The 104928-nt window shown below is 31.3% G+C and overlaps 13 protein-coding genes and 2 pseudogenes across 17 annotated transcripts; 9 read left to right on the top strand and 6 right to left on the bottom strand.

Annotated features, from left to right (window-relative positions):
• Positions 1–9343: 9343 nt before the first annotated feature.
• On the top strand, positions 9344–10301 carry LOC107638191 (zinc finger protein ZAT7). The gene has a single exon (XM_016341359.3). The coding sequence runs from the start codon at positions 9545–9547 to the stop codon at positions 10136–10138; it is 594 nt and encodes a 197-aa protein (XP_016196845.1). The 5' UTR covers positions 9344–9544; the 3' UTR covers positions 10139–10301.
• A 10553-nt stretch (positions 10302–20854) lies between these two features.
• On the top strand, positions 20855–21710 carry LOC107637450 (disease resistance protein RPP13-like). The gene is made up of 2 exons (XM_016340862.1): positions 20855–21494; positions 21580–21710. Exons 1-2 carry the CDS (start codon positions 20855–20857, stop codon positions 21708–21710), a joined length of 771 nt encoding a protein of 256 aa, XP_016196348.1.
• Positions 21711–26913: 5203 nt separating this feature from the next.
• LOC107635644 (disease resistance protein RPP13) lies at positions 26914–31449 on the top strand. The gene is made up of 2 exons (XM_016339168.3): positions 26914–27078; positions 28795–31449. Exon 2 carries the CDS (start codon positions 28804–28806, stop codon positions 31315–31317), a length of 2514 nt encoding a protein of 837 aa, XP_016194654.1. The 5' UTR covers positions 26914–27078; positions 28795–28803; the 3' UTR covers positions 31318–31449.
• A 4201-nt stretch (positions 31450–35650) lies between these two features.
• Positions 35651–44167, top strand: LOC107635641 (disease resistance protein RPP13). The gene is made up of 3 exons (XM_016339165.3): positions 35651–35894; positions 35974–36066; positions 41423–44167. The coding sequence occupies exon 3, from the start codon at positions 41439–41441 to the stop codon at positions 44010–44012; it is 2574 nt and encodes an 857-aa protein (XP_016194651.1). The 5' UTR covers positions 35651–35894; positions 35974–36066; positions 41423–41438; the 3' UTR covers positions 44013–44167.
• Positions 44168–45458: 1291 nt separating this feature from the next.
• On the top strand, positions 45459–51026 carry LOC110271387 (DNA repair and recombination protein RAD54-like). Of its 4 annotated transcripts, none has more exons than XR_002362084.2 (8): positions 45459–45572; positions 45750–45787; positions 46370–46460; positions 49470–49886; positions 50293–50418; positions 50523–50579; positions 50671–50764; positions 50887–51026. XR_002362084.2 is itself a non-coding variant. In XM_088483322.1 (7 exons), the coding sequence occupies exons 4-7, from the start codon at positions 49779–49781 to the stop codon at positions 50698–50700; spliced, it is 321 nt and encodes a 106-aa protein (XP_088339448.1). In that variant the 5' UTR covers positions 45459–45572; positions 45750–45787; positions 46370–46460; positions 49470–49778; the 3' UTR covers positions 50701–50921. The 4 variants fall into 4 exon arrangements, 1 of the variants encoding a protein (XP_088339448.1); XR_002362083.2 differs by having other exon boundaries at positions 50880–51016; XR_002362082.2 differs by lacking the exon at positions 50887–51026 and adding an exon at positions 50849–50866.
• A 4195-nt stretch (positions 51027–55221) lies between these two features.
• Positions 55222–57690, top strand: LOC107635642 (disease resistance protein RPP13-like). The gene has a single exon (XM_088485889.1). The coding sequence runs from the start codon at positions 55222–55224 to the stop codon at positions 57688–57690; it is 2469 nt and encodes an 822-aa protein (XP_088342015.1).
• Positions 57691–57796: 106 nt separating this feature from the next.
• LOC107637448 (aquaporin TIP1-3 pseudogene) lies at positions 57797–59477 on the bottom strand (annotated as a pseudogene).
• A 1696-nt stretch (positions 59478–61173) lies between these two features.
• Positions 61174–63732, top strand: LOC107637447 (putative disease resistance RPP13-like protein 3). The gene has a single exon (XM_016340860.3). The coding sequence runs from the start codon at positions 61174–61176 to the stop codon at positions 63730–63732; it is 2559 nt and encodes an 852-aa protein (XP_016196346.3).
• Positions 63733–64217: 485 nt separating this feature from the next.
• Positions 64218–64553, bottom strand: LOC107637446 (aquaporin TIP1-3 pseudogene; annotated as a pseudogene).
• Positions 64554–65295: 742 nt separating this feature from the next.
• On the top strand, positions 65296–74626 carry LOC107637445 (disease resistance protein RPP13-like). Its single transcript, XM_088485711.1, has 4 exons — positions 65296–65423; positions 67597–67668; positions 71278–71372; positions 72092–74626. Exon 4 carries the CDS (start codon positions 72512–72514, stop codon positions 74606–74608), a length of 2097 nt encoding a protein of 698 aa, XP_088341837.1. The 5' UTR covers positions 65296–65423; positions 67597–67668; positions 71278–71372; positions 72092–72511; the 3' UTR covers positions 74609–74626.
• A 444-nt stretch (positions 74627–75070) lies between these two features.
• LOC107635643 (aquaporin TIP1-3-like) lies at positions 75071–76542 on the bottom strand. 2 transcript variants are annotated; one of them, XM_088485712.1, is made up of 3 exons: positions 76410–76542; positions 75800–76066; positions 75071–75432 (listed from the first exon to the last, which is right to left on the bottom strand). In XM_088485712.1, exons 1-3 carry the CDS (start codon positions 76540–76542, stop codon positions 75071–75073), a joined length of 762 nt encoding a protein of 253 aa, XP_088341838.1. The 2 variants fall into 2 exon arrangements, with proteins under 2 accessions (XP_088341838.1, XP_016194653.1); XM_016339167.3 differs by having other exon boundaries at positions 75071–75442; positions 75819–76066.
• A 946-nt stretch (positions 76543–77488) lies between these two features.
• On the bottom strand, positions 77489–86494 carry LOC107635640 (ABC transporter B family member 6). The gene is made up of 11 exons (XM_016339164.3): positions 85717–86494; positions 84012–84066; positions 83706–83881; positions 83404–83604; positions 82798–83057; positions 82399–82709; positions 82066–82286; positions 81618–81958; positions 80351–81138; positions 80021–80262; positions 77489–79283 (listed from the first exon to the last, which is right to left on the bottom strand). The coding sequence occupies exons 1-11, from the start codon at positions 86089–86091 to the stop codon at positions 78054–78056; spliced, it is 4200 nt and encodes a 1399-aa protein (XP_016194650.1). The 5' UTR covers positions 86092–86494; the 3' UTR covers positions 77489–78053.
• A 1762-nt stretch (positions 86495–88256) lies between these two features.
• LOC107635638 (psbP-like protein 1, chloroplastic) lies at positions 88257–90731 on the top strand. The gene is made up of 7 exons (XM_016339161.3): positions 88257–88415; positions 88500–88602; positions 89068–89148; positions 89273–89478; positions 89655–89726; positions 90141–90237; positions 90421–90731. The coding sequence occupies exons 1-7, from the start codon at positions 88353–88355 to the stop codon at positions 90522–90524; spliced, it is 726 nt and encodes a 241-aa protein (XP_016194647.1). The 5' UTR covers positions 88257–88352; the 3' UTR covers positions 90525–90731.
• A 307-nt stretch (positions 90732–91038) lies between these two features.
• LOC107635639 (large ribosomal subunit protein uL23) lies at positions 91039–92749 on the bottom strand. The gene is made up of 4 exons (XM_016339163.3): positions 92689–92749; positions 92430–92477; positions 91509–91875; positions 91039–91282 (listed from the first exon to the last, which is right to left on the bottom strand). The coding sequence occupies exons 2-4, from the start codon at positions 92443–92445 to the stop codon at positions 91198–91200; spliced, it is 468 nt and encodes a 155-aa protein (XP_016194649.1). The 5' UTR covers positions 92446–92477; positions 92689–92749; the 3' UTR covers positions 91039–91197.
• A 2009-nt stretch (positions 92750–94758) lies between these two features.
• On the bottom strand, positions 94759–98739 carry LOC107635637 (protein-tyrosine-phosphatase MKP1). The gene is made up of 3 exons (XM_016339160.3): positions 95679–98739; positions 95387–95572; positions 94759–94910 (listed from the first exon to the last, which is right to left on the bottom strand). Exons 1-2 carry the CDS (start codon positions 98160–98162, stop codon positions 95516–95518), a joined length of 2541 nt encoding a protein of 846 aa, XP_016194646.1. The 5' UTR covers positions 98163–98739; the 3' UTR covers positions 94759–94910; positions 95387–95515.
• Between the last annotated feature and the right edge of the window lie 6189 nt (positions 98740–104928).

The following is a 104928-nucleotide window of genomic DNA, read 5'->3' as shown; positions in this document are numbered from 1 at the left end:
TTTTTGCAAATATATTATTAATATTTTGTTATTTTTATCTCTTTTTTTTAATTTTTCAAAGCCTTGTTTATTATTTTATATCTTTTGGAGTAATTTTATCTGATATTAACATCGAAAACTATTTTAATAGTTTACTCCTTTTATAAATGATCAAGATCCTCTAAATTAAAGTGAGAAAGTTTATAAAGTAAGAAGTAAATTATTAAATAGTAATGCTAGAAAATAGAAAAAAAATCAAAATTTGCCTTATTTAACATTAATTAATTGTTGCAACAATTAATATTAATGAATACTAAATAAAATAAATTCTAACTATTTTTGGCTAGTATTTTTTTTACCAAATATTTTCAATTACTAAATCACTTTTAAATTAAGATAGTGGAACACACATTTTATGGAGTTACAAATTTAATAGTAATTGACCTCTCAATTTATCGCTTTATATACTAACTTACTTTATCACTTTAGAAGATCTAAATTCTTCTAAAAAAACATAATTGTATTTCCTATTAAAATTTTCTATTTTGGTAACATTAAAACTAATTAACAAGTATTTTTAGGATCGATAATACTAGAAAAAAAAAACAGAACTTGTTTTATTTAGTATTTATTAATTGTTACAGTAATTAATAAATACTAAATAAGATAAATTTTGGCTTATTTTAACTAAATTTTTTTTGTTATCAAAGGATACGTATGTTAACAATAATTTTTTCGATAAAAAAGAAAAAAAAATCAAATTTCAAACTTGTATACACTTTAATTAATGTATGTGAGTTGAATTTGGTAACTTTTTATGATATATAAGAATTATGCATAAAAATTTCTTTTAAGAAAAATAAGTCTTAAAATAAGTTAAATCAACCAAATATAGATAAATTATTATATTTTTTCTTAAAATAAAAAAGGATTTAGCTTAAGAATATAATAATTGAAGCTCTTTTAATTTTTTTTATGTGCTCAATATATGAAAAATTAAAAAATTTATGTTCTGAATATTTTTAATAAAATATTTTTTAATGATGCTCTAGTATTTAAGATACATATTAGTAAGATTCTAAAAGATGGTTTTAAAATATTTTCAGTTTGTTCATAACTGCTGTTGTTGACTAATTTAATTTTTGCAAACAACATCTGAAGCATTAAATTGCAAAAATAAAAATAAAAAGAGAAAAATATTAAAATAATACCAAAAATTTATATTGTTAATAAAAATAATCTTAAAAGATAAGAACAACAAATAAAACTACAAAATTTAAAAAATGTGATAAAAATAATCACATATTAAATGTATTTTTTTAAAAAGTTTAAGGATTCAATTTTGATGCGATTTTTTACAAATATAAATAAAAAATGAGATTTTTTTACTTTTAAAATTTGTTAACTTTATGCTAATTAATTTTTTATTTTTTTGTTAATGACTGAAAATATTTCAAAAAATAAAAATTGTCTAGAGATCAATTTTTACAATTTTTTGTGTTTATTTTATAAATAATTATTCAAATATTTGCACAGAAATTTGGATAAAATGTACAAGTCATTTACCAAATGCAAAATGCATGCACTTGTCATTTATTTAAAAAAAATACCTTTTTTGTTATTATTGTTAAGATTTAAATTTTTTTATATGCTTATTTGTCTTTTATATATTTTGAGATTTTTTTTTAAATATAAATTTTTATATACTATTCTAACAATTTACTCATTTGCAAAACAACGTACAAAGCATTAAATTTCAAAATAAAATAAAAATAAAAAAGATCAGAGAATATGTTTTACTTTGAAAACTCTTCCTTAGTTTTTTCTAATTACTCCATAATAGAAGTCAACAATTATTTTTCCCTGCATTAATGCTGTGTATCTCACTCTTGTATATTTGGAAAGTAATATCTGAAATAGTTAATTATAAATGAAATTATAAACACTTTTTAATTTGGAAAACATTAAAAAATATATTCACTAATTAGGGGATTTAATTGAATTTGAAAAATGGCATGGAACATGTGCAGCCAGAATCATTTTAGCTGTTTTTTTAAGCTGATGGGTTATGTGACTTGTGAAAGGTAAAGTAATTCACATCAAATTATGGATCAATTCATTGAACCGTTTGTTAGGTTCATAATTATAATGGATTATCGGATATGTATGTTAACCCTAATTTAAGACGTCATTTTTTTTTAATAGATACAAGTAACATGTTAATATATGTAATTTACAAATAATATAATAAAGGTTAAATTATTATATTTATCTTTATAGTTTTGTTAAATTTATAATTAAATCTTTATATTTTAAAAATCTTTAATTAAATTTTATATTAATTTTAAATTTATAATTATTTTAATGTCGTTATAAAACCGTTTAATTTAACAGAATATACTCAGATATATTTAACAGATTTTGTTTTTAATATTAGAGTAGCAACGGTGTTTTTTCAAAATGTGGGTTGATGGGGTGTTATTCTCAAATGTGGAACCGTTTAATTAGATAAACAAAAATCGGATCGTCCGATTTGTGAGAAGTACGACCGTCCGATTTGTAAGGATACAGAAATCGGACTGAAGAATTTGTGAAATCAGACCAAAAGATTTGTGAGTGAACAGAAATCGGATCGAGGGATTTTTATTAAAAAATTTGAAATATAGAAATCGGATCCTCCGATTTGTGTATCTTTCACACTTTTGAAAAACACCAAAAATTACAATGTTAAGGTATATCACCATTTTTACTTTTATATAAAAAAAAAACCTATATTTAATAGTAGTGTATAATAAATAAAAATGTATTTTTAATATTTACTGTTAATAATAGCAATGAAATTATAAATTTAAAATTAGTATAAAAATTTAATTAAAAAATTTTAAAATAAAGAGATATGATTTATAAATTGAAAATTATTATTTATATACCAAATATTCATGACACTTATATAAAAATATAGTTGTTACTAATTAATTGTATATTTAATTTTTTAGTTAACGAAATAAAGAAAACACGTGTTTGATCGTTAAAAAAATACTGATATCAAAACAGTATTTATGGATTTTTTTTCATTATAAATTATTAAAAATATTTATTTTCACCGAACATACTTTTGATCTTTATTTATAGGAATGCACATTTTTTTTTGTAATTAGAGCAAGTTCATCATACTCCCGACGAACTCTGTATAAATTATAGAGTTCGCGCGCACCCCAGCGATCTCTATGCAAAGTTTTTTTCATAAATGGCCCTAACACAACGAAGCTGAGCACCCAACTTTGTTTTCGACAATTATTTTGGTTGTTGATCATTTCGTTTTTTTCAATGGCAAAAAATTCACTGTTATTCATTCGTTACGATGGAGAAATGGTGTATGATGAGGAAGGTTCTATCTTTTTTAGATCGAACCAACCAATATTTACCCATCTGACAGCGAAAATCAATTGTTCAGAGCTGTTAAAGAATTTGGTATTACTTTCCGTGGAGATGCAAGAGACAAAGAAGGTGAAAAAAATCTATTACAGATATCCAACCGAAATAGATGGTACTTTAATTTATAAAAGGTATGTCATAACTGTGTTGTCTCTGCTGGTGGTATATTTATGTGAACACACTTGTGATAAAAACGTTATGGTATTTTGAATCAGGTATCGTTTGCACGACGATGAGGACGTACGTCTTATACGGTCTTGGCACAACCGCTGGACAAATGCTCATCTGTTGGAGTTAGCTGTGTTCCTCGTTGATTTGGGTGGCCGAGAATCGTCTGCGGATACTGCCGACGATAGTCCGTTGAGTGGGCCTGTTAGACGAAATAGCAGGCGGACAATGGTGGATCTGAATATGGCTCCTGAAGGTAGTCAAGAAGGGTCTAATGTTGAAGTCGACAATGCTGAGTTGGATGATGGCGTCGAAAATCACGAGGGTTCCGCTGTTAGGGATCCAATGATGGATTAGTATGAAGTTAACCCCGATGATGGAGACGATGCCGAAGAAGAACCAGCCGAAATTCCTGATGATGGTGACGATGAAGAAGAGATGAACTATTACGGTGACACACAAATTGCCCTGACACAGTCCGCTATTTCACAACCGTATGACCGCCTGGACCACTTCTCTACGTTGAATCTCGAGGCAATAACGTCCGATTGGTCCTTTATCCAAGGAGGCCCTAAAGATGCATCAAGATCCTCCAGCAGAGGGAGCCACCTGATGTGCACCCGAGAGTCAGATGCATCTGGGAATAGAATACTCCCTATTAGCTGCATAATGTACCTTCTCGTGTACCTTAGGAGGCATTCCTCAATGGCGTCCTACTCCAACTCTCCGCAGACAATGTTAAGGAATCACATCAGCTTGACAGTCCACTTCGTCTGTGACTGTCTGTCATCCGCGCCAGGCACAACACCTAGTAACTGCTGACAAAAGTCCTCAATGGTCTGTCCCTAATGGTGCTGCTCCCAACTACCCATGCACCCGCTCACAGGATCACCATCGATCCTGAGTCCCGGCTGATACGCCATGTCCTACAGCGTGATGGTTATCTCCCCGCATGCTAGATGAAAGGTGTAGGACTCAGGCCTCCACCTCTTTAACAACGCCGAGGCAAGTGGCCAATCATGTTCGAACTTAACCATATACGCCACATACTCAAACCCGACTCGTCTGAGATATGGCCTAATTGCCTCCGGTGGTCTCGTCATCAAATTCCGCCTGGTGCGCAAGATCCGAGGCGCCTACCAAACGGAAAGATAAAATAAAACAAAAAAACAGCGTCAACTCTAAATAGCACAAGTTCACTATTTAATAATTAAAGAGAGATAAACGACAACGATATCATCATACCACTCGATCAAGTCTATCAGCAATGTATGTGCTTGGCCTGATCTAATCTGTAGAGGGTCCCCTCGTATCCCAATGACTGCTGCTCCATCTAACCACAACCAATTTAAACAAAATAACATATACTTATAAGCATTTGTTTCACATTAATGGGATTTGTAAACAAACGTATTTGATAAATACTAGTTATCTACCTCACTTTCACTAAAATCCTAGGCAACCCTAACCTATTAATCACTTAACCCTATATTCTAACTTAATTTTATTAAGATTTGACTAACAATTTAAACTAATTTTTCTTACTAAACTAACAAAGAAATAGACTAACAGCTTATACTAATTCATATATTAAAAATAATCAACAACTATGAAATAACATGAAATAAGTAAACAGTAACTCTAATTATAATTAGCATGCAACCACTAACTAAGAAATAATAGGTAACTCTAACTAATACTCAAACTAACATATTAATTACTAACCTCAAACTGCTGATGCTGTGAATAATAAATTTCTTGAATGCTGGAATACAGAAAATTTTAACAGAATAAAATTTGGAAAAAGTTTTGGAAAGAAAAGGACAAGGGACAATAGTCCTACTTTAAATTTATAATGTGCCGAACTTTATATAGAGTTTGCTGGGATACGGCGAATTTGTTCCAATTATCAAAAGAAAAAACGTGCATTCTTGTAAATAAAAATTAAAAGTGGGTTTGGTGAAAATAAATATTTTTAATAATTTATAATGAAAAAAATCCCAGTATTCATTATAAAGGATATAGGCATAGCAAAATTATTATAAATTTGGAGAAACTATAACGATTAAAAAAATAATTTAACCAATAATACAAAACAAAAATTAACCTTTTTTTTTTCTCTTTGAACCAAAAGTTCCTGTTAAATTTCACTGAAGTAATGTAGCAAGTTGGCTACCAAATTTCCTATTAGATAACAACAACAAGTGGTCAACATAACAATAATTTAGTTTAGGAACTTAAAAGTTAAAAACGAACAATATCAATATGTGATATCATATTATGATCTATCCAAGATTTCAAAAGAGTATGTCCAAATCATCTAATGGGATTAAGATGCTTCTAAAGTTAATTGACTTTTATATCTATATGTGCGTGTGTGTGATTTTTAGGATAAATAATGTTATGAATTTGCAATTTCAATTTGTATATGGATTCTAACATTTACAACTCACAAGTAGTACTCTAACTTTTCTTTAAAATAAATAAAATATTCAAGCCATATATACAAATACTTTTGGTCTCCATGGTCTATATGTGTGTGTGATTATATGAGATATTGAGATCCAATAAATAATATAAAAAGTAAAATAATATAACGGGCACAATGACAAAAAATTTCTTTTAAAATAGGTTAAATTATACAGATGATCCTACTCTTTTAGTGAAATTATAAATTGATTCTTATATTTTAAAAGTTTATAATTTGATCCTTAAAGATAATTAAAATTTGCAATTTAGTATCGTCTTTAAAAAAGTATTTGATTTAATAGAATATTCTCAACATATTTTAAAAATATTCTGTTAAATCAATATTTTTTGACCGACAGAGACTAAATTGTAAATTTTAATTCTTTTTATGGATCCAATTACAAACTTTTAAAGTATAAGGACCAATTTATAATTTTACTGAAAGTGTAAGAACTAACTATGTAATTTAACCTTCAAAATAAGTATCTCTTTTATTTTTAAAATTTATTGAAAAATTAATATAAACTTTAATAAATCTAAAAAATACTTAATTATTATTTATGTTAAATCTTAAAAAAAATATATTTAATAAAGAGAGAACCACTTGGATATCGGATTTGGTATCTCAGTTTCCCACTTGCTTTCATGCATGACATATGCACTTAGCTTATGCATGAATATTCAATTTTCTTACAAATACGATGAATATTCTAACAAATGAAGTATATATGTACGTGGTTTAATTTGGTCTAAAAAGTAGTCTGGTTTTCTAATTATCACACAAAAAATAGTTTCTAGATTATTATATTATTTAATGAATTTTAAAAGAGATTTAGTATATATATAATGTCAATTTTAATTAGATATTTTTTATATATTTTACGTGGAAACTTTTTTCCTTTTCGTTTTTAGTTTTGTTAAATGTGAAAAGATACATTAGTTAGTCTTAATAAGTGTAATAGAAAGTAGACAGAAAAAAAAAAAGTCAAGAGTCAACACAACAACACTAGTATAACCTTTTAACATTTTCTGAACTTTTTGTTTTATGTACATACATATTTCTTTTTTTTTTTACTACAGAATATTTTATTTTATTTTATTAATGTCGATTATGTTAGTATTTAATTGTTTATTCTGTTCAAAGTTAACTTTAAGCACAATTACCAAGAAGTAATAGTTCAAATGACATAGTCTTCTCATACTCAATTAAGAGATTACGGGTTTGAGCCTCTATATCTTCGGTGAAAAAAAAAAAAACTTTAAGCACGATTATCTCTAGATTTATGGAAAGTCAGCTTCACATGTTGGTCACATTATTCTAAAACTATATATATTTCTTTAATCTTTACACAATTCAATTTTCAATCAAATTTGAACAACGACCAATGTATTATGTATGTTTTCCAATTTAACTATATATAACTAACACGGAATAGAATACCATGATCCATTTTATATATCAGTCAAAGATTAATATTTTAATAATTAAATATATTTAAAGCTTACCAATATATATGAAGAGACTTGGGAGTAATAATTTGGTTTAAATTTCTGTTTTTCATAATAAAGATAATTCTAAAATAATTTGGTAGAAAAATCAAATTCGATATTCTCAAATTATACTTCATACAAATTATTTAACCATCGAATTATAACTTTTTTTTTCGTGCTTATTGTACAATCAACATAAATATATTTTATGCTTATAAATTTACTTTTCATCTCTAACATTTATAATTTTTTAAAAAATATTCTAAAAATTTAACTTAATTTTTAATATTTTTTATCTGTGTCGTCATAATTACCCATAAATATTAATTTCATATAAAATTTAAAAACAAAATTAAATAAATAAAAAATATTTAAAAAAATATAACAACCGACCATCTTTCACCTTAAAGAAAAAAAATTAATGATAAGGGTGTTTGCGGTGCGGTTTTGATCAATTTTGAGTCAAAAACTCATTCGATCCGAACACTAGTTTTACTTGCAGTGCGGTTTGGATTGGATGCTTTTTTTAAAAAAATCCAATCCGATCCGATCCAATTTTAAGCGGTTTGGATTGGATTAGATTTGCGGTTTTGTAAATTAAAAAAATTAAATACATATAACAAGTCTCAATATCAAATTTTAAATAATTAACAATGACATAACAAATCTCAACAATATCTTAAAAAACCAACAATAACATAACAATGAAAATAAAATTCTAGGTTAGTTAAAATAAATAAATAAGTAACATTTTGAATATAAAATATTTATTAAATAATAATAATACATGAATAATATAAAAATGTATAACAAATTGAACATGTTATAAGTATAATTGTAAATATAATAATATTATAACACATTGTGCGGTTTGGATTGGATTGGATCAGTTATAAAAAGTAGATCCAAAATCCGATCCGATCCAGCGGTTTGCAAAAAATATAATCCAATCAAATCCGAATTAGTGCGATTTTAGTTGGTTTTCGGTTTAAATTATATTGGATAAGCGATTTAATTTGGATCGGTTTAGATTTGAACACCCTAATTAATGATATCACAATATTTTGACAATGAAAAATACATAATAGCTGTCTAAGTTATTTATTTAACAATAATATCTAGCAGATCAAAGAGTTTAATTAAGCAAATATTAGTAGCTAGTGCCGCCCCCAATCCTTACTAATTAAGCCTCTAATAGAGTCAGAGAGAGACTAATTCCGCCTTCTTTAATTTGGCTCATCAATTTTGTCATGCTTACGTTCAAAGCACCATCTCCTTTCACACCAAACAACTCCTTATAAGTAAGTAAGTAATATCCCTTAATTCCACTACTACTCATATATATAATATCAAAAATATTATTTGTACATTAAAATCAGTCACTAAAATTAGTCGTATTTGTGTATAAATATATATATAGTTTAATTTATTTTTAATATATATTTGTATTATAATATGTATTTTATACTGAGGACTGACTTTAGTAGTTGATTTTGGTGTACACGTAACATAGTCGATATATATATATATATATATATATATATATATATATATATATATATATATTTAATAAGTTCAACGCATCATCAAATTATTGCTTTAATTGCTCCAGCAGTTTACAAATTATAAACTCATATGTGTATGTATTTGCCTTATTTTACAAGAAATCAAAGTCACACATTCACTCACAAAAAGTCAACCCTAAGAAAGTGTCCCACACACACTACTAATTTATCAATTAACCTAATCAAAAAAATCAAATCAACAACCCTTTTATTATAAATACCACCCTTTTATATCTCCCCCAAATTCCAATTCCAATTCCATTTGCTTAGTTTTCTTCTTCTCTCTAAACTTTCTCAATCATCATCATCACCCACATACTAAATTTTCCAAAATTTTATTCTTTTACAACCCACACACCAAATTTTCCAAAGTTTTTGTTTTTAATTGATACATATATACAAATTAAAGATTTTATCATATTATTATTATTATTATCATGATGAAGAGAGAAAGAGAAGTGATTGAAAGCATGACCATGGCAAATTGCTTGATGCTACTATCTAGAGGAAGTGATCAATTTAGGGCAACATATTCTTCAAGTTTTTCTTCTAATTATAACAACAACGACGACAACAACAGCAACAGAGTGTTCGAGTGCAAAACATGTAACAGACAATTCCCTTCATTTCAAGCACTTGGAGGGCATAGAGCTAGTCACAAGAAGCCAAGGTTGAATGATGATCATGGTGGCAATAACAAAATGGAAGATCAACATCAATTGGAACCTCAAAAGCCTAAGACTCATGAATGTTCCATTTGTGGGTTGGAATTTGCAATTGGTCAAGCATTAGGTGGACATATGAGGAGGCATAGAGCTACTTCAAATTTGAATCATCATAATGGAAGATTATTATTGCATAATAATAACAATAATAATAATAATAATTCTTCTACTATGAGTAGTAGTAGTGGTGGTAGCACTAGCCTTGAGTCAAAGAATAATAGTAAGAGAGTTTTGGTTTTGGATTTGAATTTGACACCCTTTGAGAATGATTTGGAGATTTTGAAGATTGGAAATTGTTTGTATTGATGAGTAGTATAGTTAATTAGTGTATTAAATTATAGGAAGATGAGTGTTTTTAATTCTTTTTTTTTTGAACTCTTTACATTTTGTAATTTTTCATTATCACACTGTAAATTTGTTCATTTTTAATTTCTTGGCCTCAATTATAGAATTTCATGTTATTTATTTACATGGTAATAACTAATAAGTCAAATAGAAAATTGTTTGCATATATAATTTACGGTAAAAACTCAGATGAAGTTGATTTCACGTGAAGTTGATACCTGAGAGTTATTAGATGAAAATTTAGTCAAATCAGTCAAATCATTTAACGGCTCTCAGATATCAACTTCATGTAAAGTCGACTGCACCTGAGTTTTCACGATAATTTATTCTTCAAACTACTGCTGTGAAAGTTAATTAAAAGCTTGATTAAAATCTATAATTTAATTAATAATTATATAAAAAATTGACTAAATGATTGGAAGAAAAATATTTATCCTTAGCTTGATCAGTTTATTTTGATTAAAATTTTCAAAAACTCTAAAACTAAATTTTTAAAATATGCAATATGTAATTATTTATCAGAAAATTAAAAAACAAACGCAGCCATACAATTATATATTGTGGATGACATTTTACTGTTCATTTTATATATAGACGTTTAATTTCTTTTACAATAATATATTATAGCGAGTTCAATTACTTGCAAATTATATATAATTAAAATTTTAAACAACCTGCCTAAAGCGTGAAAAATAAACAAATGATATAAAACCCTTTTTATATTTGATGCGATATTGCTTTCAAAGGAAAAAAAAATAACGAAGGTTTATATCTCTGACTTCTCATAGATATTCAATGATCATTGATTTGATGTGAACATTTAATTAATATACACACATCCTTATAATATGTAGGTTAATATACGAAAATATTTGATAAAAAAATAAATATATTTTATTTAATATTTATTAATTATTATAATAATTAAAAAAGGTTAAATAAGATAAATTATTATCGATTAATATATTATAGTTTCGTTGCTAATAAATTGGGTAAGGAAATTCGCAACTGCCAACGCCGTGCACTTCAATATATATTATTCATCTTAATTAACGGCTGCTATCTAGAAGCTCTCTTAATATTAATTAATAATCAAATTATTGTTGTATTCACAGTTTCACACGCTAAATATAAAATTTTTAAAGAAATATATTAACATGCAACGCTTGCTACTTACAGAATTGTTGGTAGCTACTAGCTAGAGTTTGTTAAAGATAAAAGCGAAGAAAGTTTGTACTTTTTCAATCGTTTATTCAGTCTATAGATATTTTATGAATTAACCTAAACTTTTCTGTAAAAAGGAAAAGATATATTAAAAATGGACCATGCATAAGTTGTTAGACCAAAAAGTATGGTAAACCATGTGCTTCACAAGTGTTTCTTGGTTTCTATTTCTTCAATTCCCACCTTTTCATCACGATATACATAGAGAGAGAATTATTTTTTATAATAAAATCACTACTTTACAAAAAAAATTTTGTTATCACGGAGTCACGATGGCAGGACAAAGACTAATCCGCCGCGATACTAAATTTTATTTAAAAGTTTGTTGTTAGCTAATAAATTGCTACGACATGCATAAAGTGAAATTCAAATTTCCAACACTTATTTAAGTAAATTAGTAAATTAATTAACTACTATATTAACCCAACTTAATTTACTTTATAAAATTTAAACCGATGGAAAACACAAGGATAGTTATATCTAACTTTCAATTGACAATTTATCATTACCCACCAATAACTTAATTAAATAACTACTGACTCCATCAGTTAATCATCCTACGTACCTAGCTATAATCATAAAGTTAGCCTAGCTAACAATATTTGAAAAATTATCGATTATTTAATAAAAATATAATTATTCATATAATTTATTTTACTAATTTAAATTTTTAGAAAAAAATAATTTATAACAAAATAATAAAACTTTTATAATTTAAAAGTTTAATATTTGGTTTTTATTAATTTTAAAAGAAAGATTTTTAATAAAAAGATAATAAAAAATATATATAAAAATTACATAAATTTAAAATAAACTTTAAGTAAAATTAAATTAAATATATAATTATTCGTATATTTTTTTATTAATTTAAATTTTTAAAAGAGTAATTTTATAACGTTATCATATCACACGATCTTTTCCCATTTTGGGTGTTTCAAAGGAGTGACAACTTATTTAAAGTTTTAAACTATTGCCTAACAAGTGATGGTATTAATTAAGTAATTTTTAGATGGTACGACAAGTTAATTAAATTAAAAGAGTTACTATTACACGATAATATATAATATTGTCCGAGGAGTTAGAATTTGTGTGGATAATATATACTTTCCGATAGGCGATTGTGACAACTACTTGGCGTAGATACTACAAGAGACACGAAATAAGTTATCTATTAATTCTTTTAAATTTTATTTAATAAATTAAAACCATAGGATAATAATGATGTGAATGGCAATTGTTATGATGAGTAAATAATCAAATTTATTTTCAATGAGTTATAGTTTAAATGGTATAATCTTTTTATATTTATTTAAGAGATTATAAATTTGAGTCTATTTATTTTTAATAAAAAAAATCAAATTTATTTTAAAAAATGATTTATTCTTTTAAATTATCATTTAATTGTTAAAAGATTTATAATTAAATTTATTTAATTTTTAAAAATTTAAGTTGATTATATTAATTTTTTATTATTTTTATTATTTATGATGTCAAAATTAAATAATATAATATATTAAATGACATTATTACGACAATATATATTTGACAGTCATAATTAACGATTAATATGATAAGTTTATAAAATTAGATCAAATTAATAATTTAAATTGAAAAATTTTAATATTTCAAAAAAATTTTTGATTTAAAATTAATTTAATCTAATTATATAAATTTATCATATTAACAGTCAATTAAAATTATAAAATATGTATTTAATCAGTGTAATATTACTTAACAAGTCATATCAATAAATTTTAATATTATTAATAACAAAAATAATAAATGAATTAATATGAATAACTCAAAATATTTAAAAGATAAATTTAACTAAAAAAATTTAAAAATTATTTTAAAAAAATAAATAATTATTTAAAAACGAATTTGATCATTATTCACGTCTCAATTCATTGTATATATCAGTTTATATTACCTGGTAACGTTATTTAATTTTTATCTTCTTCAATGGACGATGGGAGCAAATTCTGAAGTGATAACGTTTACTTGGTTACGAAGAAAACAATGTGATTATATGTAATAGGGTAATTAATTAATTAATCAAGTAGACTTATTATTTTTTGTATTCACTACAGTCATCATCATTAATTATCACCATCTATATCATCATCTATCATATCACCTCAATAATACAGTTAATGTCAAAGTTTCTCACTTTGCAATTTCCTTCGTTTTGCTTCATAATTATCACTTTATTAGTCAGCAGGTCGCATATAATTTTTTTAACAAAAATCATAATATATATAGAGAGCTACTCACGTATAAAGACGCTTAAAACGTCTTTTTTTAAAGGCGTTTTTTAATAATTAAAATTTAATCTATATAATCGATCAAACTGTGTTATTTTTGTTAAAATTAGATCAAACAAATCGATTTAACCGAAAAATTGATAAATCAAATATTGAACCAATTTAAATTAATATTTTTTATAAAAAATGATTATAATACTCTTATTATAAAAAATAACTAAAATATTCTTATTATATATATTAATTTTAAAAATTCTAAATTCTAATTCTATGATGGCATAGAGAGAAGAAAAGAGTTAGGATTTAGAGTTTTTTAAATATATAATAGAAATATTTTAAGTCATTTTTTATGATAGGAGTATTATAGTCATTTTTATAAAAAAAATATTAATTTAAATCAGTTCAAGATTTGATTTATCGATTTTTCGGTCAAATCGATTTATTTCGTCTAATTTTAACAAAAATAACACAGTTTAATCGATTTATAAGTTATATTTTAAGTGTCTTTATGTGAGTGGTTATATATATATATATTATTCTCTCAACAAAATTCTGATAATATTATTCCTTTTAAATAATGAATTAAGAAATTTAATGGCCCCAGAAAAATGCATGAGAGATTGAAGAAAAATGTTTTTCTTGGATGCTTCAGTTCAAAAAAGAAAAATAAATAAATGATAAGATGCGGAAACTATTATACTAATTTCATGGCTGCCTGAACATGTTAGTCAAAGAGTGGAATTTATTTATTATTATTATTTTTTTAAATAGATAACAAAAATTAAACTATGTCGGTTTGTTAACACATCTAGAACCTCAAATTAGAAAAACAAATTCTCAACCTTTCTTCATTATATATCAACCACAAGTTACGTACTTTTATAAAACGTTTACTGTTGACATATTTTATAAATTGATTTAATTTTTGTGGGCATATTAAAATATTACCCTTCATTAGAATTCTAAATTAAATTAAAATTACAGTTTCTTTTTGTTAAAATTTTCAACCAAAAATAATGAAGGTATTCCACTATATTCCATGGTTTTATTTTACAAGTATAATAAACGTTTATATTATTAAAGTTTCTAGAAATAGTGTAGTGTGTATGTAGTGTAATAATAATTAAATACTAGTTAGGACAATTTGATTATTTTGGTACAACCTTGTTAGGTAGCTTGCAAAAGATGTGTTGGTCCAGCAAGGGATATTTCAGTAAAAGTTTGGTCTAATAAAGCTTCTTTTTCCAAGTACTATATAGTAGCAATGGAAATTATATTATGCTGTTTTTTTTGGTCCCCATAGCTGACCTTGTTATATTCCTACATTTAGATTTCACACAAGCCACTTCAAATTTTATGTTAAGAATAGATTGATGTGTCTTCGAGTTGAAATATGACCAGATTTGTTAATGAAACTTCCGTTTGTAACTCTTAGGAAAAGTCATAAATATCTTTTTCAGGAAGATAATTTTGTATTATTATTATTATTATTATTATTATTGAGTAAATAATCAAATTCGTTCTTAAAATATCACTAATTTTTTAATTTGGTATCTGAAAGATTTTTTAGTCAAATTTATTTTCTAAAAATTTTAAGTTAATAACGTTGGTCCTTCCGTCACTTTCTTTGTTAACGGTATCAAAGTTTACTAATATAACAAGTTAAATGATATCACAATATATATTTATGAGTCTTAATTAATTATTAATATTTATAAGTTCATCATAAAATTAGATCACATCAAAACTTAATTAAGAGAAATTTTGAGACATTAAAATTTCTCGATTTAGGATTTGATTTGATCTAAATTCATAAATTTATCATGTTATTCGCCAATTAAAATTATTAGGTGTGTATTGCAGTATCACTTATAGTATCATATCTGCAAATTCTAGATAATTTAATCAAATTATAGATTTGATCTAATGTCATTAGTAACGGAAATGACAAAAAAACTATGAGTAATTTAAAATTTTTAAATGATAAATTTAATTAAAATAATCTTTCGAAAATCAATTTGAGAAATAGATAATCTTTCAAGAGATTAATTAATTTGATCATTTATTCTATTATTATTATTTAGTAGAGTTAAGTTTCTTGAAAATAATAGCATGAAAATATTCATAAATAGAAAAAAGTATAAAATAATATAGTAAATTAGTAATAAGCATGAGTGCATGAGCAAGCACGCAAGCATAAAATATTAAGAAGAAAAATTAAGAAAAAGTCAAATGGTTATTAATTAATGTTTGGTGTATAGGGAGAGTAATGAGTCGGTACCCACAGTTAGTTAGCAACTTAACTAACACTTAAGCGACGGCGTGATCAATGCCGTTTATAAATTACAAAAGCCATCATCGTAATCAAAACGACAGCACATGCTACCAACCCAACTAATTAAGTTTTAATTTCATTAATATATAAACTTTAATTTTTTTAAATGACAAAAATTTTGATATTATATTATAAAATTATTTATTTAAAAAAATTAAATTGATAAAAAGAAATATATAAATAGAGATATTTTTAACGAAACAATTTTTTGTCTTTAATATTATAATGATTTTTTTGAAAAATATAAAAAATTGTAAAAACCAATTTTCTAAAATAGCTTAGTAAGTGTTATGAAAGGAAGTAGCACGTCAAGAAGAACAATAAAGTCAATACTATGGTAAGTCAATGTTATTACTAATCTCCCACCATTAGAGCAGCAAAACCGCCAACATCATATTAATTTGTTGCATGTCATCAATGTTGACTTTCACAACTCTATTGTTTGACTTGTTTGTTCTTATGATGTATGTGGATATGCATCATGCATATCACAATTTCTGCTATTGTATATTTCTCACTCTATTTTTTTTTTTTTCATTTTGATATTGGTACATTATTCTTGTTTGTTAATTATATATTTTAGTTATGATGATCTGTGGCATTTTCGAATAGAACGACTTGTTTGCAAATTAAAGCAACTTATCAATTCACAAAGATACATTGATTTCTTGCCTCCACAAATATTCTTATAGCAAGAATTAATGCTGGTTGCATTAAACAATTTTCCTGTATGTATATATAACTTGTGTATTGAACTTTAGTCCATAAATTGAAGAACACTAAGTATAATAATATAATCAGTTACTATAAGAAAGCTAATTAAGGTGGTTAAATATTAACCTCTGAGAAAGCTGTGATTTAGATTTAAATAATTTCTTTCTTGTATGTATGTGTTAACATTAGATATTTTTTGCTACCAACCAAGTTGGGTTGGTTTAGTGGTTAGCTCACTAATCCGCTTAAGCAAGTGTCGGGGGTTCGAATTCTGTCTTGTGCATGCAGCAACCCATTGATTAGCGACAGACAGATTAGTCCTTGGCCTGTCGGATTAAGAGATACCGTGGGAAACAAAAAAAAAAAAGATATTTTTTGCTACCCCATTTTAGGGAATAACTTCAATTCTTGCTTACATATATAGTGGCACAAATGTTCACACGGCAAGAATAGATGTTTATGTATCTTTAATTTTGGCCCTTTATTTATTTGTTTATTTTATATTAACTTTAATTTATCTTGTGACAAACACATGCATTTGCTCAAAAGCCAGAGATTCTTTGGATTATATATATATGACATATAAGGCACCTTATTATGGCAATTATATTTATATAGCTCATATGGCCGATGTAACTTTCCATTTCACAGTTGCTAATAATTTGGCATTTATATATACATATATGTTCTTGTTAATTATTTAGTTTCGTATATATACTTGCTTTTTATTATATAATTTCATCACTTTTAGTGTGGCTGGTGCTGCTCAATCTAGCTACTACCCACTCCGATCCTATTTCAACTTTTCCACAAAAGGAAGCAAAGGAATTTATCAAATTGTTATATTGTTTGGATAATATTATTTAAGGTACATTATCTCAACTTTTGGGTGCTATGAATACTTAAGATCATCTAGTGATTTTTTTTCCTTTTCCTTTTTAGGGTATTCTATATAGAAAATGTTTGTTCACCGTAAGAAAAACCTCAAATAGCGACGGTTTTTTAGGATTTTGTGATAATTTTTAATCGTTGCAAAATAAATTATCAATGGTTTGAGAACCGTCGCCTTTAAATCGCATGAATTAAAATTTGCAGTAGCTTTTAACAATTATTGGTATAATTGTCGTTAAATAGATAAAATTATTTGCGATGGCTAACAATTATCACTATTTGAAAAATAACCGCCGTAAAAAAATAATATATAATTTTTTTAAAAATATAGCAAAAATTTATAACCACTGCAGTCTTCACAATTATATTAAAAGAATTAATTTTTCACAAAATTATTTAATTTCTCTTACAACTAGCCAAAAAAAAAAAAAAAAAAAAAACTAAACTAAGTTAGCTTGTACTAATTTTTTTTTACTGGAATAAAATCTAAAAAAAGAGAATTTTTGTTTAACAAAATCTAAGTGTCATTAACCAACGATTATTAATACTATAAAATTGATCATTATCTCATTAGAATTATAAGTAAAAATGCCTCATGAATAATAATAGAAGGAAAATCAAACACAATAAAAAAAAACACCAAAAAAATATAACTCTTATGAATATTCAAACAACAATTCATTCTTTCAAAAAGCAAATAAAACATAATCAAATATAAGGATTTAATAATAAATAAATAAAATAGAATAAAAAAAAGCTACACTACTGTAGCTAAAGTCTTTTCTTCAAAATAAACTCATGAACCAAATGCAGCAACAGAAATATCTGATACTCTAAAGCTTGGCTCCCTAGGATTTGATTTTTCATGTTAAAATTGCTTTTAGCAATATATTGAATCTAATGACAGAACATAATACATATAAATATTTAGCCAAGAAATTAAAATCAAAATTAAAATATCTATAAAATGTATATAATAGCATTTCATTAAAATTAGACTTACTTTTCTAATTACTTCTCCCTTGCCATGATTTTTTCTGACTTTGTTGCACACTTATATATTATTGTGAGGTTAATCTTTCAAGAATTCTCCATCATCAAGACGTTGGTGGACACATCATCATGGCATTGTTGTTTTAGTGGGATGGAGCTCTCAAAAAGGAACATCTTTTCAGGTCAATGTAAGTTTATATATGTTATTGAATAAAACTACATATATACACACCAATTTAATTATATTTATTTTAGCTTAACGTAACTTTCTTCATATATGATGAAATCTAGGGCTCCTTTAGTTTTAGGATATAGTTCCACCCCCTAATGCATGAATCTTTGTTTAATTATGCTAAAATAATTCCATTCTTCTATTTTCTAATTATATTAAATCACATATTATACTATGTCTAGTTTATTCAAATATATTGATGAGTAATATTATATAATCAATAAATATTATTATTTTTAGTTAGTACTTAACTAGCTTAATAATAATTTATATTTATATTTACAGATATTTAAATATTTGAGTAAAGTATCGTTTTTGTCCCCAACGTTTGGGGTAAATCCTATTTGTGTCCCTAACGTTTAAATCGTTCTATTTATATCCCTAACGTTTGTAAAAGTGATTCAATGTTATCCTGCCGTCAATTACACATCATGAACACTTTAGTTTGAGTTTTAAAAATCTCTTCTTGAAGTTAGAATACAAATGTCTGGGATAGAATCGATGATCTACTCTGAAAAATAGCTCATCAAAAGTTGAAACTAATTCGTACAACATATACATAATTCACTTTTCTAGGATATAATTGAATTTAAACACAAATAGTAGGTATAATATTAAAATCGAACACATCCAAATGAGACCTAATTGAGAATGAATATATCCAAGTGAGAATAATTAAAAAATATAATCTGATTTGTTAGTATAATTAATAGTAGGATAACATTGAATCACTTTTATAAACGTTAGGGATACAAATAGGACGATTTAAACGTTGGGGACACAAATAAGATTTACCCCAAACGTTGGAGACAAAAACGATACTTTACTCTAAATATTTTGTACACAAAAAATATATAATTTATACTTATATTTATCAGAATTTTGTATACATAAATTAATATAATTTATTTGTTAAAAATAATTTAGTGTTTATACTGGACAAATAATAACTAAAAATTACTAATCTTAAAAAATTTCTTTATATTCATTATTAAAAATATTATAAATGGTTACAATTAATTTATGAGTAATCCTAGAGAGAATCAAATTTTTTTCCAATGTTACCTAATTATTTATGATTCTTTATACTTTTTCTTAATTATTATCTTTTTTAATTAGCTGATGTTCTGTATATGTTTGGCAGATAATTATATATTTATATCTACTAGCTATTTGAGATTGGTTTCAAACTATCAAGCCACACTTGCCATTGAAGAGAAAGATCATTATTCAAGTTATTTATGCACGAACCTTATTATCAATAATTCAGGTAATCATTATTATTTTAGCTGACTTTTCATATAACAATTATTAGAATAGTCTTTATATAAAGTTTATAACTAAAATTGTGAACATATATATGTCAAATTATTTAATAACAAAAAACAATGTTAATGGGTGAAGATGGTGAGTTGAGCAACTCCAATGATATATTTTTTGGATATTAGTTTTGACTTTTATAGTAACTAAATTGATTTAAAATTAAAATTTGCATTAGACATAATTTTTGAAATGATATTAGCACCAGTAAGGAGATATTATATCTAATAAAATGCTCCAATCTTATTAAATAACGTTAAATTAAAACAAAACCAAGCATTGGAGTGATGAATTTTATATTAAGTTTCAAATTAACTTTTATGATACATCATCCTACAAATATTTATGTGATACTATATGAAACCTAAAATAAAATAAAACCAAGAATTAAGATGTTCTTAGTTACTAATTAACATATCGGTTCCGCTACGTTACCAATAGCGTTTCTGTTAACTTCTGCCAACTCTTATTTATAACTGTGTTTAATGGAAGTGTCTTCGTGGATGTGTCTAATAAAAATGTATTTTTTATGGCCGTGTTTAATAGAAGTGTCTTTATAGATATATTTTTTGGATGTATCTCTTTATATATGTGTTTAAAATATAATAATTAATTATTATTGGTAATAAGTTGGCAGATAATATATTGGTAATCTATACTTTTCCTTTAACATATATATCCTATTTTTCACGGAGGAAACTGAAATGGCAGATAGTGTGGTGAGTAGCATTGTTTCGTTTGCGGTGGATAACTTGTCACGGCTACTTGTTGGTGAAGTGAAGTTACTTTCTAGTATGGAAGATGATATTACTTCTCTGCGTAATGATCTCAAGTTCATGGTAGCGTTCTTGAAGAATTCTGAGGGAAATCGCAACAACGAATCGGTGAAAGAGATGGCGGACCAGATTAGACAAGTGGCTTTCCAGTCTGAGGATGCCATTGACACATATGTTGCTAATGTTGCCAGGCACAAAAGCTTAAACAAGTTGAGGATGTGTTTCTACTGCACAGGCCACGTGGCAATACTTCATGAGTTGAATGCTCAGGTTAAAGCAATCAAGTCCACTCTTAAAGGTATATATAGAAACAAAGTCATGTATGGCATTGATGAGCATAGTGGTACTACAAAAGGACGGAGCAGGTGGTGTGGAGTATCTCCAGATCAGAGAAGAAGGAGAGATGTGGAAGAAAGAGAAGTGGTAGGATTGGTGCATGAGTTCAATGTGGTTATGGAGAAGCTCATGGAACCAGATCCTAATCTTAACGTGGTTTCCATAATAGGCATAGGTGGTTTGGGAAAGACCACCCTTGTTAGGAAGATCTACAATAAAGATGAGGTGAAGAGCATGTTTGATTGTTGTGCATGGAGTTATGTGTCCAATGATTATAAAATTAGAGATCTACTTTTAAGCCTTTTGAAATGTTTTAGAATCATCCATAGATGAATGTAAAGATTTGAGTGTGGATGAACTGAAGAAGAGGTTAAGTGAATGCTTGAAGGGAAAAAAGTATCTGGTAGAGCTTGATGATATTTGGAAAACTCAATGTGGGATGAGTTGAAAGAGGCGTTTCCAAACGACAAAAATGGTAGTAGAATAATCATAACAAGTCGTCTAAAAGAAGTAGCATTATATAGCAATGCAACCCTTGTGTATGACCTTCCTTTTCTTGATGAACAAGTTGGAAACTCTTCTCCAAGAAGATCTTTGGAGATAAAGAGTGTCCATTTGAGCTAGAGCCTCTAGGTAGAACAATAGCTATCAGAGTAACGGGTGGAAATGGATAAAGAATGGGTTCAAGTTGGCTACTATTATCACCTAGTGGATTGAAGGCATTCATCCATCTAAGGTATTTGAAAGTCCAAACATTTTCTACAAAGATTTTCTATGCTATCTTTGGAATCTAGAAACGTTGTATTTATGGCATGATGAAGTTATTATTCTACCAAGCAAAACATGGAAGCACAAATCACTCAGAAATATTTTTATAAATAAACTCTCATCGGTTCACCATAACATAGAGGAAAGGAGCATCAATGTCTCGCATTCGACACTATAACATTCCTCTCAACCATGTCTCAGAGTGAGGTTATATTGGTAAAAACTCAACTTGTAATTATTTTTAGGTGAGGTTAATAGTCAATAATCGTTATATAATAATTTAATCAAATATGTTAAATCATCAAATGGTTTTGGACTATGATCTTCACATGAAGACAACTTAATGCTAGTCTTCACCGGTTATATTCATCATCAACAGCCAAGCAACGCAATTCAAGTTTAATTTTTCTATGCTTTTCCATATTTCTTGATTGTCGTTTAGTATGTTTCACTTAGATATGTGTTTCCATCACCATGTAAACTAACTATGCCAATATTGAGGAGATGCTTTAATGTTCTTGTGTGTTTTACTACTAATGTTATGGGTTCATTTTTAGATGCCATCCATAGCCAAGCAAGCCAGCCCAATAGTTTAATTTTTGTATGCTTTTTGTTGTGTTTATTTTATTTTATTTGATTATTTGGATCTTTGTACTAATTTTTTTTAATTGGGTCCTTACAAAATTAAGTCAATTATTGCTAAAAGAGATTTAATTGAAAAAAAAAAATTTAATACAAGGACACAATTTAAAAGAAAAAAGGTATAGAGACTTAATTGAAAATTTGGCGAAACCCTAAAACAGAGAGACTGGATTAGCAAATTAAAGCGATTTAATTCACAAAGATGAACTAATGCTATTGGTTGAATTTAACAATTAAACTTATGTCTGTAAAGAAGACTCCACATACATGATCCAATAATAACTCACAAACACACCCTTCATCTTCAGGTCTTCAAATATGAGCAAACTAATAAAGATGGTTAATCAACTTTTGAGAATTAAATATGTGATTTAGATTAGAAAATTCTTTTCTTGTAACGTACCTCTATGCCTAAAAGATAATGTTATGTAGTGCTCTTATTCTAAAGTTCTTTTCGATTTTTTATTTTTATTTTTTGATTCTTCTTTTTTGTATGTAGGTTTATGATTAGAATAGGATTGAAAGAATTTGAGATTTTTTTAGGTTTAATAATTTTCTTAGCTTTTTGGATGCTACTTGTTTGGAGAGAATTTGCATGTTTAATGAGTAAGATTGTGATTGAGGAAGTTTTTGGATGTGATTTGGAGGAACTAAAGCTAAATTCGAAAGGAAATTAATGATCCTAAACGGTTAGAGATTCGAGAGTGTCAGCCAGTGTAATATGTGTGTTATTCACGCTCTTATCAAAATATTATGACTCATTAATAATTAATGAATGTTAAATAAAATAAATTTTGACTATTTTTTTTTGTTTTTCTGATATTATCGTATTTTTTTATTATACATACCTTTTCGATTACTTAGCATAACTAAAAACCAAATATGAAAACTCAAATCACCAAGACATATAAACTTAAAATAGTTTAGCTAACATGTATTTTTTGGACACATAATAAAAGGGCAAATGACGCATATAAACCAAATAGAGGATTGTTTTACACAATTCCACCAAAGAAAAAATATTATTAGGTTTTACTAAGAGCACTTTTTTATATAGTTCGAATTAGAGCTATTCGAATTACACATACCATAGTAATTCGAATCATACTGATTCGATTCACACACACTAACACACGCTTATTCGAATCACCCTGATTCAAATTACACACTAATGTACACTAATTCGAATCACCCTGATTCGAATTACACACACTAATTTGAAACAGCATCATTCGAACTAGTCCAGAATTTCGTGACCATAGTAATTCGAAACAGGTTGTTTCGAATTACCCCCTGTTTTCCCTATATAAAGAGTTCGAAGTAACCTTATTCGAACTACTATTCTAAATCCACGCCCCACCAAATCCCAGAGAAAACAACCCAGTACAATTCCAACAAAGGCTTGAGCAGAATATTTAGCTGATGGGGGATAATCCGGATCGATTTTATCGTTTGGATGGAGTAGTCCATATAGCTGGTGTTATCAATGAAGAGGTCAGTACGAACTTGTTCTTTTAAAATATGAGCGAATAAGTTATTTTTTTAATATATATTTTTACCTTTGGTGTGTTAGAATGGTAGTCATTATGTACCGTTGCTAAGTTAGATAGGATTGCCATACAAGTGGTTTTGTTAGTGGTTTTGTTAGTGAATGATGTTAGTGGTTTTGTTAGTAGTAGTGTTAGTGGTTTTGTTAGTGAATGATGTTAGTGCAACGGCAGCAGGGTATGCGTCTGGGCGAGAGGTACGTTCCGTACTTACAGATGGCCGGCTTATACCATCTTACGGGGCTGAACGAGAGATGGTTCAGACTGGATGAGCCCCTGGTCAGTGCGTTCGTTGAGCGCTGGCGTCCGAAGACGCACACGTTTTATATGCCATTCGAGGAGTGCACTATTACATTGCAGGACGTGGCATACCAGTTAGGACTGCCGATCGATGGACATTATGTCAGTGGTTGCCTAACAGATTTTCAAACATACATCCAGGGTGGTCGGCCAGCGTGGGTATGGTTCTAGGAGTTGCTGGGTGTGTTACCTCCACATCATCATCACCATCATCATCCAGCAATGCATCACCCATCCCAGCCGGTGCCCCACACTGTAAAGAAATCGACACCCTCTCCACGATACCAACTTCTCCGCCACCACTGCAGTTGAGATCAACAGCGAACGACGGGGAAGCGACAGGCTCGTCCCGAGGTGCATTCACAGGCACGGACGAAGATGCACCAACAGGTCTCGAGCTAAAACCGGCTACCGTGCCTAGAGTTTGGGTATTCCGATCCGAACCTCCCGAACTAGATACCACATCAACCAACTTTGTCAACAACTCAGGTGTCCTGACCTCGGAAAACTGCCGACGACAATGGAACAGGACCTGCAAATCCTCGTCACTTCCTATAATGAAAGAATCATACTTCACGTCATCTCTAAGCACTGATATCGGAATGCGATAGAATAACTTCTGAACCCGTTTCACGCCTTGCAGCTCAAGTTTCTGTATTATAGAATTCAAGAAGTTATCGAATCTCATCGTAGGTCTCATAAAAGTACTTAGAGGATCTTTATCAGTGAACTTCACACCAGAGCGTGTTTTTCTCTTAATCGACCCTCTATAATGCACCAACACTACACAACTCTTCTCACTAGCCATTTTGTCTCACTCAAATGAACTCAATTCACGTTCACACCATATTTATACACGTATGGGGCTTCCTAATTCGAAACAGCCAATTTTGAATTATATATACATAATTCGAATCAGCTAGATTCGAACTGCCTATTGAATTGCTCACCATATAATTCGAATAAGAGTGATTCGAACTGCCCCATGCATGATTCGAATCAGTTCGGTACGAATTACCTAGCATGCATACTCCCTCATAATTTGAACAGCATTGATTCAAATTACTATTGTTTTTAGTTCGAATTACATAAATACATGCTTTTGGTTGATCCATGTCTTATTTTTCGATTTTGGTTGAATCATGTAATATCTCATTCAAACTGGTTTAATACTGCAATTTGTCCCATAATAAAATTATTAATTAATTTTTTTCATACAAACGATATAAAATTTAAATTTTCAATATATTTATTATGCATTTATTAGAGAAAACTATTTAAAATTTTCTATTACTAGCAATTTTAACTTCTGCCTTAAGAAGACAGGTTAGTTAAACCCTAATTTAAACGATGACACACAAAAAAATTGACTTTATTTTTAAATTAGTCAACATACTCATTTTCCCTTGTTAGTTTTTGTACCAAAATTTTTTTCTAAGAGAAATACTTTTGACGGTAATATCAAAGAAAGTTTCTCCTTGCAACGTTGCTACCTTTGATGATAAAAATGACAACTAACTGCTTTATTTATATGTTTTGCCATTGTGATTTCAGTTCATCCACTAGATTTGTGAAATCAACAAACTTTATCAGTAACTTGAAGAATCAATGTGCCTGCCAATAAGTAAAAGAAAAAGGTACACGAAAGAATGTGTAGCTAAAAGCCTAAACTCAAAAACATATAAAATTCAAGAATTAGTCCTAAAACATACAGTCACAATAATAAGCATGTATATTGTACTCCGGAGCGGATCCTCTCTAGTGAAGAAAAAACTGGATGGTGTTAATTGTAATCTCTTATCCTTTATTGTTTTTTCTCTCATATTTATTTTTGGTCCTACTTATAAAGTTAATGGTAACTGATAAGAGATAACACTTCATCTGCTCAGGTGTTAAAAAAATTAGAGAGGATCCATTTCCTGTTGCGGAAATGTTTGGTAACCAAAGAAAATTAGACAAAAACAATCATAACTTGCCTTATTTAACATTCATTAATTGTTGCGACAATAAATGAATATTAAATAAGACAAGTTCTGACCGTATTTTTTGTCTCCCTAACATTACCCCTCCTGTTGTACCCATCTTCATAGCTAACATTCTACTATGAATTAATTAACATCCACTTGCACATGCATCCACTTGGGTCTGCTCAATCATGTCATAATTAATTAATGGGATAAGTTGATCTTAACAATAATGTAAATTTGTTTAGGCGTAAAAATGCAAATTTTTAACTCTGCATGCGAGTAACGACAACACTCTACTAGTCTACTGTACTCCACTAAGCTAGTGTTGGTGCATAGATTATTTAATTGAATTAGTACTTTTCATTTCTATTATAATATCACAATTACCTTTAATTTCTTTTATACCAATGAATTTTTTAAGCAACTTGACATTACTTTTTTGAAATCGTCTTATCTTACCCTCTCTATTCATACTGTGTATGTCTTGCTCTTCTTCCCAGCTTTTATATGTAATGTAACACACAATCACTACTACTTTACTTCTTAGTTCTTATGTGGTTAATTATATGTGTGCCTTCTCTCTTAATTACTGGTACGTTCTGATCATTTATTTTCTCTCATATATATTTGATTGATTTGATTCACTTTATATTTTCTTTCTTTATTGTTTTAGGGAAATTGGGAAATATATTCCATTTGAATAATAAGGATACAGATCTTCAAGATTTTTCACTTATTGGTGAATCATACATAGTTTGGCGAGTATTTGGATATGTATTAATAACTATGCTAATACTTGATTTTTTCTTTTCTGGCAGATTTTTTTTTAAAACAAGGATCTGTTTGGTGGTTAATTTATCTAACAAATAATTAATAAAATTTGACAAAAAAAAAATTGTATTTTAAACAAGCAAAGAACAAGATTTAAGTAGTTAGCATAAGGCTATTCAAATTTATCATTTATTTTTATTTCTTTTTTATATTTTCTTTAAGAGAAAGAGGTTTTTTAACGAAAAATGAAGCCCAACAAATAGCTATTCAAACTGTTTATGAAGCTTACTATATAGATTGAAGAAGAAGAACCATTGCTATATTATATTATTACTGTAAAAGTAATATTAACATCATAAACTTACTCATATATAGAAGATTTGAAATAATTGATAAAGAGAGATAGCTAGGGAAGAGTAGTGTAAGGGAGAGATATAGCAACAGAACAAGGAAAATAAGAACAAGCAAATTTTTTAAGAAATTGCTCCTAGTTATAACTGCAGTAAGGTCCAGTTTGGGTAACTAACTTTATTAAGCTCCTTTTGATAAAATAACTTAAACAATAAATGATTCTGTTAAAAGTAACTTATAAATAAGTTATTTTGTGTTTAGATTTTTAACTCTAAAAGTGCTTATTTTAAAGAAATGTAATGAAAAGTAGAAATATTATGAGAGAAGTCATTTTTTTTAACTTCTCTATAAGCTCCAAAATAGCTTTTTAGAAAGTTGCAATTTGGTTTTAAAAATTGCACCCGACATTAATACTACTACTTTTTATAAGTTAAAAATGAAAAAAAACTACTTCTAGAGTTTCCAAACGGCCCTAATAAGTATCGATATCTACTTATTTATTTTGCTTCGCTCATTTTTTTAGTTTTATTTCTAGTGGACTGAATTACCATGAGCTATGTAGATGTGAATAAGATGTTTAATTTATACAAAATATTTATTTCTTAGAAAAAAAGATTATTTCCAAATTCTTTTAATTTGATATAATATGGTATAAATTTTACAATATTGTCCTTGTTATTAAATATTCACTCATCATCTCCTTAATTTATTTTCATGTCAAGTCAGAAAATGAAATTGAATGACATTGATGATGGATTATAATTAACCCACCATATATGTTTGTTTGTTTCTATCTAATATTTATTTTCATTAAGAATTATTCTTCACATATAAGTTATTTATACATACAAGTTTATACAAATTATTTATATTGTATTATTTAAAAATTTTTGGTGTATGTATATTGATAAATTTTGTATAATTCAAACTCTTCCTTTTCTTTCTTGCATTATAAAAGTGAATTTTATTGAATTAAGATTAACTTGTATAAACTTGTATGCCAAAAAAACTTGTATGTGTAGCAGGTCTGTTTCATTAATTGTGGATGAATACTAATTAAAGCAAGTTCTGTTGTTTTTTTTGTTTCTCTAATATTATGTTATATTTTATTGACTTCCTTCTGCATAGATGATTTTGCTTTCTTGCTTGCCTAACACTCAACAATGTCCTCTCAATTTTGTCCTAGGATTGTAAGATGGTGGACACTGTTGTATCCTTTGTGCTAGACAACTTGTCGCGGGTGCTTGTTAGTGAAGTGACATTGCTTTCAGGTGTGAAGGATCAAATCAAACCCCTAAGTGAAGAACTTAAGTTCATGAACATTTTCATTAAGAGTTCTGAGGGAAAACACGATGATCCCGTGGTGAGAGAAGTGGTGAACCAGATCAGAGATGTAGCATACGAAGCTGAAGACGTGATAGACACCTATGTCGTCAATGTCAACAATCAAAGAAGCAGAAACATGTTGGGAAAGTTACTCCACAGCAAAGACCATGTGATGACGCTTCATGAGGTGAATGATCGGATTACCACCATCAAGAGAAGGATCGATGATATCTATGAAAACAAGTCTAAATATGGCATCCAACAAGGTGATTTTGAAAGTCATTTTAGAAACAAAGAATTTGCAGAAGACTCATTGCTTGCAAGAAGGAGGGATGTGGAAGAAGAAGAAGTAGTTGGCTTGGTGCATGACTCCGATGAGGTGATTAACCACCTCGGTAGCAGAGGAGATTCGAGTCGTAAAGTTGTTTGCATACTAGGCATGGGTGGATTGGGAAAAACCACTCTTGCTCGAAAGATCTACAATAGCGACAAGATCAAGACCATGTTCCGTGTGTGGGGTTTTGTGTCCAATGATTACAGAGCTGAAGAACTCTTAATAAACCTTTTGAAGTGTTTGGGATTATCTGTAGAGGAGTGTAAAGATTTAAATGATCAAGAAAAAATGAAAGGAGAAGTCAGAAAACGCATGAGTGGAAAGAAATATCTGCTAGTGCTAGACGACATCTGGAAAACTCAAGTGTGGGACGAGTTGCAAGAAGCCTTTCCCGATGACGACAAGGGTAGCAGAATATTAATAACTACACGTGTTCAGGATATTTCTCACTATACAAGAGCAACCTTCACTTACAAACTCCCATTTCTTGATGAAACTCAAAGTTGGGAATTGTTTTGTAGAAAGGTATTTTGCAAAAAAAATTGTCCTCTTGAACTAGAACCTCCTGGCAAAGAAATGGCTAGTGCCTGTAAAGGTTTGCCACTTGCCATTGTTGTGTTAGCAGGTATGGTTGCCAAAAAAGAGAGGTCACCAAGAGAATGGCATAAAATCAAGAATCATGTTTCTTGGTATCTTGCTCAAGAGGAGGAATATCGAATTGTGACCAATATTCTGAAGCTTAGCTATGATGACCTTCCTCAAACATTAAAGCCATGCTTTCTTTATTTGGGAGTGTATCCTGAAGATTATGAAATCCATGTGAGAACATTGTGTCAACTGTGGATAGCTGAAGGGTTCATTCAGAAAAAAGAAGTTGGACCATCGAATTCACCAGAAGTAGAAGATATTGCCGACATGTATTTAGATAAGCTGGTGGAACGGAGTTTGGTGCAAGTTGCAAGTAGGAGAACTGATGGGGGTGTGAAGACATGTAGAGTCCATGATCTTCTCCGAGACCTCTGCATTTCAGAGAGCAGCGAAAATAAGTTTATGGAAGTGTGTACGACATTAGATGCTAACAAGTGTAATCCCCGTAGGATGTCTCTCCAGTATAGAGGAAACCTGAGGCTAACCAAAGATAACCAATCATCTGCACGCTCTCTGCTTGTATTTGGTGAAAGAACTATCTGGAAGAGTAAATCAGAAGGGTGGAAACAGATAGAGAATGGTTTCAAGTTGGCTCGTGTATTGCATATGAACCTAGTGGAGCTACATTCACAACCAAGTGGATTGAAGTCATTGATCCATCTAAGGTATTTGAAACTGATAGTAGGTTCTCTAAGAATTGCAGGTGATGTTTTAACTTGTATATGCAACCTTTGCAATCTAGAAATGTTGCATCTAGAGTTTCATCGTGACTCCGATCATTTAGCTCTACCAAGCAAAATATGGAAGCTGGAGTCATTGAGGCGTATTTATTTTCGCCAACTGTATGCAAAGTGGGATTGTACTGGAGTATCAATGTTGAGTGTAGAAAATGGGGAAACAAGTATGGAGAATCTCCAGACTCTGGGTTTCATTCATCTCGATTCACAACTAGCAAGTGTCCTTAACAAGGGCATGTTTCCCAACTTGACAAAACTAAGTTTATGGCAACATCTAAATAAGTCAAATGATGAAATATTAGAGAAGATTTTGCAGTGCCTAAACAAACTCCGTACGCTAAAGGTACATAACATCAGTAGGCTTCCATTAGATCCGAATGTGTATCCCAGGAGTCTCTCCAAGATTACCATAAGACGCCACTGCGAAATAGACTCAAGATTGATCAAGACTCTGGGACAGCTTGTCAACCTGCAAATCTTGAATCTAGAGTTAGCAAGCATGCATTACGATGTTAATTGCGCGGCTGGGGACTTCCCACAGCTTCAAGTGCTACGTGTGAAACTGTACAAGAGGCTCCCTGGCAGGTGGAAAATAGAAGAAGGAGGAATGCCACATATTCGATATTGCGACCCTGAAAACCTGCTCAACCGTGATCAAGACTGAAGTTATATTCATCATCTACAGTCATTAAGAGAAAAGGACAAATAGGTCCCTGACTTTTTGCCCTGCATTGACTATTGAAAAATACTTTTAAGTCCCTGACCTTCACAAAACTTAGACGGATCAGTCCTTAACGGAGGCATTTGGACGGATCAGTCCCTGACGAAGGCATTTGAACAAAGGGACTGATCCGTCCAAATTATGTGAAGGTCAGGGACTTAAAAGTATTTTTCAATGGTCAGAGACAAAAATGTCCGCGGGACAAAAGGTTAGGGACCTATTTGTCTTTTTCTCTCTTAATTTTTCTATGCTTCCGTGTGTTTTCAGATTATAGTTCATTATTTTTCATTACTAATAGTGTGTGACTTTCCTGGTTTTCAATTCCCATAATAGTTCTCTTTCTTGTTTAAAAGTGGAGTGAAATGAATTGTATATTATTCAATTTACTGGTGTTGATTGTTTGGATTCAGATGCATTTCATACTGAATTTGAAGATCTTTTTTCCAAGGAATGAAATCCAATAGTTGCAAAGACAACAATATCCTTAGTAAAATGAAATTGAAGCTATTTAAGGTGTTTGAATGGAAGGAAAGAAAGATTGCTATGTTGATAAAGAGCATCCACATTCACAAAGTAAAGGGTTTCCTTGTTAATCTCTAATAATCTGACATTTTAGAACAGAGAGACCGGATTAGCAAATTAAAGCGATTTAATTCACAATGATGAACTAATGCTATTGGTTGCATTTAACAATTAAACTTATGTCCGTAAAGAAGACTCTGTAAACATGATCCAATAATAACTCACAAACACATCCTTCATCTTCAAGTCTTCAAATATATATATGAGCAAACTAATAAAGATGGTTAATCAATTTTTGAGAATTAAATATGTGATTTAGATTAGATAATTCCTTTCTTATAACATAATAAAAGATAATGCTATGTGATGCTCTGATTCTAAAGTTCTGGAGATTTTTTTTTGACTTTTTGACTTTTTCTTTTTTGTAGGTTTATGATTAGGTAGGGTTGGAAGAATTTAAGATTTTTTTAGGTTTAATAATGTTCTGAAGTTTTTTGGATGCTATTTACTTATTTAGCTTGTTTGAAGAGAATTTGTATGTTTACAGAAATATTTGGTAACTAAAGAAAATTAGTAAAAAATAGTCCTAACTTATCTTATTTAATATTTATTAATTATTACAATAATTAATGAATGATAAATAAGATAAGTTTTGGTTGCCTTTTTTTTTGTCTCTCTAGTATTACCGACATGTTTAATATTGTGATTGAAGAATTTTTTGGATGTGATTTGGAAGATCTGAAACTGAAATTGGAAGGAAATTAATGATCCCAAATGGTTAGAGAGAGGAGTGTAAACTGTGTAATATAGAGCTGGCAATGAGTAGGGTAGAGAGTAGGGTTTGTATCCTACTCTAACCCTACTTGCGAGTTGAAAATTTTATTAAAACTCTATCATATTTTATCTGTGGGTTGAGAACCCTACCCGTACTCTAAAATTCTAAACCCTATCCTATCTTATCTACAGAAATATCAATTTTTTTAAATAAATATAAAATTCAATCATTTCGAATTTCATACATATTAATAAAATAAAAAATAAAAAACTAATGCTCTAAATTATTAAATTAACTAATTAGTTTAGTGGTTGCTTCATTTATTATAAGTCATTATACGAAGAAAATTATGAGTTTAACTCTCACCTCCTTCACTATATATCTAAGTTTTATGAAACGGGTTTAGCTAATATATATTTTTAGGACACATGATAAATGTAATAACCAGAAAAAAAAAAAAAAAGAAGATAAGACGTGGGACCCACTCCTAAGTATATTTCTTCCTTCTCTAACTCTAGCCCCGCACTCACTCACCTCTTACCGCCGCACACACCCTCACTCACCTCATACCTTCTTTCTCACAGCACACACACCCAAATTCAACAGAAAAAGAAAGAAAAGGGAAAGAGAGAGGGGAGACCGCGAGAAGAGAAGGGAGGAGGAAGGAGGGAGCTGTCCACGCGAGGAGAGAGAGGGCCACACCTCGTCACCGCCGGCCTGGAGCTCGCCATTCGTGTCTTGTCGCGTCGCTGCTAGCCGCGTCCAGCTCGTTGCCATCGCGTTGTCATCAGAGGCTAGAACCGAGAGATGCATCCGAGAGAGGGGACGAGCGTGAGAGAGGAGACGAGGACGGACAGCCGCCGCGCCTTGTCTACGTTGCCGCTGAGCTTCAACCGCTGCCATGCCAAGTCGCCGTCGCCATCATTGAGACAGAAGAGAGAGCTCGAAGAGAAAGAAACAGAATGTGCGAGAGGAGCCGTCGTGAATAGAGGGTTGTTCTGTCACCAGTCGTCGTTCGGGTGAACCTTGGTTGCTAATGGAACTGTTGGTGCTGCTGGAGCTAAACCGTTCCTGTCAATAACCCAAACTATCGCAGCTCCACCTTGTCGCTGCCCTAATCCAAATCCTACGCTCATTCGTTCCATTTTACTTCAATCCTCCTCACCTTGGATTTTGGCACTCCGGGTTCGGTATCTTCGGTCCCTTGAGACCAAATTGTGAGTAGACTTTATATTTATAATTGTTTGATTGTGCATCTATAATTATTTTGATCTATAACTAGTATGATCTTTGAATTATACTCACTATATTTGTCTTGAATGATTTTAAATTGATTAGTATAATTGATTTATTTAAATAATTCGTTTTTATGAAGTTTATGCTTTCGGAACTATACATGAGACTATATATATTTTTGATGAAGTTTTGCACTTCTAAAATATTTGATTTTACTTGAATATCTATTTTTTTTAAACTATATATATTTTTGATGAAATTTTGTATCATTCTAAAATGTTTGATTTTACTTGAAAATCTGTTTTTGAAGCATTGAAGTAATTGTTAGTACTCACTTACTTTAAAGATTGTGAAATATGTTTGAAATTTCTTATGATTGAGAAGTATGATTGGAAAGATTTCTGATGAAAAAGTAAAATATGATTTGATTTGATTCTATACCTTATATATTTGAAAGATCAAGGATTTGTTGTATTTGAAATTATATGTTTTGAATTGGTTTGGGAGGCTCGTATTAGAAAACTGTAGTTAATGGTGGTTATGACGTTAATTTAGATGCATCTAACTCAGACTCCAGCTAGCAGGGGTGTTGCTAGCCTAACGTGTAGACCACACGCTAGATCTGTTATTCTGTTAGGAAACACAAGAGGAAAGGGCTACCCATAGAGGTGAAGCCGCTCAAGTGTGGACTTTTGATTTGATTTCTGTATGAGAACTCTCTTATTGATTCACTTATTATTATCAAGTATTATTTTCTAATTAAAATTATTTTGATATAATGTTTATATGGTCTCATGCCGATTATAGATGTATTGTCTAGTCATTGAGTTGCAAAACTCACCCTGTTTTTCTAAAAGTATTTTTCAGGAACAATTACTTGTCTATGTGAGGCTTTCAATTCAAGATGTACGATCTGCAATGAGTACTTATTTGTTGACGAGTTTTTAGATGTATATATGCTCCATACGACAGAGGCATGATCCAACTATTTTTAATTATTTTAATTTTGTTATAAGTGTATAATTATTTATTTTAGAACTTGTATAATATTTGTAACTTTCTTATTCAACTTATATTTGAGTCGGTTAGACTTGCTAGGGGACTATTTTCCTGAGCGCCGGTCATGGCTCATTTTGGGCTGTGATAATAAAATTACTAATTAAAAAAGTTTTTATAAAAAAATAATGTAAAGTTTAAATTATCAATATATTTATTGTGTATTTATTAAAGTAAATTATTTAAAATTTTCTATTATTAACATTCTTAACTTGTATTTTAAAGAGAGAGGTTAGTTAAACCCTAATTTAAATCATGACACAAAAAAATTGACTTTTGACGTAATATCAAAGAAAGTTTCTCCTTGCAACGTTGCTACCTTTGGTGATAAAAATGACAACTAATTGCTTTATATGTTTTCGCCATTGTGATTTCAATCCATCCACTTGATTTGTGAAATCAACAAACTTTATCAGTAACTTGAAGAATCAATGTGCATGCCAAAGAATGTCTAGCTAAAAGCCTAAACTCAAAAAATACCATAAAATTCAATAATTAGTCCTAAAACATACAGTTACAATAAGCATGTATGTTGTATCATCTTCATAGCAAACAATCCACTATGAATTAATTAACACTTGCACATGCATCTACTTGGGTCTGCTCAATCATGTCATAATTAATTAATGGGATGCGTTGACCTTAACAATAATGTATATTTGTTTAGGTGTAATAATGCACATTTTTATACTTTTCATTTCTATTATAATCATCCACTTGTGCATAGATAATTTAATTGAATTAGTACTTTTTATTTCTATTATAATATCACAATTACCTTCAATTTCTTTTATACCAATGAATTTTTTAAGTGAGTTGACTTTACTTTCTTAGCTTGAAATCGTGTTGCCTCCCTATTCATAGTTTCATTCTGTGTCTTGCTTGCTCTTCTTCCACAGATTTTTATGTCTGCCTTCTCTCTTAATTACTGGTACGTGCTGATCATTTATTTTCTCTCATATGTTTGATTGATTTGATTCACTTCATATTTTCTTTCTTTATTGTTTTAGGGAAATTCGGAAATATATTCCATTTGAATAATAAGGATACAGATACAATCGACACACCTTGTGCTTCAAGATTTTTCACCTATACATAGTTCGGTGAGTATAATTGGATATGTAATAACTATGCTACTACTTGATTTCTTTTTTTTGCTTGAATTTTTTCTAAAACAAAGATGTGTTGGTGGTTAATTAATAAAATTTGACAAAAAATGTATTTTAAACAAACAAAGTACAAGATTTAAGTTAGCATATGGCTATTCAAAAGATCCATATATTTGACATGAAGAAGAATCTAGATAAGACGAATTAACTCATTCATCTATTCAGATTTATCATTATTTTTTTTATATTTTCTTTTAAGAGAAAGAGATTTTTTTTTTTTTAAAATGAAGCCTAACAATTAGTTACTCAAAATGTTTATGTAGATTGCTATACAAAGATTAAAGAAGAACCATTATTGCAAATATATTATATTATTACTGTAAAGGTAATATTAAGATCATAAACTTAGATATGCATATGACATATATAGATGTACGAACATAGAAGATCTGAAATATTGATAAAGAGGAAAAAAAAGAAGGGTGTGAGTGAGAGATTCATATAGCAACAGAAGAACAAGTACTTCAACAAATTGCTCCTACATACTTATAACTATTATTTATTTTTCTTCGTTCATTTTTTTTTTATTTTATTTTTACTAGACTGAATTACCACGAATTATATAAATTCAGGTGTAGTCAGATAGTTGAGAGATAGTTGAGAGTCTTTAAATAATTTAATTGATTTGACTGAATTCTCATCTAACGACTCTCAACTATCAATTTCATATGAGGTTGACTTCATCTAAATTTCTACCTTCTGGGAAATAAAAAAAATTATAAAGTAGCTATGAAGTTGTGTTTTACACTAAGAAATCTTCAAGATTACCGGTTCTTCGAAGTTGCATGCGCAAAAGAATAAAACCTTATGTCTGTGTATCTCTCTTGAACACACACAATTTTCTAGTGAATCTTTCAAGACTCTTTTAGTTATTTTCTTATGACCTCTTCTTAGAGTTATCGGTTGCTTTTTATTATTATTATTATTATTATTATTATTATTATTATTATTATTATTGATGTTGATAATTTTCAATAATAACTATTAAATTAACAAAATTCAAACTCGTTCAATTTCTATATATTACTAAATTATTCAACAATCTTTATTTTTCTGCAAATTTATTCATAGATAAGCTATTGAAATTAAAAGAAAGATAGATGAGAGAGAAAGAGAGGCATGCCATTTTTCTTGAACAAATTTTGATAGCTCTTTTCTTCCTTTTTTTTTGTTACTTAAAAAAATGCTTGTAAATGAGTCAAAATAACTTTCAAGATTATAAGGAAGAAATTATACAACAACAACAAAGTCTTGTCCCACTAAGTGGGGTCGGCTACATGAATCAAACGACGTCATTGTGCTCTATCATGTATCATGTCTACAGAGAGACCGTTTACATATAGATCTCGTTTGACCACCTCATGGATGGTCTTCTTAGGTCTTCCTCTGCCTTTCGCCCCTTGTCCATCTTCCATCTCATCCACCCTCCTGACTGGATGTTCTATCGGTCTTCTTCTCACATGTCCAAACCACCTAAGACGCGATTCAACCATCTTTTCCACAATGGGTGCTACTCCAACTCTCTCCCTTATATCTTCGTTCCTTATTTTATCCAATCGCGTATGACCACTCATCCATCTCAACATTTTCATCTCTGCCACACTCAGCTTATGTTCATGCTCCCCTTTAGCTGCCCAACACTCCGTACCATAAAGCATAGCCGATCTTATAGCGGTGCGATAGAATTTACCTTTAAGTTTTAAAGGCACTTTTTTGTCGCATATAAAACCAGATGCACTCCGCCATTTTGACCAACCTGCTTGGATCCTATGATTTACATCATGTTCAATCTCTCCATTATCCTGTATGATGCACCCAAGATACTTAAAACTTTTAACTTTTCGTAGGCTGTTTTCTCCAATCTTCACCTCTATATTAGGGTTTTCCCTTCTCAAACTGAACTTACATTCCATATATTTCGTCTTGCTACGGCTTATGCGCAAACCATACACTTCTAGAGCTTCTCTCCATAACTCCAACTTCTTATTTAGGTCTTCCCTTGACTCTCCCATAAGGACAATATCATCGGCAAAAAGCATACACCATGGCACAGGATCTTGGATGTGCTCTGTGAGTACTTCCAAGACTAATGTGAAAAGGTATGGACTTAAGGATGATCCCTGGTGTAATCCTATACCAATAGAAAATTCCTCTGTCACACCACCTTGAGTCTTCACACTAGTTGTGGCCCCATCATACATGTCTTTAATTGCACGAATATATGCGATCCTTACTCTCCTCTTTTCTAAAACCTTCCATAAGACCTCCCTTGGTACTCTATCATACGCTTTTTCCAAATCAATAAACACCATATGTAGATCCCTTTTTATTACTACGATACCTCTTCATCATCCTTCTTAAAAGGTATATCGCTTCAGTGGTAGATCTGCCTAGCATAAATCCAAATTGGTTCTCTGTTACTTGTGTCTCTTTTCTCAACCTCCATTCTATCACCATTTCCCATAACTTCATGGTATGACTCATAAGCTTGATCCCTCTATAGTTTCCGCAACTTTGTATATCCCCCTTAAAATCTCATTAAAAAGCTTGGTTAACCAGTTGATGCCTTTTTCTCCAAGACCCTTCCAAACCTCAATCGGGATATTATCAGGTCCTACTGCCCTGCCATTTTTCATCTGCTTTAGAGCCTCTTTTACCTCGAAGTCTCGGATCCTCCGATAGTAGTCAAAGTTTTGATCTTCTTCCCTTGTGCGTAATCGACCAAGGCTTGGAAAAGTCTTCTGTCCCTCATTAAATAACTCGTAGAAGTAGCTCTTCCACCTTTCATTAATCTTCTCCTCTTGAACCAACACATCTCCATCCTTATCCTTTATGCACTTAACTTGATCCAAATCTCTCGTTCTTCTTTCACGGCTCTTTGCGATTCTATATATACATTTTTCTCCTTCTTTCGTGCCCAAAGACTAGTAGAGGCCCTCATATACTCTTGTTCTTACTTCACTTACAGCCACTTTTGTCTCTTTCTTAGCCGCCTTATATTTTTTCCAGTTATCTGCGTTGCGGCATAGAGACCACTCTTTAAAGCACTCCCTTTTTATCTTTATCTTATCTTGTACACTCGCATTCCACCACCATGACTCCTTGTCTCTTGGTCCTATTCTTTTAGATTCACCAAAGCTTTCTTTTGCTGTTCTTCTAATAACTTCTGCCATCTCCCTCCACATCTCTTTCGCGCTTTCATTCCCATCCTACTTTGCCGCTTCTCCTACCCGTCTTAGGAATCTTCTTTGTTCCTCACCTTTCATCTGCCACCACCTCGTCCTTGGGTTCTTCGTATGATGTCTTTTCCTCAACTTTTGCTCAACGCGTAAATCCATGACGAGCACCCTATGTTGTGTTGTCAAACTCTCTCCTGGGATAATTTTACAATTAATGCAAAATTTTCGGTCGACTCTCCTCAACAAGAAGAAGTCAATTTGAGAGCTTGTCATGCCACTCTTATAGGTTATAAGATGTTCGTCTCTCTTTTTAAAATATGTATTTGCGATGAGAAGATTAAAGGTTGAGGAAAAGTCCAAAATAGTTTTACCCTCGGCATTGATCACCCCGAAACCATGGCCTCCGTGAATATTCACATATCCAGTCACTTCTCTCCCAACATGGCCATTTAAATCTCCTCCTAAGAAAATCTTATCTCCCAAAAGTATGTCTTGAACCAAACTCTCTAGATCCTCCCAAAACATTATCTTGTGTTGTTCGTCCGAACCCACTTGCGGTGCATCGGCGCTAATCACATGGAAAGCACCTCCCTCCACCACAAGTTTGATAGAGATGATCCAATCTCCCACCCTCTTAACATCCACTACGTCCTTCTTTCACTGCTTACCCACAATTATTCCAACCCCATTCTTATTCTTCACCTTTCCTATATACCAAAGTTTGAAACCAGAAGTATCAAATTCCCTAGCCTTCGCACCAACCCATTTTGTTTCTTGTAGGCACATAATGTTAATCTTCCTCCTTGTCATGGTGTCCACCACCTCCATGGACTTTCCTATTAGGGTGCCTATATTCCATGTCCTAAATCTCAACCTTCTGTCGCTCCAACCTTTACCTTTTACTTTGTGAACTAGCTTATTTACCCTTGTCCGTTCATGAAAACGCGAGAATCCTTGCTCATTTAACACTATATTCGGGCACCGATGCAGCGGCTCTTGCTCATTTGACACCGTACTCGAGCCATACAGCGCGTTGCTTCCGGGCAACGACCTAGCTTTAGCGCAATAATGTCTTTGATTCATATCATGGGGGTTCGACTATATTTTTATGTTGGTTGTCGAAGACCTAACACAACCCTCCTCCTTTATCTGGGCTTGGGACCGGCTATATACCGCAAGTGTAACATAGGCGGAGTTATAAGGAAGAAATTATATTGTTAAATAATTTATTAAATTAGTTTTTAAAAGATAATTTTAAATAAACTTTTAGTATTTATTTTTGATAAATTAAACTAAAAATTATTATATTTAATAAACACAACTAATGGTTTCGAATTAAATCATCATACTAAATCGAAACTGTTGGCTTCAATTTACCATGGCATCTGTTCACGTGTATAAATCGAATGTAATAGATTCGATTTCCTAACAAATATAAATCGAATCTCTTTGTTTCGATTTACATGTATGTACAAATCGAAGTTATTTGTTTCGATTTATAAATATATGTCAATTTGTATGCAATTCAAATTTAATAAATTCGATTTAGTATTGGTTTCGTAAATCGAATTTAATAGATTTGATTTATATAGAAATGGATCTTGGGACATTCAGTAGTCATGTTTGATTTGGAAGATCTGGATAATTTTGGGTTTCAATTGGTTTATTCTGGTAATTTACCCTTTGTTTTTATCATAAAGTGCACATTATTTTCTTTAAAATAGTTTTTGTGTCGTTTTTTGTTGTTGAAGGTTTTATCCTAATGTTAATTAAAAGTAAATAATAAATAAGATATTTAATTTATATAAAATATTTATTTTTTAAAAAAAATTGTTTCTAAATTCTTTTAATTTGATATATAAAATACTATAAATTTCACAATATTGTATGTTCTTGTTATTAAGTATTATCTCATTATCTGATTAATTTATTTTCATGTCAAGTAAAAAAATGAGATTGAATGACATTGATTATCAATTATGATTAACCCATCATATATGTATGTTTGTTTCTATCTAATATTTATATTTTATTCATTTTTTTTCTTATGGATGATCTTACTTTCTTTCTTAATACACTTAATTAACAATCTTCCTTTAATTTTTTCATAGGATCCGAAAATAAAAAATGATTGATAGTGTTGTTAACTTTGCACTGGACAACTTGTCACGGCTGCTTGTTAGTGAAGTGACTTTGCTTTCTAGCGTAAAAGATCAAATCAGGTCCCTAAATGATGAACTGAAGTTCATGAACATCTTTATCAAGAGTTCTGAAGGAAAGCGTGAGGATCCATTTGTGAAAGAAGTGGTGAACCAAATCAGAAATGTAGCATACCAAGCTGAAGATGTAGTAGACACCTATGTCGTCAATGTCAACAATCAAAGAAGCAGAAACATGTTGGGGAAGTTCTTCCACAGCAAAGACCATGTGATGATGTTCCATGAGGTGAGTGATCAGATTAACAGCATCAAAAGAAGGATCGATGAGATTTATCAAAACAAGTCTAAATATGGCATCCAACAAGGTGATTTTGAAAGTCATAATGGAAACAAAGAATTTGCAAAAGACTCATTGATTGCGAAAAGGAGGAATGTGGAAGAAGAGGAGGTAGTAGGCTTGGTGCATGACTCTGATGAGGTGATTAACCACCTCGCCAGAAGAGGAGATTCGAGTCGTAGAGTTGTTTGCATATTAGGCATGGGTGGCTTGGGAAAGACCACTCTTGCTCGAAAGATCTACAACAACAAGAAGATCAAGAGCATGTTCCCGTGTCATGTGTGGGGTTTTGTGTCCAACCATTACAGAGCACAAGAATTACTACTGAGCCTTTTGAAGCTTTTGGGGTTATCCTCAGAGGAGTATAAAGATTTAAATGATAAAGAGAAAATGAAAAGAAAAGTCAGAGAATGCATGAGTGGAAAAAAATACCTGGTAATCCTAGACGACATCTGGAATATTCAAGTGTGGGACGAGTTGCAAGAAGCCTTTCCTGATGAAAACAATGGTAGTAGAATATTGATAACCACACGTATTGAAGATATCTCTCATTATACAAGAGCAATCTTCACTTACGAACTTCCATTTCTTGACGAAAGTAAAAGTTGGGAATTATTCTGTAAAAAGGTGTTTGGTAAAGAAAAATGTCCTCATGAACTTGAACTTCCTGGAAAAGAAATGGCTAATGCTTGTAAAGGTTTGCCACTTGCCATCATTGTGTTAGCCGGTATGGTTGCCAAAAAAGAGAGGTCACCAAGAGAATGGCTTAAAATCAAGAATAATGTTTCTTGGTATCTTGTTCAGGAGGAAGAATATCGAATTGTGACCAATATTCTGAAGCTTAGCTATGATGACCTTCCTCAAACATTAAAGCCATGCTTTCTTTATTTGGGAGTGTATCCTGAAGATTATGAAATCAATGTGAGAAGATTGTGTCAACTGTGGATAGCTGAAGGGTTCATTCAGAAAAAAGAAGTTGGACCATCAAATTCACCAGAAGTAGAAGATATTGCTGACATGTATTTAGATAAGCTGGTGGAACGGAGCTTGGTGCAAGTGGCAAGTAGGAGGACTGATGGTGGTGTGAAGACATGTCGAGTCCATGATCTTCTTCGTGACCTATGCATTTCAGAGAGTAGGGAAAATAAATTTATGGAAGTGTGCACAAATTTGGATGCTATTAAGTGTAATTCTCGTAGGATGTCTCTCCAGTATAGAGGAGAACTGAGGCTAACCGAAGATAACCAATCATCTGCACGCTCTCTGCTTCTGTTTGGTGAAAACACTTACTGGGAGAATGAATCAGAAGGGTGGAAACAGATAAAGAATGGCTTCAAGTTGGCTCGTGTATTGGACATGAACCAAGTGAGGCTATGTTTATCACCTCGTGGATTGACGACATTGATCCATCTAAGGTTTTTGAAAGTTACAGCATCTTCTAGAACAATTGGAGATGAAGTTTTAGCTTCTATATGCAACCTTTGGAATCTAGAAACGCTATACTTATGGATTAAACACTCTATTACTCTACCAAACAAAATATGGAAACTCAAGTCACTCAGGCATGTGTATTTAAACTGTGATGATATATTTAGAGAATTGACTCAAATAGAATCAATAATGCAGAGGATGAAAATGGAAGAAGCGACGAAGATATTTAAAGGATGGTCTGGAGGAGCATCAATGTCGAAGATGAAAATTGGAGAAACAAAGGTGGAGAATCTTCAAACACTGCATAACATCTGTCTTAATGCAAGAACAGCAAGCGTCCTAAAAAAGGGCATGTTCCCCAACTTGACAAAATTAACTTTGCGTGGAGAGGTGACAGAGCTGCCAGAGGCACCAGAAAAAGAATTCTTAGAGAACAGTTTGCAGTGCCTAAACAAACTCCGAACGCTAAAGCTACTTGGCATCGCGATACTTCCATTAGATCGGAATGCGTATCCTACAAGTCTTACCAAGATTACCATATCCTTTGGTCAACTGGATGCAAGAATAATAAAGACCCTGGGACAGCTTGCCAACCTGCAAATCTTGAAACTCGGTGGCAGAGGCATATATGGCGATGTTGATTGCGTAGCTGGTGACTTCCCACAGCTTCGAGTACTACAGTGTGGGGCTGACATGGTAGATGGCAGGTGGAAAGTAGAAAAAGGAGCAATGCCTCAGATTCGATATTGCAACATTCCTCACATCCGTGACTAAGAGTGATGAGGTTATATTCATCATCAACATTCGACCTTTGTTTTTCTGTATGTCTTGATTACCGTTTAATATCTTTCCTTGGATATGTAGTTTTATTACGATGTTGTTGCTTTAATGTTTATGTGTGTAGTACTACTAATGTTATTGCTTGGACACTTCGCTGAGTTATCGTGTCCGCGTGTCGGACACATTTCGAACACGACACTCACGACACTCGTCCGACACACTTAAATACAACCACATATCCGTGTGTCCAGTCTTATTCTTAACATATATTCTTAAAATAAATTTAGATATAATATATATTATTATTTATTAAAAAAATATTTTAAATACTTGATATAATTAAAATAAGACATTAAAAATAATTAAAAATTTTAATTTATATTTTAATATCAATAAAATATCAAAATATCATTACAATTTATCTAAAAAAGACTTTATATTTTATATATATACGTGTCTCCGTGTCATGTAATATTTTAAAATTCGCGTGTCAGCGTGTCCCGTATCGTATCGTGTCCGTGTCCGTATCAGTGTCCGTGCATCGTAGGATTCCATCAACAGCCAGAGCCCAAATTTAATTTTGTATGCTTTTCTTCTGTGTTTATTTTATTTGATTGTCGGACTACAGGGTATCAAGTTTCATTTGCATTTTGTACAATGATGAATACAAGAAAACAAAAACATTAGCAATTCCATATAAGATATAGTTAATTAACATTTGAAGCTGTGATTTGGAATCAATACTCAGATACTCCAAAACATAATATTACATTCAATGATCACCAACTTCTCAATATACTCCAAGCTCGAATAGAACGGCTTTATTGCCAAATTAAAGCAACTTAATTCACAAAGATACATTGATTTCTCGCTTCCACAAATATTCTCACGGCAAGAATTAATACTGGTTCATTAAGCAATTTTCCTGTATATATCTTCTGTATTGAACTTTAGTCCATAAATTAAAGAACACTACTCTATAAATATATGATCCATAATCATAACTCAAGCACATACACCCTTCACTAAGTATAATAATATAATCAATTACTATATGCAAGTTAATTAAGATGGTTAATTAACCTCTGGGAAACCTTTGATTTAGATTTAAATAATTCCTTTCTTTTATGTATGTGTTAAGATTAGATATTTTTTGCTACCCCATTTTAGGGATCGGAATAACTTCAATTATATTTGATACTTAGCTTGCTTACATATATATACATATACTTGCACAAATGTTCATACGGCAAGAATAAGATGCTTATGTATCTATCTTTTGGCCCTTTATTTATTTATTACTTTATATTGTGACAAACGCATGCATTGCTCAAAGCCCAGAGATTCTTTGGACTATATATGACTTAAGGCACCTTATGGCAATTATTTAATTTACTATATATACTTGCTTTTTATTATATAATTTCCTCACTTTGGTGTGGCTGGTGCTGCTCAATCTAGCTACTACCCAAACCGATCCTATTTCAACTTTTTCCACAAAGGAAGCAAAGGAATTTATCAAATTATTATATTGCTTGGATAATATTTATTAAGGTACATTATCTCAACTTTAGGGCACGGTTATGAATACTTAACATCATTTAATTAGTGATTTTTCCCCTTCTAATTTCGGTTGTCTATCTAGTGAATGTTTGTTCTTTCACACATTGGATTAATTAAGTTATTTAATTTGTTGTTGCACACATCATCATGGCATTGTTGCTTTGGTAGGAGCTCTTATATACAAAGGAACATCTTTTCAAGTCAATGTAAGTTTAATTTATGTTACCGAATAAACTATATATAGATTCACCAATATAATTATCTTTATTTTAGCTTCACTTCCTTGGTATATGAAATCTACGGCTCCTTTGATTTTAGCCTATAGTTCCACGGTTCCACCCCCTAATTAATGAATCTTTGTTTACAGTACATTATTTCTTCTATTTTTTATTTATATTTTAAATAACATATTATATCATTTCTAATTTATTCATATATACTCATTATTAAAAATATATAAATCGTTACCATTAATTTATTATCTAGCATGACTTATTTTTAATGATTGAGCGAGTACTACATACACACTGTTAGATTCTAAAGAAATTGATGAGCGAGGAAGAGATTATTTAAACAACATTGATGAAAGATAATTCAATGCATCTCAATAAAAATTATAAATCGAGTTAAATTCACATGTAGATATTTTAATATAAAATTAATAATTAAAAATTATCAACTTTAAATAAAAATAAATACATATAAATTTTAATCAATTAAATTATATTAACAGAATCTTTACGCACTTATTTAACCTTTTTTTTTTCTCCCCCACTTGTTCTGTGTAGGTTCTAACTGCCTAATAGGATCACAGGAATAATCTCTTGCCTCTTGGCACACCACCTGCTGTTGAAGTTGATTTTAGATTTTTTAATCAAGGTGAGACACATTTATTTCTTTTATATTCTCTGTGTCACTGCCAGATTCTCAATATATACATATATCTGTTTCATGAAATAATAATAATATTAAAATTTGGTCAATAATTAGTCGGTAAAAAAAAAGTGATGAGTAATTTTATATTATTGAATAAAATTTCACATTATTAAAAATATCAATAATAATTAATTAATGATTATAAATCATAAAATTTGATAGCCCTAACACTCATTGATAATTAATAACAATGATAATGAATAATGTAGCATGCATATGATCTATTTATCTATTTATAATAGAGTAATGTGAGAAAGATAATAAATCAATAATATAAAGTTATTTTATTTAATTTAATATTTATAATTTTATATATAATATTTATAATTATATATTTAAAATTATTCATTTATTTTAATAATAATTAAAAAGTACAAAATAAGGAAACTAATACATTAAAAAAAAAGTTATGGCTTCTACTATAACCTCCAAATATTATACTTATATGTATTAAAAAAATTTTAAATAGTTCCACCATTATTTTTAGACATTTACTTTCATTTTATTGTGCCACGAAAGATTTTGTTTTTAATGACATAATATTTTTTAATGACGATAGATTATAAAAAGGAGTTAATAGTCAATTTTGAAAGCTACTCTAATCTTTATTTTGATCTTTGAAAGATAAAATTAATTAAAATTGTTCCCAAAAAATATACGATTTAGTAACGTTAGTCCTTCTATCAATTGGATGATGACGTATCACGTTAAGTACCATGTGGCATGATAACGTGCACTACTAGAAATAGGATTTTTTCGGACGAAAATTTCAAACGAAATTTATTCCGTCTGAATGACTTTTTTATTTCGGATAAATTTGAGACAAATGTTGAACAATTTTTAGTGGAGGCATTGGAATAATATATTTTGTCCTAAATTTGTCTAAATTTTGTCCCAAATTTTGGCGCCAAATTTTTTTTGGATGGCGCCAAAATTTTCATACAGATTAGTAACACATTTCGGACAAAAGCTATAATTCGTCTGTATTTCATCTGAATAACTTTAGACAGATTTTGGACGCATTTTGAAAATTGTTAATTCTATCCCAAATTTGTCTATAATTAGTCTTAAATGTTTTTACTATAGCTAACCCCTTGAAATAGGCAAAATTTTTTCGCACAAATTTAGGACAAAAATAGCATCATTTGTAAATTTCGTATGAAAGTGCATCAGTTTTCAAACGGATTTCATATGTTTATTGAAAAATTATAACATTTAGTATAAAAATAATGTTTATATTTTAAATTGGTCTATGATTTATCCCAAATATTTTTACTATTTCAAATAAAGTTTCTTTTCCCTAAAATAACCTTAATTATATATAACTTATAAAAGAATACACTTTTTGTTTCTAAAACTTAATTCCAAAACTTCTTGATCAAAATATGAAATAATTAGGGGTGGCAACGGGGCGGGTAGGGGCGGGTTTTTGCTCTACCCGACCCCGCCCCGCCCTACAGAAAATCCGCATTAAACCCGCCCCGCCCTACCCGCGGGTTGTAAAATGTTAAACCCTAACCCGCCCCTGCGGGTACCCGCCCCGCCCCTACCCGCCCCTATAATTATTAAATCCAACAAATAAAATTAAATTTTAAAAATTATATAACCACCATTTACATACATAATATAAATTAAAGTAAAAATTTATATATAATATAATATTATTAATCATTTTACTAATTATTTTATATATGTTACGTATATTATATATTAAAAATATATATATTTACATATATATTATATATACCGGGGCGGGTAGGGGCGGGTTCAACCTAAACCCGACCCCGCCCCGCCCCGCCCAAGAACCCGCCCCGTTAAAACCCGCCCCGGTGCGGGGCGGGTAATTACCCGCCCCGAGCGGATAGGGGCGGGGTGGGTACCCGCGGGTTCGGGTAGTGTTGCCACCCCTAGAAATAATCATCGTATTGATTAATTTCTCATTTATTATTATACATGTTCATAGCCTAACCCAAAACACTAAGCCAGATCTATTAAGCTTAAAGGCCCACCAAAGACCTCGCTCTACCTGACCTACTAAGAGGTCGAATATATAAAAACGGAACTCAACTACTTTTTCATATAACAATTGAAAAAACGCTTAGTTTTAATATTATTGCAGTAAAATTAGATATCAGTTTAATTAAACCATAAAAATTGATTTTTAACAAACTGATTTTTATAAAAAAAAAAAAGAGCATTAATACACACAATGATAATTACTAAAAAAAGAACTTACTTATATAGAGTTTCTTTCAAAAGACCTCTTTAACAAATTAATCCACATACCATAGTTCAAAAGAAGAATTCACCACAATTCTTACAACAAGATTTTATATATATATATAGCTTCGTATATGAATTTATCTATTGATTAATGATTGTGTTACGCAAGTAGGAACTATATAAACACCTTCAAGAATTTGAAAAAAAAAATTACTTATTAATCTTAATTGAAACCTATCACTAAATAGAACATTTATATACAATTAAACACCTTTTATATATATATTCCATATTTTCATACTTTTTTAAATAATTATAAATATTTTTTTTAAATATATTATAAATACCTTTAGCTAGCATTAATATTAAATTTAATATTACTAAATATTTATTTTTTAAAATTATTAAATAATAAAATTAAAAAATATAACTTAAAATTCAAATAATTTAAAATCAAAATTAAAATTAATTTTATTAAATATTTATTTTTAGGTACCAATGTTCCAAAACTTATCTTTTGAATACTAATGATATAATTTTATTTTTTTTTAATTTGTTGGTAAAGTTTAGATATAATTTAATTTTAAAATTTTAACATATGTAGAATGTAGTTGTTTCAAAACCACCTTTCTACTCTGCGCCAAAAAGCCAAATTTTATTCAAACCCGCCCTTTTGTTTCAATTTTTATCTTCTTCTCAAAAACTGCCCTGCCTCCTTACGGTTTACAGAGAGCCTTCACTCATTCACAAAGTCACACTGCTCTCCTACCTGTGGCCACCATCGATCTTCCGGGTTGCACTCCAGCCAACTTCCGCCCTTGCAACTCAGGCGACCTCTACCCTCTCTGGTTCTTCGCCCTCACAGATTAGAGAGCCCTAACTCGCTCACCTGCTCTGCCTTGTGGCCACTGCCGCGGCGCTGATCTTCCGGGTCGCACTCCAGCCAACCTCCGACCTCGCAACTCAGGCAACCACCACCCTCGTGGTTCGCGTTCACAGGTAATAGCTCTCACCCGCTCACACTGCTCTGCCTCCTGCATGTGGCCGCCTCCTCCGGTCTCGGACCTCGCACCGCCACCAGCCTCCAACCCTTGCCACTTTGCGTCTTTGTGCGACCTCTGTGGCTCTGTCAAGTCCCAATTTTTTGTGAGTAGTGATGTGATTCTTGTTTGTTTCTTTGTCAATTTGCTTGTTAATATGGTTCTCGTTATCAGACTATGGCTTGGATTTTTATCAATGGTCCTTTGGTCTTTCTAAGGATAAAATTAGAGTACTATTAAAAAAGTTAGGGTTTGTTCTTAACTCTTTGGATATGAGTGATAATCTCTTCCGCTTCCAACACCATCTCCGGTGGAGGATCACCCAAATGCTTTGCAGGGGTTTTTTCTTCAAATATCCAAGTGGTGTTGTGTGCCTTGTGGTGGTGTATAGTGTTTTTTTCCCCACTCAGTAAAGTATTTTCTTTTATTCATTATATAGCAATGGACATATTTTTAGCTGTGCGTGCCTGTATAGCTTAAACTACATATGTACTCATTACCAAAATTTACAGGTGCTCATTGTTTTGTATGAGACATTCCGAATGCATTCGTCAAAGTTTAGCTCTAGTGGCTCTCGTGACCTCCTTATCTGTGATGAGGCTCACAGACTAAAGAATGATCAGACGATAACAAACAGGGTACTGTACAAAATTTCTCCAGTTTAAAGGCATGTTTCTGACTTTTGTTCAAGGCACCTTGATGGCTGTGATTCTGAGTTTCTCACCTATACTTCCTGAATCAGGCATTGGCAGCTCTTCCATGTAAACGTAGAATTCTATTTTCAGGAACTCCTTTGCAGGTGAGATTCTACGCATGTGTAGCTCTTTGTGTTTCGGGCTACAATCCTAAATAACCATTAATGTTTATACTTTTATGGACATATTTTGCAGAATGACTTGGAGGAATTCTGTGGAAGTTGAGGCTGAGAAACTACTAAGATGCATGGAATGAATATTATCAACAGTGTCAGACTTTTATGATACTGTAATGCATTATGTTTCTAGTTCCTTCTTACTGCTTGGAGTATTGAATTTCCTAAATATTGCTTGTATAATATTCAAATTTCAGTTAAGTACTTAAATCTCTGTCTCTCGCCAAGGTTGCAGCAGCAGAGGCTGAGCGAGAGAGAAACCAGTGATGGATTGTTTGTCACTTCCATCGTTCATTTGGATTCCATCAACATATAAGTATGAAAAACACAGCAACCATCAAAAGAAGTTCCAAATTGCGGTGTCTAGGAGAGACACTGACGCTGAATTTTCTTTGTCCTTTTCTTGTTTTCCTTCATTCAATGCTATTCACAAAACAGTTCCTTTGGCTGCTTCAATCGCAATTTTCTCTGGTCACCCCCTGGTACTTTTTTCATAGACCTTTGCTTGTTTGTTATTTCTATAGCAAAATTGTCAAAGACATTACTATAGCAATACCTAAAAAAAATTAATGTTTTTCCCCTCCTGATGAAAAGTGTTTTATTGAAATTCTAACTTTTCTATATTTATCGTTATGGGAAGTATTTGCTTGTTTCTGCATATTCTTCTAGTAAATATTTTGAATTATGTCTGCTCTTCAAAAATGTTGTATATTAATTTAGCCCTTTGATATTAAAATAAGTATTAGTAATTAATTTAGTCATTTGATGTATATATTTAAGTCTCAACTTGCTTGATGATAATTCGAGACCAATTCAATGACATAAATTTGACTTTAGGTTTTGTTGGAAAAAAAACACGTACATACAGAGTTGGTGTTGTGCATTATGTTATGGCTAAATTGAAAAGGATTAAACTAACAGCTTGAGAATTTGTTAATCTTCTAAGAATATTAATTAAATTCAGCATTTTGTTATAATGCAGCACACGCTGGGTTCATGTCAGGAATGACTAGAATAGAATCTGTGATTTTGTCTAATCTAGTGTGGTCACTTAAAATATTTCAGAAGATTATAGAGAGGAGTCCCAAGCAGTTGAACACGTGCGTCGACTATTGGATATCGTATTTTTGGAGTCAGTTAACCTTTTCTAATTTGGTTGCATTTATTTTGTTTTGTGTCATGTGACAGAGCCTTGAGCAAATTGGTAGCAGAGCAGAACGCCTTAGGATTAAATCAAATATATATTTATATTCAAGTACTGTATTGAGGTGGAAATCTGGATTTCTTCTGATTAGTTTTGCTGCTAACATTCTTCTTGCTATATTATTTTCTGTTTTATACATGAATTTTTATTGAAGTTATTGTCTGTGTCCTATTAAGCGATTATTTTATGTTATAGCCTTAATTTGCGAGAACTGTATGGTGAAGTTTAGATACTTGTATGCTTTTTTATCTTAATTTAGTTTTCAGGACATATTAAAGAAAGCTTCTTTCCCCTCGTGCTATAGTTGTTGATTCAATACAAACTCTTGATCCTATTAACATTGTTAGTAATTTTCTTTCAACTTTATTAACACTTTTCTTTTTCTACCATTTGTCAATATCTTTGAATTTAATATTTTGTTTTGATTTATGTATTCTCAAGTGGTCAGAGCAAAAGGTTAAGTTGAATGATGCTGAGGACAAGTTAAAAGATCAAGAACATCAACTAAAGGTTCAACAAAAAAGAATTGGTTCTACTAAAAAGACAGATGAGCTTGGGACAGGCTCTAGTGATGATGAAGATGATAACAAAAGTGATTGATGTTAGGAGGATATGTTTTTTTTTATTTAAATTAAGGAATTTTTAAGTGAATTAGTTAGTACATCTTATTTTATTCATGATATTTGACCTTTTTAAAGGCTTCCTTTGTTTTAGTTTAAGTATTTTTTTTTCTTATTTTAGTTTGATTACATTTATGGACAAGTATTTTAATAATAAATATTTTTTAACTATTTTATGGTAATTAACTTTTTCATGACTTTATTATGTGTTTATAATTTGGATGATGTAATATGAAAAAAATTATTATGATGGTCTTAATATAGAAAGCAGATTGAATACAATTTATTTTCTAAAATATTTATATATTAAATAGTAAATTATTTTGTATGAAAATTGTTTGAAATATTATATTAAATTTGTAGAAAATTTGTGCGAAAATAATTTTTTGTTTTGTCTGAAATTTAATTGAAAAGAAATATTTGATTTGTCTAAAATTTGTTCGAAAAAAATTTGTTATATTTGACTAAATTCGTTAGAAATTTGTTTGAAATAAAATATATTTTTGTTTGAAATTTGTCTAAAATGAAATATTTTTACGTTTGAAATTTGTCTGAAATACATTGTTTTCATGTTGGCTAATCTGTCTAAAATTCGTCTAAAATACATCATAATAGTTAGAAATCTAGCAAATAAATACCTATTCGAAATTTGTCACAAAATCGTCTGAAAAAAATTTCGGACGAAATTTCAGACAAAATATAAATTAGCAACAAGGCTTTTTCGGACAAAAAAAATTCGTCCCAATTTTGTTTGAAAAAAAAAATTTGTCTCTAATTTGTTCAAAATTTGTTTTAATTTCGTCTCAAAATTCGTCCGAAAAAGCCCTATTTCTAGTAGTGGTGGTGGGTTAATACCATGTGTCACAAGATGATTGGTTGACATGTCAGATCAGTGCCACGTGTCAGATCAGTGACACGTGGTGCCATGTGTCACTTAACATATAAAAAAGTTATTTATAATAAAAATAATCATTGAAATTTTAGATGTAAATTATTTTCATCTTTAAAATTTTAAAAATTCAAATTAGTTCTTATATATATATATTTTATTTTTTCTTGATAATATTAAATTTAAAATATTTTTTGATACTACTAATTTTAATAGAAATATAATTGACAAATAAAAAATTAGTAATGATATATTTTCTTCTTAAAAATTTTTTCAATAAAATTATCTCTCTTTTAATTCTTCTCAAAATCTCTCTTATTCTTTTCTATTCTAAAACATTTTTCTTACATTATTACATTTTGTTGGAACAAATATATATATATATATAATTAATTAATTAAAATATATGTATTTGCTAATCTAAACAAAGTTATATGCTCAAAATCAAAATTTATGTATGTTAACCTAAACAAAGTTATACCACTATTTTTTTTACTATATCTTTTTTTTATTACGGTATTACTTACATATAGGATGTAATGGTAGTGATATTAAAAATCAAAATTCAAGAAGATCAACAAATTTTGCTTCAATTTCAAACTTACAAAATATTGAAAATTTATTGCTTAATTATTATTATTATTATATATGCTAAACGAGTTGATTCTTAAGCGTACTACGTGCAAAAATCATAATAAATTTTTGTATGTTTCATATGTTTGAGATAGATTATATCATTTTTCTTTTAATATCACTACCATTACATCCTATATGTAAATAATACCGTAATGAAAAAAAAAAGATATAGTAGAAAAAAAATAGTGGTATAACTTTGTTTAGGTTAACATACATAAATTTTGATTTTGAGCATATAACTTTGTTTAGGTTAACAAATACATACATTTCAATTTTGAGTATATATATATTCCAGCAAAATGTAATAATGTAAAAAAAAGGTTTTAAAATAGAAACGAATAAGAGAGATTTTAAGAAGAATTAAAGGAGAGAGATAATTTTATTAAAAAAACTTTTAAGAAGAAAAGATACAATTACTAATTTTTTGTTTGTCAATTATATTTCTATTAAAATTAGAAGTATAAAAAAATATTTCAAATTTAATATTATTAAAAAAAATAAAAAAATTATATAAGGACTAATTTGATTAATTTTTAAAATTTTAGGAATGAAAATGACTTACGTCTGAACTTTCAAGAACTATTTTAATTATAAATAACTTTTTTACATGTCAAGTGACATATCAACCAATCATCTCGTGACACGTGGCATTAACCCACCACGTCATCATCCAACTGACGGAAGGACTAACGCGACCAAGTCGTGTATCTTTCAGGACGATTTCGATTAATTTTGTCTTTCGAAAACCAAAATAAAGATCAGGTATCTTTTAGGGACGATTTTGACTATTAACTCTTATAAAAAAAGGTTAATATTAACTAAATAAATTCTAAAAAATACAAAAGAGTTCATACGTGCTAATTTATTCTCTTGATAAGAATTATCATTATTTTTAAAAAATTTAAACTGAATTTTATTATAAAAACAAGATAAAAGACTCAAACAAGTGAACATCAATGTAGCACAATTGTAATTTTAAAATTTCTCAATTCTCAACTAAAGAGTTCTTCACAAGAAAAAAATGATAGTGTCTATCTTTCTGATTTCATATAATATACCATAAATTTAATAACATTATTAAATGTTCTGTGATGCATGTCAAGTAAGAAAAATGAAATTTAACCCAGCATATATATGTTTGTTTCTATCTCATGGATGATCTTGCTTTTGCGCTTGCTTAACACTCAAAATATCTTTTTAATTTCTCCATAGGACTGCAAAATGGTGGACAGTGTTGTTAGCTTTGCTTTGGACAACTTGTCGCGGTTGCTTGTTAGTGAAGTGACGTTACTATCGGGTGTGAAGGATCAAGTCAGGTCCCTATGCGATGAACTGAAGTTTATGGACATTTTCATCAAGAATTCTGAGGGAAAACGCAACGATCCATTGGTGAAAGAAGTGGTGAACCAGATCAAAGATGCAGCATATCAAGCTGAAGACGTGGTAGACACCTATGTCGTTAATGCCAATAAACAAAGAAGCAGAAATATGTTGAGCAAGTGCTTCCACAGCAAAGGCCATGTGATGATGCTCCATGAGGTGAATGATCAGATCACCACCATCAAGAGAAGAATCGATGAGATCTATCAAAACAAGTCCAAATATGGCATTCAACAAGATGATTTTGAAAGTCATGCGGGAAACAAAGAATTTGCAGAAGACTCGTTGATTGCGAGAAGGAGGGATGTGGAAGAAGAGGAGGTAGTAGGTCTGGTGTATGATTCCGATGAGGTGATTAGCCAACTTGAGGGAGGAGATTCGAGTCATAGAGTTGTTTGCATAACAGGCATGGGTGGTTTGGGAAAGACCACTCTTGCTCGAAAGATCTACAACAACGACAAGATCAAGAGCATGTTCCCGTGTTGTGTGTGGTGTTTTGTGTCCTACAATTACAGAGCTCAAGAATTATTAATGAGTCTTTTGAAGCTTTTGAATTTACCTGCAGAGGAGTATAAAGATTTAACTGATCAAGCAAAAATGAAAAGAAAGGTCAGAGAACGCATGAGTGGAAAGAAATACCTGGTAGTCCTAGATGACATCTGGGAAACTCAAGTGTGGAATGATTTGCAAGGAGCCTTTCCCGATGACAACAATGGTAGCAGAATATTGATAACCACACGTGTGAAGGATATTTCTCACTATACAAGAGCAACCTTTACTTACGAACTTCCATTTCTTAATGAAAGTCAAAGTTGGGAACTGTTCTGTAAAAAGGTGTTTTGCAAAGAAAAATGTCCTCACGAACTTGAAGTTCTTGGTAGAGAAATGGCTAAAGCCTGTAAAGGTTTGCCACTTGCCATCGTTGTGTTGGCAGGTATGGTTGCCAAAAAAGAGAGGTCACCAAGAGAATGGCTTAAAATCAAGAATCATGTTTCTTGGTATCTTGCTCAGGAGGAAGAATATCGAATTGTGACCAATATTCTGAAGCTTAGCTATGATGACCTTCCCCAAGCATTAAAGCCATGCTTTCTTTATTTGGGAGTGTATCCTGAAGATTATGAAATCCATGTGAGAAGATTGTGTCAACTGTGGATAGCTGAAGGGTTCATTCAGAAAAAAGAAGTTGGACCATCAAATTCACCAGAAGTAGAAGATATTGCTGACATGTATTTAGATAAGCTGGTGGAACGGAGCTTGGTGCAAGTGGCAAGTAGGAGGACTGATGGGGGTGTGAAGACATGTCGAGTCCATGATCTTCTTCGTGACCTATGCATTTCAGAGAGTAGGGAAAATAAATTTATGGAAGTGTGCACAAATTTGGATGCTATCAAGTGTAATTCTCGTAGGATGTCTCTCCAGTATAGAGGAGAACTGAGGCTAACCGAAGATAACCAATCATCTGCACGCTCTCTGCTTCTGTTTGGTGAAAGCACTTTCTGGGAGAATGAATCAGAAGGGTGGAAACAGATGTGGAATGGCTTCAAGTTGGCTCGTGTATTGGACATGAACCAAGTGAGGCTATGTTTATCACCTCGTGGATTGACGACATTGATCCATCTAAGGTTTTTGAAAGTTACAGCATCTTCTAGAAGAATTGGAGATGATGTTTTAGCTTCTATATGCAACCTTTGGAATCTAGAAACGCTATACTTATGGATTCAAGAGTCTATTACTCTACCAAACAAAATATGGAAACTCAAGTCACTCAGGCATATATACGTATGTTTAGCGCCAGCATCAATGTCAAGGATGAAAATCGGAGAAACAAAGGTGGAGAATCTTCAAACACTGCATGCAATCTTTCTTAATGCAAGAACAGCAAGCGTCCTAAACAAGGGCATGTTCCCCAACTTGACCAAATTAACTTTGTTTGGGGCGATAGAGCTGCCAGAAAAAGAATTCTTAGAGAACAGTTTGCAGTGCCTAAACAAACTCCGAACGCTAAAGCTACTTGGCATCGCGAAGCTTCCATTAGATCCGAATGCGTATCCTACAAGTCTTACCAAGATTACCATATCCTTTGCTCAGCTGGATGCAAGAATGATAAAGACCCTGGGACAGCTAGCCAACCTGCAAATCTTGAAACTCGTTGACGGAACCATAGATGGCGATGTTAATTGCGTAGCTGGTGACTTCCCACAGCTTCAAGTACTACATGTGAGGGACGTTCAACTGGATGGCAGGTGGAAAGTCGAGGAAGGAGCAATGCCTCAGATTCGATATTGCAACCCCCCTCACATCCTTGACTAAGAGTGATGAGGTTATATTCATCATCAACATTCGACCTTTGTTTTTTTTGTGTCTCTTTCCTTGGATATGTAGTTTCATTAAGATGTTCTGTGTTTAATTTGTTGGTTCATTGTAAAATAATTATGCGAGGAGTTGCTTTAATGTTTTTGTGTGTACTACTACTCCAAGCTTGACTCACTGATTTCAAGAGGAGAGTCTTGACTATGAAAGTGGAGTGAAATGAATTGTAATTATTCATGAGGTGTTGATTGTTGCGATTCAAATGCATTTCATACTGAATTTGAATATCTTTTTTCCAAGGGGTGAAATCCAAAAGGAGACTACTATTATTTGCAATAGCTGCTAAGACAACATTGTCCTTAGCAAAATGAAATTGAAACTCGTTTAAGGTATTTGAATGGATGAAGCTCCTTACAACTAGTTAAAAATTCAGCAAAAATACCAATGATATCAGTAGTATAATGTCTATTAAGTAGTGCTTTAGGTTCTCCACCTTCTAGAAAGCAAGCTGGTCTCTAATGCAGGCTCATAGCATAAAATTAACTATGTGGCTCAAAATTTAATTTGGTAAATTGTTGAACATATCATCATCAACATTGTTCTCTTCCCTGGAATAATCTGATGTTTCAGAAACTTAGGCTTAAAGAAAAAGGCACAGCACATGTTGATAGGGTCTTAACTGAGTAAAATATTGTGTACAAATATAAATATAAATTGGAATGAAAGAAAGATTGCTAAGTTGATAAAGCACATCCACATTCACAAAGTAAAAGGTTTCCTTGTTAATCTCTATTACATCAAAATAGAACCTAAAACTACAATTTTATTCACTACTCATTATGTAAATACAAAGAAAAGAATTGTTTCCCCTAGTAGTCACTGCTTGAAAGGGGTTCCTGACCATCATCACCAATGAAGGGGCCAATTGATATGATTAGGGGGGAAAAAGTGATTGGTAAGGACAATTTTGATTTCTGCTTTCGGTTTCTCAAACAATAGGGCTTCAAGATAGTATATATCTCTTAAACTAGATATGTCATACACATAAAATATGAATGCAGAAGTATTATATGATTACTAGTATCAGATACTATTATAAAAGGAGTTCATCACCAATTTTAAAGTATTTGTGCATGATAGATGAACATGAATGATTGGTTATTACCATTCCTCCAGTAGCAGACCTGAGATGAATGCAAGCAAGAACCGAACCAAGCAACTGTGCAAACCAATACAAAATGCTCCTCAAAAGGGTTATGTTTCCTCCAATGAAGGCACCAAAAGTAACAGCAGGGTTCACATGGTCACCAGAAATGTTTGCACCAACAGAGACAGCCACAATAAGACCAAATGCATGGGACAATGATGCAGCTATCAGACCAGATGGTATTGCTGGTCCATTGTTTGTAAGTTTATCTGCCAAAAAGTAACCATAATGTTACTTTTTTCACATTTTCACTAGTATCCTAAAATTCTCAAACTACCTTGTCTTTTCTAATTATTAGCCTTAAATGTGGACTAGATTCTGGTTATAATTGATTGAACCTTAGTGTGTAAGAGTATTACATTAATAGTGTATAAAATTGAACTATAAAGTATAAATTATTCTAAACTAATCTTAAAAAGGGGGTTGTATAGACTATAGAGTGGATACTATAAGCCATGCCAGAGACTTCACCAGCAAAAACAAAAATAAGCAATGAGAAGAATTCTGCAAATGCTGCTCTAATTGCATCAGGCTGAGCAGCCTCTCCAGGAGACCCAATTGCAATTCTTTGGACTGCCATCAATTCACTAATCACAACCAAATTATTGTGCTTATTTACTTTATTTATTTATTTATATATGGTTTGGTTGACAAGTGAGGAAAAGAAAGGTGTGAGATTTTTGTTTGCTCTTTAAATACAAAAACTAAGGGCCAAAGAAATGGTCAGTAAGACTATGATGTATTATGAAAGCATGGAGCCTACAATGACTATGAGACTGAGGTGGTTCATAGAGACACTTATAATTGACTTGGTCATAGTGTTTCCATGTTTTGTGGCTGTGATGAAGAATCAAAGTTATCACAGATAGATTAGAAAGGTATCATTTTTATTTTCATTTGGGGGGTGTATCCTGAAGATTATGAAATTCCTGTGAGAACATTGTGCCAACTGTGGATAGTTGAAGGGTTCATTCAGGGAAAAAAAAGTTGGAACATCAAATTCACCTGAACTAGAAAATATTGCTGACTTGTATTTAGATAAGCTTGTAGAACGAAGTTTGGTGCAAGTGGCAAATAGGAGGTGTGATAGTGGTGTCAAAACATGTAGAGTCCATGATCTTCTCCGCGATCTCTGCATTTCTGAAAGTAGAGAAAATAAGTTTATGGAAGTGTGCACCGAGTTGGATACTAATAAGTGCAATGCCTGTAGAATGTCTCTCCAGTATCGCGGACAATTCTTGCCAACCAAACACAACAAGTTGCATGCACGCTCTGTTCCGTTTTGGTGAAGAGACTTATTGGAATACTAAATCAAACGGGTGGAAAGCTATAATTAAAAACAAATAAATAAACCTATAATAATTTATAATTAAAAACTCGAAAAGTGTAATGAATACGGTGCCGAAAAAATGGTGTTTATCTACTAAAAAAAGGATAAAAGTTAATTTTTAATTTAAAAGATATAAAAATAAATTATTTTTTAGAGGATGTACTAACAATTTATTATTTTTTCTTTTATTTATTTTTAATTCCACTTATAAAATTAAAGGTGAGAATCACACTAAATTCTGTCAAGTGTTAAAAAAACTGATCTATATATAATAGCTAGGCATATAAGAACGAACAAGTCTTCACGCAGAACACTTCCAACCTCCATCATCGGTGAACCACAACTCCATTTTCTGAAATCTGACAAAATAAAGGTGATGTCTAAATCTAGCTTCTACGTGTTGTAATTATTAAATTACTCTTTCACCTTAATCTATGACAATAATAAAGAAGTTTTGTGATCCACAAATTCAACCCAATAAAATACATAAATTCAGTTACAATTTTAGTATTTATTATTTTATCTTATCTTATCTTTATCTTATTTTTATTTATTCTTATCTCATCTTTATTTGTTTTTATCTTTCATCGACCAATGCTTTATATATATTTAGTTTTACATTTATAATTTACAACTCAATCAATTCAATCAATCAAAAAATATAAAGTACAATATTTTTTATCTTTTTTTTATTCTTTCATAATTTTATCACTGATCTAGTATTCTAGTAGTGTACGTACGTATGTATTGCTCTCATAATGCATGAAAAATATAATACATTGTGTTGAATAGATGCGATTAGCTATAGTGGTAGATCAGATCAGATTATATATATGTGTATGTATTTATGTTATGTGTTTCCGTTGCATCAATATCATAATTCCCTACCTCATGTATGACCTTCAGTTCATGCTTAACACTAAAAATTCCTTTTTCTTGTAGGAAGATGGGGGACAGTGTTGTTACTATTGCCTTGGAGAACTTGTCAGGGCTGCTTGCTAATGAATTGATATCACTTTCGGGAGTGAACGATCAAATCAGGTACCTATGCAAACAACTGGAGTTCATGAACGTTTTCATGAAGAGTACAAAGGGAATGCGCGACAATGAGTCTGTGAGAGAAGTAGTGAACAAGATCAGAGATGTGGCACACAAAGCTGAAGACATGGTAGATACTTATGTTGTCAATGCTAACAAGCAAAGAGGCAGAAACATGTTGGTGAAGTACTTCTTCCACCGAAAAAACCATGTGATTATGCTTCCTGAGGTGAATGACAAGTTTGAAGCCATCTTGAGCAGTATCCTTGAGATCCGTGAAAAGATCAATGAAAACATGTTTATATATGGCATTCAACAAAGAAACAAAGAATTTGCAAAAGACTCATTGATTGCGAGGAGGAGGGATGTGGAAGAAGAGGAGGTAGTAGGCATGGTGCGTGACTCCGATGAGGTGATTAGACAACTCGAGGGAGGAGATTTGAGTCGTGAAGTTGTTTGCATATTAGGCATGGGTGGTTTGGGAAAGACCACTCTTGCTCGAAAGATCTACAACAACGACAAGATCAAGAGCATGTTCCCGTATTGTGTGTGGGGTTTTGTGTCAAATTATTACAGCGCTCAAGAGCTGTTAATGAGCATTTTGAAGCTTTTGGATCTACCAGAAGAGGAGTACAAATATTTAACCAATCCAGAGCAAATGAAAAGAAAAATCAGAGAATCCATGAGTGGAAAGAAATACCTGGTAGTCCTAGACGATATCTGGTATACTCAAGTGTGGGACGAGTTGCATGAAGCTTTTCCTCATGACAACAATGGTAGTAGAATATTGATAACCACCCGTATGGAGAATATTTCTCGCTATACAAATGCAACCTTTACTTACAGACTCTCATTCCTCGATGAAACTCAAAGTTGGGAACTGTTCTGTTACAAGGTGTTTGGCAAAGCAGGATGTCCTCTAGAACTTGAACCTGCTGGAAAAAAAATGGCTAAAGCCTGTAAAGGTTTGCCACTTGCCATTGTTGTGTTTACAGGTATGGTTGCAAAAAAAGAGAGGTCACTTAGAGAATGGAATAGAATCCAGAATCATATTTCTTGGTATCATGCTCACGAGGACTATCGAATTGTGACCGATATTCTGAAGCTTAGCTATGATTCCCTTCCTCGAACATTGAAGCCATGCTTTCTTTATTTGGGAGTGTATCCTGAAGATTATGAAATACCAGCGAGAACATTGTGTCAACTGTGGATATCTGAAGGTTTCATTCAGGCAACAGAAGCTGGACCATCAAATTCACAAGAAGTAGAAGATATCGCCGACATGTATTTAGATAATCTTGTGGAACGGAGCCTGGTGCAAGTGGCAAGTAAGAGGAGTGATGAGGGTGTGAAGACATGTAGAGTCCATCCTCTTCTTCGCGAGATTTGCATTTCCGAGAGCAAAGAAAACAAATTTATGGAAGTATGCGAGGAGTTGGATGCCAATAGAAGCGATTCCCGTAGAGTGTCTCTCCAGTATAAAGGAGAATGCTTACCAACCACAGGTGACAAATGGCTTGCACGCTCTCTACTCTTTTTTGGTGAAGAGACTCGTTGGGAACGTGAATCACAAGGGTGGAAACAGATAAGGAATGGCTTCAACTTGGCTCGTGTATTGGACATGAACCAAGTGGTGCTAGGTTTATCACCTCGTGGTTTGAAGACATTGATCCATCTAAGGTTTTTGAAAGTTACAGCATCTTCTAGAAGAATTGGAAATGATGTTTTAGCTTCTCTATGCAACCTTTCAAGTCTAGAAACGCTATACTTATGGCTTAGAGACGAAGTTACTCTACCAAACAAAATATGGAAGCTCAAGTCACTCAGGCATGTGTATTTAAACTTTGATAATATCATATTAAGAGAATGGACTCGAAAAGAATCAATGCCGAGGATAATCAGACAAAGGGCGAAGAGATTACAAATATGGTCTAAAGGAGCATCAATGTCGGAGATGAAAATTGGAGAAACAAAGGTGGAGAATCTTCAAACACTGAATAACATCTATCTTAATGCAAGAACAGCAAGCGTCCTAAACAAGGGCATGTTCCCCAACTTGACAAAATTAACTTTGCGTAGAGAGCCGACAAAGCTGCTAGAGCCAGAAAAAGAATACTTAGAGAACAGTTTGATGTGCCTAAACAAACTCCGAAGGCTAAAGCTACTTTGCATCGCGAAGCTTCCATTAGATCCGAATGCGTATCCTATAAGTCTTACCAAGATTACCATAGGATACTTTGGTAAACTGGATGCAGGAATAATAAAGACCCTGGGACAGCTAGCCAACCTGCGAACCTTGAAACTCGTTGGCGGAAGCATAAATGGCGATGTTAATTGCGTAGCTGGTGACTTCCCACAGCTTCAGGTACTACATCTGAGTGACGTTCAACTGGCTGGCAGGTGGAAAGTAGAAGAAGGAGCAATGCCTCATATTCGATATTGCATTAACCCTCACATCCATGACTAAGAGTGATGAAGTTATATCTCATCAACATTCGACCTTTGTTTTTCTTTGTGTCTTGATTACCGTTTAATATATCTTTCCTTGGATATGTAGTTTCATTACGATGTTGTGTGTTTAATTTATTGGTTCATTGTAAAATAATTATGCGGATATTGAGGAGTTGCTTTAATGTTTTTGTGGAGTTGCTTGATCTTTAGATTCCTTTAACTGCCAGGTAAGGCAGCCCAAGTTTAATTTTTGTGTGCTTTTCTTCTGTGTTTATTATATTTGATTGTCAGACTACAGGGTATTAAGTTTCATTTGCATTTTGTTACAATGACGAATATTGTGTACAAATATAAATATAAATTGGAATAAAAGAAAGATTGCTAAGTTGATAAAGCACATCCACATTCACAAAGTAAAAGGTTTCCTTGTTAATCTCTATTACATCAAAATAGTACCTAAAACTACAATTTTATTCACTACTCATTATGTAAATACAAAGACTAACATAAAGAAAAGAATTGTTTCCCCTGGTAGTCACTGCTTGAAAGGGGTTCCTGACCATCATCACCAATGAAGATATTATCATACATATTGGCAGCAATGGCACCACCAATGAAGGGGCCAACCCAATACAGCCAATGATGAGTCCATGACCAATTAACAACAGCAGGACCAAATGACGCTGCTGGATTCATTGATGCACCATCAAATGCACCACCTACTAAGATGTTTGCACCCACAACGTATCCAATTGCAATTGGGGCTACAATCCCCACATTTCCTTTCTTTGGATCCACACCTGTGCCATAAACTGTGTACACTAACCCAAATATCATCACTATTTCAAACACTAATGCATTCCATACTGACACACCAGAGGATAATGAGAAACCTGTTGTTTTCTGCAATGTCCTAATCAGAGTCTTAGTATATTGCTTGTTGCACAAGTAAGAGTCTTTGTATTGAAAATATGAATGTAACAAGAGAATGTTTTTAGTGAAAGGAGTTATTTAATGTTAGGGAGACAAATATCTTTCTTTCTTCCACAAATATCTCATGGCAAGAATTAATGCTAAGGAGACAGAGAAAAAAAAAAAACCAAAACTTATTTAATATTCATTAATTCAAGTTTTCACTAATTTTGATTAATTTTTTTTGTTACCAAATATTTTTGTTTATATATATTGTATTGAACTTTTGTCTATAAAGATGACTCTATATAAGATACAATAATATATTACTCACCTCCATCATCATCAACCAAACTAATTAAGATAATAAGATGGTTAACTAACTTTTGAGAATTGAAGCTTTGGTTTTTTAGATTTAAATTAATTCCTTTCTTGTATGTGTTAACCACCATTAGTAGATATTAATTATTGCTACCCCATTTTATTATTAGGCAATGGCTTTAGTTTGATACTTAGCTTGGTTCCATGTATACTTGCACAAACGTTGTGATGACGGCAAGAATAGATGCTTGTGACAAACACATAGATACACGGATTTGCTAATTATGATTACTTAAGGCACCTTAATTAATTATGGCATTCATTTAGAGATCATGGTCCATGCATGGTAACCTTTCCATTTCACAGTTGCTAATTGCTGTGCCTGGTGCTTCCCAATCACCCACTCACTACTATTTCAACTTCTCCACATAGCAAAGAAATTTATCAAACCATATTGAATGAATAATATTTAAGGTACACTCTTTCAACTTTAGGGTGTTTGCTCTATAATTTCTTACATAGCATAGCATAGCATGCATGAATTGAAGTGCCTAATTTATTTGTTGTTGCAAACTTATAATACTTGTTAAGTAGGAGCTCTCTTGAGAAAGGAACATCTTTCCAAATCAACGTAAGTTGTGTGTTATTGAAATAAACTACTGGTCAATTTAGTTAGAGTAATACTAAAGACATAAAATTATTTTATTTAACTTAATATATGTAACTTCATGCATGTAATATCTATTAAATTGGCTTTTAAAATTATACTTTTGTTTCAATTTGATTTTCAAAGCTTCGACAATTTGATTTCCTAATTTAGTATTTGTGACCCACGTTGGTTTCTGGCTTTATTTTTGTCACAGAACTATCAACATCATACTGACGGACAATTATCTGCTAAATTTTCTAACAGCTATTTGAAATAGTAATTAAATTTTTTTTTACCTCAATTTTCTTTCCACAAAACATTTAAAACCCTCCGTTTCTATTTCAACACGTCGTTAACAGTTCTATACCGAAAATATGATCAAGAACTAATTTGAGTCATTAATATCCAGTTAAAAGATTAAATTGTGTAAATTGAAATTTTGAGAATCGGATTAAAGCACATGTATATTTTCAAAGATCAATTTAAGTATTATCTTAATATATTACTCAATTATTTGAAGGATAATTAAATTAAAGAATAAAAAATAAAATAAATAATAATTAAGAAATACAAAATAAAATAACTAACTTTAAATTATTTTGGGTTGATTATTTTCTATTCACTCCTAAACATTTAATTATGTTTGTTTTACTCTATAGTTCCACCTCCTAATTTTCATGAATGCTCTGCCTTTCTTCTATTTCGTATTTATATTAAATGACATATTACTATTTCTAAATTATTATTTTATACTTGTTATTGAAAAATATTATAAATGATTACAATTAATTTATTATCCACATAACTTTTTTATGATTATATCTACCATATATAAACATATTATTAACATAGATTGTGTAATGTTTATTTTTATTTTCTTCTCAAAATAAGATAATAAAATAGTACATTAAGTCAGTTATTTACTACTTAAAGAGACGTATTTTTAAGATTAAATTTTAAACAAATATTTGATATCATTCATAGTGTGCCATAAACACAACGAGTTGATGAAATTGCGAAGAGCAATTACTAACTATTCGTTGAAGATAGTTTGGTGTTTCAACCGTAATGAAATATTAACAATATTAAGTAAATAAAAAAATAGTATTGTATGTTAATTATAGCAAAATTTTCTTTATATTCTTAGTGAGAAAATTAAAATCATTATTAATTATTTTATGAAATCTGTCGCACTTTGGCTGGGAAATTATTTTTCTGTGCTGATGAATTAGACTAGACATCTTTTCAATTTTGCAGAGCCGGAAAAGAAAAAAAAAAAGTGAATGATAACTAATTGGGAGATAAAGACGCTTAAAACGTTTTTTTTTGTAAAGATGTTTTTTAGTAATTAACATTCAATACATATAATCGATTAAATCGTGTTGTTTTTATTAAAATTAGATCAGATAAATTAATTTGGCCGAAAAATCGGTAAACCAAATCTTAAACCGATCTAAATTAATTTTTTTTAATAGAAAATGACTACAATAACTTTATTATAGAAAATGACTAAAATACTTCTATTATATATATTTTTTTAAAATTTGAGAATCCTAATAAATTCTAATTCTATGACACAGCGCAGCGCAGAGAAAAGAAAAGAATTAGTATTTAGAGTTCTTAATATATATATATATATATATATATATAATAATAATAATAATAATAATAATAATAATAAGAATAAGAGTATTTTAATTATTTTTTATAATAGATATATTATAGTAATTTTTATAAAAAAATTAATTTAGATCAGTTCAAGGTGTAGTTCACTAATTTTTTAGCCAAATTAATTTATCTAATTTAATTTTAACAAAAATAATACGATTTAATTAATTACATATATTAAATTTTAATTACTAAAAAATATTTTAAAAAAAAGACGTTTTAAACGTGGTTCCTAACTTTAAATAACTTAATGATATTGTGATGTACACCTCATATAGAAATTAAAGTACGAATTTGTTATTTATCTTTTGAACATGTTATATATGGCAGATAAACGATATATACATCAGCTATTTGGGGTTGGCTACAAATTATGCTTGCATCTTCTTATCAATAATTCAGGTAATTATTATTATTATTATTATTATTATTATTATTATTATTATTATTTGAGATTTTGAGAAAATATTTGATGAGATAATGTTGTTACATGAGCTAATCACTTATCAGATAATTAGTTCTTTAGTTAGTTAGCCAATTAGCATTTGTAAATAATTAGTTAGAAGCTGACGTGGTAAGTTAGTTATTGTGCTGAGTGGGAGTTGGCTAGTTTACTGGTTTTAGTAGTTAGTTATAGCAAGTGCTATTTATAGCAAAATGTGATGTTATATATCATTTATTCTTGTAGTAACTATAAATTTCTCGCTTTAACGATCATAAAACACATTATGATGAGTTAATGTTATTGTCTCCTAGAAAAATGTCACTCAGATAAAGACGCTTAAAATATATTTTTTTAAAGATGTTTTCATGTTATATTTTAATTAGTTTTTGTATAATTTATTTGGTGTTCTTCAACACATATTATTAAATTTCTCAAAAGATTTTCTTTCCAAAAATAATAAAAAGTACTTAATTTAGACTAAAACCAAAAAGGTAATAAATTAACTATTAATTTTTTTTAAAAGATTATTTACATAAAAAATATATCACATTCATCAAAAAAAAAAAAATATATATATATATATATATATATATAACAAGCTCTTAAAATTTTTATAAATAAAAAAATAATTAATTTATATTCGTACAATATATAAAATAATTACTATATTATTATTATATTATATATTAAGATTCACTCATTTAAATTTTATTTTAATATAAGCATTAGAAATAAATAAATTTTTTATAACAAAATGTAGTGTAACAAAATATATATAATATTAATTAGTTCTTAAAAAATTCTAAAAAAATAGTTTCTTTCATTTTAGTAAAATAACTATTTATTAAAGTAGACAAATTAATTATTTTCTTCTTATATACAGTTTTTTTAAAACATAAAAGTAATTAATTAGGACATTGGTTAAGATAATTAAAGTCACTATTTCATTAAATTTTTAATTTAAAGAAAAATCCTAGTTAATTTTGGTATAGAAATTTCGAATTTGAAAACATTGATAAAATTATGTTGAATTTTGATTTATTTTATTCTCATTTAAATTAATCGCTACATAAGTTAAAGTTCTGTTTTGAAGTTATATTCGAGCTTTAATCTGATTTTTAAAGTTTCAATTTACTTAGTTTGATTTTTTAACTTAGGTACCCGTGACTCATATTAGGGTTTTAAGTGTTTAGTTGAAAAAAATAAGGTAAAAAAAATTTTAATTGTCACATCAAACAGTCGCTAGAATGTATAATGTAACAGTCGTTAGTCCATCTCAGCATGTCGTTAACGATTTTGTGATATAGTGATAAAAATAAGATTAGAAACCAATGTGAGTCATAACTATTAAGTTGGGAGACTAAATTGAGTAAATCGAAATTTTTGAAATTAGATCGAAGCATAGTTGTTAGAACCAAACCAGTGATCGAACCGGTCAAGCTACTGGTTTACTGGTCTATTGGTTCAACCGATAAATCATTGGTTGAACCGATAAAATCGGTCTCACGTAAATATAAAATAGTTAAAAACTTAAAATTAAAATTTAAAATATATATCTTCACTAACATTTTATGAAGAATCAAGTCTCAACTTCTAAAATAACTAATATAAAAAAATCATAAAATTTTAATACTACAATAGTATCTTATTTTGACACAATAAAAAAATAATTAATTCACAAAACCTATCATCTAACTATAATATCAGTAGATTTTAACACTAACATCAAAACAAATAACCTTAATCACAATACTAACAATAAAATAGATCAAGTAAATTAATAAATTTTTAGTGAAATTTATATTTATATTAATAATGGTATATAATTAAAATATAATTAATTTTAAAAATAGAAAAAACAAAAATTAAATTAAATTAGATATTTATGTATACTATATAATTAAAATATAATACTTATTATTATTATTATTATTATTATTATTATTATTATTATTATTATTATTATGTACATTAAAAAATAACAGGCCAAATTATTGTCATAACATAATAGAAGTATGGATGTTTATTATTCTTCTCTAATGGAGGAAATAAAATTCTTTTCAATAGTTTATTTGACGTTTAGTAGAATAAAAATAAATTTTATTAGAATAAATTTTAGTACGAGTTTAATATTTTTATTCATCATAAAATATTTATAGAATTCCTCATAGATAAATTTTGGAAAAAAAAACATGATTTTTAATTTTATTTTTAAATAAACTTTATTTTTAATTTTAAAATAAATTTTAATTTTAATTTTTAATAATATTAATTTTTTATCGTATATAATTATTCAATTATTTTTTAATCATATATAAATAAATTACTCTTAATAAGTTTTTTTGTGTTATTCAATTATCTTTTTTAAAAAATAATTAAACTTTTCACAACAAAAATAATAAAAAAAATTATGAACGAAAAAAATTAACTCTCCTGATACTTTTTTGTATTTTTATTTATATTTTAATTATAAACATAAATATAATTTAATTATATTATTTATGAATGTGACTATAGATGTAGATAAAATTTAGTTATATTACTTATATATAGTTTTATTGTATTGTATTGCTTATAAAGTTAGATTATAATTATGACAATAGAATTGTTTTTGTATTTTTATATGTGTGACTAATTGGTGGTGTTAAAACATTACTCTTAATTATAAATAAGGTTTATAATTTAAAAAATTAAAGACTCAATTAAAAAGATACGAAAAAAATGATGTTAAAATATTCTAACTCTTTAAAATAAAAATATTTGAAATTCAATTAAAAATTATTTAAAATTTAAACTCAATAAAAATTTATATTCAATGTGTTTTGTATTAAATATATTTAATAACCTATTATATCATATTAGTTGAAATTAATTTTTATAATGTTAATTTTTTAATAACACTTTATTAGAAAAATAATCTTTTCAGAATTTTTTAAAAATTAATTAATATTATATATATTTTGTTACATTACATCTTGTTATGAAAAATTCATTTATTTCTAATACTTACATTAAAAATAAAAATAAAATTTAAATTAGTAAATTTTAATCTATAATATAATAATAATATAGTAATTATTTTATATATTATACGAATAAAAATTAATTATTGTTTTATTTATAAAAAATTTAAGAGCTTGTTATATATATATATATATATATATTTATGAATGTGATATATTTTTTATGTAAATAATCTTTTAAAAAAAATCTAATAGTTAATCTATTATCTTTTTTGTTTTAGTCTAAATTAAATATTTTTTATTATTTTTGGAAAGAAAATCTTTTGAGGAATTTAATAATATGTGATGAGGAACACCGAATAAATTATATAGAAACGAATTAAAACATAACATAAAAACATCTTTAAAAAAAGACGTTTTAGGCGTCTTTATCTGAGTGGCCTCCCTCTTAGAATATGTCAAATAATAATTTTCTTAGCGTAAATTTTTAGTCACAGTAATTATTTAAACGAAAGATCACTCATCACTTAACGCATATGAATGAGATTTTAAATTAGGAGAATATATTCTTATTTAATTTTTTTTTTAATTTGTTCTGCTTAGGTTGTACCTACCACCTAACTGGAATTTAAATACAACATCACCTGTTGAAGTTCATTTAAGATTTTGTATGCGGATCCTCATCAATAATAATCTAGGTGAGAGATACATTTACTTGTCCTCTTGTATTTTCTTTGTATGACTGATAATGCACATTCTCCTTATATATATATATGTTAATAATATTATTGTTATATAATTATATTTTAAATAAGCCATATTATTACGGATTTTAAATAAGATATCTAAATAAAAGTTTAAATATGCGAATATATGTGTTGAAAGTTACTTAGATTTGGTCATTTTTTATCTTATAATTTTTATGTTCTTAACTCTTAGCTTTGTCCAATTATAATTTTTTTTTAACATTTTTCGTCAATAAAATAGGTATTACTTGCTCTAAAACAGTTGTTGTATAGTTTTTTTTGGTTGTTTTGTCCTTAATTTAAAGAATAAATATGTTTAATTTACTCAAATATTTAGTTTTAAGAAAAAAAAGATCACCGTGTCTATTTTCCTTTTTAATTTGATATAATATGCTATTAATTTCATAGTATTATTGTCTAATCCTTTCCTAAATGTTTTCTCATCATCTTATTTAATTTGTTTTTATAATTTTATGCATGCCAAGTAAGAAAAAGAAATTGAATGAGATTGATTATTGATTATTGATTATAGTTGACCCAACATATATATTTGTTTCTATCTAGTATTTCATATTGATAGAATTTATATTTATTTTATTTTTTTATTCTCTTGGATGATCTTGCTTTCTTGCTTTCACGGACTCAACAATATCTCTTAAATTTTCTCGTAGAATCACAAAATGGATAATGTTGTAACCTTTGTTCTGGACAACTTGTTGCGGTTGCTTGTTAGTGAAGTAACATTGCTTTCGGGCGTGAAGGATCAAATCAGGTCTCTATGTGATGAACTGATGTTCATGAACATTTTCATCAAGAGTTCTGAGGAAAAGCGCGGTGATCCGGTGGTGAGAGAAGTGGTGAAACAGATCAGAGATGTTGCATACGAAGCTGAAGACGTGGTAGACACCTATGTTGTCAATGTCAACAAGCAAGGAAGCAGAAACATGTTGAGCAAGTGCTTCCACAGTAAAGACCATGTGATGATGCTCCATGAGGTGAATGATCAGATTACTACCATCAAGAGAAGGATCGATGAGATCTATCAAAATAAGTCCAAATACGGCATCCAATAAGGTGATTTTGAAAGTCATATGGGAAACAAAGAACTTGCAGAAGATTCATTGATTGCGAGAAGGAGGGATGTGGAAGAAGAGGAGGTAGTAGGCTTGGTGCATGACTCCAATGAGGTGATTAGCCAACTTGAAAGAGGAGATTGGAGTCGTAGAGTTGTTTGCATATTAGGCATGGGTGGATTGGGAAAGACCACTCTTGCTCGAAAGATCTACAACGGCGACAAGATCAAGAGCATGTTTCGCTGTTGTGTATGGGGTTTTGTGTCCAACGACTACAGAGCGCAAGAATTATTAATGAGTCTTTTGAAGCTTTTGGATTTACCTGCAGAGGAGTACAAAGATTTAACCGATCAAGCAAAAATGAAAAGAAAGGTCAGAGAACGCATGAGTGGAAAGAAATACCTGGTAGTTTTAGATGACATCTGGAATACTCAAGTGTGGGATGATTTGCAAGGAGCCTTTCCTGATGACAACAATGGTAGCAGAATATTGATAACCACACGTGTGAAGGATATTTCTCACTATACAAGAGCAACCTTTACTTACGAACTTCCATTTCTCAATGAAAGTCAAAGTTGGGAACTGTTCTGTAAGAAGGTGTTTTGCAAAGAAAAATGTCCTCATGAACTTGAACCTCTTGGCAGAGAAATGACTAAAGCCTGTAAAGGTTTGCCACTTGCCATCATTGTGTTAGCAGGTATGGTTGCCAAAAAAGAGAGATCACCAAGAGAATGGATTAAAATCAATAATCATGTTTCTTGGTATCTTGCTCAGGAGGAAGAATATCGAATTGTGACTAATATTTTGAAGCTTAGCTATGATGACCTTCCCCAAGCATTAAAGCCATGCTTTCTTTATTTGGGAGTGTATCCTGAAGATTATGAAATCCATGTGAGAAGATTGTGTCAACTGTGGATAGCTGAAGGGTTCATTCAGAAAAAAGAAGTTGGACCATCAAATTCACCAGAAGTAGAAGATATTGCTGACATGTATTTAGATAAGCTGGTGGAACGGAGCTTGGTGCAAGTGGCAAGTAGGAGGACTGATGGGGGTGTGAAGACATGTCGAGTCCATGATCTTCTTCGTGACCTATGCATTTCAGAGAGTAGGGAAAATAAATTTATGGAAGTGTGCACAAATTTGGATGCTATCAAGTGTAATTCTCGTAGGATGTCTCTCCAGTATAGAGGAGAACTGAGGCTAACCGAAGATAACCAATCATCTGCACGCTCTCTGCTTCTGTTTGGTGAAAGCACTTTCTGGGAGAATGAATCAGAAGGGTGGAAACAGATAAAGAAAGGCTTCAAGTTGGCTCGTGTATTGGACATGAACAGAGTGGTGCTATGTTTATCACCTCGTGGATTGAAGACATTGATCCATCTAAGGTTTTTGAAAGTCAGAGCATCTTCTGTAAGAATTGGAAATGATGTTTTAGCTTCTCTATGCAACCTTTCGAATCTAGAAACCCTATACTTAGGGATTGAAAAGCCTATTACTCTACCAAACAAAATATGGAAGCTCAAGTCACTCAGGCATGTGTATTTAGACATTGATGTTTACGTATTAACAGAAAAATTGTCTGTAGGAGCATCAATATCGAGGATGAAAATTGGAGAAACAAAGGTGAAGAATCTTCAAACACTGCGTAGCATCTATCTTAATGCAAGAACAGCAAGCGTCCTAAGCAAGGGCATGTTCCCCAACTTGACAAAATTAACTTTGTGTCGAGAGGTGACAGAGCTGCCAGAGCCACCAGAAAAAGAATTGTTAGAGAACAGTTTGCGGTGCCTAAACAAACTCCGAACGCTAAAGCTACTTGGCATTGCGAAGCTTCCATTAGATCGGGATGCGTATCCTACAAGTCTTACCAAGATTACCATAGGATACTTTCCTCCACTGGATGCAAGAATGATAAAGACCCTGGGACAGCTAGCCAACCTGCGAACCTTGAAACTCTTTCGCGGAGGCATAATTGGCGATGTTAATTGCGTAGCTGGTGACTTCCCACAGCTTCAAGTACTACATCTGACTGACGTTCAACAATATGGTAGATGGAAGGTAGACGGAGGAGCAATGCCTCAGATTCGATATTGCAACGACCCTCGCATCCTTTGACCTTTGTTTTTCTGTGTGTCTTGACTCCCGTTTAATATCATTCCTTGGATATGTAGTTTCATTACGATGTTGTTTGTTTAATTTGTTGGTTCATTGTAAAATAATTATGCGGATATTGAGGAGTTGCTTTAATGTTTTTGTGTGTACTACTACTAATGTTATTGCTTGATATTTAGATTCCATCAACAGCCAGGTAAGAAAGCCCAAGTTTAATTTTTGTGTGCTTTTCTTCTGTGTTTATTTTATTTGATTGTCGGACTACAGGGTATTAAGTTTCATTTGCATTTTGTCACAACGAGGAATATTGTGTACAAATATAAATATAAATTGGAATGAAAGAAAGATTGCTAAGTTGATAAAGCACATCCACATTCACAAAGTAAAAGGTTTCCTTGTTAATCTCTGTTACATCAATTTTATTCACTACTCATTATGTAAATACAAAGAAAAGAATTGTTTCCCCTAGTAGTCACTGCTTGAAAGGGGTTCCTGACCATCACCAATGAAGATATTATCATACATAATGGCAGCAATGGCAGCACCAATGGAGGGGCCAACCCAATACACCCAATGATGAGTCCATGACCAATTAACAACAGCAGGACCAAATGACACTGCTGGATTCATTAATGCACCATCAAATGCATCACCTACTAAGATGTTTGCACCCACAATGAATCCAATTGCAATTGGGGCTACAATTCCCACATTTCCTTTCTTTGGATCCACTGCTGTGCCATAAACTGTGTACACTAACCCAAATGTCATCACTATTTCAAACACCAATGCATTCCATTCTGACACACTAGAGGATAATGAGAAACCTGTTGTTTCCTGCAATGTCCTAATCAGTGTCTTAGTATATTGCTTGTTGCACAAGTAAGAGTCTTTGTATTGAAAATATGAGTGTAACAAGAGAATGTTTCTAGTGAAAGGAGTTGTTTAAACAATAGCAAAAGATACAAGATTAAGCATATATCATAAGTATTCAAGATTTAAATTGCTAATGTCACATGATCACTTAAAAAAATTGTCTGATTTTATACTCTATTCTTAATCACTGATGTAGAAACCATTATTATAATGATATGAGCATAGAAAAGTGATTGGTAAGGACAGTTTTGATTTCTATCTTCAGTTTTTCAAATGATAGAACTTCAAATTTGAAGTATTTGTGCATGATAGATGAACATGAATGATTGGTTATTACCATTCCTCCAGCAGCAAACTTGAGAAGAATGCAAGCAAGAACTGAACCAAGCAACTGTGCAATCCAATACAAAATGCTCCTCAAAAGGGTTATGTTTCCTCCAATGAAGTTACCAAAAGTAACAGGGTTCACATGGTCACCAGAAACGTTTGCACCAACAGAGACAGCCGCAATAAGACCAAATGCATGGGACAATGATGCAGCTACCAGGCCAGATGGTGTTGCTGGTCCATTGTTTGTTAGTTTATCTGCCAAAAAGTAACCAAAATGTTACTTATTTCACATTTTCACTAGAATCCTAAAATTCTTAAACTACTTTGCCTTTTCTAATAATTAGCCTTAAATGTGGACTAGATTCTGGTTATAATTGATTGAACCTTAGTGTGTAAGATTATTACATTAATAGTGTATAAAATTGAACTATAAAGTATAAATTATTCTAAACTATTCTTTTAACTATCTATTATAAGAAATAATTGTCAAATATAACTTTTCTTTTTCACTTAACTTCATTTGTTGATGACCCTTTCAGTGCATCTAAATTAATCTAAACATTTGTAAACTAAAAAGAGGGTTGTCTAGAGTGTATCCTATAAGCCATGCCAGAGCCATCACCAGCAAAAACAAAAATAAGCAATGAGAAGAATTCTGCAAATGCTGCTCTAATTGCATCAGGCTGAGCAGCCTCTCCAGGAGACCCAATTGCAATTCTTTGGACTGCCATCAATTCACTAATCACAACCAAATTAGTGTACTTATTTATTTATTTATATATGGTTTGGTTGAAAAGTGAGGAAAAGAAAGGTGTGAGATCTTTGTTTGCTCTTTAAATACAAAAACTAAGGGCCAAAGAAATGGAGCCTACAATGACTATGAGAGTGAGGTTGTTCATGGAGACACTTATAAGTGACTTGGTCATAGTGTTGCCATGTTTTGTGGCTGTGATGAAGGATCAAAGTTATCACAGATAGATTAGAAGGGTATCATTTAGATTTAATGATGACTATGCTTTATTTTCATTTTCATTTTCATTTTCAGTCAATATACTTAGTGAGAAAGTGACTGTGTTGACTAGCCTCACAATTTTGTTGAGATCAAAGCATGATTAATTTCTTTAAATACTTTTTAACATAATCATTGGTAATCAATAAAAATATGTTTCTGACGACATTTAGTAAGTTTATAAAATATATACTGATAGAATAACTATTTTTTAGTAGTTATCATAAATATTCATTTTTTTACATCATATATGGTGTACCTTAAGTTTAATTCATTTATAGAAAATTTCATAATAATGTTTAAAAGGGATTGAAAAATCATGGGCTTCACCCGTAGACAATTATCAAAAATATTTTTAATATCGAAATACTTAATTCAACATCAGATAATCGTTGTAGTGTATATAAATATCAAAAGAAGCTCGAGTTAAAACTTGGCAAAGAGAAGAAAAATGAAATAAGGATTTGTTTGAAGAGAACTAAAATTCTTGAAACGTAACGTGGAAACGACAGAAGATATTCTAAGCACCTGCTTCATAGGATTGAGTATGCAAAGCAGATCATGAAATGGGACATTTAGTGCACTGACCTGTCTTATCTATTTCAGTATTTCTACAATTGAAGCTTGTGTTTACAATTGAAACCAAAATGAAAAGAACACACATTGAATTCAAGCAGCAAAACTAATGCCTTCTAAACTATCATTGTATATATACAGAGGTTACATCTTTCGGATTCTCAATTTTCTACAATTTTCACAGATTCAAAAATATAAAACAAAATTACAGTTAACAATAAGTTCATCCATCATCCACGGTTGAGTTAAGGAGAGTGAAAAAGTAGTGACCTCAGCAGAACTAGTGTGTTGATTCCACCCCCTCTCTAGAGAAACCAAATCAATACCATGGATACATTACACCTTCGTTCTAAGTTTCATGCTTCCAAAAGAATCCAACCACCCCAAATCCACAAACCAACCAAACTCCAAAAATCCTATCTTTAATTCCTACACATCCTATATCCCTAATACAGTATTCTCTTCCTATGCCTACCAGTGCTGTGTGCTAACCCGAGCTCCATTTTGGCCGTCGACCCACAACTTCCACCTGACATTCTCGGAAAATCCATCAGGTGCAAGAGTCCCCAGTGATTCAACTTCAAGCAGAAAATGAAACTATGCTCGTGAACCAAACATTAGTAGCAACACAAGTTACTCACGTCACATTGTTCCAGTCTAAACAAGCCGATGCTGACGCAAAGCCTTACCAAAATGAGGTTGCATCAATCGGACATACAGACCATTCTTAGCCATCAATGAATCATGAGTCCCCTCCTCCACTATCCGTCCCCCATTAAGCACTACGATATTGTCCACATGCCTCATCATTGCAGCCCTATGCGCAATTAAAATGGTGGTCTTGTTCCCCATTATTAGTGTGTCTAGAGCTTCTTGCACCACCCGGCTTGACTCGGATTCAATTGATGAGCTTGCTTCATCCAACAACAAGATAGGCGCATTTTTCAGCACAACCCTCGCAATTGCAATTCTCTGTTTTTGTCCAGGAGTTAAGTCAACACCTCGCATCCCAACGTGAGTGTCATAACCATGAGGCAAGCTGCTAATAAAGTGATGGGCATTTGCTATTCTTGCAGCCTCTTTCATCTCAGCTTCACTGGCATTGTGCCTTGCATATATGATGTTTTCCCTTATGGTTGTTGAGAAGATAATAGGTTCCTGCTGAACCAGGCCAAGGTGGCTCCTCAGCCATCTCAAGTTGTATACCTTCAAATCCCTTCCATCAAGTAAAACTTGGCCAGAAACTGGATCATAAAACCTCTCAATCAAAGATATAATAGTGCTCTTTCCTGACCCAGAAACTCCCACAATAGCAACCGTTTGCCCACCATTGACTTTGAGACTAAAATTGCTCAATACCAAAACTTCTGGACGAGTTGGGTAACAGAAATCAACATTTTTTAACTCAATTCTTCCATGTACATTGGGTGGCTTCAATGCTGAGCTATCATCAGGATCAATTTTAGGCACACGATCTATGATATCAAACACTGATATGAGAGACTTCCGTCGTTTAAGGATGTAAGGAGCCAATCCAAAAGGCTCTACAAGCGCAAATGTCGCAAATGAGAAAACCATATACTCCTTGAGTGCAGTAGATAGTTGCACATAACCATGTTTTACACATCTCCCAGTGTACCAAAGTAGAAGGGCATTACAAGCAAAAAGTAGGAACTGTGAAAAGCCAAATGCAAAACCGATTGCCATCCCATGAAGAAAGCTCTTCCTAAATATTTTCTTCAACTGCAGCCTATAAAGTTCCATTACCTTATTACCAGCACAAAATGCAACAACAGTGTAAATGTTTCTAACTGCATCTTCAAGAACCAAAGATGCCTTTCTATGCATTTCCTGTATGCCCCTTGAAAATCCAGCAAGCCACATCTTCTGCAATATCCAAAACAGGCTGTTCATTAGTTGTATGTTTTGAAAAAATTAAAGCAGATAAACTACCGTGCTATTATTCTTAGACAGCTTTATTAAATTTATAGGGTTTCGCTATCTTGTACCCTAAGAGCACATGTTAAGAACACCATAAAAAAATGTTTAACTAAAAGTTATTGAATATATAACACTTTTTTTTTTTACATTTCCAATACATCCTGTTGTACCTCTAACTTTTCCAGAGAAGGTCCATCAACTAGTAAAAACAAATTAATATTCACCAAGGTCAAAATAAAAAATCATTCAAGACTGACAATGAACCCAACCACACAAGTGTAAAATGTAAACTACCACTCAACCATGTAAAACATTGATGCTGCAATGAATAAATGCAACAAATTGGTTCAAATTGGATTGGATTTGAATACCTGACACAGTTCATACATTTATACCTATTATTACTATTAGCCACTCAAATATTATAAACCTAGTTTGTAAAGAATGAACCGAATGGAAAAAAAAATAAAGAAAGAAAGAAGGCCATCAGCACAATTTGAGACTAGAATCTATAGATCATGTTTCATTCATATTCTGAAATTTGTGATTAATTTTCTATAAATTATAAAATACCAAAATCACTGGATTTCGTTAGAGGAAAAATTTGCAAAGATACCATTGACATGATGGAAGTTCAAACCAACCATTGAGAGATATATTTGAAAAAAAGTGCAAGTGAATACCTGGGCAATTGCAGCAACACAGAGAATTGGAAGGGTTGCAAAAGCCACAAGTGCTAACCGCCAGTGCAGCAAGGCACCAATCAGAAGACCAACAATAATTGCAGCACTGTCCTGAATAAATATAGACAGCCTATTGCTAAAAGCAGCTCGTACAAAAGTAGCATCATTGGCCAATCGCATGGATAAATTGTCAGCACTGTTTTCCTCATCATCAAACCACCCAACTTCATTGCGAAGCATGGCTGCCATATAATAGAAACAGGTTAAGTACTGCTCATAATTCCAGATTTTTAAAACAGGAAAATAAGGCATAGAGGAGGATTAGTGCACCTGAGAACATCATTCTCCTAACCCTTTCTGTCATTTTCTCCCCCATGATACCAAAGTAGAAATGCTGTAAAAAGTTGGCAATTACTGTCACAATACCCATGCAGCCAATGGCCAAACACCACTTGTTTACCTCCCATCGTAAGTGATGTTCTTTATCAATATTATAGTAAGCTGTCACCACAAGGCCAATTACATAAGCAAGAAGAGGATTGAAAGAACCAAAGATAGCAGCACCTATGCTTCCTAACACAGCATAAAGCCACTCAGCGAAGCTAAGCTCAGCAAGCTTCCTAAGTGATGGTGGTTTTTGATGCCTTGTATCCTTCAATTTTCTCTTTTCAGCTGAAAGATCATCAGAGTAACTCTGCGTTCTACTAAAAGTCTGCGAATGAGAGCGTTCACTCTTGGGATCAGATGTTAAAAGGGGAGAAACAGGAGATTCTGGGTCAGAACCATTTGATTTTTGACGATGCAGAGACTGCACATCAAGCTTGGGTAACTCTGGAAGTCTCATCTCAAAACTATCCTGCCTTCTTATTGATGGCTCCTTATCTGCTCCATCAAGGGCCTGACCATTTTCCACCATCTTCTCAGGTGGTGGGCTCCGGGCCTTTGGAGATTCAAGCAAGTTAAAGGTTCCGTCTGGAGGGCGGGATACATTAGATACTCTTTGAAGAGAAGGTGACTTCAACATTTTAGGGGAGGATGGTTCCTTGAAGCTATGACTTGCTGAAGAATCCTTCTCAATTTGAAACGCTGCAGTCTCCTTGTAATTTCGAACAGGCATCCTGGATTAGTATTTTGGAAAAAATAGTGAGCATGATACATACCTGCTGGGAAATTTTGCACAACATTCAAAATATAAAATATTAAATATTGCAGTTCAGCAGTAGTTGAATGCACTAAAGATGAAAAATGATTAGGAGTCCTAACTTATCTTCCTAATTTCTAAATAAAGAAAGTTTTGAATTTTTATCTTTTTTTACCTTTTCAAGAAATAACATTTATATTTGAATTCTTATTCATTTAAGTATTAGGAGGATGAATTAGGACTCTCAATCATTACTCTTATCACTATTGTTAGTTTGCTATCGTAGTAAAATCATTTTCTTAACTAACTCCAGTCATTACCATCGCGTATTAAATTTTGGAAAACAAATAAAAGGGCAGTCTAGTGCAAAGCATCCCACATTACGCAGGGTCTGGAAAATATATAAATAAATAATGCATGTCAAAGGAAGGAGGATGATTTGTTCTAGTATTGGACCTCTTGGGAAGTTTTGCTGCCTCTTCACATCGAAGAAGCTCTGCATATAAGCCATCCAAGGACAATAATTCATCATGAGTACCCATTTCAACAAGTTGACCTTCCTCCATAACAGCGATATAATCAGCATTCCTTATGAGACTAAGCCGTCGAGCAATTATTATTGTTGAGCGTCCCAACATAAGTAGGTCCAAAGCCCCCTGAACAGCCCTCTCAGCCTCAAAATCAAGACCACCAGTAACCTCATCAAGTAGAAGAATTGATGGATTTAAAAGCACAGCTCTAGCAATAGAAAGTTTTATTTTTTGCTCTTCAGTCAAAGCCAGACCAGCCCTGCCAACCTGAGACAGGTACCCAGGTTTTGGAAATACCACTTGGTCACAAACAAGGAACAAACTGAAAATAAAACACAACAGCCATAGGCATAATCATGTCAATCAAGCCTCACCTGTGTGTAATAACCTTTCTCCAATGAGCTGATAAATGTATGTGCATGAGCTATTTTAGCAGCCTCTTCAATTTGATCCATGGTGGCATCCCTCCCATAAGCAATATTATCTCTTATACTCAAACTAAGCAAAGCAGGCTCCTGGGTGACTAGTCCTATTTGGCTCCTAAGCCATTCAAGTTTCAAGTTCTTGATGTTTTCTCCATCTAGAAGAACTTCCCCTGAACCATGGATCAGTAATTATGATGTCAACTTAAATCTGCAAATGACTAATATATGCTTTTAATGAATAGCAAAAATGCAATTATACAATATCAGAGGTAAAATGATTACCTAATGTAGGATCATAGAAACGCTCCATTAGTGGAATAATACTACTTTTCCCAGAGCCATTTCTGCCAACAAGAGCCACAGCTTTCTTAGCAGGTACACTAAGATAAAATCCACTCAAGATAGGGATTTCAGGACGAGACAGATAGCTGAAATAAACATTCCGAAACTCTATATTTCCTTGCACAGAATCAGGAGTAATGCCGTCATGATCATCAGATGAGGATGACCGGCTTATCATCTCAAATAATCTATAAGCAGCAATTCTCCCCTGATCAAAAGAGTAGAAGTTTGTTGCTGCTTGATTCAATCCCCTTGAGAAAGAAACAAAAGTAAAAAGTTATATGTAAAATGATTAGGATATAAATATAACGAAAATATAAAGTAGGGAATGATACTCACAAGCCACTTAGAATTACAGCAAACAGGGCTGTTATAATTTCACCACCATGTGCTTTTTCATGTATAACCAAGAACCTTCCAACCCAGAGTTGCAATGCACAAGAACATATTGCAAGCCCATATGTAAATCCAAGACCAAGCCCTTGAACAAGACTTATTAATATACCATATCTAAGAGTAGCTTGCAGTGATGTTGCATAGGAATACTTGGCCAATGTTTCATTTGTGAATGCATACAATGTCCTTACATACGAAACTGCCTGCATCACATGAAATTATCCACACTGAGAACACTAAAAGATAAATTCACCCTTCTTTACTCTTCAAAATGAAAACAATAAAAATAAAGTAAGGACAAAAACTGAAGCATATCTGATTTTAAAAACAAAACCATTCATATCCATTTCCTTTCAAACTATAGAAGTGAAGTGAACTTCAAACTCCTCCATGTACAATCAACATATGGATTCCATGGAGACAACTATTTTACTTTTTTGGATAACACTGATATTTGTTAACAGATTCCAACTTCATTACAAAAACATCCCCCAAAAGGAGGAAAACATTTTATTCAATATAAAGGCAGAGTTAGATACAAAAACTAACCTGTTCGGCAATGCTAGCCGCTTCAGCATATGCATCTTGAATATTCTCTGCAAGTCGGTGGAGGAATATATTTGATATTCCTCCAGCAGCAACAATAAACGGACCTGTTGCTAACGTTATCAGAGCAATCTGCCAACAATTTATGAGTCCAATGACAAGACCACTGAAGAACGTAGCCATATTGTGAATATAATTTCCAACCTGTATCATCACCACACACAAATAAAAGTATTAAAGAAGACTTATAGAGAATTCTCAGCAAATTAGTTAAATGAATATGTGCATAATCAAGGAAGACATACTTTTTCACTAAGGGCAGACTGAATAAGCAGCACATCACTCAAAACTTGACTTACAATGTCTCCATTATTTCCATAAGTATCAAAAAAGCTCATATCTTGATTTAGTAACACTTGAACATATTTTGACCTTATGACAGCAGTCTGCCGTTCTCCAGTCAAAATCCAGCAAGAAACCTCTATAACCCAAAACACAGTTTTTTAAAAAAGGAGAGAGGAAAAAAACATTAGTATACTATACAGAAAACTAGAAGGCTGTCTAATGAAACACATTTCTCATATTAAGTTCGATAAACATTTAACTTTTACCAATCCAACCAGCTGCAAAAACTCCCGCGGCAATATAAACAATGGTTAAAGCAAGCTGCATGGGAAACAAAAGAGATAAGTTAGCAGAAGTTCACTGTTGACATCTTCCAAATTCTATACCCCAAGCTCACACAAAACTGAACATAGTTCCTTCTTTGAAATTTCCTCTTTTCAAATAAAGACAACAAGAGCACATGATTCAGGAAGCTCTATCAAGGAACAAAACTTCTAGTTAAATGTTTTGTCCAACACTGTTCTATTCTTAAGCCGACTCTAACCAGCAAAACAAGACAAGGCTGTTGTTACTTGGGGTTCAACACGTTATTTAGCTGAAATTGGGTCCTACTCCCATTTTGATATCTTTTCTAGAATAGCACGATGTTCAAATCTTCAAAGGATTTGGAATTCATATCTTACCCATGGAGGGTTAAGAGGTATGGGAGGCAGGATGCCCTATTTAGAATAATGTAACAATATAAAGGGATTGTCATTTTTATGAATTATGGCATCTAATTGCACACTTCCAAGTTATGTACCCATGTATGCTATCAAACCCTAGATATGAAGTGTGATGCCAAGACCTCTCCAATAAACCATCCTGCCTTTCGTTATTTTTTAAACTTATCCATATCACCTGAAATTGAACTTCCTTATCAATTCACCCAGCAAACCCAAATCCGTTAAATCCAAACCATGTTTCCATCCTTATATTCATGAGTTTAGCAAAGTTGATGCACTGTAATTAAATGGTCAGGAAGGTGATATAGAGGGGAGGGCACTTTCAAAGCTCATCCCTTATGTCAGACATTTCACGTGGCAAGCTCCAAAACTCAACCAACTAATGTCAGCTTGTTCCTGTATCAACTCATTGAGTTTAACTTGAACCAGCAGTAGGTGTGAAACTACATATAACACACATACACAAAGACTCAATAATCTGAGGACACTATTTGTGAATTACTATAAAAGGATAGGCAAAAATATCTCAAAATACTAAACAATCTAACCTTATAATGTACAGTTGCATACAGCCTACACACAGTGAAGAACCTCAATAAAAAATAAACTGTGCAATTACCCAATGCTACTTTGCACCAATTCAATGCTACAAGTGTAAATATGAAAATAAGGAGTTTGTGTAGTAGCAGCACCACCAACAAAAAAAGAAAGAGAAGCGAGAATGAGCAAGGCCACGGCAAACTCAGCATAACCGGATTATTTCCTTGAGCACTTGACTGTCCAATTAATTCCACCAACAATCAGAATCAATGGTCCAATGTTCTAGAGAATCTGGCAAGCAGAAGTTTTCAAGACACCCAGTTTCTTGCCAACATGAAAACAGAAAATATTAATAGTGTACATCAGGTTGCACAGCCCCTAGCTAGCCCCCTACCTAATGTTGCTGCAGCATCAGCAGCAAGAACAACAACCACCACCAAATTGAAGACACAGTTTAATGTATACATAGCCTACTGCTTCAGTATAACTTCCTCAATCAACTTTAACCAAATTATCAGAAGTGAAAACCTACATGCCAAGTCCAGCTAACAACAAAGCCATTCCACAATTTCAACGAATAAATATTAATTCAAGCTTCAAACACATGTTCACGTTCAACCTCAATTAAAAGCATTATCCGAAAAACCAAATTGAGAGAGGGAGAGAGAGAGAAATAGGGTTTTGCAGATAGAAAAGACGATCTAACCTCATTGAACCTGTGAAACAGCTCGTGCTTAGGTTCCACCAGCACATGTATGATCTTCGCGAAATAGTGCAGGTAAACGACGAGGGCGGCGCCGTGAGCTGCGGCGGCGACCGAACCAGCAGCCATGAGGAACCAGTCGAACCGGTCAGCGCAGGCGAAGAGCCTCGAGAAAGGAACCGCCGCCGGCGGAGGCTCGACCTCCTCCGGCTCCTCAATCTCCTCATCGACCTCCACCTGCTGCTGCGACGCGGAGGTCTCGGCGCCAGGGTCAAGGTACGGCGACGGAGACTCCGGCGGCTCCGAAACCTCCGAAACTGGCGTCAGAGGTTGCACGTGCGGCGGGGACCAACCGAACAATCCTCTCGAAACCATCATCCGCCTCTCTCCGAAACACAAAAACTCTCAGATCCACGCAAAGGAAATGGGAAAATCCAAAAAATAAAAATCCTGCAAACTTATTTCAGTTTATGTATTCTCTTTTTCGTTCTTCTCTTCCGGCGAACGACGTCGTCCTGGCTTTTTGCCGGCACCGCCGTCGCCGTATTCTTATCGGCCTCCTCAGGTGGCGGTGCGCGGAGGAAATGCTCCGTCGATAACGGTTTTTGGGAGAAATATGATAACACGCGAAATTTGTGAACTCTCTCTTTCTCTCTCTCCTCGTTCTTCTTCTTCTTCTTCTTCTTCTTCTTTTGGGGATTTTTTCCCTTTTCTTCTTTTAGGTTTAACGGTCAAACGCCGGCGTCGATACGCTTAATGAAACGTTTTCTTTTTCATCTTTGCCACCTATTTTTATTAATATTTGTTTTTATAATAATTATTAATTAATTAATTTGTTTTGTTTCATGAGCTTTTCTGTTTTTTCCTTTTTATTTTACTTTTTTTGCTTTTTTTGACACATAGATACAGTCATGCAGTGAGTGTGCGTTGTGACGGCGATGTTATGTATGCGGAGCTGGAAAAATTGGACGAGGGACATTTTGGTAAAATTGTAGTCAATGCTGGTGGTTAAGTTGGTGTTGAAATTACGAATGGACCCCTCGCCAATCGTTGGAATGAAATGAATTTAATGGGACTTTCGTTTAATTACAAAAGTTTCTCTTAAAGTCTTTTATTTTATTTTTTGGATTTAGTTAATTTTAGTAGAAATTTTTAAATTTTATTTTAATAAATAAAAAATAAATATATTAAAATTTTAAATTTTATATCTTCTTTTTATATAAATTTAAATTTATATTTTTTAAGATATAAATTAGCTAATTTTTTTTCTAAATAAAAAATACATTTGATTTTGATAAAGTATAAAAAATTTTATATAATTATTTAATAATATTTATTTTTTAAATAATTTTCTGAGTAATTAATATAAAATAATTATTTTTATTAATATAATATTATATAATTAGATAAAAACATAAAAATTATTTTATATAAAATTAAATTCATAAAAATGATTTAGTGAAATAAATTCAATTTTTTTTACAGTTAATATAAAAGGTGTGTCAGTTTTCTTTGTTATTGGACTCTTTTGCCCTTACTATAGCTCCAAATATTAAAATTTGATCCGCTACGGGGAAAAAAAACAATATATGGTTTTCCTTTGTAGACTCTTTGACTATTTGATTTGACTTTTCCAAATATCTTCTTTCCCTAAACATTAAATATATTTGTTTATTTATTTTTAAAGTCTAATTAATTAGACTACAAGTTTTCTTTTATTTTAGAGTAGAATAGTATTCTTCATTTAATTATCAAAGGATAGACATGAATATTAGAGGTAAGATTTTAAAATAAACTATTAAAATAGTAGTGATTTATAATGTTGAAGTATTGACATATGAATTTAATTAATTTTTTTTCTTATCATTAATATTTAAATACTATTATTAAAGTCTAATAAAGTATTTTAATGAAATTTTTTCAGCATGAACTATTTCATCTCAAAACTTGACTACTTTAGTGATTGTTATGTTTTTCAACAACATGAACACACTTTACCTAGTACTTTGTTTTGTACTAAATGTCTAAATTACATATTACATATTCCCAAAGGAAAAAAGAGAAGTAAATATGGCTACGTTTGTTTCTCAGAACATGACAGAACAAGACATTGAGAAGAAGACATAAGAGACAAAGACACAAAATTTTATGTTCTTGTATTTTGTTTGGTGATAAACTAGAACAAATTATAAAAATTTAATTTATTCTCAGTTTTTTTTATTCAAAAAATTTGAGATGAAAAATATAATAATAAAAAAATATAATTATGAAAAGTTAACAAGAATAATGAAAGAAAAAATGAAAAATAAGTTATATCTTTGTTAGTGTCTCCGTGTCCTTCCTGTCAAGATGGACACAAAATACACTAATTCAGTGTCTTTTGACACATTATTTCTGTCTATGTCTCTTCTGCCAAACACAATTTTGTGTTGTTGAGTCCCTATCTCAATGTCCTGGCTCTGTAAACAAACACAGCCTAGCCTAAGATATGGAACATCCACATGGACACTAACACACTATAGCATAAAAGGATAAGTCCAAGTCACAAGGGTTCTCCTCCACCACAAAGATAGAATGCATTAAGAATCAAACAACACTAGTTTCACTTTCTCTTTGCATTTTCCAAAGCCATAATAACAATGGCTTCCCTCCAGAATTCTCCTACACTTCACCAAACCCTCTTCCATAATTCTTTCCCTCAGGTACACCATCCTCTCTCTTTCTCTCTTTCATATGTTTTAGCTTTGTAGTTTGATTCAATCTCTTTTAATTTGTGCTTGTTACAGAAGCATGGTGCTTCTCGTTCCTCTAGAAGAGAGAGCATTTCTTTCATTGTCAAAGCTGCACAAGTTCCATCACAATCTAATTCAACAGGGTCACTTTCCCAAGGTCAATTTTTGTCTCCCTTTCACAGCTATCATTATTTCATAAAATGTTGTATAGTGTATAGTGTGTAGTGTTTAGTGTATAGTATACATTTTATTGTGACTTGAACTTTAGAATTAATCTGTTTGTTTTTCATCATTGGCACTATCTTGCTGTCTTTTTTTTTTTTAACTTCTAAAAGGGTATGCAAGGAGCTCAATGAACTTGTGTCTGCCAACAATTTCTCCTTTTATGATTTTCTAATCAATGAAAACACTAGATTAAGGTGTAGTTTAGAAAGGTGATGTCGATTTTTCGTACAAACCAAATGCCTAATAACAATGTCAATATGGACTGTAGTGAGAAGTAGGATTTTGTTTATTTTTCTTCAAGAAAACTTAGCATAGCATGATAGGGAACTTAGGTAGAAGATTTTATGAATTCTGAATTGGTATAATCTTTGTCTAATCTCTTGTGACGGTTTGGCAGATAGACCTGGAAGGCGTCAAGTAATCGCCATTGGTTCTACAACCCCTTTGGTTTTTTTGTTCAACCAACATTCATACTCCTGTAAGATTGCATTTTAAGCAGTTGAGTTTTCCATATGTTGGAAGTAATTGCATTTTCTTCACCTCTTAACTTACCTAAATGCCGATGCCTGATATATCGTGGATTTACGCTTGATATTGCTCAGTTGCTGCAGAAAATAAGAAAGGGTATCTGCCGGTATTGGATAAGAAAGACGGATACCAATTTCTCTACCCTTTTGGATGGCAGGAAGTAGTGATTGAAGGTCAAGATAAGGTGTTCAAAGATGTCATCGAACCCCTTGAAAGTGTTAGTGTAAATATGATCCCAACCGGCAAACAGGATATTCGAGAATTCGGGTCCCCTCAACAGGTTTGCCTTGTATCAGTGCAAGTTGCATTGTGTTTATAGAACTATAATGAAATACACAACCAACCGACAAACAGTTACCAAATTTAGAAACAATCGGAAGAAACTGTTTAGGCCTTCTCTTATTTTGATATCTTGAACCGAACGAAAGGAGTTATTCCTTTTAGTTTGTTTTGTAGGTTGGTGAAACTCTAATCAAGAAGGTTTTGGCTCCTCCAACCCAGAAAACAAAGATAATTGAGGCAACAGAGGTTTGTTGTTCAGCTATGAATTCTCTTCCTTTGTTATGTTCTGCTAGTTTCATTTCATTTTGAATATCAAACTTTACTGAGGATATATAGTTATTTGAAGTAGTAAAATATTATCAGTTCCTTTACTGCCATTGGAAATTTTGGATTCCATTCAATCCCATCAGTCAGTAAATTTTTTATGCAAGTTGAAGCCAGTATATTTGTCACATGATTCTTATGGAATTTGTCCATGAATGATATGAGATCTTGCTAAATGAAAATTTTCTAACACACTTTTATGTTGTCATCATATTTCTTTGTCATAAGACTCATTCATTCATTTCTTTCTAACTTTTGGGGTTTGAGCTCTTATATATATTTATACAACAACTACAAAACACTGATCATAGCATGCACCATCTTTTGATGTTACAGCAAGATATTGATGGAAAAGCATATTATCGATTCGAGTTCATAGCGCAAGCTCCGAACTATACTCGGCATGCTCTTAGCACAGTTTCCATTGGCAATGGTATGGTTGGATCCTTACTTTTGAATGTGCCAAAAAGTGTGAGTGACCATAAAATAGAGGAAACACTATTGAGTGGTGAAGAACAATTAGATTCATTATTAACTATAACATCATATGATTTTGTTCCTTGTGCTATTGAGTTAAATTCTTTTGAACACACTCTTGAGTTGTTAAACATTGCAGGTAAATTTTACACATTGACCACAGGAGCAAATGAGAGAAGATGGGGGAAGATGAAGGACAGACTGCAGACAGTTATAGATTCCTTCAAGATTTTCAATGTTTGATAATATCACCATTTATAACCATTTTGTATTAGAGATAAAGAACTCTTCTATAAGCGAGAATGTTCATTTTGGAGAGTTCAGTGTCGATTTTGCTTATTACAAATAGTGTATGCTGAATTGAGCAATGCATTGTACAAAAAGAACAAAATATAACTATTATTTGTTCCCCAAAAGGATAAACAAAAAAAAAATCGAATTTCAGATAAATTGGTGCTTTGCATTTTATTCATTTCTATTGTTATAACTGATAATAATTTCATGGAATATTTTACATCAGAACCACACATTCCCTATTTGGCTTGTCCTAATTATAACTTTCTGAAATTGTGATACAAATACGTGGCTAATATAACGGTTTCAGTTAGGCATAATCAAAATAACTTTTTCATCCAATATTATTGGACCAATAAAACCTGTTACTAAATCTAAATCTACCATACAAGGCAAAGCACCTTATGCTGCAAATTAAACACTAAGAGTGAAAATCAAAAAGTCGATCAAGAACAGATTGCCATGGTATAAAATTGAGTTCATAAAACAACTCCCAAAATTGAATAGACAATTCTTTAGTTGATACATATGGATAACAAAGTCCTAGCAAAAGGGGCATGTATAACAAGAACAACTATCTAAGCAACCATTGATGGACTTTTCTCAAATAAAGCAGCACAACTTAGATTATGCCAATTTTGTTGGCTACATCCAAAGCGTCGTAATCCGGAGTCAACCTCACATAGGCTTTCTTCGTTCCGTCCGGCCTGCATACAAGGAAATGAAAAGTTTGTTAAAACATTATAACACACCCAAATATTATAATCCACACAACGAAGCAGTCTGCATTCGATTAACATAAGAAACACAATCTTGTAACATTGACATATAAATGATTAATATTAGTATTGTATTAATTCTAAGGATGCTCGAAAACAGCAACTAGCAAAGTTTACATGTAGCAGAATTGAAATGCTTTGTCTTGCCCGTTACCTGATCAAAGTATTAACTTTCTTGGCCTGAATATCATACATTTTCTTGACGGCATCTTTAATCTTCTTTTTGTCAGCACGGAGGTCAACAATGAAAACCAGTGTGTTGTTATCCTCAATCTTCTTCATTGCAGACTCTGTGGTAAGAGGAAACTTAAGAATCTGATAATGGTCCAACTTGTTTCTTGGTGGTGCACTGATGCGAGGATACTTAGGGTTCCTGTCCTTCTTGAGTGTCTTTGGTCGGTGAAATGTGACTTTGGTCCTGATCTTATTAGCTTTCTTTTTAAAGACTTTGCCACCTGATTTAACAGCCTTGGCTGCCTTCAAAGCCTGAGCTTTGGGATCAGCCTTTTTGGTATTATCAGCTACACAAGAACAACAATCTTGTTAGATTCACTATTTTAAAATGATTTCCAATATTTGCTCCTATACCGCTAAATCGACGTTTATAAAAATAATGCACTAAACTACTGTATTGTCAAGCTTATATAACACATTGGGGAATCTGTCAAGATGAGTGCTGAACATAGTGCAAATCACAGTATACACAAAACTAAGAAATTGTTTGCCAATGTCTCAGCAAATACTCCAGAAACAAGTCTAAAGAGAAAAGTATAAGAAATTATAAAATGGTTATCATTAGTTCAGGTACAAACCAAGGAAATGAGCACATCCATGTCCTGTAAATTAGGTTCACTTATTCATATTCTAAGTTACTTATCAGTGTTATGTACAATTCAAAACTCAGAGCCCTATTGACCAAATACCAAACAAAAAAATAAAATAAAATAAAAAATGGATAACAATCAACCAATTAACATTAGCACAAACACACAAAGGCACATTAAAAGGAAGATAAAGTATGTACATGAAAATTTGGACAATAAAACCAATAAAAAATGTTTAAATTTGAAATTACCCTTAGCGGGAGCCATTGCAAACGCTCAGCTACCCTTCTAACAAGCTCCTGCACATGCATATATCGATAAATTGAATAAACCCGTTAAAGCATAAAATAAGGTTAAAAAAGAGGGAAAATACAGAAATCAATGAGAACTTCAAATATTCAAATTCAACAATGGCTCCTCTGATTCAGTAATAAAATTTATGGGTGACTATAACAAATCGTATAGGTAAGTGCATGTGAATCTGAATCAGTTGAAAGTAAGAAAGCTTACAGTTGGAAGAGCTGGTGCAGCTGCTGAAGATTAGGGTTTTGGATTTGTGAACATTACGTGGATACGAGATTTATACAGAACACGAAATTACGGGAATAACCTTGTCATCGCAGTGACCCGAAACATGAGTTTTGGGCCCCTGTTCGAATCTGTTGTTGAGAGCGGCTATGGCCCATGAGCCCCAACAAAGCCCTTTTAAAACTATCTCAACTACCCTTACCAAAAAAACCCACAAACCAATTTGGGTTCGACAGTAGTCAGCTCACTTGTCCAGTGTCAGGAGTCTCTTACGGGTTGAAGAATATCGTAAGTATAAAAAAAAAAACCCACAAGAATGAAAGACCGTATTTTTCCGTTATCGAGTGTGCGAGTCAATACATACAAGGACACTAAGTCATATACAAAATGAGATATAAACAAGATATTGTGTTTTGAAATACTGGAGGAAAATATATTTTTTTATTTTTTTATTATTTTTATTATTAAATTTTTATAATTATATTTTTTATTTTAAATTTTGTATCAAAAATAAAGATAAATTAAATTTTTTAATATTTATTTTATTTTTATATTTAATTTATCACTGAATAAAATATAAAAATATTAATTTTTATATTTTTATCATTTGTATCTTATTCTTAATATCTTTTTTTTTTTAAAACTAAACGCAGCCTAAATGATTGGTTCAACTACTTAAATCAAATATAACTAAAATATGTAAAATGATATTACAGTGTATATAGATATATTGCACATATAGCAAATTTTACGAAGTGTTTAACTTTTAAGTTGTGTTTGTTTTCGAGAATAGAATAAGACAAGATACTGAGAACAAGACATAAAGAACAGAGATATAAAATTTTGTGTTATTGTATTCTATTTGGTGATAAACTATAATAAATTATAAAAATTTAATTTATTCTTATTTTTTTCATTCAAAAAATTTAAGATAAAAAATATAATAATAAAAAATATAATTATAAAAAATTAACAAAGAATAATAAATAAATTATGTTCCTTGTTAGTATCTTTGTGTCCTTTCTATCAGGATGAACACAAAATACACTAATTCAGTATCTCTAAATATAATATCTCTATTCATATCTATTCTGTTAAATACAATTTTATATCTCTCTATCATTATCTCAGTGTTTTGTATCTGTAAACAACCCCAGCCTTAACTATTGTTCTTAACATTGAATCAAATATTGTGATGGTGTTAGGTATATATTTAAGGTAGCAAATAGTTGTATGTATAAATTAGCGAAAGAATAGGACAAGTTGGCATTTAAGTATGACCGCTTTATGATGCGGTGCCTAGTTTTCTTCAAATTGAGATGTCAGCGGTAATGCAAGTATACAATTAATTGCAAAATATAAATTGAGAGTTAAATGGCTACTATTTGTTCTTTATTATAAATGACTCTATCCAGTGTAAGAATCTGGAAGGATGCAGAAACAAAAGAAGCTCAAATCTGTCTCGGTTTCTACGAGTTTCGAGATTTTTTGTAATTAAATTTCAAATTTACTCTTAGCTTTTAGTTTAATATAGAACCTTTTTTTTTTTAAACTTAATTTTATCTTTTCTTATAATTGGTAAAATATTTTTCTTCTCTGAAAAAAAAAACAGCAGTAATCTGCAAGACTACTAGTACTCAGCAAACAACCCATTTTTTATGATTTTGTCTAACTAAATCAATCTTTAATAAATAGAAATTAATATACAACTTTCGTCTCTTTCATGATTAAAAATAATAATTAAATCTTACTATGCACAACACACTTTTTTCAAGTTTGTCCCTTTGTGGTAGTTCACTATTTCATTTGTTATTTGCAGCATTAAGATAATTTTTCCCTTTTAATAGTCATGTTTGCCATTTCATTGTATCATAAAAGGTATTTCCATTTTAAAAAAAAAAATTTACCATAGTTTCTTTTTTTCTCCTTTACATTTTAAATCTCTTAGAATACCATGACTACTTGACTAGCTATTAAGGAGTGTGATATCATCCAATCTCTTTGTTTGAATCTAGAAATTCCTGATTCAGGGATATATGAAGTAAAGCATCATGAGAGAAAGCATGAACATTTTTCTTTAAATCTAATAAATGTGAATAAGCAAGAATTTTCTATATGCAGAACATAAATGTCCAAATTGAAGGTGTAAAAGCACTGTACAATAAGCTGAACTAGGATCATGGACTTGGCAAAGTGGCAACCTCCTGCAACCAACAAGCAACAAAGTTTATTATTGGTGGTGCAAATATCATTTCTCTAAATCGAAAACAAAAACTCTCAATCTCATTATTTTGAAATGACATGATTGTCTGCAAACTTATTATTCCCTCCCTGAACATAAGTATTAACAATAGTTACATGAAGTTGTTATTCTTGAAACTATCCATCAACACAAAATACATTTGAATTACCATTTCATGCAAACGTTCATTAGTATTTTTCATGCAAAAAATTAAACCAGCAATGCTAAAGCTTTGTCTTTTCTATTGAGATTCAATAAGAATTTCAAAATCCACACTTGCAACTAAGTTTAGAATAGTTAAGTTAGTTCTAAACATGTTATAAACAACACAGAAGATTTAAAAAAACAACTATTACCATGATATAAAAAATCAAGATTAATTGATTAAGGAAAAATATTTTGAACTAGTAATGGAGATTGTAGGATGCCTATCAATACCTCACTTGATATCTTGTCCCAAGGGAAGATCAAAATCAGAGAATGAAAGTGACGTAGGTAATCACAGCTGCATACGCAGTAAAGGTTATGCAAGTTATTGGAGACGAGGGCTCTGCTACTATCCTTTCGCTACAATGAACTCAGCAAAGAGTGGAACTCTCGTGGTTCTTCATTCTGTCTAACAACCTATTCACAAAAGGAATTTAACAATCAACATGTTATTAAAAAGGAGTTATAGTTATAGCAAGGTGTGACAAAAGTCAAACTTGATAAAAGAGAGATAAAGGCATACCTTGACAATAGTATTCTTCGGCAAACTTAACCGTGTAAGAACATCACAACCAATTCGATTCCAGTCAAATTCTCCTACAAAATCTGACTTCATACCTCTGATTAACTGAACCCGTGAAGCATCGCAACTGAAAGACCTCCCTATCCAAAAATATAAAATGTTTCCCTCATTGACATCAAAAGTTGGAGAGAACACAACAAAAGCAGCTTTAGATTCCAGATGACTTGCACCAAAAGTCTCGATCTTTTCTAAATTGGGCCAGCGGTATACTAGAGTTTGGGATATCTTGCACTGCAATGAGCCATCCCCATTATGAAGTGAATCTGATGATGTAGGCTTCAAGTATCCACTTGAGGAACCATATATTGACAACTCACTAGACTTTCTAACGGGCAAAGAATCCTTGTAGTCCACATTAATTGAATTAGCGCCTGTGTCCTCGACACGATTGTTAGTTCCACAAGAATTATATGTACTATCTGATGGTTGCGAACAGCTTAAGTTGCCATTCTCAAGAACCCCATCCTGTCGATTAGCATGCAAAGGCAATGGTTTATCTGTTACCTCTGTTTTATCATTCATTAGAGGCAACTGCAAAGACTTTGACAAACTACCCCTGCGTTCGGCCAAGGAAGATGATGGTTTTTTCAAAGGCAACGGGGCTGGGTGAGAATGAGGATGTGACAACTTGAAATCACAGATATCGGCACTATTAGATACTGGTTGGGAAGTAGAACTTTGCAACAGGGTCAAATTAGAAAACTTGGACAAAGATGAAGACACTGGATTGGCAGTCAAAACTGCAGAGTTATCTGGGGAAACCTCTGACAAGAACTTCAAATGAGAATTGGAATCAGAAGAAACAGAATCTGGAGAGATATACGAGGGCGAAGATGATGATATAGATGATGAGGATGGAGATGAAGTTTTTGTTGAATGAATACACAACATGGAATCGGAATAAACCCTTGGGAGGGATGACTTAGGGGCTGTGACAATCTCCTTCATATGAGAAGAGGAAACTTTACGCCTTAAGGCACTCCAACTACTCTCTCTTGCAGGAAGATGGGTTTCATGTTCATCCTCTGATGATGGAAATGGTGGCACAAAACCTCCAACAATAGCTTTTTGGAAAACTTCATAATCAACATCATAGGAGCCCACTTTCCTCTCACCCGGCCGAACCTTAGCACTTGATTTGAAACTTTCTACTTTACTGTAAGATTTATCCATCAAAGGCAAGAACCTTGAGAAAACTTCCCAGAAGTCAGCAGGTTCATGAGCTTCCCTAATCACTTTAACGGGTCCTTCCGCTTTCTCATAGCGAATAATCTGACCAACAGCACCTCTGGCATCCCTTTCCATGATGGGATCACACTTCATACCAATCCAAACAAATATTGCAGTGGGAATATGTACAAAAAAAGCTCCCCTGGAGTCCAATGCGGAAGGCGAAGGATCCGTTAACATTTTGGGGACGAGATGCAAAGGATCATAAGGCGAGTGTGGAGCCATCCTATACATCCTAAGCAAAGAGGTAGGGCTAAGAGGAACTGCATGCACCCTCTTCTGGCACTGCAACAACTGGCAAGCAAAACCCATATTCGGATCGGCAATACCCCTTGCAGCCTTCACCAACTGAAAAGCATCATCAAAGCTCTGTCCTTCCCTCCACATGAGGTATGCAATCACCAACGAAGTAGACCTAGACACACCTTGACAACAGTGCACAAACACCCTACCACCTTGTTCCCTAACATCCTCAAAGTAATCAAACACATCATACAAGATACTAGTTATATCCTCCGAAGGACTATCCTGAAGCCACAATGTTCTATACACAAAATCAGCCTTAAAATACTCGGGGCACACAAAACCAACACAGTTCAAGATATGAGTGATCCCATTCTGTTTCAATATATCCCTATTCTTAGCAACAGCATCACCACCAAGGTAAACATGTTCAGCAACCTTTGAACACTCCTTATCAAAAAATGCAATTCTATCCCTCTTCAAGAGTCCACTAACACCATTATTGTTACAACTATTATTATTACCACTACTATTACTGCCATTATTGCAATTCCTATCATTGTTCATCTGAATTGAGGAGAGATCAAGTTTCAACCTTTCACCAGGGTTACCTCTCATGCCGCCACCAGGGGTCAACGGCGGCTGCGGGGGCAACCACTCCCCAATGTCATCAGAGCTCGCCTGCGGCCACTCATCGAGGCTCCGCCGGGCTATCGAAAGCGGCTGGAGGGGCGGCAGGCTCGACCGGGACTTGGAACTCTGCTGCGATCGCGGCGTAAGTGGCGGCGGACAGAACTTGCGATTCTGGCCGGTGACAGTGTCTCCGCCGCAGGAATTTGGATCCGCCTCACCGGATGGGTTATTGCTGGAAGCGGTGCCGGTGCGAGAGGAGGACCACGACGCCGACCTCCAAAACACTCTCCGGTCACCAGCATCGTCGTTTCCCACCATGAGAGAAGAAAAAAGGGATTTTTGTGAAAACCTTAGTAAGATATGTCGGGGGAAGAACCCTAGCAGTTAGATTTTCAGGTTTTTTTTTCTGCTATGGATAAAAGTTAGGGATTAAGCGATATTTAAGGAATCGGAGCCAATTAGGGTTCTGCATTTGAAAATAGGGGAGAAAAACAGAACCCCAGTTAGGGTTCGGGAAATTAGGTTACAAGGAGAAAATTGATCAATGGAAACCGAGTCAGAAATCTTCAACTGAAAATTTTGTTGAAGGGTATTTGGTAAAGGGAAGGAACCGTCCCATGGGTACGATAAAGATGAGATTTTTCTTTTCTTATTCCATTTTTTTCTATCTTTTGTTGATGTAGATAAGAATGAAAGGATTAGGGATTTGAGCGAAGAACATAACAAAAGGGAATTTTGGAATTTGGACTGAAATTTAGAGAAGGGTGTTACTCTTAGTTGAGAGAAGGGAAAATGGGGAAAGTGGTGTGTTTATAAGAGAAATAGAGGAGGGAAGAGAATGATGAGTGAAATAGTGTATTTTGTATATTGAGTGGGACTTTGAAGAACTTTAAAATGAAATTTAAAAAAAAAATTATATTTCTTAACTACTAAATTCTGATTTTAAATAAAAATAAGATGGTGAGGTACAGTCGACTTTACGTAAAGTTGATAGTAAAGAGTTGTTAGATAAAAAATTAGTCAAATTAGTCAAACCATCTAACGGCTCTCAACTATCAACTCTACGTGAAGTCGACTGCACCTAAGTTTCTACCTAAAAATAATATTACGTATTTAGATTTTTTTATCAATTTAGTCCAACTAAATTAAATAATAAAATTTAAAATAATATTAGTCATAATTAATTTTTATGATGTTAAACAAATTTAATTAATTAACAAAAAGACTTAAACATATAGTATTATTTTTTAATTAAATTTTATCTATAAAATTAGAGTTTTATATATATATGACTTGTACTATTTCTCACTTAGGAAAAAGAAAAGGTCATTAATATTTAAAACCCAAGTCTTCTGCAAATTCTTAAACATCATTGAAACACAATTGTCTTAAGTAAAGATGTGATTGTGGTATATTGTGAAAATTTGACCATCTAAAAAGTTGAGAGATAGTGATGATGAAAATGATTTGTCTTGCAATGTAAATTCAAACCCTAATAATACAAACCCATATGATGAAAAACCTTCACTTTCATATGAAACAATCAATTTATTCCTTGGTTTTGTTTGCAAAACATCATTCGTAGAGGTTATTTTCAAGGTTCAAGGAAAGTTATATTTATATTTTGTAGAGATAAAATTTATGCATATATAGTTAGAAATTTAATTTATTTTATGCATTTATTTAGTGAACTTTTGTGAACTAATATTACTAATATCTTTTCAAAAAAATTTACTAATTCCAACATTTGATTATAAAAATTAGCACCATTTGTTGGCGTATTTTTTTTTTTACATAATTTTAATAAATACTTCGTAGTTTAATTTATATTCTATATGGATAAGCGATTCATAGTTTATTTTTGGTATTTATATAACACAATTGTTATACATTATTGGTAAATCATAAAAATTATTTGAATCCAAGACCAAAAATTGCAACATTTCTTCATTGACCTTTATTATTATTTTTTTCCTTGTCTCTTTTCTTAACATGAGTGCATGAGGGTTGATTTTACCCATGCGCTTCTCCTTTGACACAAACAAAATAATTTTGCAGGCAAATCATTAAAATAAATTAAGGGGATCAAAAAATTACACGAATAAGTCAAATAAAAATTTTTTTCATGAATCAACTAGTTCACATTTTTATATAGTTCGAATCAACCTAATTCGAATTCTATACATGTAGATGAAATTCGAATTAGGGTAATTCAAACTATATAGAAATGTGAACGAATTGATTCATGAACCAATTTTTAATTTGACTTATTCATGTAATTATTTGATCCTCTTGACTTATTTTAGTGATTTACCTTAATTTTGCAGAACCATAAAAAAATGGATCTAATATATATTATTAAAAAAATTTCAAGTATACTAATATATCGATATTTTAATAATTTTTAACTATTAATTTTAATTATATATACTATATATATTATATATATTTTTTATAATTAAGATTAATTATTAAAAATTATTAAAATATCAGTCCATTGATACACTTGAAAATTTTCTTATGTTATTAGGTACTTTCCTAAACTATTATTTTAAGAGTCTCCTAGAATAGTAGAATCTCATATTAGTATCAAACTAATATAGAATGTTTAAATATATAATAAACAAAAGAGTTTGGTAGTGATATGATATGTGTAGCTCTTTGCCACAATGGCATGGAAATGTTAATGACACGATACTATGGATTAGATCATCAACATGTGTATTATGACATACTATATATAGATACATATATTTTAATACAAAGTTGTGGGTTCACAATCTTTAGATGCACTAATGAGGGTTACATTCATGCCTTGTCATATAATTTTCTAGTATATGATTATATTATTCTTTCTATTATTCTTGTCTTTTTTTTCTTAATGTTACTTTATAATATAAAAATTTAATAATAACTCTACTTGAGTAAATCAAAAGGACTAGCAAAGTTGATAGCTATTTGCTCTAAATTGTAGTAAAAAATACAAATTTGCTAATTTTTTATAATAAAAAATATAAATATAGATTTCGGTGAATCGATGTAATTTTTAAGAGGTAGATCTCGATAAGTTTTAAGAGACAGATCTCGATGAGTCAGTGCAGTTTTTAAGAAGTAAAACTCAGTGAGTTAATATAGTTGTTAAGAGAGATTTTAGTGAGTCGACATAACTTTTAAAAAGCAGCCAAAACTGTCATCTGATTCATGCCTCAACTATTGTGTTAAGAGGCAGATCTCTGTGAGTTTTAAGAGACAGATCTCGAAGAGTCAGTGCAGCTTTTAGAAAGCATATCTCGGTGAGTCAATACAGCTGTTAAGAGACAGATTTCAGTGGGTCAGTGTAGCTTTTAAGAAGCAGCCAAATCCGTCATTTGATTCATGACTCAGCTGTTGTATTAAGAAGCAAATATTGGTGAGTTTTAATAGGTAGATCTCAGTGAATCAGTGTAGTTTTTAAAAGACTGATCTCAGTAAGTCAATGTAGCCTTTAAAAAACGAATCTCGATGAGTCAATATAGTTGTTAAGAGACAGATTTCAGTTAGTCGGTGCAGCTTTCAAGAAACAGCCAAATCTACCATCTGATTCATGTCTTAACTGTTGTGTTAAGAGGAAGATATCATTGAGTTTTAAGAGACAGATTTCAGTGAGTCGCTGTAACTTTTAAGAGACTGATGTCGGTAAATTAATGTAACATTTAAGAAGCGAATCTCGATGAATCAATATACCTGTTAAAAGATAAATTTTTGTGAGTCCGTACAACTTTTAAGAAGCAGCTAAATCTGTCATCTGATTCATACATCAATTATTATGTTATGTTTCAGTAATCTAAAATATTTTATTCATCTAAATATATGCACCTCCATATAAATATAATTAAATAAAAAAATATTCAACTCTAATTGTATTTCGTCAAATTTAAGATAATCTAATATAAATTATTTTAAAATATACAATGTATATATAAGGTAGAACGTCCATAAAAAAACATGTCATCTATCATAATTTTAATACCTCTTATCTAACTACTAATTTTATCATCAAAATCTCTTTCAGATATTACTTTCCTTCAACTCAAAAATTGTAAATAATTAGAAGTTTCTATCCCCTAAAGATTTTCGTTAATCCAGATAGTTATTGAACAATTTGTACGTGTCAATTAGCAAGTATATATAAACTAATATCATGAAAATATATATAATATAACAATCTACATAATTGGAGGAATCAATATTCCTTTATGACAATCTATGACATGGGCATGCAGAGTTTTATTATCTATAAAGAGGTAGTTATTTAATTTCATTGGTATTGTTGTTGCAACATAATTAAGCAGCATCAACTACTCGTGAATATGAGGGAGGACCAGCAGTGAATCTAGACATTATGAAAAAGAGACAAGTGTTCCCACTCAATTGCCTTGTTCTTCAGGTTCAGGGCAATGACTAAATTAAATCCAAGATTATTTCACTTCTCACTATTTTGCTGCATCACAGGTAGCATGTGTTATCCCATATCATTCATTACTCTTTTTATAATAATATTTATGTGACAAATACCTTGTTTCTTTAATAAAAAAATATGAAAACTCAGGTGCAGTCGACTTCACGTAAAGTTTATAATTGAGAGTCGTTAGATGATTTAACTGATTTGACTAAATTTTCATCTAATAGTTCTCAATTATCAACTTCACAGAAGTCGACTGCACCTGAGTTTTCACCTAAAAAAAATAGTTCAAGTTGTACTTATATTGTAAGGGATTTTTTAGTCCAACATTTTAATCTCTAAAAGCAATTTTAAAGACAATCCCGCTACGTTATCAACAGTATTTCTACCAACTTCTGTCAATTCTGATTTATAACGGTATTTAATAAAAATGTCTTTATAGATGTGTCTAATAAAAATATTTTTTTTTATGACCGTGTCTAATGAAAGTGTCTTTATAGATGTATTTTCTAGATGTATTTTTTTATACATGTGTTTAAAATATAATAATTAATTATTGTTGGTAATAAGTTAGCAGATAGTATATTAGTACCCTATACTTTTCTTTTTAAAGATTATTTCTATTACAAATACAATTTTTTAATTAATTTTATTGTCAATAAATAATAATATTTGTCCATGTATAAAAATCAGTCACGTAACTGTTAATAAGTATATATAGACAAATTAATTTCTGTGTAATAACTAATAAGCAATACTGCATCAATTTGTAGTTATTTTTAACGCTGATATTTATATTTATTAATATGCTTTTTTAGATTTTTTTTTAGGAATTAAATTTAAAATTTTATTTTTCTTTTTTAAAGTTAGTTATTCTTTTATGAAATTAAAGTATTCAACTAAAAAAATTCTTAGAGACAAATTTAAAGTATTACTTGTGACACAACTGAAAATTTTGAAAGTAAAAAATTAAATGAAAAATTAATTATTTTATTTATTCAATAATTGCCATAATTAAATAATTAAAAATATTTAATAATAGGAAATAATCAAATTTTGTTTTATTTAATATTTATTAATTATTATTAAAATTAATAAATATTAAATAAAACAAATTTAAAATTTTTTTATATTTTTTATATTATCTTTAAATAGTGTACATATTTAGGGTTAGATTTGAGCCAAAACCAAAACATAGGGTGATGAAATTAAATATGGGTCAGAAGCTGAGGTGGCTTAACAGTTTGGCATATCAACCTAGCTCCATTGATATCAATAATTTCTCTTTGTTACTGTTGGTGACATAAAAGGTGACCTGAAATTCAAAACTACTACTATTTGTTTAGTTGAACTCCTATGATGGTTGTTAATTTCTGGTCTCCGGAATTGTAATAATGTTGATAACCAAATTTCTTAGTTTTATAAAGAAGTATTATTGAAACTTGAGTGTTAAAACGGAAGATCCATATAAAATCAGTGGATTTAGAAATTTTATAAGAGGGGTTAAATTAAATATAAAATAAATTAAAATATGACATAACAAAAAATTAATAAAATATAATTTATAGTATATAAATCAAAATTAATAATTATATTATATAACAATTAACATTCAACTATTTACTTTAAGATTTTGGTATTTTTGAATTTATTCTTGATATTTCGTATAACTAAAATTATTAATTTATCATCTGAAATAAATTTTAAAACATTCTCTTTTTCAACATATACAATCATATAATCTGTTAAAAGTTCGTCTTTCATCTTGTTTTAAAGTATTATTTTTATAATTTTTATTGTTTAAAAAATTTATTCAATTATTACTGTTGTCATAGAAAGAGTCAAAATAAAATTTTTTTATAATTGTTACTTTTTAGATTAATCCAAACCTATATTTTTTAATAATTTTTTAATTATTTATATATTTATACGCTTTTATTATTTTCTAAACCTATTTATTAATTACTACTGATATATTATAATACACATGATAATTTATACATATTAAGTTACTAATATGTAAATTTTTTTAGTGTGTAATATACAAAAATATATTTAATTTATAATAATAAATTAATAATAAACTAATTGTAATAATTTTAAAAAAAATTGGAAAGACCATGGCCACCTTAGATCTCTTGTAAATCTCTCACTCTATAAAATAATATTTGGATTTGGATATTCAAAAAATATTTTTTAATTTCTTAAGATATGGACTTTCTCATATAAGTATGATATTGATTCCTCAAGCTAATTAACTATATTAAGAAATAATTAACAATGATAAAGATGGTTTAATGAAGAAATAAGTGCCATTTTTAAAAACAAGTAGTGATGTGTCCAAGTATAATAATTAAAATGTACTATAAGATAATATGTCAAACATTTTAAAATAATTTATTAACATTATAGAATTGAATGATAGCTTTTTGAAAAAAATGACTGAAGTTGTGGAAATTGTTGGTGGAGTTTCTAGATGTTCATAATTTGATTACTTGTTTGCAATTTTGAGACTATAGTCATATGTGTGGACCGTTGCATGACCTTAACGTAATAAATAGTAAGAAAATTTTGAGAGAGAGTTTTGGATAACACCTTAATGGCTAAGAATTAAGATAGTATTGACAATTGGTCAATGTTAAT

The sequence above is a fragment of the Arachis ipaensis genome, chromosome B4, assembly GCF_059453495.1.
Source record: "Arachis ipaensis isolate K30076 ecotype BB chromosome B4, ASM5945349v1, whole genome shotgun sequence".
In the NCBI taxonomy this organism is placed as follows: domain Eukaryota; kingdom Viridiplantae; phylum Streptophyta; class Magnoliopsida; order Fabales; family Fabaceae; genus Arachis; species Arachis ipaensis.
This window is presented reverse-complemented; position numbering and strand designations above follow the sequence as displayed.

Bases quoted from the DNA above. Each gene is read 5' to 3' on its own strand.
- LOC107638191 (XM_016341359.3), top strand. From the start codon at position 9,545: ATGATGAAGAGAGAAAGAGAAGTGATTGAAAGCATGACCATGGCAAAT.
- LOC107637450 (XM_016340862.1), top strand. From the start codon at position 20,855: ATGGCAGATAGTGTGGTGAGTAGCATTGTTTCGTTTGCGGTGGATAAC. The intron at 21,495-21,579 runs GCATGTTTGATT...GAAATGTTTTAG, and splicing joins CAATAAAGATGAGGTGAAGA to AATCATCCATAGATGAATGT.
- LOC107635644 (XM_016339168.3), top strand. From the start codon at position 28,804: ATGGTGGACACTGTTGTATCCTTTGTGCTAGACAACTTGTCGCGGGTG.
- LOC107635641 (XM_016339165.3), top strand. From the start codon at position 41,439: ATGATTGATAGTGTTGTTAACTTTGCACTGGACAACTTGTCACGGCTG.
- LOC110271387 (XM_088483322.1), top strand. From the start codon at position 49,779: ATGTGGCCGCCTCCTCCGGTCTCGGACCTCGCACCGCCACCAGCCTCC. The intron at 49,887-50,292 runs GTGAGTAGTGAT...CAAAATTTACAG, and splicing joins CTGTCAAGTCCCAATTTTTT to GTGCTCATTGTTTTGTATGA. The intron at 50,580-50,670 runs GTGAGATTCTAC...CATATTTTGCAG, and splicing joins TTTCAGGAACTCCTTTGCAG to AATGACTTGGAGGAATTCTG.
- LOC107635642 (XM_088485889.1), top strand. From the start codon at position 55,222: ATGGTGGACAGTGTTGTTAGCTTTGCTTTGGACAACTTGTCGCGGTTG.
- LOC107637447 (XM_016340860.3), top strand. From the start codon at position 61,174: ATGGGGGACAGTGTTGTTACTATTGCCTTGGAGAACTTGTCAGGGCTG.
- LOC107637445 (XM_088485711.1), top strand. From the start codon at position 72,512: ATGGGAAACAAAGAACTTGCAGAAGATTCATTGATTGCGAGAAGGAGG.
- LOC107635643 (XM_088485712.1), bottom strand. From the start codon at position 76,542: ATGGCAGTCCAAAGAATTGCAATTGGGTCTCCTGGAGAGGCTGCTCAG. The intron at 76,067-76,409 runs GGATACACTCTA...ACTTTTTGGCAG, and splicing joins TGGCTCTGGCATGGCTTATA to ATAAACTAACAAACAATGGA. The intron at 75,433-75,799 runs GTTCATCTATCA...AGGAAACAACAG, and splicing joins GGTAATAACCAATCATTCAT to GTTTCTCATTATCCTCTAGT.
- LOC107635640 (XM_016339164.3), bottom strand. From the start codon at position 86,091: ATGATGGTTTCGAGAGGATTGTTCGGTTGGTCCCCGCCGCACGTGCAA. The intron at 84,067-85,716 runs GTTAGATCGTCT...TTTCCCATGCAG, and splicing joins TGTTTCACAGGTTCAATGAG to CTTGCTTTAACCATTGTTTA. The intron at 79,284-80,020 runs GTATTCACTTGC...TGGATATTGCAG, and splicing joins GTGTTGCTGCAATTGCCCAG to AAGATGTGGCTTGCTGGATT.
- LOC107635638 (XM_016339161.3), top strand. From the start codon at position 88,353: ATGGCTTCCCTCCAGAATTCTCCTACACTTCACCAAACCCTCTTCCAT. The intron at 88,603-89,067 runs GTCAATTTTTGT...ACGGTTTGGCAG, and splicing joins AACAGGGTCACTTTCCCAAG to ATAGACCTGGAAGGCGTCAA. The intron at 89,479-89,654 runs GTTTGCCTTGTA...TTTGTTTTGTAG, and splicing joins AATTCGGGTCCCCTCAACAG to GTTGGTGAAACTCTAATCAA.
- LOC107635639 (XM_016339163.3), bottom strand. The intron at 91,283-91,508 runs GTAACGGGCAAG...CCTTGTATGCAG, and splicing joins AAAGTTAATACTTTGATCAG to GCCGGACGGAACGAAGAAAG.
- LOC107635637 (XM_016339160.3), bottom strand. From the start codon at position 98,162: ATGGTGGGAAACGACGATGCTGGTGACCGGAGAGTGTTTTGGAGGTCG. The intron at 95,573-95,678 runs GTATGCCTTTAT...TTTTGTGAATAG, and splicing joins CGAAGAATACTATTGTCAAG to GTTGTTAGACAGAATGAAGA.